The sequence below is a fragment of the Prionailurus viverrinus genome, chromosome B3 (assembly GCF_022837055.1).
Source record: "Prionailurus viverrinus isolate Anna chromosome B3, UM_Priviv_1.0, whole genome shotgun sequence".
Taxonomy (NCBI): domain Eukaryota; kingdom Metazoa; phylum Chordata; class Mammalia; order Carnivora; family Felidae; genus Prionailurus; species Prionailurus viverrinus.
Window position 1 is genome coordinate 66,422,575 of NC_062566.1, and position 144,179 is coordinate 66,566,753.

Sequence of the window (144,179 nt, forward strand, 5' to 3'; positions counted from 1 at the left end):
TGTTCTATCAACTTTCAAAGACAGTTATTAAAATCTCAATCTATGCCTTTGGGTTCTCCATTTATTTATTTATATATGTCTGTATTAGTGCATACATTTTTAAGTTCTATTGCTAGAGGAATCACATTATGATTGTTATGTCTTGATGAATTGAAATTTTTATTGCTATGAAATTCTTTTATAAATACCTAATAATACCTCTGGGTCCTTGAAGTTTACTTTGTTATTAATACAGCTATACCATGAAGTGATTAAGGTTTGCAGGGTGTATTAGGGTTTTCCAGACAAGCAGAATAGTAGGATACATAGATACATATTAGAGAGAGAGAGGTTTATTATAATGAATTGGTTCATGTGACTATGGAACTGGAGAAGTCCTACAATCTGTCCTCTCCTAAATGAAGACCCAGGAAAGCCAGAGGTGTCATTTAGTCCAAGTTCAAAGGCCTGAGAACCAGGAGAGCTGATGGTATAAATTCCAGTCCAAGGACTAAAAGAGATGAAATGAAATATCCCAGCTCAATCAGTGAAGAAAGAAATAAGAAGCAAATTCCTCCTTCTGCCTTTTTTTCTATTCAGGCCCTCAATAGATTAAATGATGCCCACCCACATTGGGAAGGGTAATCTACTTTACTGAGTCCACCAATACAAATACTCATACTAACTAAGCTCATACTAACACTCTCACAGACACACCAGCAATAATATTTAATCTGGGGACCCCACAGCCAGTTGATATATAAAATTAAACATCACATATGGCATATCATTCTCCACCCTTATACTTAAAATATATCTGGGTCTTTATATTTAAGAACTGATATCTTACAAACAGTATATACTTGAATCTTGCTCTTTTTTTTAACTGGCATGTTTGGTCCATTTATATTTAATATTGTTGATCTTTGAGTTCATTGGTACTTGTTTTCTGTTTGCCCCATTCCTCTTCATTCCTTTGCACTTCCTTCCTTCCTTCTTTTGTAGTGAATGTTTTTTATATTCCATTTTCTTTCCTGTAAAGGTTATCTAATTAAATCTCTTTGTATTATTTTTAAATATGTGGATGCTCTAGTGATTACAATATTCATCTATAGCTTACCAGTCACTTCAAATTATTATTCAAGGATACTTCATGAAGAGTATAAGTAATTTACAAAAACATATATAAATCTTTTATCTTTCCTTAGGTCCTCTGTGCTATTGTTATCATATATTTTACTTCTAAATAAGTTATAAGCCCCATAGTACTTTATTATTTTAAAGCAGTTAATTATAAAGTAAATAATACAAAGTAAAAATACTCCTTGCCATATTTATACACCTTTTTTTTTTACCATTTCCAGATCTTTTTATTCCTCATTAATTCCAGTTTCCATCTGACATGTTTTCCTGTTAACATGAAGAATTTTCCTTTAATATGACTTTCTGTGTGGGTCTACTGCCAACACATTCTCTCTCAGCTTTTATGAATATTAAATGCCTGTTACACTTTTCTTTTTGAGGTTTATTTTCATTAGATATGGAATTCTAGCTTAACTGTTTTTCTTTGAGAACTTTAAAAATCCCATTTCACTGACATGGTGTCCATGGTTTCTGATAAAAGGTCAACCACCATTCTTGTCGCTCCCCTGAAGTGTCTTTTTTCCTCTGTTGCTTTTAAAATGTTCCTTTCATATTCGGTTAGCATCTGTTACACTGTGGTCTTATTTGTATTTATACTGCTTGGATTTTGCCAAGTTTCTTGGATATGAATTCTTGGAAGTTACTTCTTTTCCTGTCCCATTCTCTCTCTCCTCATCTGGAATCCCAATTACACATATATTTTACTATTTGTTATTGTCCCCATAGTATATTAACACTATTAATACTTTTAGTCTTTTATTTCTGTACTTCAGTTTGGGTTGTTTCTAAAAACCTATCCTAACAATCATTAGCATTTTGTCTGCATTGTCCACAATGCTGTTCATTCAGCTTATCTAAGGAATTTCTTTTAATTTCAAATATTGTTGTTTTCAGTTCTAGCATATCCATTTACATTTAGAATTTACATTTCTCTCCTAAAATCCTCATCTAGTTATCCATTTATTACTTATTTTACATACTTATAATAGTTTTTTCTAAAGTTTTTGTCTGATAATTACATCATGTGGTTTTATATATCAATATTTTTCTATTAGACATACTCTTCCCTATTTTCGTGGCATAGCTCCTAATTTTTAAATGGTAGTCCCAAAACTTCCTGTAAAAATTCAATGGAAGATGAAGAGTATTTAATATTATTTTGCTTAGTTCTTTAGAAACTTCAATCCTTTTCCTCTGTCCACAAGTTAGAATGAGGATATGATCATTCATATTCTTTCAAAGGTCTAGTCGAGCTAAGACTTGGAATCATCTTTAATTAAACTAAATTCAGCTCAAATTAGTTTTACCTCCAACATCTGCCAACTGCCACCAAGATCTTTTATCCTGGTGATACTTGGAGCTGGGAGGAGTTTGAGCCACAATTCAGATATTTTTGTTTCCTTTAGGATTCAACTCTATAGACACCCAAGCACTACAATAATAGCTAAAAATGTTCAAATCCCCTATAATTTTTATTTCTTCCTCCACTGCCCCTTTTCTGAGCAAATTACTGGTATAGGTGTCAGTGGGGGTAGTGGGAGAAATTTATAAAAGTAAGCTATTTATTTTTGTGTTTGGGGCTTTTTCAGCTTCTAGACTGTCAATAGCTTAGAGCTTTTTACTCATCTCTATCAAATATCTCAATCTATGGCACGATCACTCCTCCATGTGTCCATATCCAGACCAGGTACTTGCCCACAAATATGAAAGCTGCCATAGCTCTCTGCTTGTCTTAGATGGACTTTGTCCCTTTCTGGATCTCTGTAATAAGGTTTCCTTGCTTCATCCACTCTTTTTTTAGCCTCAGAGAAAAGTATAATTTTATTTCTGCACTTTTCTTTTTGTTGATAGTACATGAGCAACATTCTTCTACAAGCTAACCAGAATCAGTAGTCTGTATTCTCATCATTTGTTTTTGAGAATAAAATTATGTTGATAAGCTTTTCCATTTTTTCCTTTGTTAACTTTGTTGGTTTCAATTGCCCATTTCTAGTTTCCTTCTGGGTATGATCTATTTCACATTCATTTATTGAAATTCCTTATGTATTAGTGAATTAATCTTTTATCATTTTTATTAATTTTTAGTTAACAGCTTTTTTATTTTAATTTTTATGCATAGGTACTCCCTTGTACAATCCTGGGATAGGGAGGAAACACTCAATTCAATGTTCATGCAAGCCTCTATAATTGTTGAGAAAATAATCTGCCCATATATATGTGGTAAATGGATTTTCATCAGTTTTTTTTAACTTTTGCCTACACATACATATTTTTTACTATGTAAAATATAATTTTTTCTTTCCATTTACTATTTTTATATCCTACTTCAGTGGCCTTTCACACTTCCAAGACTGTAATACTATTATCCTACATTTTACCATTTTTGGCATTGTTTTATTGTTTTCTTATAAAGCTGAGAACATATAAACAGGTTCTTCTAGAACCTTTGTATCTAGGGTTCCAAATTCTGACTATCAAATGTACTTATGTAAAACTTGAACTTAGAAAAAATTAATTGGAGAGGTGATAACATTAAAGGTATTCTGTATCATCCTCCTGTTCCCAGACCATGGCTAATTTAGATATAGTCCTTCAGTCAAGAATTGGCAAAATAGCTTCTTGGTTCCCCATCTCCTGATTATTGTAGGGATAGATCACTTGGCAGGTTAGTTTTTTACTGTTTTTCTGGCAATCATGTCTGGATTCCCAGCATAGAAAATAGTATTCTATCCCTTCAAAGATTTTGCAAGTACCTAATTTCCCACATTAAACCTATTGCATTTAAAATAATAAAGTAATTTATGTAATCTCCAACAGATCTATAGTAGCAAATAATTATCATTATCATAATGAGTAAAATCAACTGAGGGCAAGGTTTAACATAAAGGGAGGATTTGTAAAAACCCATTAGTAATAATCACGAAGCTCTGAAAAAGTCAGATGAAATAATTTCATGACATTTTTCTATGAAACCAATTACCTTCCTTTCATATCCATTAAGCAAATGGGGGGGGTAAAGTAAACAAATATATATATTAGAGAGAATCATATATAGAGAAAGAGGACAGGGGGGGAGAGAGAGATTTTTTTCAAAACAAGTCTGCAGAATAGCATTTAGCTCTTAATGGAGTTTTGCAACTTATTGATCTCTGCCCAGAATCCTGATGTTGCTCTAAACCACAGAAGACACAATTGTGGATGAGTGACTCTCTTGCTTAAAATGTTAACATGTATTTTTTACAGTATTTAGAATAAAATAAAATTCCTTATTTCAGCCTAATAGACCTTAGTGATTTGACCCTTACAGTCACATAAAATTTAACCCTTAAATCTCTCATAAGTATTCATCATGTTCCAACCATTCAGGTGTTTGTTTTATATTCTTTAGGCATACCAAGCTTATTCCCTAATTATGTATAACTCTCCCTCATTGCCCACAATAGTACCTGACAAATGGGAGGTACTCAGTAAAATAGTATTTGTTAATGAATGTATGATTTATAGCAAGAATTCCCTCTTCTTGACTTTTTATAAAATCTATTCAGCAGACAACATGCCGACTCAGTAACCTCCTCATGGAGGATTTCACTTCCTGGTTGCGAAGGGTATAAATCACAGGATTCATCAATGGAAAGATCACTGTGTGGAAGAAGGAAACTACCTTGTCCACTGGTAAGGCCCTGAAGGGGCGAGTATAGATGAAGATGGCAGGTCCAAACATGAGAAGTATAATAATGATATGAGTGGTGCATGTGGACAGTGCTTTGCTCTTCCCTTCACAAGCAGACCCATGTACATGGCAAAGGATGACTGCATAGGAAGACAAAAGCCCCAGGAAGCACAGGAGGGTGAGCAGGCCACTGTTGAAGACCATTAGAAGCTCCACCACGAAGGTGTCTGTGCAGGCCAGCTTGATGACCTGTGGCACATCACAGAAGAAGTTATCCAGTTGGTTTGGGCCACAGAAGGGCAAGTGGAGGATGAGGGCCACCTGGATAATGGAGTGGACAAAGCCTCCAAGCCACAGGGCCAACAGCAAGGCATAGCAGGCTCTAGGGTTCATGACTGTGGAATAGTGTAAAGGCCGACAGATGGCGATATAGCGGTCAAAGGCCATCACAACAAGGAGTAACCCTTCCCCTCCTCCAAGGAAGTGCAAGAAAAAGAGCTGAGTGATGCAGCCCCTGTAGGAGATTACCTTCTTCTCAGAGAGGAAGTCCACCAGCATCCTGGGAGCCACAATGAAGGAGTAGGATGCATCCAGGAAAGCCAAGTTGCCCAGAAAGAAGTAGAGGGGGGCTGTGAGACCAGGGTCTGATCTGATGGTGAGGATGATGAGGAAATTTCCAGGAAGGATGATGAGATAGAAAATTAAAACTAGGACAAAGACCAGGAGCTGAATATCTCGAGACTGGGTGAGACCAAGAAGGATGAATTCTTTCACCATCGTGCCATTTTCTAGCTCCATCTTTTCTGCCTATAGAACATCAAGGAATAGTTTATTTTCATCTCTTGCAACTAGATCATAGTTCTTTTCAAACTAAAAGTTATGCCACATCTGTCACTCCATCACCGTCCCACAACCTAAGAAATCTTTTCTACCCTTTATTCTTCTACATTTCGTATCTGCCAACACCCTGATCTTAAAGCCACACTCTCTGCTTCTTCAGTCCTGTGCTGCTATTAACTATTCTCTCACGTGGGACTCTGCAATGGACTAGTTTATGATTTGCATGAGACATAAGAAAATGTTTCTGACTGAGAAAAAACTTAACCCCAGTTATCAAGTTCTTCAAGTTTTTATTTGCATGAGGGTTAAGGTAGGGATTGACAGCAAACAGGAATGACAGTTTTTTAAGGTGACAAATATGTTCCATATCTTGACTGTAATGATTACCAGTGTCTGTTCTTTTGCAAAAAAGTACTAAACTATACAGAAATTGGTACATTTACTTTATGTAAATTATACCTTAGGAATGCTGACTTAAAAAGCTAACAAAAAACTGTTTACTTGAAATATGTCCTTCTCCTTTATAGAATATCAACCCATCAACCTGGTCTAAAATTTTAAAAATCCTGGTAATTCTGGAGAAATTAAGATCTGAGGCTTATCTGTAATAGTGGCATCTAAATTAGGAATGTGGTCACCCAACACACATTATAATTTATTGGTATGAAAACAATAATGGTAGAATTTCTATATATATATTATCATATCAAATTCTTTGATGTTCTACTTTTAAAAGTGTTATAGTTTATATAGAATCATGATATAATTGAATAAAATATACAAATAAAATATAGATGTTGCTTGCGCATGTTCAAAATGGTTTTTTATTGAAATGAAAAATTTTAAAAGCTTGAAGATATTTGAACAAGAACAAACTACTGGTGATTTAAAACAATATTTCACATGCTTTCAGTTACATGGCACACTTGGTTTTTTTTTATTTTTATTTTTATTTTTTTTTTAATTTTTTTTTCAACGTTTATTTATTTTTGGGACAGAGGAGACAGAGCATGAATGGCGGAAGGGCAGAGAGAGAGGGAGACACAGAATCGGAAACAGGCTCCAGGCTCCGAGCCATCAGCCCAGAGCCTGACGCAGGGCTCGAACTCACGGACCGCGAGATCGTGACCTGGTTGAAGTCAGACGCTTAACCGACTGCGCCACCCAGGCGCCCCTGCACACTTGTTTTTAAATTGTTGTGAAATATAGAGTGTAGAGAAGAGGGCAAGAAGGGTCCACTAAGTATATGTAAGAGGGGAGAGAATGAAAGAGAGAAAGAAAAAAAGAAAAGCAATAAAGTCCCAAGTCAAGAAACCAAAGGAGATTTTTACAATGGCACATCTATTCAAAACATCAAAATACCTGCATTTTGTATGTCTAAACCTAAATAGATTAATTAGTAACTGATATTTCCATGTATAGTCTAAGTTGGGAATTATGAAATAGGTACTTTACATCAAAAGGCACATATATGCACACACATAGTTTCCTAAGCAAAACTGAAGTACAAAAATTTACAAATGGCGCCATCCAAATCAGCTTTTCTGTTTCCATCTTTTCTTTTCTTTTTTCTTTTCTTTTCTTTTTTCTTTTCTTTTCTTTTCTTCCTTTCCCACCCCTCTCCTCTCTTTTCCTTTCCTTTTTCTTCTCTCTCTCCTTCCTTCCTTCCTTCCTTTAGCATTCACTGGCTTCAATATTTATAATTCCTTTTGTGCATAAAATCTGCTGTTAGAAAAATTAATCAGGAATCCCTCTATACTTAATTCTAAGTAGTGTGCATCTTGCACAGTATTATACAGTGGTTATTTCATAGTCTTTCAAACAGTGATTCTGTCTTTAAGACATAGAAGAAATCTTTAAGCTCCTGTAAGGTTAAGAGCTATAGGCTCTTCCACTGTATGTTGTGTTTTATTTCCTATCATAGACTTCTGTTCTATTAATCCTTTAACAGATGGGATTCATTACCATCTAACATCCCTCACTTCTCTCAGTTAGTATATGATGTGTGAAATTAAGACCCAATATTAACATTCCCAAGACAATTGGTACTTTAATAAAAGTTTGTATATCTCCAATAAAGTAATTTTAAATATGAGGAAGAACTAAAGCTATATTAACAGATAAAAGGTGTTGTACTAACAGATAAAAGGTGTTGCTGTATTGTTGAATTCAGACTTCACATATTAGTCTATTTCTACTATAATTCTGACCATTACATTCCATGAGAGCAAATGCACCACCTGAAGAATTATAATAGCTTTCCATTTATTCCTTCTTTCTATACTTCGTAAATATGAAGACAAAAAGATTTACCTCTCTAGCAATCCAACACTACACTCACACAACAGCAATCACCTCTTAATGGAAGGAACAATTACTGATTATTCCTGCCTTTGTTCTTAAGTATCTCTTCTCACAGAGGAGGCTCTTACATTTTGAAATACACAGCCAATTTGTGATGAAATGGAGAATGTACTTTGGGAATTTAAAGGCTAACAAAGCTATAGAATGCTTTCAATGGGAATTATTAGAATGCCAACAAGATGTAATCAAAGTTTAGACTAAAGAGCCGTTAGGTACAAATATTCAAATACACTCAGTTAAAGAGACACTGTGTCACTGCTGGGATTTAAAAATCAACATTCCAGCAGTGACAGAGACAATGGAATGTCAAGCATGTTTATTAGGTCTCAGTGAGTAGAAAGCCACAGGAAATTGTTTTATATTTTACACTGCAATTCAAAAAAAGAAAAATAGTATAATTTCTAGGAAATCATAGCTACATCAAGAAACAATTAATGTGGTCAATTAGGTAAATATATTAGATTCAACATATTTCTGGTGACAAAAAATAGGCAAAGACAAAATAAATGATGCTTACAAAGAGTCCTTTGGACTTTCCATGGAAAGAGAGGATGTCCTCCAAACAGACCGTATTATGCCCTTGGTATTTGTTGTTTTCATTTTAGACATAATTGTCTCCTATGCTCTGCTGAAGCAATAATGAGGAACTATTTCCTTTTCAAATATATATTATTAGTTTATTATTATTAAACTAAATAATAAGAATCATGTAGTAGAAGGTAACAAAATTTAAATTTTAGATTTGATTTTGTTTTAAAGAGAAAGATTTTTCAAACTCCTAAAAAATCAAAATGCTAAACATAAAATGTTTCTCTAAAAAATGCAATGCATAGGGGCACCCGGGTGTTTCAGTCAATTGAATGTCTGACTTCAACTCAGGTCATGATCTCATGGTTCATGGGTTCAAGCCCCGCATTTGGCTCTGTGCTGACAGTTCAGAGCCTGGAGCCTGCTTCAGATTCTGTGTCTCCCTTTGTCTTTCTGCCCTTCCCCTGTTGCGTTCTGTCTCTCTCAAAAATAAACATTGAAAAAATTTTTAATATAATGCATAATCAAAGACATTTCATTCTCATACAATAATATTAGGGGACTTTAACACCCCAGTTACATCAATGGACAGATCATCCAAACAAAATCAACAAGGAAACAGTAGCTTTGAATGGCACACTGCACCAGTTGGATTTAGCAGACATATTCAGAACATTCCATCCTAAAACAGCAGAATACACATTCTTTTCAAGTGTACACAGAGCATTCTCTAGAACAGATCCCATATTGGGTCACAAAACAAGTCTGAACAAATTCAAAAAAAGCAAAGTCATACCATACATCTTTCCTGACCAAAACACTATAAAACTAGAAATCAACCACAAGAGAAAATCTGGGAAGACCACAAATACATGGAGCTTAAATAACATGCTGCTTAACAATGGGTCAACCACAAAATCAAGGAAGAAATAAAAAATTATACGGAAACAAAGGAAAATGAAAACACAATGTTCCAAAATCTTTGGCAGGCAACAAAAGTGGTTTTAAGAGGGAAGTCAGAAAGCAAGAAAACCTCCAGAAGCAAGAAAAATATCTAACTAACCTTACACCTAAAGGAGCTAGAAAAAGAACAAGCAAAACCCAAACCCATCAAAAGAAAGGCAATAATAAAAATTAGAGCAGAAGGGCGCCTAGGTGGCTCAGTTGGTTAAGCATCCTGATTTCAGCTCAGGTCCTGATCTCAGGGTTTGTGAGATGGAGCTGCACTGACAACATGGAGCCTGCTTGAGATTCTCTCTTTCCCCTCTCTCTGCCCTTCCCCCCTTTCTGACTCTCTCACTCTCTCTCTCTCTCTCTCTGAAAATAAATAAATAAATATTAAAAAATAAATAGAGCAGAAATAAATGATTTATAAACTAAAACAACAGTCGAACAGATCAATGAAATCAGGAGGCGGTTCTTTGAAAAGATCAACAAAATTGATAAAGCAAAATTGATAAGCTGGACTCATCAACAGAGAGAGAGAGAGAGAGAGAGAGAGAGAGAGAGAAAGTTTGCAGTCTTAGCCAAATAAATAAAATCACTAATGAAGAGGAGAAGTAACAACAAACACCAAGAAATACAAAGGATTATAACAGAATATTATGACAACCTATGTGCCAACAGATTGGACAATTAGAAGAAACAGATAAATTCTTAAAAACATATAACATGCCAAAACCAAAGTAGGAAGAAATAGAAAATTTGAACAGACCAATTACCAGCAATGAAATTTAATCAGTAATCAAAAAATAAAAATGCAGGACAAGAAGGCTTCACAGACAATCTCTACCAAAAAGTTAAAGAAGAGTTAATACCTATTCCTCTCAAACTATTCCAATAATATAAGAGGGAAGAAAACTTCCAACTTCATTCTATGAAGCCAGTATCACCCTGACACCAAAACCAGATAAAGACACCACAAAGAAACAAACCAGAGAACAGTATCTCATAAATATAGATGCAAAAATCCTCAGCAAAATATTAGCAAACCGAATCCAACAATACATTTTAATTTTTTTTTCAACGTTTATTTATTTTTGGGACAGAGAGAGACAGAGCATGAACGGGGGAGGGGCAGAGAGAGAGGGAGACACAGAATCGGAAACAGGCTCCAGGCTCTGAGCCATCAGCCCAGAGCCCGACGCAGGGCTCGAACTCACGGACCGCGAGATCGTGACCTGGCTGAAGTCGGACGCTTAACCGACTGCGCCACCCAGGCGCCCCTCCAACAATACATTTTAAAAAATCATGCACAACTATCAAGTGGGATTTATTCCTGGGATGCAAGGGCGTTTAATATTCACAAAACAATCAACATGATAGAGCACATCAACAAGAGAAAAGATAAAAACCGTATGATTGTTTCAATGCAGAAAAAGCATTTGACATAGTACAACATCAATTCATGGTAAGAACTCTCTGTAAGGTAGGTCTAAAGAGAACTTACCTCAATATAATAAAGGCCATGTGTAAAAAACCCATAGCTAACATCACAGTCAATGGAGAAAAACTGAGAGAGCTCTTTCTAAGGTCAAGAACAGGACGGATGTCTACTCTCACCACTTTTATTCAACATAGTAAAAGAAGTCTTACCCACAACAATCAGACAACAGAAAGAATTAAAAGGTGTCAAAAGTGATAAGGAAGAAGTAAAACTTTCAGTATTTGCAGATGACGTGATACTATGTATAAAAGCCAGAAGACTCCATCAAAATCTACTAGAACTGATAATAAATTCAGTAAGGTTGCAGGATACAAAATCCATGTACAGAAATCTGTTGCATTCCTATGCACTAATAATGAAGTGGCAGAGAGTGAAATTAGGAAAACAATCCTATTTACAATTACACCAAAACCAAGAAAATATCTAGAAAGGAACTTACCCAAAGAGGTGAAAAATCTGTACACTCAAAATTATAAAACACTACTGAAAGTCAAGATGACCCAAAGAAATGGAAAGACCTTTTATGCTCCTAGGCTGAAAGAGTAAATATTGTTAAAATGTCCATACTACCCAGAGCAATATACAGATTTAGTGCAATCACTATCAAAATACCAATAGCATTTTTCACAAACTAGAACAAACAATCCTAAAATTTGAGTGGATCCACAAAAGACTTCAAATAGCCAAAGCAATCTTGCAAAAGAAAAACCAAACTTGAAATATCACAATTCCAGATTTCAGTTATACTACCAAATGGTAGTAATTAAAACACTACGGTAGAGGCATAAAAATAGACATATAAATCAATGGAATAAAATAGAAAACCCAGAAATAAACCTATAATTATGTGGTCAATTAATCTTCTACAAAGAAATGAATACACAAAGGGAAAAAGACAGTCTTCAACAAATGGTGCTGGGAAAACTGGACAGCTACATGCCAGAGAATGACACCGGACCACTTTCTTACACCATACACAAATTAAACTCAAAATGGATTAAAGACCTACATGTGATACCTGAAACTACAAAACTCCTAGAAGAAATCATAAGGAGTAATTTCTTTGATATGTGCTACAGAAACATTTTTCTAGATATGTCTCCTCAGGTAAGTGAAACAAAAGCAAAAATGAACCATTTGGGACTTCATCAAAATTAAAAAGCTTTTGTGCAGTAAAGGAAATTGAACAAAACAAAAAGGCAACCTGATGAATAGGAGAAGATATTTTCAAATGATATATCTGATAAGGGGCTAATATTCAAAATATAAAAAGAACTTATACAACTTCACATAAAAAACTTTTTTAAATTAAATAATGGATGGAGAACCTGAGACGTACAGATAGCCAATAGACACATGAAAAGATGTTCAACAACTCTAAACATCAGGGAAATGCAAATCAAAACCACAATGAGATATCATCTCATACCCACCAGAATGACTAAAATCAAAAACACAAGAAACAACTGGTATTGGCAAGGATGTGGGAAAACAGGAACCCTCTTGTACTGTTGGAAGGAATGCAAATTGGTGCAGACACTGTGGAAAACAGTATGAAGCTTACTCAAAAAGTTAAAAACAGAACTACCCCATGATCCAGTAATCACAGTACGAGGTATTTATCCAAAAAATACAGAAATGCTAATTAAAAGGGGTAAGTGTGCCTCTATGTTTATTGCATTATTATTTATAATAGCTGGACTATGGAAGCAGCCCAAGTGTTCATCAACTGATGAATGAAGATGATGTGATATGCACGTGCGCACATTGAATACCATTCAACCATAAAAAAGAATGAAATATTGCCATTTGCAACAACATGGATAGATCTAGAGAGTATAATTCTAAGCGAAATAAGTTGGAGAAGGAAAAATACTATGATTTCACTCATGTGGAATTTAAGAAACAAAACAAATTAAAGGGAAAAAATGAGAGAGAGACAGACTGTAAACTAAAGAGAACAAACGGATGGTTACCAGGGGTAACCTGGTAGAGGAGGAGTGAAATAGGTGTTAGGGATTAAGGAGAGCACTTTAATGAAAATAATAATAGAATAAAATAACAAAAGGAGAGGAAAATATAAACATTTCACTCTAATTTACATCAGCTCACCAAAGAGAAGGGCGAAGACTGTCAAATGGAAAGAATAGAGGAAGTAAGAGATACATGATATTATAATAATATAAACAGGAAGGGGAAATTAAAAACAAGAACAGGGGCGCCTGGGTGGCGCAGTCGGTTAAGCGTCCGACTTCAGCCAGGTCACGATCTCGCGGTCCGGGAGTTCGAGCCCCGCGTCGGGCTCTGGGCTGATGGCTCAGAGCCTGGAGCCTGTTTCCGATTCTGTGTCTCCCTCTCTCTCTGCCCCTCCCCCGTTCATGCTCTGTCTCTCTCTGTCCCAAAAATAAATAAATGTTGAAAAAAAAAATTTAAAAAAAAAAAATAAAAACAAGAACAATTACAAAAACTATATTAGGAAAATAGGAAATGAACATGAAAAGACAGACACGGAAATGCATATTTTGTAAAACCTTATATACAAAAAACTCGACAGTAAAAGAAAGTTGTTTTTTAAAAAATGACACAAACAGCCTTGGCTTTTGTGGCTCTCCTCTGTGGCCAAGGCGCCACCTGCACTGTGCCCTGAGACCAGCTCCTTCACAGGCTGCAGGTGCCCCTGCATGGGGGCCAAGGGGAGCTGGGGCTCCGCCCTCCTCTGCCCTGGAAGTCATGGACATCCTCGCCTCCCCTGTGCCACCACTGCTTTGTGTGGGGGACATGGCAAAGCACAGGGAGGAGAGGCCCTGCTTGCAGCCCACCCCAGCCCCTAAGTCAACATCCCTGGGCAGCGGCACCATGACCTGAAAGAACAGAATATCTGTCAGGCAAGAGCTGCTGTAATGCTTTATGATGATGCCATTAAAGAGTGGGTGCCAGCCGGTAGCTCCACAGGGTTCAGCAGAGTTTATATATATCACCCCACAGGCAATGACACGCTCAGAATGGTGGGCAAGAAAATTCAGGACCATCAGCATTGCAGTGTGGGGGGTAAACTAGTGATATAAAGATGAAGGAAACAACTATATGGATTGGAAAGGAAGAAACAAAGCTGACCTTATTCAGTGACAATATAATTGTCTACATTAAAAAACCTCAAGAGTATCTGCAGTTAAAATATTAGATTAAGCCTGTTGAGCATGTTTACTGGGTAGAAGATCAATTTATAAAAAGCAGTAGCTTTTTTGTATAACTAGCAATAAACAATTTGAAAATACAGTTGACCCTGGAATAACCTGGGGGTTAGGGGAACCACCTCCCATGCAGGTGATTCTCCATATATAACTTTTAACTACCCCAAATTTTAACTATTAATAGCCAACTGTTGACTGGAAGCCTTACCAATAAACATAGTTGATGAACACATGTTTTCTATGTTATGTGTATTATGCATTATATTCTGACAAGAAAGTAAGCTAGAGAAAAGAAAATGTTATTAAAAAGATCGTAAGAAAGAGAACATAGACTTACAGTACTGTACTGTGTCAAAAAAATGTCCATGTAGAAGTGAACTTGGTTTAAACCTGTGTTGTTCGAGGATCAACAGTATAATATTAGAAAGATATTGCTTAATTTTTTGAGGAACCTCCACACTATTTTCCAGAGTGGCTGCACCAGTTTGCATTCCCACCAACAGTGCAAGAGGGTTCCCATTTCTCCATATCCTTTCAACAATAGCCAAATTATGGAAAGAGCCTAAATGTCCATCAACTGATGAATGGATAAAGAAATTGTGGTTTATATACACAATGGAGTACTACGTGGCAATGAGAAAGAATGAAACATGGCCTTTTGTAGCAACGTGGATGGAACTGGAGAGTGTTATGCTAAGTGAAATAAGTCATACAGAGAAAGACAGATACCATGTTTTCACTCTTAGGTGTATCCTGAGAAACTTAACAGAAGACCATGGGGGAGGGGAAGGAAAAAAAAAAGAGAGGGAGGGAGCTAAACCATAAGAGACTCTTAAAAACTGAGAACAATCTGAGGATTGAGGAGGGCACCTGTTGGGATGAGCAGTGGGTGTTTTATGGAAACCAATTTGACAATAAATTTCATATTTAAAAAAAAGATACTGCTTAAAGTGACAACAATGTGTCTAAGAATAAATCTAATAAAGTGGTTGTCTTTCAAAAAATAAACAAGAAAAGAAACGAACAATGAAATATGGGGAGAAAACTCATCTTGGAGAATGTTACAGTCTGTTGCCACCAAAGACTTAAAATGTGTGGGTTTTTTTTTCATAACTATACATAAACAGGGACCTTGTCTTCTAATGTTTGCCACGGCACTTAAAATTAACCTGATGATCTAAACTAGTTTTCAGAATGGAGACTTCTTATTTCTGCTGGGAAAAATTTATCATTTTAGACAATCTTAGAAACTAAAATCATGAGCTAGTTGGCATTATAGTGTCAGCAATGTAGCACTGAATGAGGCCAAAAAAAAAAAAAGTTCCTGGGAATTTGACATTCAAATGCATGGAGAAGACAATAAACAAACACACCAGAAAGGAAATATCTGACTGTGGTAAGTGCTGGGTAGAAATATAACCAAGTGATATGCTGGAAAGAGTCAGGGAAGAGGCTGCTGTGCTAGGTGAGCTAGCCAGGGAGAGTCTTGCTGGACAGCTGGCATTTCAACAGATATCTGAATGTCTGGAATAATCCCACTATGTGGATATCTGAAGAGCTGATAGAAGGCCATGAAGCAGGAAGAGAATGATGCACTAAGCAGCAGAAAGGAAGAGAAAGAAAGAGAAAGGCCACTATGGCAAGAGAGTAGTGGCCAAATAGAATTTTTAAAAAGTGTTAGTCAAGATAGAGAGGAAGGGCCAGATATGGATCAAATGCCAATTGGTCATCATTTCATTTGAGATGTTATAAACAGATGAGTGACAATATCTGATTTACATTTTTTAAAGATTATTCTGATACTGGTAAAGAATGGGTTTTAGAAGCCAAGAGTAGAAGCAAGGAGACCAGTTAGGGAGCATTTGAAGTACTGTAGACAAGAGATGGTGATAGGCTAGGCTAGGAGGTAGAACAAGAGATGGATGCTTAACCAACAGAGCCACTCAGGTTAAGTGTTGGACTCCTGATTTTGGCTCAGGTCATGATCTCACAGTTGTGAAATGGAGCCCCAAGTGGGGCTCAGTGCTGGGCATGGAGCCTGCTTAAGATTCTCTCTCTCCTTCTCCCTCTGTCCCTCCCCCAACCCTCACCTCTCATTAATTAATTAATAAAGTAATTAATTAAAACCTACAAAAGTTTTTCCTCTGCAGGTTAACATCAGACTTCTTTCAATAGCAACATAGAAAGTTGTTTTGTTTTATTTTAATTTTTTTAATGTCTATTTATTTTTGAAAGAAAGAGAGACAGAGCATGAGCAGGGGAGAGGCAGAGAGCGAGGGAGACACAGAATCTGAAGCAGGCTCCAGGCTCTGAGCTGAGTGCACAGAACCTGACATGGGGCTTGAACTCATGAACCGGGAGATTATGACCTGAACTGAAGTTGGACGCTCAACCAACTGAGCCACACAGGTGCCCCAGAAAATTGTTGTTTTTTTAAGTGAAGCAATATTTTCAAAAACTTAAAGTATACAAGGATTTTATATAATCTAAGCTATCTTTAAAGTCTCAAGACAGTTTTAAATATGCATTAACCCAGAAATTTATATTCATGCACTTTCCCTGTGTAATATTAAGGACAAATTTCTTCCAACCAAGAGAACAGTGAGGAGTCTTCAGCAAACAGATAAAACAGGATAGCAATATCCTTCTGACCAGAGAGGGGAAAAAAATGGGACTAAAGGGCATATAGCACACCACAAAGATAATGCTAATACCTTTACTTATAAAGGGTGATAGGGTGTGCCTGGGTTTATATTATTATAATTTCTATGCTCATCATATCCTTTAATAGATAATAAGACTCCATAACTCAGAAAAAAAAGAAGTCCTATAACAAAATCCTATTTAGGAGATTAAAAATAAGAGAGTTTAGAGTAATTGCTTCTTATGTCATCTCTAGAAGTCAAAGTCTATTATTAAAGCTGTAATTAAATAACTGAAGTATAAGCAATAGAAAGGTAAAATTAAGAATGATAAAACTTTTCATCACTACAATCTGGGTTGAAGAAGAGGAAAGAAAGGTTTATACTAATTTTATCTTTGCCTATAATATGGATCTATTGATATTATTAAAAATTCCAGAAATTATTTTATTATATGATATAAAGACAAATCCTGGAAAAGTGATGTGGCCATCAGCCATATGTGACTATTGAGCACTTGAAATGTGGCTATAAGCTGAGGAAATGAAATTTTAAATTTTGTTAGTTAAAATTTTTAAAGTCATATGTAGCCCATGTATTGCATAGCACAATTCTAGGATAATACATGAACTTTAACTAATTTAACTTTATATATTTTTTCTAATTTATTTGTTATTTTTCATTTTAACCTTGTTTTTTCAGTGTTCTGGAGTGTCACCCAAACCTGCAACAGGCCTTATGTAAATGAGAAGTAAACTTCTAATGTGTAAAACCAATGATCTTTCTTTCTGTGGCATAACCTATTAAGTCTGATAGTCACCCAGAGTTAAAGTAAACCAGTATCCTCACCATCTTCCTGAAAAATACAAAGACTACTACATTTAACTCCAATCACACAACTCTTATGTAAATGTTATTTCCATAAACTTTAGTTCTTACTTTTTCTTTTTTTTTTTTTTTCAACGTTTATTTATTTTTGGGACAGAGAGAGACAAAGCATGAACGGGGGAGGGGCAGAGAGAGAGGGAGACACAGAATCGGAAACAGGCTCTAGGCTCTGAGCCATCAGCCCAGAGCCCGACGCGGGGCTCGAACTCACAGACCGCAAGATCGTGACCTGGCTGAAGTCGGACGCTTAACCGACTGCGCCACCCAGGCGCCCCCCCCCTTTTTTTTTTTCAACGTTTATTTATTTTTGGGACAGAGAGAGACAAAGCATGAACAGGGGAGGGGCAGAGAGAGAGGGAGACACAGAATCGGAATAGTTCTTACTTTTTCTAAACTTAAGAAGTTTGTTTGTTGCTGTTGGTAGTTAAATACAGAAGTTTGTTTAGATTTACCACATACTTGCCATTCTTTTTCTGTTATCTCAAATCTCCCAGCTGGGATCATTTCCTTATTTCAAGCATATCCTACAAAATTCCTCTTAATTTTTTTTTTCTTCCTAAGGATGTTTTTATTTTACTCTCACAGAGTTGATGATTATTTTGTCTCTGAACATTGAATATAACTCATCGTTTTACAGTTTTGCTGTTAAAGCAGTCTGTTGTTAACTACCTTTCCCTTGAGGGTAATTCCTGCTTTTCTATTCAGATACTTTCAACATCTGCTCAGTTGTCTTTATGGATTTTATGATGTGTCTCACATTGTCTCTTCAAAATTGCCTCTGCCACATTTTGTCTACCCTCTTCTCTGGAAACTCTGAACTTTTATTCAGTTCTCAATGTCTCATACCCTTTCTTTCATCCTTTTTATCCCATTTGGCTTCTGCCCTGCAATGTTGGTAGTTTACTCAACTCTATAATTTCTTCTCTGAATGTGTCTAATTTGCATTCAGATGCATCTATGGAGTTTTTTAACTGAATCTAAGTTCTCTTTGTTTTTCATATAATTTTCCTATTTGTTTTTATAGTGTCCTCCTTTTTCATATTTCCAACCCTTTTTCTATTTCTCAAAGAATACTAAATATATTCAATTTATATTCTGTAGTGGGTTTTTTTTCTGCTTTTCTGTGGTTCTTCTGGCTCTCACTCACAGAGCCTTGCTTTCTTGTGTGCTCATGAGGTCAGATTGTAAACTCTTATTTCTTATATGTAGAATACTTTAAAAGTCTTGGGATAATGGCAGCATACTCCATATGGTATTTGTCTTTCCTTCTATCAGGAGGCATTACAACTCTGGAACCAGAAACTGTAAATAAAATAATCAACTAGCAGTGATACAGACTACTCAATAGTATAAACTCAAACTCAAAAAATATGTGTGATCTCACTTATAGTTCATAATTCTTTTTTCTCTTTTTAGCATTTTGGGTGGTGGTTTTTTTCTTTTTTTAATTTTTTTTTTCAACTTTTTTTTATTTATTTTTGGGACAGAGAGAGAGCATGAATGGGGGAGGGGCAGAGAGAGAGGGAGACACAGAATCGGAAACAGGCTCCAGGCTCTGAGCCATCAGCCCAGCGGGGCTCGAACTCCCGGACCGCGAGATCGTGACCTGGCTGAAGTCGGACGCTTAACCGACTGCGCCACCCAGGCGCCCCATGGGTGGTGGTTTTTTTGAAAACTTTATTTCACCACTACCTTGAGAATATATCCTTTGAGATCTCAGCTTGTTGTGGAATATTTCCTTGTGTGAGCCCAGGGCTTTGTCTCCTGTCCATCTCTGTCCCTACCACACAAACTCTGGCCTTAAAAACAGAACACAAGTTTTCACAATAAAAGATGATTTTTATTCACCATTTATTTCTCTGGGTTCCCAATTTCATTTGATTTCCAGATTCTCAATATTCTATGCTGTCATTTTTTTTTTGCTAGCTAATCAAAGGATTTCAAAAAAAATGTTTATCCATCGTGTGTATTCATTTTTAGTGACAGGTTCAGTAAAGCTCTCTAATGTGCCACAGACGGAAATAGAATGCAGCTCTATCATTTCTGCATTACAAGGCATGTGGCATTTCATACTGTTTGATCATGCAAATCACATTAGTTTCAGTCTTAGATATAGTGTAATATATTTAATATTCAGTACCCATACTTCTGTCCTAGCTCCTCGATCTTCATGACTGATTGAAATTTATTCTGATAGTTTCTTCAAGAATTTCTTGAAAACCACATTCCCAGAATTTTGTTTAATGCTTAAACCTGATGGTAGTCATAGCCTTTTAAATTAAATGCCAGTTTTTCTAGGTATAAAATCTGAGTTTTACACTTACTTGTCTGAAGACTTTTTTCCACCTCACCTTCACTTAATGTTAGTTTATTGTGTTTTGTAGCAATGCAGGCAGGCGAACTGGCCTGCTTCCAATTGAGCTGGTTGGGTGAAACTTCACAAACTTTGTTAAACAAAAACCCCAATCCCTGGGGAAAAAAAGACTGCCAGTAATGTTTGTTTTTCTACTTACAAGTTCTTATATTTTTAATTTTTAATGAACCTATTCTATTAATTAAAAAAACAGAAGACCTTTATTTTTGTTTGGATAATAGAGATGTTTTTACCATCTGTAACAGTAAAGTCCATCTTATTAATATTGAGATACCGTTAATATTTTCTTTACACTGCTATGTTTGATATCTTTTCTTCTTATTCCTAGCTTCAATATTTTCAGCAAATATCCTTCAGTAGTAGTAGTATAATAGTGTTTGAAGAGCATATTGAGTCAGTAGTCTTTTCCCCAAAAACATTCATTCTACCTAAATGAAGAATAAGTGACCAAATGAATAGAAGTCTGTCTGGTTCAGATAGAGAGAAATAACAGTAAGGAAATATAAAATCTAGATACATAAATTACTTTTTATTGTGTATGTATATATCTTTTGTGTGTTAGATGGTTTCTTCATGCCATGTTGTAAAATATTAGAGAAGTCTACTATTTTATTCATTTCCAGGCAATGAGAAATCAACTTAAAATTCAGGAATCATAAATTCCATCAGTATATTTGGGTTCTTAGAAGAGAAGTCCCTGTCGTTTTGAACATGAAAGAGGGTCATCGTAGAGAAAACTTCCCACAGCAAAGAATGAACTTTTTGCACCATTATTCTATCCTGTGTACCTGAGGTTTTCATCATTTTCATCGTTCATTTATCTATTTTCATTCCTAAAGCTAGTCATATACCATTATCAAAGAAAATATAAGACTAAAGCTCACAACAAATAATATGCTCTTTTATGGAGAGAACCATAGTTTTGAAATTGAAAAGTTAATTTAAGTAAATAAATTTATATGAACTCAAATATTCTTTTATATTCTGAAGCACAGTCAATAATTGGGTTCTTAGTGTCAGCAATAGTAAATTGATCTCTAATAAATAAATCACTAAAAGATTATTAAAACCAATACATCTAGGTCTCTTCCATATGTACTAATGAAAAAAAAAATGGGTTAATGGGAAAGAACTCTGAATTATAGGGCTAACAAAAGCAGCACCCTACTAAACTAATTTAACATGAGAAGAAGAATTAGCAAATACAGAAAACACACAAAAATGGCAAAGGAGATAATAACCTTTTAAACATCACACAGCTAGATGTCTGTTCATTCTAGTCAGCCTAGAATCCCTTTCCTCCAAGTCTGCTTTCACACTGGAGGATGTAAGTAGAGACTGGCTATAAAAAGCACTACTTGGCTGGAGACTTTCACTGGAAAGAGAGGGGTCTCACAGTCTCACATAGTAACAAACTCTGTTATGAATTCATAAAAATTGCTGTAGGCTGTGACAAAATCTTGAGTTCTGTCACCAATACCGTTGAGTGGTTGCCACATGAAATATGACTTAAAACAGCTTGTGTAAATAAATCCTCAGTTTCCATCATGAATTCTTGGAGTAGGAAAAGATAAAGTACAAAATAATCTGTTTTTCTAGTCCCAGGAAGGTGTGTTACCAAACACCATCCCACTGGGCTAGGACTGAACCATGGGAACAATATTTAATTTGGTCACTTGAAGCTACTCATATTCATATGCTAGCCACTTACTTCTTCATATTCATAGACAACATGTCTCCCAGGTCTTATTTATTTTATTATTTGTCAACAAACATTCTCCTCACAGCCAAAGCCTCTTCAGAATACTCATTCAATAAACAATTAGTGAAAATGTGTTTAGCAAACCATCACACTATATTTTTTTTTAATTTTGTTTTAATCTTTATTTCCTTTTGAGAGAGAGAGACAGAGCATGAGCAGTGAAGAGGCAGAGAGAGTGGGAGACACAGAACCTGGAGCAGGTTCCAGGCTCTGAGCTGTCAGCACAGAACCTGACGTGGGGTTCAAACTCATTGCGAGATCATGACCTGAGCCGAAATCAGATGCTTAACCAACTGAGCCACCCAGGTGCCCCTACACCATCATTATATCTTAATTTCTAATGGTGATCTGCTGTAAGTTTCATGGAGGGTGTGAGTAAACTTATTTTTATCTTATTTTCTTTGTTTTTTCAGTGAATTGAGGGAAAAAATCTGGTAGGAATTTAAGAACTCAGATGAAAAGCAGTATTATTACCACTGCAAATGCTTCCTACTTTAGGACGATGACCTTCAGAAAGATTCTAGAATATGCCACTTTCACTTCTCTTTACATAAAATATATCTGTTGACCAACTTCCTCATGGCTGTCTTTACTTCCTTATTTCGCAAGGTATAGATAATGGGATTAAGTAAAGGGAATATCACAGTATGGAACACTGACACCACTTTATCTAGGGAAAAAGAGTCAAATGGGCGAGCATAAATGTAGATGGATGGCCCAAACATAAATACCACAATGGTGATGTGGGAATAGCATGTGGACATGGCCCGGCTGGTACTCTCATCTGAGCCTGAATGTTTCTTAAGCATGGCCAGGAGGAAGGCGTAGGACATTAAGAGAGCAATGAAACATACCACAGAGATCAGACCACTGCTAAAAATCATCACTAATTCCTCCGGGAAGGTATTGGCACAGGCAATCCGGATAACCTGCGTGATGTCACAGAAGTAACTGTCTAACTCATTGGGCCCACAGAACGGAAGTCGAACAATGAGAGCCACTTGTATTATAGAATGAATAAAGCCCCCCAACCAGGAGAGAACCACCAGGATACTGCAGAGACGTCGATTCATGATAGTAGCATAGTGGAGAGGACGGCAGATAGCAGCATAGCGGTCAAACGCCATTACTGTGAGCAGGAACATCTCTGAGGCTCCAACAAAGTGCAAGAAAAAGAGCTGTGCAATGCACCCACCAAAGGAAATTCTCTTCCTTTCCACAAAGAAGTCTATGAGCATTTTAGGGGCTGTGATGGAGGAGTACCAAATGTCAAGGAAGGCCAGATTAGCCAACAGGAAATACATGGGTGAGGTCAAATGAGGGTCAAGCCTGATTGTGCAAATAATAAGAATATTTCCTGGAAGGATGAACAAATAGAAGGATAGAAATATAACAAATAGGACTAGTTGTACCTCTCGAGTCTGGGATAGGCCAGTGAGAACAAACTCTGTCACTCTGGTGTAATTTGCAGGTTCCATTTCTTCACTTTTTAAAAATAATGTGGCTATAAAAAAAATAAAGAAATTGCAATTATTCCAAATAGCATTATTTTACTGCTTTTGAAATCATCAGATTGGCCTCTGTCATTAAGAGACTGTATTAGGATACATCTGATTGTCCCATTTGATGTCTGATAAGCCAAAATAGGGGGAAAGTAAGTGATGACCTGAAAATTAGAAACACTGAAATCATATGAAGTGTGTCACATATCAGAAACCAAAATCCCAATCTATTAATGTTATTAATTTCTATTTTTTGTGAAACTCGGCAGTGCACTAATTCTTTCCCCATGCATCTACCTTAGTAAGAAATATATGCAGCTACTTATAAGATAAGCCAAATTGTAGACTGGTAATAAGAAAAACAGCTGTTATTTCTAGATTTTTTGTTGTTGTTGAGAAATATAGCCAACTTGGAAACTTGCTTGTCTAATATCGGGTACACTGATCTGGCAGTATTTTCTTTTTAATCTTTCAAAAAGATCCCAGGGCTTCATGTGTAATGAATGGACATTTCTTCTTTAACCAAAGCCTATACAGCTTAATCCTTGGTAATAGGTAAGTAGCCACAATATACAACAATGCAGGGACATAGATGATAATTCTTTGGGCTGCGATCAGATCTCATTACTGTACTGACCGTGCATTTTATCCACTGCCCCAGGAAGGTAGGAAAAAGATATAGAGATCTAAGAAATGGGCTTGCTTACTACCCAAGCTGACCCATTCTGCCATTTCAAGATGACAGTGGGAATAAGATTATTGTTAAAATTTTGCTCAAGGCCTAGTCTTGAACCTACTACTATTAGATAAAACAAAACCCATTGAATAAAAATAATATAATCATTCACTTTACCAAATATGCTTCCTCTTTTAGGTAATATAAACACTGCCCATCAAAGTAAGTATTTCTTATAGCCAACAACCAATATGAAAGAGTTGCTTCTGTTCTACTGATGTGCTGTTTTATAATATTGCCTCTCTTCAGGAGGTAAGCATAGAAAAACAAAGTTAAGATTCTATAAAACCAAGTGGATGAAACAGCATCCAGGCAATCAAGATTATGTATACTATTGACTGAAGTAATCCAGTGTTTCTTCCTTCAAAGCTACCCACTCAATTTGTGCATAATTTTAATGACCATAGACATATGACTTTCAGAACTAATATGCTATAAAAGCAAGAAAATAATGCTAAAGAAGGATGGTTCACTATAAGTCAAAACACTGAGAAAATACCAGTATTTGCCAGCAATCTGACACAAAAGGAAGAAAACAAAAACACTGAGAAAGTTCAGCATTGTGGGACTTTTTAGCAAAAGGATAAATATACCCACTCATGAATAGCCCAAGGTGAGCCTTAGTGAGTTAATTAATCACGTTTAGTAATACAGTGAAATTTAAAATTTAGTTTGGAAAATTTTTAATCAAAATAAAGATAATGCTGCCAATTTTCAATCCTCAACTTTCTTAAAAGCATGGTTATCCAGATTGACATATTTCCTAGGAATCCAGAAAGCAATGGTTTTACTATATTTACCTAGAGAGGGTGCCTGATAGCCTCCATAAAACATTACACATGATATTGAAAGCTCTATCCCAAAACATATAGCTTCTGTGTCACTTCTATAAATAACCCATTTGTTTATTCAACAACTATTTAGAGGATATCTACTATGTCTTAACTGCTGAGAATACAACAATAAACAAGAAGACTTGGTTTCTGACTCACTTAAACTTCCATTTTAGAAGATTGACAGAAAACTAATTAGTAAACAAGCAATAAGTAAATAAATGAATGATAAATAATCAAAACAAATAATTACCACTATTGATAAGAGACAAGAGTGAAGTAAAAAGGGGATTATGATAGAAAATAAATGGTAGTGGCACATGGTGGTGATGGTGATGGCTTTTTTAGAAGAGCACCTTTGAACTAGTGACATTTCAACTAATTGAAAGCAAGAGAAAAAGCATTCTAGGAATAGGGGAGAGCAAATGCAAAGGCCTTGTGATAGGGAAGGGTTTCTAGGAGCTATAGAAGATCTGCAACTTCCTGAAGCACAAAAACAAAATGGAGATAGCCAAAGGACCAAGTATCATGTCTTATAAGAATAAAATTATATTTTAATAGCTTCCAATATATTTTAGAATAAAATCTAAAGAATAACTTAACAAGATTTGTGATTTAGAAATATCACCCTTGCCTCTTTGCAAATAAATTGAAGTAGGATTAGGTGTGGGTTAAACTACAGATACAGCAACAGCTACTAAGGGAAACGAAGTGTTTTCTTTAGAAAATACTTAGGAGATCCAATTGGCAGGATTTAATGTTGAATTGTATATTGTCATTGTCCCACTACCAAAGTCAGTCAGAATTTGAGCACCAAAATGGCAAACTATTAAAAAATGTATCTTTAATTCTTCTGTGTCAAAAATGAGGTTCATCCACCACATTGAGGTTTTTAATACAATTTGAGTGAATCTGCCATAACTATTTAGGGATGCTCTGTCCACCCCCTAAGAAAAGCTTGGGATTGTGCCATTAGAGCCAGGAGCAAGGAATCATGTCTGTGGAAATTCTGCAGGGAGCGAAGCCACCTATGGAAACTGAGGTAGGGCATTTCCTTCCTAGGCTGCCATTTAAGAAATAACTATTCCAAGCCACTGCTTATCTTAGAGCAACTATGTTGCTTGGTCAAGTGGATTTTAATTCATCCTGCCTACACCTATGCCTCCTAAGTTTCTTGATACAAGCCCTCTCTTCTTTTTGTTCTCTTTTAATAAAAATTGTATATATTTAAGGTGTACAACATGGCAATCTGATGTACATATTCATAGTGAAATGAGTCCTATTATCAAGTTAATTAATATAATCTCTTCACACAGTTACCTTTTTTTTTCAGTGACAAGAACACGTAAAAATTACTCTCTCAGCAAATTTTCAGTATTCAGTACAGAATTATTAATGATAGTCATCATTCTGTACATGAGATCTCTAGACTTATTCATTCATTCTGCATAAGTGCAAATTTGTTTTTGAGCAACATCTCTCTATTTTCCCTCACCTCTCTGTCCCTGGTAACAACCATTCTCCTCTCACATGGCTAAAGAAATTACGATATAATAATATATATAATTCTGTCTTTAAAAAAAAGAGATCTAACATTTACAACAACAAGAATGAACTTGGAGGATGTTATGCTAAATGAAATAAGCGAGACAAAGAAATACTGCATGAGCTTACTTATATGTGGATTCTAAAAAAGCCTCCTCCTCTTTTAACAACATCTAGTGAATTCCCATTCTGTGCTTAATCTGTAGGGATATAGTATCTAGAGGATGACTACGGGAGATACCTAGAAGTACAGACACTCTCCCTACAGGTGAATGAACTGTGAACTCTCCTCAAGGGAAAAAATGCTTTGGGGAAAATTAAGAATCTGTGCAGAACTTCTTACCAACAATGCAGTGTGCATCCATGTATCTAGACAAGCTCTCAGTAATCACATGAAGAATAGATATCTTGCCAATAGATATCTTGAGGAATTAGGGATGCTATCACATAGATCCTGAAATAGTAAAAGATGAAACGACTCAAGAGATATGCAGTTACCTTCATACTAGAGGCATTTTTAAAACATTAACTATCATCTATGACCACTGTCAATTCTCTTTCCTTAGATGAAGATGTGAATGAAGAAGCCAGTGTCTTCCAGAGTAAAAGTCACTCATCCTAGCTCCTCCCAAAAACCAAAAACTCACAACCATAAGAACTGCTTTCAGACTCTGCTTCAATAACATCATGTAGAAGGAGTAAGCTGAAACTGAGAGGCTGGGAAAATGGAAGAAAAGGAAATGTTGTATTGATGAAGGGGAAAAAAGGCTGTAAAAGAAAGAGGAAGTTATTAGTCAGGCATTTTTTCTGACGATGAAAACAGTCCATCTTTATGGGTCACGTTGCTACCAGTGAGTATTCATTTAAATGAAAAAGTAAAACAGTTTTATAAAATAATTAAAAATGTTCATAAATAGGTTCAAGTGATGATTTATTGAAAATTCTTCCCCAGTACTTTCAATTTATTGAAAGTACTTCCCCAAAAGTACTTCAGCCTTCCAAACCCACTGATCATGGACAATGGTGAAGACTATGTAGGAGAGCTTTAGCCTTACTAAGCTAGGGGACCTTGAAAAAGGGGGACTAAGGTCAAGTGAGAAAGGGAGGCTATAGGCAAGCACGGCAGGAAGGTACTAGATTTTTAGAAAATAGAGACATGTCGACTTTAATTTTAAAGAGTACTCTACTTCAGTAAGATCCATGTTAAAGCAAATCATTAAGAAAAAAAGATATTTTTAGAATAGTAGGATAAGGAATCACAAAAACAAAGTCATTATTTGAAATCTTTTGTTTTGTCTTTATAACTCTTATATTACATACACATACAGACATATGTATTACATATTCCTTTAATTTCTCCAAAATATTTATAAAGAGGTGAATTTTACACAGTGTAGGATATTTATATGATGCATACTCCAATTTAAAGGGCATCTATAAAGAGCTCTGAACAAGAATTAAGAAACTTGGATTCCCATGACAGCTTAGCCACCAAAATCTGTGTGACCTTAAAAAGGTCATTCAACTTCCCTCTACAGCAGCTTCTTCATAGCAACATGAGGGATTTCAACTAGAATTTTAATGAATAACCTACTGTATAATTCGCTGATTCTATGAAGATAAAATTAAGAACAATGTGGGTGACGATGTGGAGGGATAGTGATTTAATCACCATTGTAGATATACACAGCACATAAAATACATAACTTACATTCATTTTCCCTATTCCTAAGACATCGAGCTTACCTATCTTATTATGTAAGATAGGGAGGAAGTAAAAGCATCTTCACCACATACAGGGGTATGTGGAGACCAGGCATCTTGAGTCTCACAAAAAAACCAACAGCAGAGAATACTACAATGTAGTAATTACCTAGATTTCCTAGATATTTTGTTGCCCACAATAAACTAGGCAAGAAGAAAGCATTGGGATCTGAGAAGGGCTTATTTCAGTATGAGAGGATCATTTGCTGCTTGTGCATTTCTCTTAAAATAGACAGATATGTAGTGTAAGTGCCTTGGTTCTAATTGCAGCTGACCAGTTACTAACTATGTGATCTTGAACAACTCACTCACTTCTCTTCCTTAATGTGTCCATAAGTGCAATGGAGATAGTAATAGTACCAACTTCATAGTTTTTATTGTAGGGATTAATGAGCTAATGCATGTAAAGCTCAGAAAAATATAGTTCATACTTACTTAAATTACTATTATTAATGTCATTATTATGATAATGATGATGTTTATATTCCCTTTGCAAAGAATCAAGCTCAATAGAGAAACTATTCTTCTTATATATAATTTCTAAAATATTGCCCTTTAATGTCTATTTGTATTTCTCTATCCCCAACTACTCTCCTTGGATCCAGAAGACTAAATTTGAGAAATAGCTCAGAGAAGAGGTCAAGAACATCTGACTTCTAAACACTACTATCTTCTCCTGTTTTCCCTAGACTCTAATCCTATGTGACTGTTGATAAATCACTATTATTAAGTCCTCTGACTAGTCTCAGAGGCCTTTTTCCATAATGACTGAAATCTGTATGAATGATTTCTAACAAACACCAGAGAAATTTGGGCTTGCATAGTAATGCTCTATTCACATCTATTCACATCAGTTTATATTTTGGCCAAAATGCAACTGAAACTCTAAGCCCCTTGAGGACATGAAGCATGTCTCATTTATATATCTATCTAGTGCCTAAGATAGCTTCTGCCCCACTACAGTCACTAAGATGTGTTTATTGAATGAATGAATGAATGAATGAATGAATGAATTTATAAGTGAATAAACTAGATGACTTTATAGGAAAAAAATGTCAAATACTTCTAAATCTAAATGTTTTATTAATCCATTTGGTGTTTTATGACTCTGATTCATGATTCTTGATTTTATTTCGAGTCCCCTTTTTTAAGATACCTATTCTACCCATATTAATTTCAAATGAAAGCCTGCTTTTAAGGGTTTTTTTCTATTTTCACTTACAGAGTTGTCATGACTACCAACTCCAGTCCCTTCAAAATGAAACATGTCAGGCCCTATCTTCCCCATATTCACAGAAATCATCCTGAAGAACTATCATAAGTGAGGTTTTTCCTAACTTCATTTCAGGAGTGACAGGATTCAAAATTTTGGAAGGTTCTTTTAATGGTTTGGTACTTACTGAAGATCCATAAGACAGAAAAACCTTCTCTGATTGAGACTGTTCAAGAATGTCTCATCCTGCAAGTATGAGATGATGAAGTCATCTTCTAAATGTCCAGTTCATAGTTGGGTTTAAAAATACCTGTGGACATGAAACAAAAGAAGAAATAGTTTGTCCACCATGGTTAAGGCCGGCTGTATATGATCACCATGTTTCCCTAACACCTTTCCTTACTAGAAGCTTCTGCTTCTTACCACTATTCTTTGAGTATTTTACATAATCATTCTTATTATTATATCTACCTCATAGTTTCAAAAAATAGAGTGGTTTATGTAAATATTCTAACACCATTATTCCACCTACCAGTTGCTAGTGACAGTCTTGGTGTAGTCAAGGACTATAGAGGGGGTAGAGGTGCCTCTTCCCCCATCCACAACAGAAAGCTTTGTTTCTATATTTTGGTATATATCAGTTCCTTCCCTGATGTAACAATGAGCTAACTAGCATCATGGATTTTGACTAAGAAAATCAATTCTCTGGAGGCCAGGGCCAGCCAGTTAGGAATCAAAACACTGAGGGAATAATTTAAAAGTTGATGTGTTCTTCATCCAAGGAACACAGAATCACAATATCTGAATTTTCCAGAACAAGTAAGGAAAATAGCTCACTTCCCTAAGTTATAACTACAAAATGTTATGATGTGGGATATGCTCTCTAAACTATGATGTGTAGTTCCAATTCACTTAGAGATGTTGGATCCTTAGGAAAATGGAGATCTATCAAAATCTAATACTGCCTGAATTACTTGAACAGTTTAGTGATGTTTGCAATAAAGATCTTAAGTAATAACTCCTTAAAATCTCTAACTTTTATTCAATGTCTTCTTCATGTGCTTAGCTACTATATGTCAGTCATGGTAGCAGGCACCAGGCATATAATGATGAGCAAGAGAGGAACTGTCCCTATTTCCCTAAATCAACCTATAAATGATTCTCCACCTATGAATACACAAACACTTGCCTATACCTCTCATCTAGAAATGTTCTCTGAAAACTTTAGGTAGGTAAGGTAGATGATAGATAGATGGATGGATGGACAGATATATAGATAGATGATAGATAGATGATGATTATGATAGAAAGAGAAAGAAAGAAAGAAAGAAAGAAAGAAAGAAAGAAAGAAAGAAAGAAGGAAAGAAAAAGAATTTTAGGTTCTATCTCAATTTTATTCTATCAGCTTGATCTCCATCTCTTATCTTTCAGATATTTTTCCTCCTAAAATTATCTTTATATTAAACTCTCTGTTTGTAAAGTAAGGATGACTGAGTTACCTTTAGTAAAGTTGCAGGATACAAAGTTAATATGAAGAAATTGGTTTCATTTATGTACACTAATAACAAATACCAGAAAGAGAAGTTTAAAAATTATCCCACTTACAACCATGCCAAAAAGAATAAAATATCTAGAAACAAACTTAACCAAAGCTGTTAAACAACTATACTCTGAAAATTATAAAACACTGATCAAAGAAATTGAAGACAACACAAACAAGTGGAAAGATATTCTACACTCATGGATTGGAAGAATTGATGTTAAAATGGCCTTACTATCCAAAGAAATGTACAGATTCAATGCAATCCCTATCAAAATACCAACAGGATTTTTTCACAGAACTAGCAAAAATAATCCTAAAATGTGTATGGAAGCAAAAAAGACCATGAATAGCTAAATAAATCTTGAGAAAGGAAAACAAAGCTAGAAGTATCACAATGCCATATTTAACTATGTACTATAAAGTGACAATAATTAAAAACAGTATGGTACTGGAACAAAAGTAGACACATAGATCAATGGAACAAGATAGAGAGCCCAGAAATAGACTCACATTTATACAATTAATCCATGACAAAGGAGGCAAGAGTGTACAATGAGGAAAAGACTGTCTCTTCAACAAATGGTGCTGGGAAGACTGGACAGGTACATGCATAAGAATGAAACTGGACCACTTTCTTATACCATACATAAAAATAAATTAAATATGGGTAAAAACTTAAATGTGACACCCCAAATCATAAAACTCCTGAAAAGAACATAGGCAGTAATTTCTTTGACATCAGCCACAGCAATATTTTTCAAGATATGTCTCCTCAGGCAAGAGAAACAAAAGCAAAAATAAACTGTTAGGACTACATCAAAATAAAAAGTTTCTACACAGCAAAGGAAACAGTCAATAAAGCATAAAGGCAACCTACTGAATGGAAGACAATATTTACAAATGATATATCCAATAAGGAGTTAATATCCAAAACATATTAAGAAAGAACTTAATACAATTCAACATCAAAAATAATAACAAATAACCCAATTTAAAAATGGGCAGAGGATCTGAATAGACACTTTTCCAAAGATAACAATTGGGCAACAGACACATGAAGAGATGCTCAACATCACTAATCATCAGGGAAATGAAAATCAAAGCCACAATGAGATATCACCTTATACCTGTCAGAGTGGCTAAAATCAAAAAGACAAGAAATAGCAAGTATTGGTAAAGATATGGAGAAAAAGGAAACTTTATGCATTGTTGGTGGGAATGTAAATTGGTGCAACCACTGTGGAAAACAACATGGATGTAACAAAAAATTAAAAACAGAAATACCATATGGTCCAGTAATTCTGATACTGATATCTGATACTGGATATCAAAAGGATATATGCACCTGTATATTTATTGCAGTATTATATACAATAGCTAAGATATGGAAGCAACCCAAGTGCCCACAGATAGATGAATGGATAAAAAAAAAAAGGATGTAGTATATAGCTACAATAGAATACTATTCAGCCATAAAAAAAGAATGAGATCTTGCCATTTGTAACAACATGTATGGATTTAGAGGGTATTATGCTAAGTGAAATAAGACAAGGAAAGACAAATGCCATATGATATTACTTACATGTGGAATCTAAAAAAACTAACTAACTAAACAAACAAACAAACAAACAAACAGAAACAGACCCATAAATACAGGGAACAAACTAATTGGTTTCCAAAAGGAAGGAAGTTTTAGGGATTGGCAAAATAAGTTAAAGGGATTGGGAGATACAGGTTTCCAGTTATGGAATATATAAATCACAGGGATAAAAGATACAGCATAGGGAATATAGTTAATGGTATTGTAACAGTGTAAAATGACAGACAATAGCTATGCCAGTGAAGAGCATAGCATAATGTATAGACTTATTGAATCACTATGGTTCACATGTGAAACTAATGTGACATTGTGTGTCAATCAGATTTCAATTTTAAAGAGAGGGAAACATGGAGGAAAATTAAATACATATTACTAAATGAAAGAAGCCAATCTGAAAGGCTACCTACTGTTTCATTCCAACTATATGACATTCTGGAAAAGGTAAAACTATGGAGTCAGTAAAAAGATCAGTGGTTGCCAGGGCTTGGGGTTTGGGGATTGGGAAAGGGAAAGATGAAAAGGCAGAGCACAGAGGATTTTTAGGGCAGTGAAACTACTCTGTATAATAATATACTGATGGATACATATCATTATACATTTTTCCAAGCCCACGAAATATGCAACAGTAAGCGTAAATCATAATGTAAACTAGACTTTGGGTGATTATGATATGCTGTAACAAATATATCACTCTGTTGGGGAACACTGATAATGAGGGGAGTTATGCATGTGTTGGGGCAGGAAGTATATGAGAAATCCTAGTACCTTTCCTTTAATTTTTCTGTGAACCCAAAAACTGCTCTAGGAAAATTTAGTCTTAATTTTTAAAAAATCAGGAGAAAGAAAATCTCTCTCCTTTCAGGTGTCTGTATCTACTCTCTGCCATTGCCTTCAGGCACAAAGGTATTAACAGCTCTCCTGCTCCTTACCCTTGGTTATATGCTGTCCCATGTGACTCCTCCATATCTACAATTTTATAGACAGTCCCCCTGTGAATTTCTCTTTGTGAATTATCCTATCTTGAGTGTGTCATCAGCTTTCTGATAAGAGTCCTAAATGATAACAGTTTTCGATAAATGTGACGTTAAACCCATCAACTTGCTCCATCCTATTGCCTATACCTTTATAATTAAGATGCTTCATCATCATCTTAAATAATATAAATTCCCACTCTCTCTCTGTTTTCCAAAGCCTCCCTTCCTGGGGCTTCTATCCTTCTGCTTTCATCCATTTCTATTGCCCCCTATGCCTGCTTCACAGCTCTCATCTTAAAAGTGCTTTTGGCCACCCCTGCATTGATTTCTTGAGCCTATCTCCTCTTAGTTGTTTTTCCTGGGACACATCCTCCCATACTTTCAAAGAAAGTGTACCTATAGAGTAAATTTTATAAATCTTTGCATGACTGAAAATGTGTTATTCTACTTTCACACCAGATTGATGGTTTTGTTCTATATAGAATTCTTGCCTGAGAATCAGTTTCAGTCACTTTTCCACTGTATTGAAGGGACCAGCGTTGTTATTGAATACTCTAGTGCCTTTCGGATTTTGCATACTTTTTTGCGGCCTGTATTTTTTCTCTCTGAATAATTTTATGATCTTATCAATCTCTAGGGTAATAAAATTTCATAATAATGTGCCTTAGTTTTCTCATCACTAGGGTAGGCACTCAGTACATCCTTTGTATCTGGAGACTTAAACCCTCCTGCTCTGAGTTTTCTTTTCATTGTTTCTTTTAAATTCTTCCCCTCTGTCTTCTCTGTTCTCCTGGGACAAATATGAGTTAAGTGTTTTACCTCTGACTTGAATTTTCATATTCAGTTGTTTGGAGGTGACTGGATGGCTCATTTGGTTAAGCATCCAGGTCAGGTCATGATCTCACAGTTTGTGAGATCGTGTCCCAAGTTGGGCTCTCTGCTGACAGTGCAGAGCCTGCTTGGGATTCTCTCTCTCTCCCTCTGCCCCCTCCTGCTCATTCTCTCTCTCTCTCTCTCTCTCTCTCTCTCTCTCTCTCTCTCTCTCTCTCAAAACAAATAAATAAACATTAAAACAAAAAGATATCAATGGTTTTTACAGTGAATTTGTGTTATCTCTGATTCCAAAATTCCCTTTTGCCTTCCTAACAGCTCATGTTTTACTTCAACTACCTTATGTATATTAAAGACTTAGGCACCAAAACTTTGACCAAAGGCAGAGATCAACAGAGCAGAGCTTACTGACTGCTGGGCTTCTGATCTAGGTTCTAGCAGAGAGGCAGCCATTCCATTTGTGATCTCCAAAGGAAGAATGTGAAAGACTTTTCTCTAACATAGTTTAATTTCTTAATGCAAAGATGTCAGTATTCTGTTTGTGAAGTGTATGCCTGTGTGAGCATCTGAGAGTGAGGGGTGAAAAGAAAAGGTGGTAGACTGAACCATTCCTTTCTCTTAATTGCCCTATAACTAGCCCTGAACCCCACTATCATCCTTGCCTGGTGCCCTGGCATCTCAAACATGTCAGGGATTCTGGGAGATAAATCTGTCTATTTCTCCTCAATATTCCTCTCAGTTGCTACTTTCATGTTAGCCTTCTCTCCTCTGCCTTATCAGTTACCCTGCCTTTGTCTTGTCTTTTCCAAACATATGTTGAAATCTTTTGTCTGCATCTAACTTCTGTCCTATTCGTGAGTCTAAACTTTTTTCTCGTTTGTTGTTATTGTTATTTTATTTAGATCTTAGGAGGAAAAAGGAAAACTCATGTAGCCCACAATTTTAAATATAAGTTCAGTATATATTTGTTATTTTTTAAAAGGATAGAATGATCCTTTTTCACAGAGGAAAGGTAATATGAAAAATAACTATAGGGAAATCCAACAAAAGGTTAGTGGTGGTATTTTAATATTTTAATGGGGTCACCATAAATAATGTCGTCTCTGTTACTAAGGGAAAAAAGAAACAGTGGATACTGGGATAACAACAGGTAGACCCTGTCACAAATAGGTATTGTGCATCCAGCTCTGTGCCATACATAGGGAGTAGAAAAAAGGTAAGATATGTTATTTATATCATTAATAAATTACAGAAATGAGGTAAAATCCAGTAAGGGAGAAAAAACTGGGAAAAAATGTCTGATACCATTTTATAAACCATATGGAGGTGTGCTTAAGGCACACAGAAAACAGATGTTGGATGAAAACAATCAGGGAAGAATTCTTGAAAGATATAGAGATATAGAAACAAGATCTAAAAAGTTCCTCAGAATAAAATTGCTTTTCTGAAGTACTGAGACCATCCAGCTATCCTCTGACCTTACTCAGAACACAACAGAAAAGAATCTATTCTGTCCCTTTCAAAAATTGAAAATAAATTTAACCAAAAATGTATAATATATCTCCTTGACTTAGTCATTGCAATAGTTCAAATGTCAATTCATTTTAGTTGTTTTAATTAGTCTGTTCTATGTATTGCAAAAATAAAAGTAGGATAACTTTTAGTACAATTAATATACTACTAGGATTATAGAGAGTATTCAAATTTTCCAACAGGATCTTTAAAAAATTGCTCCACACAAAATATGTAAAATGTACCACTTTTCCCCCTGTAAAGAAACAATCCTTTGGGCAGTTTATGAATGTACACTAACCTCTTAATTGTATGCAGCGTATATTTCTATGTATGCATTTTCACTGCATTCTATGTATGTATTATCGTTATCTCTTTATGAATCCATTTCCCCTACTAGATTATACGGTATTTGTGGGGAAAGACTAGGAAAGGAAAAAAAAAGGAAAAAAAAGAAGGAAGGAAAGAAAGAAAGGAGGAGGGAGGAAGAGAGGGAAGGGAGGGAGACTGGGAGACAAGGAGGCAGTTTCTGGGAAGTTAGCCTTCTGTTTTTAAGAGAAATGGTCAGATTCCTCAGAGATCTTTCTCTTGTAACATCATTCTACATTGTTGAATTATAGTTTAAGAAAGCTTAATTTGAATTGAAGGGACATAAAGCAGTTAAAGAGATACTGGCTCAGAGTGTTTACTCTCCTACTCTAAAAGTAAGAGAGGATAAACCTTGACAGTATAGAAACCTAGACAGTATAGAAAGGCTTAAGTTTAGCCCACCTAAACATAGAAAAAAGAGTCTCAAATTATTCCTGGTTAAATGAAAAGTACAAGATAATTGAATTTTAAGGACTATTCCTTAAAAATCATTAATAAGTTACAGATAATTGAAGGTATTAGCTTATTCTCTGATTTTGCAATTCTGACAAGCTATCCCTTCCCCTTTTCCTTCAAGGAGACCTTGCGACTCCATATCCGTTTCATGGCATTCTTTACATCCTCATTCCTCAGAGTATAGATGAGTGGGTTTAGCATTGGGGTAATGGTAGTATAAAACACAGACACAGCCTTATCCAGTGGGAAAGTAGTGGAGGGACGGAGATAAATAAATATACAAGGGACAAAGAAGAAAGTTACTACAGTGAAATGAGACCCACAGGTAGAGAGAGCCTTGCGCCGGCTCTCTGAAGACCGCTTACGAAGACTAAACAGAATGACCATGTAGGAGGCCAGAAGAATGAGGAAACACCCCAGAGAGATGAGACCACTGTTGGCAACCACCAACATATTTACCAGGGTTGTATCAGCACAGGCAAGCTTTAGGACTGGGTGGACATCACAAAAGTAGTGGTCAATGACCTGATCATTGCAGAAAGGCAGCCGAAAGGTCAGAAGGGTCTGAACAAAGGAATGACCCAGGGCTCCTAACCAGGACAATGATGCCAGAACAATACAAACATTGGCACTCATGATGGTAGTATAACGGAGAGGTTGGCAGATGGCAGCATAACGGTCGAAAGCCATAACAGTCAAAACAAAAATCTCCGCACACCCAAAAAAGTGGAAGGTAAACATCTGAGTTACACAGCCCCAGTAGGAAATGGTCTTTTTCTCAGAAATAAAGTCTGCAATCATCTTGGGTGCTGTGGCTGAGGAATAGGCAATGTCCACAAAGGACAGGTTACTGAGGAAGAAATACATGGGCGTTTGGAGCTGGGGATCAGAAAAGACCGTAAGCAAAATGAGCAGATTTCCCACCATGATCACGATGTAGAAGAGGAGAAATAAGGCAAAGAACATCAGTTGCATTCCAGGATCTTGGGAAAGTCCTAGGAATATAAATTCAGTGACATTATTAGCCACTTCCATGGGACCCAGATGGTACTGGCTTGGTGGCTCTGGTTCTCTGCAAAAATAAATAAATATAAACCACTGTAAGCATGGTACAGCCTAAAGGAGAAGTCTTATTAAAATATTTAAGTGATGCTAAATATAGGAGAGTAAACTTCATATTTCTTGAGCATAGTCAATTTTCTTACCACATTATTGACTCACATTTGGTTTCTGTTACACTCAGACCTATAGTTCTTTTCTCTCAAATAATAATCTAGAGAATATGACGATTTTTTATTGGATTTAATGTTGTTCCCTAATCCTCCCTCTCTCTGTCTCTCTCTCTCTCGTATTGCCAGAAATTCTCTTTCAGATGGAAAATTTTAAATCAATTATTAAATAAATTTTTGAGGCTTAAGGTAAATATAAGAAGTCAGAATCCGAGATTTGATGCCAAATTTCTTAGATGGATCTTTTTTAACATAATGTACAGAGATCAACTTTAGAAGAATAACATTCTACTTAATCAAATGATAGACTGTTTTTAGTTTCTAAATTAAGTTGGGAGTTTCAATACAATTAAAGATTAAGTCATTTTTAGTGATGAACAACAGCAGAAACAGAGGTCTCCTGCTTACCAAAAACCCATGCTTATAAGTAACATCCTGGGAGTTTGAGTCCTAAGACTTGGTATCCATGTGAAAATTTCATTTTGCTTGTCAGTAAGGAATACGTGAAGAGTGGTCAACCTATACAGAGAAATGTTTTTCTCTATGTTGCTCTAAAGAGTTGAAAAGCTAAAACATACTGAGGCCCCTATCATTCTCAATCCCTTTGCCTTGAAATAGCCTTCTGTCCTTGTAATCATAGGTAAGAATCAGTAGTTAAATTTCCATACAGAAAAATCTGTAAATGGTAGTTAAAGAATAAGTCTAACACCATTTTACAAACTATACACAGGGATGCTCAGGGAATACAGATAAAAATATTGAGTAAAAATTATCAGGGAAAAATTCTTGAAAGAGATAAATCATAAGACAGGATCTAAAGAAGTTCCTCAGAATAAAAAATGGCTTTTCTGAAGCATTGCAAATTACTAGCTATCTTTCATCTTTGCTAGGAACACCTTTTTTCTGCCTGGATAGTGAAAGCTGAGTGATTTAAGTTTGAACACCCCCACCAAATGGAATACTTTAAGTAAATCTATTTTCTCAATCTCAGTCTTCTCATTTATAAAAGATGGGTAACAAAAATTATTTTACTTCACAGAACTGTTACAGAAATAAAATTAGATCATTTGTGTAACTTTTTTTGTATTTATGAGGTGGTTTACTTTGTCATTTGAGTCAGTGAAGTGTGGGATCTTTTTAGTAAGTAGAAGTTTTCATTTGATCTATTCATTATATAAAAATTATATAGAAAATATTAAAATTTATCCATAATTTTATTCCTGAGATAATAAACGATAATATCTGTCCATCTCCATGGTAGACATATTATTAATAGTGGTGATACCGGTAGTAAATATCTACTAAGCACTTTACTATGTGCAGGATTATATGCTAAACTATTAGCATATGTTACCCCATCTATCCTCACAGCAACATTTTAATTTCTATCTCCATTTTAAGGAGCACAAAATTTTGAAGAGATTAGGTAAATTATCTAGTAAAACACAGTCAGTGAAGAGGCTGGTATTTGAATTGAGACATTCTGATTCCAAAACCCACACAACACTCATCCCCCTAAATAAATAATAGGTAGAACAATAAGTGAAAAGATGATAATGATAGATGATAGATAGATAGATAGATAGATAGATAGATGATCGATGAAAGAAAGAACTAGAGATAGAAAAAGAAAGAAAGATAAACTTCTCATGAAAAGGAATTCCTTTTTTTAAAAAATCAACTGTGCTCTTATGGTGTAAAGTCCTTTGATTAGAGGATATGCTCCAAGTCCTTAACATCTTTGAATATTCTGACACTACAACAGCAAAGCCAAAATGTTCTCAGTCATAACCAAATGGCAGAATCATAAGGGTTGAAAATCATTTAGGTAATAATAGAAAATTTCTATTGTAGTTACTATTGTCTAAGTGGTAATAATTCATTTAATCCTCATAACATTCTTACAGTGTAGGCTATCATCATTATCCCCACTTCAGAGATGAGGAAACTGAAGCACAGAGAAAGTGCATAACTTGCCCAAGGTCACAGAGCTAGGTAATTGACAGAGTTGGTATTGGAACCTAGGCAAAAGGACTTTAAAGTTTATTTTATTTTTTTATTAATTTTATTTTTTTTAATGTACATCCAAGTTAGCATATAGTGCAACAATGATTTCAGGAGTAGATTCCTTAGTGCCCCTTACCCATTTACCCCATCCCCCCTCCCACAACCCCTCCAGTAACCCTCTGTTTGTTCTCCATATTTAAGAGTCTCTTATGTTTTTGTCCCCCTCCCTGTTTTTATATTATTTTTGTTTCTCTTTCCTTATGTTCATCTGTTTTGTCTCTTAAAGTTCTCATATGATGCATACTCCTGGAGCTGTGGGACCGTGGGCATAAAGTCAGCATGCCTTCTTTCTCATTTAAAAGTCTTAAAATTTCTGTAATAGCCAAAAGACTCCTTTTCTGCTAATTGTGAAGGTTTTTTTTTGTTTTTTTGTTTTATTTTAAGTTTATTTATTTATTTTGAGAGAGAGAGTGGGGGAGGGGCAGAAAGAGAGGGAGGCAGAGAATCCCAATGCAGGGCTTGAACTCACGAACCATGAGAGAACCATGAGATCATGACCTGAGCTGAAGTCAAGACTTAGACTCTCAATGACTGAGCCACCCAGGCACCCCTAATTGTGAAATTTTGTAAAACTGTATCCAGTACTTTGAGGCAAACACTACATTTACAACTGGCAAGATCATCACAACATTCAGAGTTTGTGCCCAACTTTGCTTAAACTTACACTGAGGATGTCATAAGCGATGTGGTACTGATAATCTTGATGTTATTTCATTGACATGTGTTGCCAGAGGAGGGGAGGCCCGTATGTAAACCAGCAATCCCAGGTCTAGAGGAGAGTCGGAGACACATCTCCAGAGAAGGTCTTCACTGAGTGGAATGTTGGAAGGTGAATTAGAGTTAACCTGATGATGAAGAAGACTGCAGGGTGAGGGCACAGAAGACAGGGCAGGTCAGGAAGGACATTCTAGGCCTAATGGACTGGAATATATGAAGACAGTGTAAGTCATCATAGCATCCCCACTGGGGAATGCCAACAGGTTTGACATGATTCAACACAGAATACATGAAAGCAAGTGTCAGGAAGTGAGGCTAAAAAGGAAGAGGAGCTCAGATCATAGTCTTGTATGTTAAGTTGAGGAGTTGGAATTTATTGTGAATGATTTGGCAGATCATGAAGAAAGATCACTCTAGCAGCAGGAGGGCAGCAGGAGGGCAGCAGGAATAGGTGCTGAAGAGTAGCTGTTACAAAGAAGCCTGAAACCCAACTTTCCTAGGTTCAAATTCAAGCTCCCCTATTTGTTCACATTAGGACTTTAGGAAAGTTACTTAACTTCCCTTTCCTCAGTTTTCTCAAGCGTTAAATGTAGATAAAAATACCACACAGCACTGGGGCGCCTGGGTGGCTCAGTTGGTTAAGCTTCTGACTTCTGCTCAGGTTATGATCTCACAGTTTGTGAATTAGAGCCCCGCACAGGCTCTGTGCTGACAGCTTGAGGCCGGGAGCCTGCTTCAGATTCTGTGTCTCCCTCTCTCTCTGCCCCTCCCCCATTCACGCTCTGTCTCTCTTTCCTTCAAAAATAAATAAACATTAAAAAAATTTTTTTAAAGGAAATAGCACACAGCACATAATTGCTGTAAGGATTAGGTGTGTATCTTACGTAAAGCACTTATGTACATGGCACACTATAAGTGAACACATAATCATCATCCCCATCTTTGTGACCAGAGAATATGCTGACTGGAAGGAAGGAGAAAAGCCTGGATAGGAGTCATTGTAAGATGCTAAATTCCTTACTACATTCATCTCCTAATTCCCATTTATATGTATTTCCATGCTTTCCATTTTTACAAAACTTACCTACTGATGACACCCACTTTCTCAAATATATTCTTTGACTTAGAGTAGTAGCAGAAAATAGTGCATATTTTTTAATCACTTAAAGAGTTCAAGCAAGGATACCAAAGATGTTTGGGCAGCTACCGTATTCTTCTTGAGTAGTGACAATCTCAACTTTATCCGGGATCACCTCATAAGCTGATTAAGGTAATTCAAGTCTAAGACCAAGATCCTTCTACTATCTTTACTGGGAGAAAGAGAACAGGATTTAAAGATAGAACAACAGAGCCTGATTCAACAGCTCTGCCTCTTACAGGCTATGTGATCTTAACACCATTTTCCTTACTTCTATTAACTTCAGAGTCCTCTCCTGTGAAAGAATAATGCCACACATGGTAAGGATCAAATTAATTAATGGACACTAAAACAACAAGTTACCTGTAAAACTAAGTCATAATCATTTCAGTGAAAAAAATTCAGAAGCATCAGTATCCAATGTCTGAACACTGTGGACCAGGGCTTGTATGGGACTCATCAGCATTTCCACTGGTCTGTACAGGTTCTTAGGTCAAATTTTGTCTCTCAGATAATGCCAAAGAATATACACTAGTTATAATGGTACCTCTGCTGTTAAAGAAATAAGATCGGTCATTTATTTAACTCCATAAGCCCACTTGAATTATTTCAAATAAAATAAATAGCAAGACTGCAGTGCCCTGAAATTCTCTGAGAAAGAGATTTAGTCTTAGTTTCTTCTGTAAACAATTTGCAAAGAACAGGGATCAAATATTCTGTTTCTCCTTCCTAACACCAAGTTCCATCCCATGGCGAGTTCTTTGTGCAATAGTGTCCTTGACATCAATATCCCTCATAGAGACATGTACACAGAAAAGATGTATGTTTTCATGCCTCTGGTCATTTGACATCATTTTATTACCTGTAGATACTTTGAACTTTTACCTATAGAAAAATTCAAAGTCCTAATTTATCCTGTCCCTCTAATTGTCTACAATTGAGAAAGAAACTTACTAATTATGTGTGGAACTGAGAGATAAGGAATAATAATCTGAATAAGGCTTCAAAACAACTTGCAAATGTGTTAATGTAACACCATGTAGGTTATTTAAGGTACCATCCATATCATCTTCTATATTTCAGGCAACACCAATATTATTTATCCTTTCACTTAATAAATATTTACTGAGCACATTCTCTGTGTCTGGTGTTATGCCGTGAATATAAAAAAGATAAGTAAAACCCAATGCCTGACATAGTCATTCATTTTAGAGTAATATGTTTAAAAGGCCTTCTCAAATCCTCTTACATTGAACCATAACTTATGTAAAAAATTATACTTACATAGATAAAAAAATATTAGTGATTACTTGACTTTATTCCACTCATCTAACCATGAGTGAAACTAGTGAAGTGTAAGAGGAAATTGAATTATGTAGGCTGCACTGCTAGTGATAAAGCTAGAACTAAATTCCAACTGAAATAATATTGATACACACCTTAAACTACAGCAAACTATTTCCTAAATCACTTAAAAGAATTATTATAACAGATGTTGTAAGTGGATGAAGAATTTAATGATTTCTCTTTATCCCTGAATATGATTTGAATCAATGAAAATTGCCCTTACCTCTCACCCTGGTTGTTAACTTATCATTACAGATGGGAAACTTACTCTGGCTGTCTTCTTGAGTGTGGTCCCACGACATGGATTTGGACAACCTGAGATCTTCTTAGATCAATAAACCTTTCTGAGATGGAAATGTGATCTATATCTAGATATTCACGCTAAAAGATTGAAATGTGTACAGTGATGTTTCTCTTATGTGTGTGTTGCATTTCACAAGACGATTATGCCTACAGCTTGAGAAGAGGTCCTGTTTGTTCATTTGTTCTCTCCTTCTTTCTCTCAGGATTTTATGAGCTTATAGCCATGCCATGGCTTCTGATCTTGGTCTGTAAGACTTTATTTCTGTATTCCTGGCTGCCAGGAGAAAGAAACTGTCAGCAATCTTTATGCATCATCAGAGTCCTGAGGGAATGGCTGGCCAGGTGATTAGGTAGCATCTAGAGAGTATTATTAGGCAGGAAAGTACCAAGTATAATTCCCATTAAGTGACCCCTTGTAAAACCATATTGAAGGCTACTTGGTAAATTGCTAGTTAAAAATAAGCAGGCCACTTTTGCAGCTTTGCACAATTTACTCATAGCTAAAGTTGGGGCAAAGGAAACTTGGTGATGCTCAGTATCACTATATTGGACCACTAACCCAAGTATATTAGTTTATAAAACTATTAAAGTGTTTTCATTTAAAAATTCATTTTAAAAACTACTGAAGCTCAAGTACACAAGCAAAATGTTTAATTTAGTGACACAGTAAAGATACTGCCTCAGTCCTATTATTACATGCATGAGTTTCTAAGAACTCAGGTCAAGGGGGCTTGACAAAAATTGAGGATTACACCTCTGCCCTCTAGTATAAAATGTGTTATTGAATTGCAGCATGAACTTCCAGGTCATGCCTAAAGTTCTGTGTGTTTGAATGGCACAACCACAACAAGAGAAAATACAGTAATTCAAATAGCATTCACCTCAGTTAGGGTGCTTTTCTAAGGCAGAAAGGATGATCACATTGCAGCCTAGAAAGGCCTTTTGTTGTTGTCAGCAGCAGTTTATTGTCCCATGACTCTAGGTTATAAATAAAGGGGCTGTTCAGACAAGGAATGGCTAACTGTGAGCATACTGTTTTCACTGGGTTCCCCACTCAAATTCTTTTTGAGATGAAAAATTGTCATGTGCTTCTCTCTCTTTCTTCCTTATCTTTCTTTTCTTTCCTTTCTTCCTCCCTCCCTTTCTTCCTGCCTAAGTTCCTTCTTTTATTTCATTTCCTTCGTTCCTTTCTTTAAAAACACATTTAGCCAGACAAAGAAAGACAAGTGTTGTATGATTTCATTTATATGTGGAGTCTAAAAAAGCCAAACTTGTAGAAACAGAGAGTAGAATGGTAGTTACCAAGGGTGGGGGGTGGGAGAATTGGGGAGATGTTGTGAAGGGGAACAAGCTTACAACTAGAAGATCGATAAGTTCTAGAGATCTAATGCACAACATACCAACTGTAGTCAATAATTACTTCAAAACTGCTAAGAGATTAGATCTGAAATGTTCTTCCCACAGAAAAGAAATAATAATAATATGATGTGATAGAAGAGTTGGCCAAAGTTATAGTAGTAACCATGTTGCAATATATAAACATCAAACTAACATATTTTACACGTTAAAATCACAAAATGTTATAGGTCAATTATATCTCAATTTGGAAAAAAAAAAACCTTATCAAGAATTTATTGGTACTGGGCACCATGCCAGACACTCCAGATACAACAACCACTGAATAATGGGGCAGCCCAATGAGTGAGGGAACAAAAGTACAATAACTATGGTGTGTGCTATGCTGATGAAAGATAAGCACACCAAGCTATGAGAATTCATATGAGGACCAATAAATGAAACTCTACAAGGACAGGCTCAGAGATGACTTGCAAGAAAATAAGACTCTTAATCTGAGTACTAAAGGCAAGAAGTGGGTCACTAATTCTAGCACAGGCAGCAACATCTTCAGAGGCATGAAGATATGAGGAGAACAGCAAGTAGTTTACAGGCTCAAGCAACGCGACAGGACTGAAACCATAAGGGAGGACTGGGACCATGACTTGGTCTCAGAACAAGCGTAGTCAGTAGACCTGAGCCCAAGGTTTAGAGTGGTACTGTAGCCCAGTGAATAATGTGGGGACTCCTAGGCATTACCCTAGATTTTCTTGTCCCCACATATACTCTATGTCCCTACAGATTCCATGATAATATTTGTACCAGAGTCTAGGACAAGATACAACTTTCAGATAAGAAACTATATATCTGAAGAAAAAAAGAGGACAAGATTGATAGGGACAGGAAAGACTTATTCACTTAAGAGAGGAAGCAGACTGTACTGTGAGTGTTTACATTATAGATTTCACCATTTTCTCTAAGTAAAAGAATCTCACCAGGTGCTTTGTTTATGGGATAATTACAAAAAGCGTCTTGGAAACATAATAAGCATAAAGATAATAATAACTAAAAGTACAATAAATAAAAAATGGATAACTTAGATAAGCCTATTCATTAAGGAGAAACTACTGAAATGTAATCTAATAAAACAAATATAAATAAAATATGGAGTTTAGCTAATAGTATGCATCAGCTTTGGCTCATTAGTTCTGACAAATATGCCGTATCATGTAAGATGTTAACAATAGGAGAAATGGTGCAAGCTGTACAGAAACTCTGTACTATCTTTGTAACTTTTCTATACATTTAATTAACCAGAACATTTCAAAAACACTTAAAATGTGATTTTTTAACATAATTTTGAGAGTGCACATATTGCCCAATATGACATTTCGTGTCAAGGTTGGTTTCAATGTCAATGGGGGAGTTACCAGGGATTTTACTATCATATGGCATGGATCTGGAGTCAAAAACTCTTAATTCATCTTTCTGTCCTGTGATTCTTCAGGATCAAACAATTGTACAGTCTTCTTTCAGCCTCTGTTTCCCTTTTAACATAAAATATAATAGTACTGGTAACATAAGCAGTCAATACTTACTGAGTTCTGTCTTATGCAGAAATGCTTGTTAGAGCTTTACAAGTATTATTTTGTGTAGCTTTCCTGAGAACCTTATGCTCTGTACGCTATTATTGTCCTCACTGTATACTCAAAGGAGCATTGAGAGATTAAGTTCCTTGTGCCCTAGTAAGTGGTGAGCTGGGCATGATGAAGCTGTCTCACACCAGGGTCCACACTTCTGACTTACTCTCTCCTCTGTGCTCTATTCTCCCCAATTATCTGGACTTACATACTGTCTTAGAATGCTCTTCACATTCCTCTGGTGTTTATTGAGAGACTTCATAATTAGATATTTGGGCAGTCTGTTGATGTTTGGTGGAACACCCAAACGGCAAGATGTCTACCGCATTTCCAGGCACACAAGAGGCACTCTGGAAATAGTTGTTAAAATAATAAATGGATAATAGATTAATAATGAATTAATGAATAATGAGTGAATGAATATTAAAAGATCAAAAAAATCACCAGGAGTTGTTTATCAGAGGAATATCTCCCAGGAAATGTTTTCTATAAATGAAAAGTAAATGTGTGGCACTGGGGTTGCTCAGCCAGTTGTGTCTGACCAGCTCAGGTCATGATCTCACAGTGTCTGAGTTCAAACCCTACATCTGGCTCTCTGCTGTCAGCGCAGAGCTCTTCATATCCTCTGTTCCCCTCTCTCTCAGCTCCACCGCCACTCATTCTCTCTCTCTTTTTTTCTCTCTCCATCTCCCTCCCTCAAAAATAAACATTGAAAGAAAGAAAGAAAGAAAGAAAGAAAGAAAGAAAGAAAGAGAAAGAGGAAGAGAAAGAAAGAAAGAAAGAAAGAAAGAAAGAAAGAGAAAGAAAGAAAGAAAGAAAGAAAGAAAAGAAAAGAAAAGGAAAGGAAAGAAAAGAAAAGAAAAGAAAGAAAAGTATATATTGTGGTGGCATGCTGACTTCTCTCCAATAATACTTTGTAGTTTCTAGGGCCCTTAAAGGGAGAAATTTGACAAAGGGAAGTGGGATTTTGTCTTCTTTTTTTTTTAATTGTTTTTATTTTTTTGTTTTTAATGCTTATTTTTGAAAGAGAGAGAGAGAGAGAGAGAGAGAGAGAGAGAGCGAGCACAAGTGGGGAAGGGACAGAGAGAGAGAGGGAGACAGAATCCAAAACAGGCTCCAGGCTCTGAGCTGTCCACATAGATCCTGATGCAGGTCTCAAACTCATGAACTGTGACATCATGACCTGAGCCAAAGGCAGATGCTTAACTGACTAAGCCACCCAGGCACCCTGGAAGGAGGATTTTCTTACCACATTGGCCCATTCACAATGTGTACTTTGGAGCTAGTTTACAAATGTGAAATCTTACTTTCCATGTGTTCTGGAAATATTAAGTCAATAATCCTCTCATGATATGATAAACCAGGCTTGTCTTTGTCTCCTTTCAGTTATTTCAGTACCCCCTCAAAGGACCACATGATCTGGAAACAGGGGGCAGACCTACCCCAAATATCCATGGGACCCAGAGCAAGAATACAAATGCAGCCCAAATAACATATGGCTAACAGCTTTAAATCAAGGTGACAAAATTTAAATAAACTTAAATTTTCATACTCAGAGAACAATATTCTCATACTCTCATATTTGCTACAAAATCCTCAGACTCCTTGAATTTGTACACCAGAATGGTAGTGTGGAAAGAGCAAGCTTTGGCCCTTAGTCGCCAGCCCACCTCTTCTTCTGGCTCTAAAGCCCAACACAAGAGGTCTCTCATGTATGAATATGGACTCTGAAGCCCAGATTTCCAGGCTCTGTCCCCTACTTTACACACAGTGCCCTCAACCTGAAGGTTCCCATGCCAGTGATATGGTCTGTCCTCAGAGGGATGGACCCAAAGAAGAGTCTCAGGCAGGCCCTGGAAGTAGGCCCAAGGCATTTAAGAAGAGAACTCTGGAGATGATAGCAATTGTGTACAGTCTGAAAAATAGAAATGTTATCAACTTATTAATAAAGAGAATTTTAATATAGATAATGGATTAAGCAACTATTGGAGGATTAATAATGCAAAAGGAAACACACACAAGTCTTGCTTTTCTGAATATAATGCTACCAATCCCAGATATGAACAGGACATTTGAAATGATTTCCCAAGACTCTAAATTTTGCTAGGAAAGAGGAACATTAGAAAAAGGGAGGTTGCATCCAGCTGATATGAAAAGAAAGCCTGGAACTTCATGTCCCTGAAATGTGTCTGGCTAACCCACAACACCACTTAAATATTCTTGTCAACTCACACATTACTCTGTAGCTAACAATGTCCTCCTGTCTGCTCTTCTAGATGTTCACTACAGGCAAAGGACCTCTGTAGAAATGTTGTGGAGTGAAAGAGAAGAGTATGATCCGTACCAGGGATACTAACCCACTCAAACTATCAAGAAATCATCCAAGCTCTTACATGACCACAGGCATTGCAATTTACCTAGTAAATCTTAATATTAGGTGGGATTTTGAATATTCTTTACTTAGTTATGTTTTTTAGCTAAGTGATTTAAAAAACCCTCTCTACTGCAACTGATCAGGAAATAAGTGGGTACATACAAAAATATTGCTAAAAACCCATAATTAAAGTATTATTTAGTAAATAGAATTAATATTAATACCCTTCCATAGACATAAAAAGTTGCAAAGATCCTTATGCCAGAAATAGATAACCTTAAACATAAATGTTTTGTGCATGTTTTTAGTGATCTCCTACCTCTGAAGTTCCTCTCTAGGTAAAACACAAAATATACAATTAGTCCATCTAATTAGGGTAAAGACTTTCTGGAAAGAAAAATATTAGCTTAATCTTAATTATCTAAAATTCCTACTTTCTTACTTGATCATATTTTTTCTGAGTGATCTTATGAAAGTCATTTAATAAATCTGCTTGTTTGTAAAATTGAAGTTGAATAATATTACCTACTCCGCAATGTACTTTTGAGACTTAGAGGTAATAACTATGAGTACTTTAAACCACAGTTCATTTCTTCACCCCTCCCCTTACAGGTCAGAGCTCTTAAACATTATGATCAGTTGAAGAGCTAGCTTATCAACTTGCCCCAATGTGATTCCACCCAAAGAGACACTCAAGAGGAATGGCATGCCTCCTCTAGAGAAGCCTCCACAGCAGGACACTAGGAGTTTCCATCACCTGGCACTTCCTTCCCTTCACACGTAAGCTTCACTAAGAGCATTGCTCACTATGTGAGTTGAATTCAAGTGCATTCCTAAAATTTGGCACAATATAAAACAGTTCCTGGGTGAACATCAATATGTGGGGTGGTTAGTGCTATTTCAGGTTTTGTTAGAGACAGGATGAAAGGGATTCACACTACTTCAGAAGAGACTCTGATGATATATCAGAAGGAACTTCCTGACACTAGGAGTTGTTACAGCCAGAGGACCAGGACAAAAAAAAAAAAAGGTGATGGGATACCTTCTTTCATTTGAAGAGAATTTAAAAGTAAAATGAGGGGCCCCTGGTTGGCTCAGTGGGTTAAGTGTCCAACTTGATTTCAGCTCAGGTCATGATCTCATAGTTTCTGAGTTCGAGCCTTGCATCAGGTTCTGTGCTGACAGTGCAGAGCTTGCTTGAGATTCTCTCTCTCTCCCCCTCTCTATCTGCCCCTCCCTTGCTCACACTCACTTTCTCTCTCTCAAAATAAATAAATACATAAATTTAAAAAAAGGATTGTTTAAAAAATAAAATAAAAAATCAAAGTGAAATGACTTAAATAAAGACTAGTTATAGACAAAAGGATAGAAGAGTTGGACTTTCAAGGTGTCCTCTTGAGCCTAGTACTCAATTCCTGGGCCATTACACATTCCTGACTTCCCTATTTAATATTTGACATCTGACAAAGTCACTATGCCTCAATAGCAATCAACAGCAATTATAATGTTTATGCTGGATTTTATACCAAAGTCATCAAATTGGTTTCATGCATGTACTCATGTACAGGATGAGTCAAGAATGTCCCAAGAAAGTTATGTTTTATAAATCACATCTTCCTGTTCATCCTTTAACATGGCAGAAGGATGCCACATGCTTTTTTCTCAGCTTCTTCATGACAGTCTTCATTTCAGCATTTCTGAGTGTATAGATGAGAGGATTCAACATAGGTGTGATCACTGTGTAAAAGACAGAGAATACCTTATCCACGGAGAAGCTGCAGAAAGGCCTCAGGTAGATGAATACACATGGCACAAAGATCAGGCTGACCACTGTTAGGTGGGAGGCACAGGTAGAGAGTGCCTTGCTGTGGCCCTGACGGAAGCGAGTTCTCACAGTGATGAGGATGATGGCATAAGAGAACAGCAAGACCAAAAAGCAGACGAGAGATAACAGACCACTGTTTGAGACCATCAGCACCTCTACTACATATGTGTCCGTGCACGCTAGCTTGATGACCTGTGGGACATCACAGTAGAAGTTGTCCAGTTCAATGGGACCACAGAAGGGCAGCTGTATGACCAGCGTGACCTGTGTGATAGAATGGATGAAACCCCCACACCAACAGGCAAAAACCAACTGAAAGCATAGCTGACGATTCATGACTGTCAAGTAGTGCAAAGGATTACATATGGCAACATACCTATCATAGGCCATGACTGTCAGCAGAAACATCTCACTGGCTCCCAGAAAGTGCAGGAAGTAGATCTGGGCCAAGCATCCTGAAAAAGAGATGATCTTGTCTTGCTGTAGGAAATCTCCTAACATCTTGGGCACGGTAACACAGCTCAGGCATAGGTCAATGAAGGACAGATGGCCCAAAAAATAGTACATAGGAGATTGGAGCAGGTGAGCATCAGCTCGCACTGTTACAATTATCAAGAGGTTTCCCAAAACAACAGTCATGTAAAAAAACAAAAATATTAAGAAGAGAAATAGCTGTAGCTCCCAAGAGGATGATAGGCCCAGAAGAACAAATTCTGTCACTTTAGAATCATTTCTTTTTTTCATCAAGTCAAGAATACCAAGTGACCTAGAGAAAGAAGAATTAAATTGGAAGAAGAAAGATTTAACTTAGACAAAAATTTATATATATAATATTTGGGGTCTGGTGTGTATGGAATCATATTCCAAGATGAAAAATCTTTTTAAAAAAATTTTTTTAACGTTTATTCATTCTTGAAAGACACAGCATGAGTGTGAGAGACACAAAGTGAGAGAAGGAGACACAGAATCCGAAGTAGGCTCCAGGCTTTGAGCTCAGCACAGAGCCCAATGCGGGGCTCAAACTCATGCACAGTGAGATCATGACCCAAGCCACAGTTGGACGCTTAACCAATTGAGCCACCCAGGCGACCCCAACATGAAAAATCTTAAGCAATTTCTGTGAGGTAGGAAATATATATTCCTGTATAAATAGAACAAGAAATATATTCCTGTATAAATAGAACATTGCATTCGTTCCAACCCTTCATTCCTATAATTCTTTTAAGTTACATTTACAACAAACTAGGGAGGGAGAAAATTACCTGGGCATGAGGTGATGAGAACGTGAAAATCATTCCATTTTTGTAAGAGACAAAACTATAGCCTTTAATGGCAAGAGTTCTGGAATGAAGTCTAGATCCAATGCCCAACTCAACCACTCACCAATTCAGTGACCTCAGGCAAGGTATCAAACCCAAGTTTCATTCTTTGTTTATTCAATCTAATATAGGCATAATAATATCTTCCAAGGTTGTTTTGAGAATCAAATATAATCTATGAATAAAATGCACTTAAATAAAAAATTACTTAACTCCCTAAAGTGGGGCAGTATTTCTTATTAATCTCTATACTTACACCACAATGCTTACTGTGTAATAATTTATCAAATTGAAGGAATAATGCTTTGTACTATAAATTACTATACTGTACAAAGTTAGTAACTATTATAAATGCACATGTTAAGAAACAAATTATTTAGGGAGGATTGAAAAGAAGCTCATGTTCTTTGTTTTTATTTATTATCATAGGTGATGGAGGTTGGAAAATTTGTAGACACTGGGTAACAGGAAATTAAATCTTTGTCTTTAAAGTTTAAGGAATCATCTAACTTAAGATGAGTAGGATAGTGGCTAGAACACACTAATCACCAAAAGCAGAGACCAAGGGCAATGATCCTTATCATTGGGACAGTTACAAAAGAGGCTCATTATGACCCATTTCATAGGAAAGGATAATGAGGGAAGTCAGAATTATGCTGCTTTTGGACTTTTCAACAACCATAGGTACACTTAAAAGAAATAAAGTTTACACTATGATATTGTTTTATCCATTTTCTCCTTCTCTACATTTACATTCACTTGCAATATTGGGTGAGAATATCTCAGATTACAAATTAAAAAATCAGGGAACATTGGTACATTCTTTCCATTGAAGTGGTTAAGAATTAGCAGATGTTTCTCTGTCCAGATTAGATTTTGAATCTAGAACTAGCTCTTGGTAAAATATTAAGTGAGACAAAATTTGTATTTTTCTGTCTTCAGTCTCAGTTATGCATTCCAGGTTGTACTTGGTTCTCTCAAATAAGTCAGGTAAAGTTATCTGATAATTATTCAGATAATCCAAAAATAAGAATTCTTAATACCAAGAAATTTTGCTTTACACATTGTTTCAAGATAAGCAAGTGAGAGAGAGATTTGGGGCCAAAGGAACTTTTGGATGTCTTGATCATACCACATATGTGACCATCCTCTTCACCTGCCTATATCAGGTGCCCAGGTGCATCTAATTCTACAATCTGATAAATAATGGAGGAAACAATCTCACTCTGTAGATGCATTTTGGAAAACAAAACAAAGCAAAAAAGACAGGAAACCATTTTCTGTCATATGTACAGCCCTACTTGAACTCTAATAGAATGGAAGTTTCCCAATCCTCTTTGGATATACCAAAGATTGTGAATTTCCATATGGAAATGGCAATCTGGTGTTCTTTCCAATTATCTAAAATATTTAATTAGACGAGGTCAAGTTTTCATTGAAATTCTGCATCTAATTTCAAACCTCATCTTTGGAAAACTAGAAAGAGCCTGAGAAAGAACAACCAAAATTATTTTTTAAAAATTCAAAAGAGGTTTCTGAAAACAAGGAAGAAAAAAACAAGTGGAAAAGCAGAATCCAAAGCATTCTTATAATTTATGGCTGAGTAATAATGTGATTATTTCCTAATGTGAAAACAATATGCAAAGGGTAGTCACTTGTATTACACACTTATTATTTCCATAGGACAGATATAAAGATAAGCTTGTACTAAAACAGACAAAATTAAACCAATCAGAAGGGTAGATTAAGAGTATGTAAAAAATGTTAAAACCTAATTACTCCAAAACATTGTTAAGTCTTAGTCTATGATCTAACTTTTTAAAATAATATTTAATATTCAGGGACTTCAGTACAATAAATATTTTCAGATCATCCCTAGGATATTAGCATAATAGGACTTCACTAATAGTGATGTTGAAATCATTACATTTCATGAGACAAATACAGACAACTCTATATTTGAGTTTTAATTGAGGTATGGGCTAGATTCTGGTTATTCTTAAATTTCTTACTAACTGAAGAAATTTTCTGCCTTCAGATAATATGAAAACACAATGCCAACCAATATAGAAAGTTCATTTGCGGTATTAACTGCCATGTTTGGAAGAAATATTTCCAGTTTCTGTATTTCTGAAGTCTCTGCTCACAGTAAGAAATCCAGCCTGTGAGTATTCTGTGAAGGACAAAACCAGCACTATCTCTAAGCATGAGGGACTGTCCATCACCTAAAAATACCTTCCACCACAACATTTTCCTAGGCTGACCCCCTGCTGGGATCTGGGAAGCAACATTCACCCTATCAAGTGTTTTATGCTTCACATTCAAAGAATAAACTAAGAATTCGTGAAAGTCAATAAAAATGTTTTTAAGTTGGCAAAAAGAGACAAAGGAATTGAGGAGAATGCTTAATGAGAAGTGAAAGCCTTTATGGAAGTACCCAAAGCAGCACGGAGGAAAGAGAACAAAACCAAACTCTTTAAACAATCAAGGGCTATTTGTGGACAGTTAAGCAACTACTCTAGTTTTTCTACACAAGGAACTAGAGAGGTCTAAGCAGAAAATACTTTAAAAAAGGAATAAAATTTTCCTTGTGGGAGTGGTTGTGGTTTTTTCAAACAATGTATTTTGCTATTTTGTCTATTTTTGCCTGTGTTGAGCTAAAAGTATTCTCAGAAGAAGAAATTTGACCACAACAATGACAGAAAGATTTACCAGTTGAGGCTTAAATGCTATGTGAACTTCTTTTGGGGGCATTTGATGTATTTTCTAATTTCTCCTGTAACACCAGGAAATGTACACCATTCATTCATTGAAGATGATACCTATGGTGGTATCTCCAACTGAGAAGGAAGGTATAATCCTTCTGCTCTAATCTTTCTGCTCTAATCTTTGTTGGAAATATTGCACCTTAAATTTCATTTGGGAGAAATTAAGAATTTAGCAAAAAGCAACTGAAATAAATAAATGGAAAATAGGATCTAAGAGGAACTACTGTAGAATTAGGTAATCCTAAGACAATACTGCCATGGGTCCAGTGCTTTTGTTATATTAAGCTGATCCTATTTTATCCAAACCTTGTTTTTACCTTCCAAGACATCACCAGTCCTAGAATTCTCTGATGCTATGAGAATTTCATTGCTCTGTGAATGCATCTAAGGGTATAAACCTAGAACAAACTCAAATGATTTCTTAAATTTAAAAACAATGAATGTCAGAGAGGTATAAATATGGTTTCAGAGATAGAAAGAGGAGCAAATGGGGTGAGTGGAGCTTTAAAAAAACACATTTTAGAAACTTACATGATTACATGTCAGGAGCTATGTGGGTTTGAGGAAGGAATATGTTACCCTGCTATTCCTCCCACCAATCTCTTCATACTTTCAGACCAGCAAAATTATAAATTCTCAGATGATCATCATAGTTGCCCGAGTCTGTGCCCTAACTGCTTTCTTATAAGTCACGCTCTAGTTGAGGCCTGGCTGTACAATTGGAAAGACCTCTTGTCCCCAGGGCTCTGGATGTGTCTGAGGCTTTTATGGTTCTTATGCCATTGCTCAGCCTAATGAGCCTTAGGATTCTCTAGGCTGCTGTTGTCTGAATCTCAGTTCTTGCTAAAAAGCTGAGCTTAGACCCCACAGACTCCAAAACAGTCAGACCTTATTGCATAACACAGCCCACCCCTTTTACTTACTTTGGATTGATTAATTTGGCACTAGTTATGCTACCAATTTCTATGTGTCAATCTATACCTGAGTAAAATGATTCTCACTGCTTTCTATATGAAACATGGTCCTGAAGTAGGCAAGGCTGAATGATAAATACTAAGTTAACACTGCAAGCTGTAGAAGCAGAAACACTTCCCTCAAGGTGTTACAGAGACTTCATTACAATACCCGAATCTCTTGATGATGCTTCAAGCAACTTATCTAATTGGTGCCTATGTATGGATCTTATACAGAAAACACAGCTGCTGTGATTAGCAACTGAATATTTTTTATAAATTGTTGCTGTCAAATATAATTTTTTAAATGTTATAAAAAGAATTCTCAAAAAGGTGCTTAAAACATGTCAAAAATTATATTTAACTCTTAATGAAGAAGAGCAGGATAATGAAGCCAGTTCAAAAGATAATATAAAAATGTGGCTTCAACTCTGGAAAACAGTGTGGAGGTTCTTTAAAAAATTAAAAATAGAGCTACCCTATGACCCAGGAGTAGCACTGCTAGGAATTTACCCAAGGGATACAGGAGTACTGATGCATAGGGCCACTTGTACCCCAATGTTTATAGCAGCACTCTCAACAATAGCCAAATTATGGAAAGAGCCTAAATGTCCATCAACTGATGAATGGATAAAGAAACTGTGGTTTATAGACACAATGGAGTACTACATGGCAATGAGAAAGAATGAAATATGGCCCTTTGTAGCAACATGGATGGAACTGGAGAGTGTGATGCTAAGTGAAATAAGCCATACAGAGAAAGACAGATACCATATGTTTTCACTCTTATGTGGATCCTGAGAAACTTAACAGAAACCCATGGGGGAGGGGAAGGGAAAAAAAAAAGAGGTTAGAGTGGGAGAGAGCCAAAGCATAAGAGACTGTTAAAAACTGAGAACAAACTGAGGGTTGATGGGGGGTGGGAGGGAGTGGAGGGTGGGTGATGGGTATTGAGGAGGGCACCTTTTGGGATGAGCACTGGGTGTTGTATGGAATACAATTTGACAATAAATTTCAAAAAAATGAAAAATAAAAAATAAAAATGTGGCTTCACATAGAGTATTAAAAAAACATTGAAATAAAATTTCTAAGTTATATGTAAACTGGTTAATGTCCTAAAGGGCAACACAATCTTAACCTTTGGGATTACCTTTTCAACCACACTAAAAAGAAAATTAACACAATTTAGCAGTTTTCCATTACATCTCTCTTCTTAGCATCCAGAACTATGAGAAATAAATTTGTTTATATGTCACCCAATCTATGGTTATTTTTGTTATAGCAGCCCAAAAGAACTAAGACAGTAACTAACTTCTATTTCCTCACTAGCACAAACAGAAGAGTTGATATTTGAGAATATCTTTCACACACAAGCATCTCAGCAGATCACCATATTGCATACATTTCATAAATTCCTATAATCCCATGCATCTCTTTTTATATTTCTTAAATAGGAAGCAAATTAAAATTGGGCCTCACAATCAATATTTTTGTGTTCTATCTTATTAAGAGCTGTCTAGGTATCCAAAGATTTTTCATCAATTATCAAGTTAGTGTTAGTCCAAGGCCTTAAAGTTAATAAAGTATATTGGAAATTATATATAAGACATTACAGAACAACACAATTACTATTTATAAACTATTTATTAGAAAACATTCAATTTGGTTGAACACATAATTTTACATTTTTAATAATGCTAGATATGTGAAATGCTAGCTCATCTGATCAGTAAAACCAGTAGATGAAGTTTATTAAATTCATATTAACCAATTTTCCTATGTGAAAACAAAGTGGTCTTACAAAAAATAAAATGTAAATTTGTGTTATATTCTAATCTATTATAAAATGATGAAGAAAAACTTATAGTTCCTTCTAAACCAAACTAACCAGCCCTTTTGATTTGTCCAAGGAATTATTCTGAATACCTGAACTTGGATTCTTACATATAAATGCTTCTGAGCTACCAGTTTCTGTTAGAAGCTGTTCATTTTTTTCTTAAAAGGCTAGCGCATTTAAATTGTTAGAAATTCAATTTATTTCTTTCCCTTATTTAAAATTTGTGAAAGAACTTATTCTCCATAACCAACTAGAATTAGAGCACCATTAAATTGAAGAAGCTCTACAATATAATATATAGATTTCTTCTAGGAACAAGAACATATTTAGCACTCATACAAGAAGGATAAAATATTTCATCATTTACATACACAAAGAGAACTTTCAGCTGCAGTTAACAAATCCAACCATAGGTTAAAAAAAATATGAACACAGATAACATGTAAAAATTCCTACAGAAAAAAAAGAACATGTATTTTCATTCAACAATTGTTTATAATGCTACAAATATATGCCAGGCACTATGCTAATGACTGAGTTCATAATTATTTTGAACAGAAGCGACACTGTCCCTCACAGAGTAAACATTCTAATATGAAAGACAGACAAGGTATAAAATAATTGCAGATTTTGATAACTGCTATGAATGAAAAAAACAGGGTAATGTAATAGAGAGCAAGTGAGAGGCACCAACGTTAGAGAGCATGGTGACTAAAATACAGTGAACAAGGGGGAATATGAGATGAGTTTCAATAGGTAGCCAGAGTCCTATAAGTCATGGTGAGGAGTTTGGACTTTATTCTAAAAAGAGTGGAAAGAATTTGAAGTAATTTTTAAAAAGTAACTGAAATTATTTCATAAATTTTTTTTATAGTATCACTCTAGAAGGATCAGATAGAGGAAAATGGGAAAGCAGGTAACTGGCTGCCTTCCAGAAAAGAACTAATAATAGTTACACTAGGATACTGGCAAAGGAAATAAGCATAAATGGATAGATTTGATATTTTTAAGAGATCAGACATTTTTAAGCATGGATTAATGTAAAAGCAGTAGAAACAAAGAGAAATGGACAAATTACGATTTTTTTAGAAGTAGAAATGACAAGAGTTGCCTTAATTACTAATAATAGAAACCTAAATTGTTTAGACCTACTACCAACAGAAAAAAAATGATAAAATGCATCAAAAAACTAACAAGATAGAAGGGAACAACAACACTGGATTCTTTGGGTGATTCAGAACCCAGAGAAATAAACAAAACAGTGGAGCACGAAACCTTCATTTTCCCTGACAGGATTGTGCCAGGGCAAATGAGGGATTCATTTCAGAAGCTTTGCAAAAAGAAGTTAAGGCCCAGGGTCTTCCCTACATGGGGAGCCCTATAATAAACACTCTTCATCTTAAGCACACAAAGGGGGACACAAAGAGTTATATCTTTAGGATAAGTGGAAAACAGAACGACTGGGTATTTACCCAAGGAAAACAAAGACATTAATTCAAAAAGACATGTGCTATATTTATTTCAGCATTATTTACAGTAGCCCAGGTATGGAAGCAATCTAAGTGTCCAGGAGTAGACAAATGGATAAGGAAGATGTGGCAGATAGAGATAGATAGATAGATAGATAGATAGATAGATAGATAGATGATATAGGTATACATACACACACACACACACACACACACACACACACACACACACAATGGAATATTTCTCAGTCACAAAAAAAGGACTTGTTGTTGCCATTTGCAACAACATGGATGGACCTAGAGAACATTATGCTAATAAAATAAGTTGGACTGAGAAAGACAAATATCACGTTTTCATTTATATGTGGAACCTAAAGTACAAAACAAATGAATAAACAAAAAATCATATCTATAAATACGGAGAACAAACTGATGATTGAAAGAGGGGAGGAGGATGGGAAAATGGGCAAAATGGGTAAAGGAGATTGGGAGTTGCAGGCTTCCAATTATGGAGTGAATAAGTCACAGAACTAGAAGGCAGGAACTAGAGTCTATTTTTCTTCACATTCCTTTACAGCTATTATTTTTGTCTTTAGTTTCCATTGTTTATAATTTGTAAAGTGTGAATTTTTAATTTTCAGTGTTAGAATGTATTGGACTTATTCTTTGAAGTTTTAGTTTTTTATGCTTGACCAAATCTAAAAAATTTTTCAGATATGATCTCTTTAAATATTGTTTCTGACTTTTCCTTTCTTCAGGATTACTAATTAAACTGTTAGACTTCCATATTTAACCTCTCTTCCATTTTTCTCTCTTTTTTGTCTATTCAAAATGCATTAATGTAGAAAGTTTTCTGATGTAGTCTCTAGTTAATTTATTTTCTTATTTGCTGTCCCATCCACTATTAAACCTGTCCATAAATTTTTAATTTTCATTATATTTTCATTTTTATTTCTGGATAGTTATCTTTTCTCAAAAAAAAAAATATATCCCAATATCCATTAATCAGCATGTTTATACACCTGCCTGGTGTCATTGGATGTGGATGTTACACAATAGAGAAGTTGAAATCAATTGCCATGATGGAAGAAATCTGTTAGGGATAGGAGGGATGGATGTTAAAAAAACGATGCTGACCTTTAGCTTTTATGGAGAAGAAATGCCTGCCAGCTGCTAACTCAGTGGTGGGGATGTGTCAGCAAAAAGTGAATCTAAATACCACAGAAAACAAACCTACATGCCAAATGTTACTGTTCACTAAGGCAGAAGAAAATTCCAGTGAATTTCCAATATCCTTACAAACTTGATGCTAATAAAAGTATCTCCATCACAGTGGGCAATTCCCCACCATGATGTACACAAATTTTGGAAAAAATTTCTTCATTACAAAATGGACATATTTTCATTTGGATTGGTACAAAAGATAATAGTTGACAACCTGTGGTATGTCTACCACAGATGACATTAAGATGGAAAGAACTGATCCTAGACAAAATTATTAAGTGGGCAACTATATCTTGGTTCCTGTTCACTCTACCTTTTGTAATTCTTCCCAATCACCATATACATATTGTGGTTCTAACTCACACTGACTCTTGATGCTCAAAGATCCCCGCATTGCACTATAATGACCTATAAATGTTTTATTCTTCAATTTTTTTTTTGCTCAAATGCTAAATACAAGTGGGAATTTGATTATTCTTTGTTACTATGCCTTATTCCAGAAATTCCCTAAAAAGTCAGTCAGATGGTGAGATCTTAAAGAAATATGCAGGAAACATATTAGAGGAAATATTTTTATAATATGATTATATGGGCCCCTTATACTCAACAAAAAAAGGATAATTCTTAAAAAAAAAAAAAAAAGAAAAGTACATGCACACACAAAAGCTTTTAAGAGGGATACCTGGATGGCTCAGTCACTTGAGCATCCAAGTCTTGATTTCTGCTCAGGTCATGATCTCAGGTTCCTGGGATCGAGACCTATGCCAGGCTCTGCACTGACAGATTCTCTCTCCTCTCTCTCTAGCCCTCTCCTGCTCATGCACTCTCTTTCTCTCTATCCCTCTCTCTCAAAATAAATAGACTTAAAAAAACAAAAGCTTAGAAGAATGTTAAGAGAATCTTGAGAGAGCTCATCATGCTATGACACTACAAAGCTAATACAATAAGACATTAATTCTGAAGAAAACCAAAAATGTAAAATGTACCATAATGGATTTACTTCCTGCACTAGAAACAAATATTTCAGTCTTTAAGCTGTCCATTTTTTTTTCCTCATAAGCCAGAAATTTTTTTTCTACATCTCTCTGGGGATTGACAATAGGGCTGCCTCCTTTCCCTAGAGGAACCCTTGGTTTCACAAAATAAAGGACAATTCATAATTAGCTTTGAGTTCAGGAGACACAGCCACATATTCATCTTACACAACTATTTATTTTTCCTAGTTCTTCTACCAAAGACACCTAATCACAGAAGTAAAGGCAGATGCTGGCCTGAGAGACTAGCCTACCCAAAGGACTACCAAAGGACTACTGAGGTGAGAAGTCACTTTTTAAAATACACAAGGGGCCAATCTCTGGAAATACAGACTAGGAATATATAGAGAATAGGGTCCTCTCCAGAACTCCATTTCTATATTAAATGTTTTATGTAGGTGTTACTTGAATCCTTTCGTCAAAATTAAAAACTGGAAACAATTTCCAATATCTTTCCCACATCATCTTCCAGGCATCTCCCCTGATGAGACTCTGGCAACCACTGCACAGTTAATTGAACAAAAGAGAGTTTGTTTTTCAGTGAAGGTCTTGGAATCCACACTTTTGAGACTAAAATTGAGACTGAGAAGAAAGGACATAGCTACCAGTATGCAGAAATTGCATCATGCTCCTACCTTTTTTTTTCCCCTAGAGAAATAATCCTAATTTTTGTTATTGTTCTTAGTATCTTTGATGAAAGATCTGAAGGACAAAATCCAAATAGCTTTAATTCCTGGCAAAGTCGTGGTGTTTGCCACTAACTGAGGTAAGTACAGATGAATCAGCTTTCTAAAACATTAATTTTTCTAGCTTTTTCACAACTCCAAGATAGGTTCTTTTGAAAACAAGAGTCAGTTATGACAAGAACTCATAGAAGATAATGTTAAACAGGACTGAAAGCATTGTTTCCCTGATTCCATTTTAGGAGCTATATGTACACATCACTCCAGGGTTCCAAAGAGACATAGCACTGAAGACAAAGTCACAATACAAATATCATTCACTAGGAAGTCTTAGCAGGTTATGAAATTAGGAAAAGCAAATCAGTTTTGAGATGTTTCATAAATGCATTTAAAACTAATGTTGGCTCTTCATGTCGTGTGTATATATATGTAAACACACACATACATATTTAACTCATGAGTAGCCACAGCTGGGAAAATCACAGTAATGGTTTTATCTGGTAAAAATAGATTGTATGATATATCACTGCAAGCTGAGAGAAGCAGACCCAGGCAGAAAACCTGGCCAAACCAAGATAATGGCATGGAGAAATTAAAAGTCCTGCAGGATATGTCAGACATAAACATACTTAATACCAACCCCAGAAGACTCCTTGGGAAGAGCAAAGTATTTCTTTACCTTAAGTGAAGAAACCAAATCAAACTATTTCAGGTCTTTCCTCTTCCCTGAGTTGCTATACATTTTCTTCATTAGGTTGGCCACAGAAACCAGACATTAAATGTTTGGGGAAATAATCAACTCAATCTAGATCAGAACACAAACTCCTATTTCTTCTTAAATACTAAATCAATCTGTCTCACTGGATGCTTCCTCCAGTTATATTTCTTCTTGGGCTTCATGGAGTACTTTTCTTCTAATAAAACTTTTACAGAAATATGAATTGAAGTAGCAACTGTCTGAAGTGGGCCACAAGAGCAGAGAAAAGCAGAGTTTCTCAAAGAAAATCTTCTGGGTCCATAGTGCTGCTTTACTGAGTAATTTAGTCTTGAGGGAAAGAAATGTATCAGGGCTACATCTACCCACCCTAGGACCTTGGTCATGTAGCTGTATTTGATAACTAGAGTATTCAGATGGCACAGACATCAAGAAGTCCTAGGAAAGCAATTTGGGCAGCTCCTTGTTATGGTTCCCAGGTATCTTCTCAGTACTTTCATAGGTCATATTTACAACCTTTCCCTTTTCTCTGTGGACAACTGAAAGGAATAGGCTTCAATAGGACCCAAAGGAACCAGTGCATATACATTTTTAGTGTAGTCTGGGTCCACTTCAGGATCTCAAATAGGATGACTAACCATCCATCCTGCTTCCCTGGGCCTAATGGGTTTCCTGAATCACAAGTCCGTCAATGCTAAAATTGGGACAGTTCCAGATAAACAGGTACATTTGGTTACTCGAATCACATACCATATTGGTCTACTACCTCCTCTTTGTAGTATGCCCTTACTCTCATCTGTCCCTACAACTTCCCTCCCAGCTTCAAGGTCTAATGGAATGGTTCTTTCCCTACATACATGAAATGATTAAGGGCTTCTAGATAGAAATCTGAATTAAGATTCAACTGAAGGTATAATGATTTACTCATTTAACAATTACATAGTACATATGGCCTAAAACATAATGTATTAGATACAGAAAAAGAATCAAAGATGATTAACAGTTGGTCTCTATTCTCAGACGTTGATAGTCTAGTAGGTAAGCTAAAACATGTAAAGAAATATCCATGATACAAAGTATAAGGTGTAAATTATTTAGTGCAGAAAACTACCAGAGATTTTAGAATGTTACTTCTCATTCATTCTAGCTTAAAAAAATGAGTCATTTGTTTAATGTTGATTCAGCAAATATGTGGGCATGGCTATAGAGGCTGCACTGCACTAGGCATTGATAATATAGAAATGAAAAACATAACTTCTGTCTCATAAAGCTTATACACTGAAGAGATAGAAAAGCAAAAAGATAGAAAGAAAGAAGGAAGGAGCAACAGACACCTTAGGTAGGGAGAACAGCATGTCATTTGGTGGAAATGCAACTATTCTTACTGGACATTGAGCTCAAAGGTGCACAGGGAAAGAGATGAGGTTAAATAAGTAGATAAAGATCAGATCATGAAGGACATTGTATGTTATGCTCAGTTGTTAGGATTTGGTCTCATGGTGATGTCTCATTGCTGCAGAGATTACATCCTAAATGAACATCTCTGGATCAGGATCCTCTTCTGAGTCAGTGAGAGAATTCATCCTTCTGGGTTTTCCCTGCAGCAGGGAGATTCAGGCCATCCTGTTTATGTTCTTCTCCATCATCTACCTCCTGACTCTCATGGGAAATGGAGCCATTATCTGTGCTGTTTTTTGGGATCAACATCTCCACATCCCCATGTACATCCTGCTTGGGAATTTTGCATTCCTGGAGATCTGGTATGTCAACTCCACTGTTCCAAACACACTGATAGACTTCCTCTCAGAGACCAAGACCATCTCTTTCACTGGATGCTTCCTTCAATTATATTTTTTCTTTTCCATGGGCTCCACTGAGTGCTTCTTTCTCTCAGCAATGGCCTTTGATCGCTATTTTGCCATCTGTCATCCTCTGCATTATGCCACAGTTATGACCAGACAACAGTCTTTCAACCTAGCAATTTCCTGTTGGGTATGTGGCTTTCTCTGGTATCTGGTACCTGTTATTCTCATCTCCCAACTGCCTTTCTGTGGTCCTAATGCAATTGACCACTTTGTATGTGACTCAGGCCCACTGCTGACCCTTTCATGTGCTCCTGCCCCCGTGTCCAAGCTCATCAGCTATACCCTAAGCTCCCTCATCATCCTCCTTAGCTTTTTCTTCATCCTCATCTCCTATGCCCTGGTTCTACTTGCTGTGCTTCAGTTGCCCTCAGCATCCAGTCGGCATAAGGCCTTTTCAACATGTGGATCCCATTTGTCCGTGGTGCTGTTATTCTACGGGACGATTATGGTGATGCATGTGAGCCCTGGATCCAGCCATTCTACCCTGATGCCAAAGATCATGACCTTGTTCTATGCAATGGTGACTCCACTCTTCAACCCTTTGATTTACAGTCTTAGGAATAAGGAAATGAAAAATGCTCTCTGGAAAGTTCTGGAAAAGTTTAAAATGTCTTTAAAAGTCTTTGACAGCAGACCCAGCAGAAGTGTGAAATAATCTAGTTTAGTATGATATGGGTGAAATGGCCACCCTTTTACTTTCATTCACTTGAGCAGTCATTCATTGGACATATAGTCACTGAAAGCTTCCTCCATATTAGACACTTTGCTTGGCACTGGATTATAAAGATAATTAGGAAGATAATTCAGACCGAGTCTCTTCCATCAAATAACAATCTGGTAGGGGAGACAGACAAGTAAGAAGATAATCGCCATAAAATGCAATAAATGTTCTTATCAATATACATACGATTTGTCCCAGAAACACAAAGAAAGAAACATTTAATTTTGCCTGGGTTTTGTGGTGGTAGAAATTAGTGTTAAGGAAAACTTCAGTCAAAGCAATACGAGACATTTGTGTCTGTGGTGGGAATAGGGAAAGCCTTATGTTTCTGTTCAACTTCTAGCCATCTAGCAGATGATCAACATCAATTACATTGTGATGTCTTTGAAAGGATATGGGACTTTAAATCAGAAGGTCTGGATAGGAACTCATTCTTCCATCAGTCAACTATGTGAATTTGGCAAGTCACTTAATTTCAACTAAAATTGGAATGGTAATTTCTACACAAGAGAACAATTAGTGTGTGGTTCTAATGAGATAATGAGACATCTCTTGCACATAGAAAGCATGCAATAAATGTTAAATGAATATGAATATTTACGAATTCTGTGTTTTCATGTTCTTTAACAAAATCAAAAGAAATCAGAGACTCCGCATGTAAGTCACCTCCTATTACTATCGGCAAAGCCCTTTTACAACAGATCTCCTCGACTTTTCTTGGGACATAGAGTAGATTTCTTTCATTTACATCCAAAATACCCTGTGATTAAGTTTTTCTTTGGTTTGGTTTAGTTTTGGTGTACATGCACACACAGTATTCTAAAGAATTAATCCTCAAACTGGCTTTTGTATACCCATGGGAATACATGAAGACTTTCCAAGAGGTACATAAGCATAGATAGGTCAATTTATGGATCGTCCACTTACATATGTACATTTTCCTAAATTTGCTGTGCCTGAGAACACACAGGTTGCTGGAGCTTCATACGGCCTCATTTCACACAATCACTCTTCTCCCACTTCAAATATAAAGCTTGCCTTTCACCTATTCTGATCTTAATATTAACATTGCTTAAGTATATATACTTCTAGTTAGGGCATTAAATGAGTCATTTGAAATACTGATCTCTCTACTGTGAGAGTGAGTGAACTTAACTGTCAGATAATAAACCCTTTTGTTAACAGGTAGTTTACCAATTATTTGTTTCCAACACAATTAAAGTAGAATGGCTTTTTGGGGTTGGCCCAAAAGAAAAACTGAGGCAAGGCCTTGGGTGCAGGTAGTTTATTGGGAAGTAGATTCAGGAAACAGGAATGAGGACTAAGAAGAAGCTACAGTAATCACTGAGGGATTGATTCCCCTAGCACCTCTGAGAATTGTCTATCTGAATGGCATGAGGCTAAAACGTTTATCAAATAACTATGGTTGCACCTTTACTCCTTATGTTTCCAAAATGTATTGGCTGGTATGCTAAGCCAGCGACTGTGACTTCAGAAAATGCCCTGGGAAAAAAGCAGAACAACACATGGGTGTGGACTGAGGGGGAAGGGATGCCATCAGGCTGATTCTGAGCTCCCAAGGGACTCTATGCAGCCAAAATCAGAGGTGGGTCAGGAAGCTCAAAAACATTCAGTACAGAGGCTACTTAATTGATTTGCTCAACAGACAATTACAAATAATTTTGTAGTTAACAGGCAAAATGTGGTACTGCTAAGAACCAGGCTGTTTGAATTCAAATCCTGGCCCCTCCCATCTGCATGACTCCATTATTTCATATTTAAAGAGGTAACAATAAGAGAACTTTCTTTATAGTGCTGTGGTAAGGATAAAGTGAATTCATGTACTTGTCAGAGAACCTAGCAAAAGTGAATACTAAACTACCTCCATCATTATGATATTTTGTTCTTCTGTCTGCAGATAATTTATTCTCAGTACAGGCTCTCATTTGGAAGTTAATTTTCCATCCAAAAGAAAATTCCCAATTACTAGAATGTAGCTGAAAACATAGGCATTAGAACAGAGTTAACTAGTCAAAACAATGCATACTCAGATCAGAGTGTGATAGAGTATAGAATATACCAATAATATAGGCATTCCTGAGTCACAAAGCAGAAATATTAGTGTCTTAAAGGAAAAGCAGACTTTCTCAGCAATACAACTGACAAAGACTATCTTAACATAGGTTATGAGCAAATGCACATGCAAATGCTGAATCACCCATATTAAAAAAAAAAGCCCTCATGTAAAAGAACATAAGACATGCAGAAAATTACCAGTATAGTCAACACATTGTAAAAACACTTATAAACAAATGTACCCCAGAATGAAACAGATTATTATGTTATTATCATAGGCACTTATTTCATGAGAAGGAACTAGAACTTGATATCAGATTTCTACTTTCAATAGTTTATTGTGTAATACTTATAGTTTAATGAATACATTATATTGAAGATCATATACATTTCTTATTTTTATAGGTTGGACTTTCATAGATAATATGCTCTCTGTCTTCTTCAAATTCCTAGTTAACCTCTTTACTTCAAATATTGCTATATATCATTCTTTCTCAACTAGGAGTATCTATCAAAATCAATAGGACCTTTCTACAAATTATATTTGCCTGAACCCTGTCCCTGGAGATTCTAATTCAGAAGACGAATGATGTGTCTTAACATGTCAATTTTGTAACAAAATCTCTATAGATGAGTCATGTTCACACAACCCAGTTAAGAAAAGCAATTTTACAAATCAAAACCACATTGAGATAACACCTCACACTGGTCAGAGTGGCTAAAATTAACAACTCAGGAAACCATAGATGTTGGCAAGGATGTGGAAAAGGGGGAACCCTCTTGCACTACTGGGAATGCAAACTAGTGCAGCCACTCGGAAAAACAGTGTGGAGGTTCCTCAAAAAATTAAAAATACAATTACCCTACAACCCAGCAATAGCACCACTAGGAATTTATCTAAAGGATAAAGGAGTACTTATTCATAGGGGCACATGTACCCCAATGTTTATAGCAGCACTTTCAACAATAGCCAAATTATGGAAAGAGCCTAAATGTCCATCAACTGATGAATGGATAAAGAAGATGTGGTATACATATACAATGGAATATTTCTTGGCAATGAAAAGGAATGAAATCTTGCCATTTGCAACAATGTGGATGGAAATGGAGTGTATTATGCTAAGAGAAATAAGTTAGAAAAAGACAGATATCATACATTTTCACTCATATGTGGAATTTGAGAAACTTAACAGAGGACCACAAGGAAAGGGAAGGGAAAAAAAAGTTACAAACAGAAAGGGATACAAACGATAAGAGACTTAAATACAGAGAACAATCTGAGCATTTAGGGGGGTGGAAGGTTTGGGGGGGCAGGGAAAATGGGTGATGGGCATTGAGGATGGCACTTGTTGGGATGAGTACTGGGTGTTGTATGTAAGCCAATTTGACAATAAATTACATTAATAAGAAAAAAACTGTTTCCTGCTCCTATTCAAATCCTCTTCTTCCATTATTCTCATCAGAGAATAATGACCCTCTGCTGTAGCCCACACTGTCCACATTCCAAATCAGCTAAAATCCCTGTGGCTCTTCTTTAATACAAAGTCAATGCACTAATTGAAGAGAAAACCTAATCATTCTATTTACAATACTCCAATTTTAAATTCTTTCTACAGAATCCTAAGCAACTACAGTTCTACCACTCTATTTGCTGTTGTTAAATTACTGCTAAAATCCATGCAAAAGACAGGACTCAAAGAATGTGTTCTCCATAAAGTTTTAGAAAAATTTTAGACTGCAGTTACCTATGAGAGTGGTCTCAATCTCTCTTCCCTTTCCTCTCTTCCATTTCCTCTCTCTCACTCTCTCTCCACATATTCTCAGGGATCTCTCTGGCTTTTAGCAGAAAAAGAATTTGCCTTCAAGTTAGGCAGTTTCTAAAAATAGTCTTCTCCACTATACAGATACCATTTACTCTATGATAATTTTGTTGCTACATAACTAAACTTTTTCCTGACTCTCAAGCCAGAGTTCTATCTAATCATATCATGACCTGTATAAATGCTCTTACATACCAAAACAAAAACTCAATATCTATTATTTGTGAATCAGAGTTGTTTCCACTGCTAAATCTGGAAAAGATCATTTTTGTGCAGGGGATATGTGTATTCCTTTGCCCTGAAAGCCTTACAACCTTCATGCTATGGACTGAATATTTGTGTTGCCCCAAAATAATACATTGAAATGCTAATCCTCAGTGTGATGGTACAGTATTGGGAGGTCACAAGAGTGGAGCCATCATGAATGGGATTAGTGTTCTTATAAAAATGACCCCCGAGAGATCCTTGGCTCTTCCACTGTGTGAGTATTCACAGTGACAACCATCTGTGAATAAGAAGCATGTCCTCACCAGACTCTGAATTTGCTGGCACCTTGGACTTTCCAGTTTCTGGATTTGTGAGAAATAGATTTCTGTTATTGATATGCCAGCCAGTCTATAGTAATTTTGTTACAGCAGGAAACAGACTAAGACACTTCAGGAACTAGATAGCTTTTTAGTAGCATGACCTTTCCAAGCATAAACCCCTCACATACAGCCTGGTTTTTCTGGTGTCATACAATGACAAAACCACCCCACATTGGCAACTTTGTGCTATCATAAAATATGTTGAGAATTGCAAAACTCTCTACAGTTTTTAATTCTCTTCCTTGTAGGTATTATGGCCACACTCAGGATAGCATTTGTCAAATGATGCATTATCATTGTTGAACTATCTTTACCAAATAATGAGGTTTACATATCATTCAGTCACAGATTCTTAAGGTTGGAAAGAAACTTCTATATAAGCCCATTCAGCTATACATCTAATGCTCCACCCCAACAACTGGTTCTCTAACGTATTGAATTCCCATCCAGTGATGAGAAAGTTATTTGATTTCTGCCCAAGAAAAAAAAATCCTTGTAATTTTGTGTGGTGATGGTTATGGGTGTTAACTAGACTTATTGTGGAAATCATGTTGTGATATATACAAATATTGAATCACTATTTTCTACATGTGAAACTAACATGTTATATGTTACTTATGTCTCAATAAAAATATTTAAGAGGTCTTTAAAAATTTTGGGGGACCTGGGGGGACAATACAATATATATGCTTATAAAATATATTAACAGGTCAAGGCTAAAAATAAACTCATCTGAGGGGTACCTGGGTGGTTCAGTCATTTGAGCATCAGACTCTTGCTTTCGGCTTAGGTCATGATCCCAGGGTTATGGCATAAAGGCCCATGTCAGGCCCTGTGCTGTGCATGGAGCCTGTTTAAGATTCTCTCTCTCCCTCTGCCTCTCTCCCATGCTCATGTACTCTCTCTCTCTCTTAAATAAAAAAAGTTAAAAATTTTTAAAAATAAATGAAAATAAACTCATCTCAACACAATCACTTCATTTACTAAAATGGACAATTAACATCAAATTAATCTAAATCACCATTATTTGTTTTTCCTGCTTTGAGCATAAGTCTTCTCACTGATAATACTGTAAAACAAATACTGAGACAACAATAAGGGAAAGAGATCCTATGAGTTTGGGCAGACTTAAGGCAAAGCATATTAGAGAATGAAGAAAAGAAACTAATTGCAGTAGATGTGGGTAGTGACATTATTAATATTTAAACTAGTCCTCTAGCTATTTGTTGTTTTAGGAACTTGTAATAGATGGAGGACACAAGGTCTGAGGGGATGGATCATGAAAACAAAAAATTTTTAGATTGACATTACTTGAGAGAAGCAATTTGTTGACTTGATGGGTCTCTAATCTGCCTATTTCTTTTTCATTCTCTGGTTCATCCAAAGTAGCTTCCTTACTGTAAGGCTTTCTTCCTTACCCACTCCCATCCTCTCCCTTCCCCCTCCTAGTATCCCAAAAATTCACATCACAGCTAAACCACCCTTTCCATCAAGGTTCTCTATACACAGTTTCTCCTACCTAGAATGCCCTCCTCATTCAGGTGAGTTCTACTGTTCTCTTTGAACCTCATGATAACTACAAACCCAAAACCTATGACAGACACACAAAAATAAAGAGAAAGAAAGCCAAACTAAACACTATGATACTCATCCATTACAAAGAAAGAGGGCAAGAGAAGAAGAAGAAAAGAACAAAAAATAACTACAAAAACAATTAGGAAACAAATTTTAGATTAAATGATAATAAGTACATGCCCATCAATAAAGACTTTAAATCTAAATGGAGAATCTTAAATTCTCCAATCAAAAGACATAGAGTCATGATATGGATAAAAAAAAAAATAAGACCCATCCATATACTGCCTACAAAAGATTCATCTCAGCCCTAGGGATGCAAACAGACTGAAAGTGAAGTGATGATAAGACATTCACCATGCAAATAGAAGTGGAAACAAAAGCTGGGGTAGTAATACTTAGACCAGACAAAATAGACTTTAAAACAAAGAGTGTAACAAGAGACAAAGAAGGGCATTAAATGATAAAGGGATCAACCTAGCAAGAGGATAACAATTTTAAATATCTGTGCACCCAACACTGTAATATCTAAATGCATAAAGCAGATATTAAGAGACATAAAGAGAGAAATTGATGGTTATAAAATAAAAGTAAAGCAGATATTAAGAGACATAAAGAGAGAAATTGATGGTTATAAAATAAAAGTAAGAGACTTTAACATTCCATTTACATCAATGAATAGATCATTCAGACACAAAATTAATAAGGAAATAATGTCTTTGAATAACACATGCACCAGATGAACAGAACATATACATGTAAAATATTCGATCCCAAAAGAACAGAATGTATGTTCTTTTCAAGTGCACATGGAAAATCCTCCAGATTAGATCACATATTAGGTCATAAAATAAGCCTCAATAAATTTAAGAAGATTGAGATCATACCATGCATGATTTCTGAGCAAAATGCTATGAAACAAGAAATAAATCACAAAAGAAAAAAAAAACTAAGAAAAACACGAACACATGGAGACTAAATGATACTAAACAACCAATGGATCAATGAAGCAAAGAAGAAATCGAAAAATACATGGAGACAAATGAAAATGAAAATACAACAGTCCAAATAATCATTGAGACACAGCAAAAAGAGGTTCTGCGAGGGAAATATAAAGCAAACAGGCTTACCTCAAGAAACAAGAAAAAATTTAAACAGTTTAACCTTACACCTAAAGGAACTAGAAAAAAAAAGAAAAAACAAATTCAAACATGAATAGAAGAAAGGAAATACTAAAGATCAGAGCAGAAATTAATGATGTAAAGACTTAAAAAAACAACAGAAAAAAATCAACAAAACCAATAGCTGGTTTTCTGGAAAAAAAAAAAAACTAAACTAAACTAAAAACCCTTAGCCAGGCTCATCAAGAAAAGAAAGAGCAAAGACCTAAATAAATAAAATCAATATTAAGAGATAAATGACAACTGACACCTCAGAAATACAGAGGATTGTGAGAATACTATGAAAAATTATATGCCAACAAACTGGTCAATCTAGAAGAAATGGATAAATTTCTAGAAATGTATAACCTCCCAAAACTGACCCAGGAAAAAATAGAAAATCTAAACAGATCAATTATAAGTAACAAAATTGAATTGGTAATCAAAAAAACAAACAAAACATAAAAGTCTAGGACCAGATGCATTCACAAGTGAATTCTACCAGACTTTAAAGAAGAACTAATACCTATTCTCCTCAAACTATTCCAAAAAACAGATGAGGAAGGAAACCTTAAGTCTAGAGAAAAAACTGAGGGTTACTAAAGGTGAGGGCACTTGTTGTGATGAGCACTGGATGTTTTGTGTAACTCATGAATCACTAAATTCTACACCTGAAATATAGAATTTAAATAAAAACTTGAAAGAAAAAGAAAAGAAATTAAAAACAAAAGAATAAAATACCTAAGAATAAACTTAACCAAGAGGTGAATACTTAACCTGTACTCTGAAAACTATAAAACACTGATGAAGGAATTCAATATGACACAAACAAATGGAAAAATATCCCAAGCTTCAGGATTGAAAGAATTAACATTATCAAAATGGCCATACTACCCAAAATAATCTACAAAATCAAAGCAATACCTATTAAGACACCAACAGTATATTTCACCAAACTAGAACACTAAAATTCATATGCAAACACAGAAGACCCTAAATAACCAAAGCAATCTTGAGAAAGAATGAAGCTGGAGGTGTCACAAATCCAGATTTCAAGATATACTAGTTATCAACAATATGGTACTGGCACAAAATACACACATAGATCTATAGAATAGGATAGAGGGGCACCTGGGCAGTTCAGTCAGGTTAGCACCCAACTCTTGATCTCAGCTCAGGTCATGATCTCACAATTTGTGAGTCTGAGCCCCGAAATTGGCTCCGTGCTGACAGTATGGAACCTGCTTGGGATTCTCTCTCTTTTCCTCTCTTTCTGCCTCTCCCACATGCACTAACTCATCTCTCTCTCTCACTCGCTTGCTCTCTCCCTCCCTCTCTCTCTCAAAAATAAAAAAAAACTGGGTGTTGTATGGAAACCAATTTGTCAATAAATTTCATAAAAAAAATAAATAAATAAAAAAATAAAAAATAAAAAAAAACTTTAAAAAATAAATAAAATAGAAAAGTAAAAAAAATAGAACATGATAGAACCCAGATATGAGCTCATACTTATATGGCCAATTAATCCATGACAAAGAAGGTAAGAATGCACCATGGGGAAAAGACAGTCTTTTCAATAAATGGTTCTGGGAAAACTGGACAGCTACATGCAAAAGAATGACACTGGAACACTTTCTTACACCATATACAAAAGTAAACTCAAAATGAACTAAAGAGTTAAACATGAGACCTGAAACCATAAAACTCCTAGAAGGGATTATAGGCAGTAATTTCTCTGACATTGGCCATAGCAACATTTTCCTAGATAGTTTTCCTGAGGCAAGAGAAACAACAGCAAAAATAAATTACTGGAACAATGTCAAAATAAAAACCTTTTGTACAGAGAAGGAAACCATCAACAAAATAAAAAGACAGCTTTCTAAATGGAAGAAGATATTTGTAAATGATATATCCAATAAGGGGGTAATATCCAACATCTATAAAGAACTTACACAACTCAACATCAAATAAATTAATTAATTAAATTAAATTAAATTAATAAATAAATAAATTAAATAATCAAATTTAAAAGTGGGCAAAGGATCTGAACAGACATTTTTCCAAAGAAGACAGTTGGCCAGCAGACACATGAAGAGATGCTAAACATCACTAATCATCAGAAAAATGCAAATCAAAACCATCATGAGATGTCACTTCACATCTGTTAGGATGACTAAAATAAAAAGGACAAGAAATAGTAAGTGGTGGCAAGGATGAGGAGAAAAGGAACCCTCATGCACCATTGGTTATTAATGTAAATTGGTATAGCCACTGTGGAAAACAGTATGGAGTTTCCTCAAAAAGTTAAAAGTAGAAATACCATATGATCTAATAATTCCACTATTGGGTATTTACCCAGGGAAAACAAAAACACTAAGTCAGAAAGATATATGTGCCTCCTATGCTTATTGCACCATTATTTACAATAGTCAAGACAACCTAAGAAAGCAACCTAAGTGTTCATCAATAGATGGATGGATAAGGAAAATGTGGTGCGTACACACACACACACACACACACACACACACACACACACACAGGAATATTATATAGCCATAAAAAAGGATGCAATAGATTATGCCATTTGAGACAACATTGGTGGACCGAGAGAGTATAATGCTGAGTGAAATAAGTCAGACCAGGAAAGACAAATATCATATGATTCTACTCATAAACAGAATCTTAAAAAACAAACAAACAAAAAAAAACAAAGAAAAAGCAGAATCAGACCTATAAATACAGAGAACTAGTGGTTGCCAGAAAGGAAGGGGGGTGGGGAGCTGGGCAAAATTGATCAAGGGGAGGGGGAGATATAGGTCTCCACCTACGGATTTAACAACTCAGGAATAAAAAGCAGAGCATAAGGAATACATTCAGTGATACTGTAGTAGCAATGTAACAGGACAGATTATAGCTATAAGTGTGCAGAACACAGTATAATGTGTAAACTTGTCCAATCACTAATTTGCACACCTGAAATTAATGTAACATTATGTCAACTATACTCAAAATGAAAATAATTAAAAATTTTGAAAAAAGTATTAAAAAATAAAAAATAAAAGTAAATTCATTTGTCCTCTAATTCAGTGCTTGTGAAACTACCTTAAGTGAAGCCTAGCTTTTTTTTTCCAATTCATTAGTTGACAATTTTGTAAAGTAAAAATAAGTAGAAACTGAAATATAAAAACATATATATAGCCCATTCTGTATTATTAAACACACATAAAACTTGTTTCCCATAAATGTTTTTATTTCATAGTGTTTTCTTTCTCAGCATTTTATTGACATTACAGTTAGTTAACATACAGTGTGATATTAGTTTCAGGTGTACCATATGGTGATTCAACACTTCCATCCAATACCCAGTGCTCATCACCAGTGACCTCCTTAATCCCCATCATCTATGTAGCCCATTCCCCACCCACCTCCCCTCTGGTAACCATACGTTTATTCTCTATAGTTAAGAGTCTGTTTCTTGGTTTGCCTCTCTTTTTTCTCCCCATGTTAGTTTGATTTGTTTCTTAAATTCCACATATGAGTGAAATCATATGCTATTTGTCTTTCTCTGACTGACATATTTCCCTTCCATAATACTCTCTAGCTCCATCCATGTTATTGAAAATGGCAAGATTTCATTCTTGTTTATGGTTGAGTAATAGTTCTTGTGTATGTATATCACATCTTCTTTATCCATTCATCAGTAAAGGACATTTGGGTTCTTTCCATAATTAGTCTATTGTTAATAATATGTGTGTGTGTGTGTGTGTGTGTGTGTGTGTGTGTGTTTAAATGCTTACTCTTGATTTCTGTATTTGCCATGGACTGGTAACAATTTGAGGACTGCATTGGTGCACTGACCATACTTTGAGTAGCATTATTCTACGTCATACCTCAAGCCCTCTTCAATGAGCTAAGATGTCTGTCATAGGGAATTTTAACCTATATAGATTTCTCCCTTCCTCCAAATTTCTTTCACATCTGTAAATACAGGATAATGCAGTCATGCACCTTGGAGTTGTCTTTATTAACTCTGGTATGCCAGGTGTTGTTTTTACAAATAATAAAACTCATATAATTTTTAAAATGTCATTTATATGACAAATATTTAATGAGGACCAGTAGATGCATATATTTTTTCACCTTGATTAATTCTAAGTTGATTGATGTTTGTTCTCAACTTTAAAAGACTTAACAATGTGGGAGGAGAGAAAAGATAAGTACACAAATAACGATAACATACAGCAGCTTGTGAAAAATGTTTTAGGAAAGATACAAAGATGGTTAAATAAAAATTCAGAGATGTAAAAGCTGCTTTGGTTAGGGGAATAAGGAAAAGCATTACGGAAAAATGTCATTTGAAATAGACCTTGAAGGATAGATGGGGGTTTTGCAGTTGTATATGGAAGTAATGAAGATTCTAAACAGAGAGACCACAAAGAAATGAATATGGGAAATTCAAAGCTATCTAGAGAATAAAATGCTGTCCAATCTATGTATAAAAGGGAGTAAGGAAAGATAAGAAAATTGATACCAATTAATGGATAACTTGAGAATTTCTGAATAAAACCATTGATGTTTTTTATCAGGCAAGTAATAAGATCAAGGCTATGTTTTAGGAGTTTCTAAGTCCTGAAGTAGTATAACTAAGAGGTAATAAAGGTCTAAATACCATTTTTCCTCCTTAGTCTTTCCATGTGAGGAGTTTGTTTTTAGATATTCCTCATTCTGTGGTCCACAGACCCGCGTTCCTATGGAATACAATCATGATGTTCTCTATCAGTTTACACTATGTGGTATGAGCATCATTCCCACCTCGGGGTTTTAGTCATACTACATAAATTTCATATGCCATAAGGTTAAAAGGGGACACCAATCAATGACATCAAATACTCCTCTCATATTAATTGGGAAGCCACATGTTCCTCTGTAGTATTGCAGTCAGTTAACTTAAAAAACTGACACTTCTTGTTCTTTTCTCTCCTACCTAAAGAATTCTGACAAGCTGTCCTTTTAAAACCTACTTCTAACTTCTACAAATTTTATTGTCAATGTCCTACAGTGTTCTATACCTCGACATTTTCCTCATCAAGCTCACTGTACTTCATTTCTGTATCTTCCAACATGTGCACAGACATTAGAAGTGTTCCTGAAACTCATATCAAAACTTTTGGTAAGGGCACCTGGGTGACTCAGTCGGTTAAGTGTACAACTTCAGGTCAGGTCATGACTTCGCAGTTTGTGAGTTCGAGCCCCGCATCGGGCTCTGTACTGACAGCTCAGAGCCTGAAGCGTACTTTGGATTCTGTGTCTCCGTCTCTCTCTGTCCCTCCCCCACTCATGCTCTGTTTCCCTCTCTCTCTCATAATAAACATTAAAAAAATTAAAAAAAAAACTTCTGATGACACATTTTGCTTTATTGTTCCTCAAATTTTGTCTTCTAAAAACTTTTTAGAATCCATATTCCAGGTAGGCAAACTATTTGTAAATAATAGTGCCTCAGAGAAGTTGTCACTCTTTACTGACTCCTCAGAGAACATGCAATCATTAACTTTTTAAGTATCCATAAGCTTAGAGAAGAACTTTCCTAATGCCATAGAGGCCAAGTCCCAGGAGAACGTGTGATAAAGAAAGTACATTCTTAATTTTTGTGAAGCAATAAAACTCTTTATCCAGCTGGACAAAGAAGTATATGGTTCATCACCCAGGTACCCTAGAGATTTGGTAGATGTCCAAACTGTGGTATTTTTACCTTTTGAGCACTGCAGAAAGTCATGACACCTCCATGTCAATTCTCTTTCATTCCAGAATTTCTTAATTTTAATATTAATATTCCTTTTTGGGAATGTTTAAAAAATAGGTACATGCTACTAAAAGCACAAAGACAGCTTCCACCAAATCATTATAAAAGACTTCTCAGAGCACTGGTATGGGCAATAGTTTAGAAGCAAATTTGTTTTTGAAAATTTTGTGTTTGTGACCCAAATGTAAGCCTTTACAACTTTCAGAACTCACATCCCTGCATATTGCCACATAACACACACACACACACACACACACACACACACACACACGCACACATGCTCAGGAAACTCAGATCCCTGACACCTTTTCCATGAGAATGTAGGATAAAGTAAGTGTACTTAAAGAAAAAGTATTTGACTTCTCTTTTCTGGTGCAATTTTTTAAAGTTTTCTTAATATTTATTTATTATTGAGAGATGGAGAGACACAGAGCATGAGCAGGGGAGGGGTAGAGAGAGAGGGAGACACAGAATCTGAAGCAGGCTACAGGATCTGAGCTGTCAGCACAGAGCCTGACGCGGGGCTCGAACTCACAAACTGTGAGATCATGACCTGAGCCACAGTCAGTCGCTTAACCAACTGAGCCACCCAGGCACCCCATCTGGTACAAATTTTTAATTTAAACAAGCATATAAGAAAAATCAATCCCAAATTTTATGGAAAGAAAAAGACTTCAAAAAAAGTCCCATACCTAGCTGTTATTTTGCAAACTTTTACAGGTGAAAGATTAAGTGAAAACTTAAAGCCACTGCTTCCTACAGAAGACACTGAAGAACTGCAATATTAAAAGTCAGTGTTGGTAAGTAAAATTATAGAATTACATTTTTACAATGCTTAAGTTAACAGCAGTAACAACCAAAATACAGGGATATTGGCTTTAAACTTACTGCCAAATTGCTATACAATATGTCCATTTCTTTTCATATTTAAATGATATGTTAAGTAATATATTTAATTGAGATGTTAATGGTAAAATTAAAACCTTCTTTACTGAGTCTCTTGCACTATAAAATGGGTTTAGGATAAGAAACTAAGTGTTAACTCTGTGTTATATGCTACTCAGAAACTATCATAGATCATTCCCCACCCAAAAATAACAAACTTTACAAAGTGAGTTTAATTTTGCCTAGTTCTATCATGGTGGCATAATGAGGGAGAGATTCAGAAGCAGGCAAAAGTTTGTTTCTGTGCAGCCAGCTACCTACTATGCCCAAAACTCAGAGTATATAGCCAAGAACAAGTAGACTACATTCTCTTCCTGATGACCCCATGTTCATTGTCTTCTCTTTACCTTGAAAAAGGAGCACATTTGAAACCAGTCCTAACTGATAACAATATGTCTCTTGATCTTGCAGGTTAGTGACTCAATGAATGTCTCTGAGCCATATTCCAGCTTTGCTTCTGTAAGAGAATTTATACTCTTAGGTTTTTCCTGTGAGTGGAAAATTCAGATCCTCCTATTTTCACTCTTTACTACAATGTATGCTTTGACTGTAACAGGGAACGGGGCCATTGTCTGTGCTCTGTGGTGTGAATGGAGACTCCACATCCCCATGTACAGATTCCTGGGGAATTTCTCCTTTCTAGAGATCTGGTATGTCTCTTCTACAGTTCCCAAGATGTTGGTCAACTTCCTCTCAGATAAAAAGACCATCTCATTTGCTGGATGTTTCCTCCAATTTTATTTCTTTTTCTCTTTGGGAACATCTGAATGTTTCCTCTTGGCCGTCATGGCCTTTGATCGGTACCTTGCTATCTGCCGTCCCTTGCACTACCCTAATATCATGACTGGGCATTTCTGTACCAAACTGGTCATTATCTGCTGGGTTTGTGGATTTCTGTGGTTCGTGATCCCCATTGTATTCATCTCTCAGATGCCCTTCTGTGGTCCGAACATTATTGACCATGTTGTGTGTGACCCAGGGCCACTGTTTGCATTGGCATGTGCCTCTGCCCCAACAACCCAACAGCTTTGCTACACTCTAAGCTCGTTAGTTATCTTTGGTAACTTCCTCTTCATCCTTGGATCCTATACGCTTGTCTTATTAGCTGTGTTGCGTATGCCTTCTGCCACTGGGAGACATAAGGCCTTCTCTACCTGTGGGTCTCATTTGGCTGTGGTATCACTCTTCTATGGCTCCTTGATGGTCATGTATGTGAGCCCTAGACTCAGACATTCTGCTGGTATACAGAAAGTCGCAACTTTGTTCTATGCTATGGTAACCCCACTCTTCAACCCCCTCATCTATAGCCTCCGGAATAAGGAGATAAAGGCAGCCCTGAGGAAAGTTCTGGGGCATCTCAACATAATCCAAGATACACTTGATGATCCCTCCATTATCAGGTCAGTATAGTCTCACAAAAAGCAGTCAGGGTTATACAGTTATTCAAATCTTCAAATATAAGTCTAGTGATATTAACTATATCAGCTTATGAAATTAAGCATCTATGAGGCCACTTATAATCATAAAGTGGCCAGGTTATATATAAATACATGGAAGTACTGGGTTCCACTTTGCCATTTAGAGTGTATATGACCTAAGGAATGTACACATCTAGGTATTTTCTGGAGTGTTCATATGAAAATATCTGTGTTCTATTTGATAATTTAGATTAACAGTTCTGGGATCAATAAAATTACGTCATTTTGTTTGGTTGTCTGATTGTAAATAAAAGAAGGAAATGTATTTTTTTCTGTTTGTCATTCTTTTCATATTTGACTGTATTATTTTGGTGATGTGGTCACCCCTGGCAAATAAACTGTTAAAAGCAATTATCCAAAATTTCTATGGGACAGTAATGCTATGGTAGCCTAAAGACATTTAGACATATGTCATTTGTTTTCCTTACACATTACCTCTTTCTAAGCTCCTTAAGGAGCAAATTCTAACAACATCAATCAAAATACTCTGAAATACAGTATTCTGATTGCCAATACTTTTACCTAGACAAAGTGCTACCAAAAGCTTAATTGGTCAATTAATTAGGTTTTAGATGATAGGATATCTCCTACTAAAACTGGAGAGGGAAATGATCTACTTTATAATAAATTACCTAAGTTTAAAAAAGTAAGTGACAGTGCATTGTTATTTGTTGTTAAAACAGTGTAAAAATAACATTAAGGAAAATCAGTAAAGAAGAAAAGCATCTAGAATTCAATCCCTGTAACGTATTTTCATTTATACATATGCTTTGCTTACTATAACATCAAACTCGTTCCTATACTATAGCAAGTTTTTATAATTATTCTTTTTTTAGGAACTATAACATTCCATTCATACTAATATGGTATGGATTGTAATTTTTTATGTGGTGAGATGAATATTTTCCTAGAAGGAGGATTGTCCTTCCAAGTAGCTTGAAGCTGACTTGTGCAAGAAAGGGAATTTCCAGAAGGGGGATTAGGAGAAAAATGAATGCCACCATTATGCAATAATGACCACTTCATTATTATCCAGGGATTCAGATCTTCCTTCCATCTACCACCAATCCTTTCATTATACATTACATTATTTCCACTATTTTAGTGTAAAAATTAATACCTCAATTAAATCTTCATAAAGATTTGCCATAATGATGTTTTCAAACTGGATGGGACTCATCATCTAATCCAAAAACTGCTCCCATAAAATCCAGGATGTAAGACTACCATATGCATATATCAATTTTCCCTCTGGGGTTTTTATCTTAGAACAGTTTCCTGGTAAGGAAATGGATTACTCAGTTCGAAAGATTTGTGCATTATGGATTTGTGATTTTTGAAACAGACTTTCTAGATAGAACAATTATTTTTCCCTTTGATATGAGAAATTGTTGAGCTCCTTAGTCAATTTTACTTACCAGAACCCTGCCATGTATCTCTCACTTAACCAGTCCTTTGAGGATGTTTTCTAATTCTATACCCCTTCCCAGGGTATGTGACTTTTAAGTTTCCTGAGATCCGAAAATCAAAGAGCTGAAGAATAGGTAGTCAAGGCAGAAAATATTTCCACCAAAATGTTAAAAATCTCCACTTTGGGTTTATTCAGTTAATACATTTACACAGCCACTAACTCTTCAATGATCCCTTCTTACAATTGCAAATATTATGATTGGTTCACAATCCTTTCCATAGTATTAAATTATTTGATATACCACTACCATTTTATACAATATTTTCTCAAAGCCAAACTGCATCCCAAAAAGAGAGGGAGAGAGAAACGGTTTTAGGAAGAGCAGTAAGAAGATAGTGTTCTTTCTTTTCTGAGCATTTAAACTTAAAAAAAAAAAAAAAAGCAAGATCATAGTTAAAAACCTATTGTTAGTTTTCTTGGGAAAAATGAAAAAAAAACATGTCTAGTTTTTACTTTCAAATGTAGTCGTGATGTTTACTAACTGCCTTTAAACCTTTGGTAAGCTAAATGTTGAATATCCCTCAACTGTAACTAACTTCCTCACAAAGTAAAAGCTATTCATAAAGCCAAAAATTATGTATGTTCAAGATTTTAGGAAAAGTAAGAGCATGGACACGTGGGGAAACAATATCATAGGAAAAGAGAAAGTGCATTTATTACTTTAACAAGTTTAGATGCGCAAATTCACCACCACAGGGTTTGCTCTTATGGAAAGGGTTATCCTTATTGACAAGAATAATAATTAACATTTTGAGTCACTTGTTTGGGGCCTGGCACCTGTTCCAAGTCCTTTACAAATAAGTCTTTATTTTCTACTCATAACAACCCAAAGAGGTCAGGTCGGTGTTATAGTATCTCTGATTTTCCAATAATGAAACAGGCACAAGGAGAAACTTACATAGTCAGAGATAGTATTTGGATCCCAGGTGGGCTAACTACAAGGCCCACACTTTACTGCTACTATCAAGGAGAAGGGCCAACACTCTGAAAAATAAATTGGTTACAAATTTAAGTACTATCGCTAACTGTGTGAGCTTACCCAAGTTATCCTTTCTTTCTTGATTTTTTAAATCTATAAACTAGAGCTAATGATAATACTTCCTTCACAGAAAGGCTGTCATGAATAAAGGAGATTAATTAGAATAGAATCTTATACATAGTATATATGATTGATTGATTTCAGCTAATATTAATACTTTTCACTTGGAAAGCTCTTTATCATTTACAAAATACTTTGACATACTCTCTCAATTCAACCTCACACACTCTGTGACAGAATTAGGGTAGACATTCTCATAGTCATTCCATAGATGAGACCCAGTGAAAGCAAGTATGTTGTCCAAGGTCACACAAGGAAGTGAAGGAAACAGTTGTGCTGACTTCCAGATCAGTAAGAATTCTGCTGTGCCGTACCTTCTCTCCTGGAAACCCTGGCTGTGTCCTATGTAGTTACCTTCAGAACTGCATGGCAATGCAGGTCAAAAAGCTGGATTTATCTAGGAAATGAATACTGTAGAAGAGATATGCATGTAGGAGATATGCTTATAGGAATTTCTCCTCAATTGTTTCAAGACAATAACTACACACATTACATGAAGACTTATGTAATAAATATTCAATAGGTAAAATATTATGTTACTGAATGAAAAGGTGGATCATGAAACACTATTATTACATAAGCATACTTAAATAGAGTGATGGTATTATGGGTAGTTTAGATTCTTTTTTTTTCTTTTATGTCACTGTTTATTTCCTAATTTTTCCATGAGAGGCATGTATACTTCATCTAATTTACAAAGGATGTGCAGTTTAAAAAATCAATGTTTATAAAGGGATAGATAACTTAGAGCAACTCCTTTAGTTATTTTTAACCTAAGATTTCTATTTTATGCATTAAGAAAGGATAATGCTACTGTCTTTGGTAAGCCTTATAACAGGTGCCTTTCCAGAGCTACTCAAAGACTTCCATGTGGGGTCACATTGTGGAGAGAAGTAAATTTGGCTTCCTCATGCTTCTGTTTCACTCAATATCAGCTCTTTCTGTAAATCATAAAGAGATTCTTGGCGGCAAACTCTGGCTTTGCAGTTTTTCTTCTAGATGCTCAGAACAGAAAGAAAATGGAGGAAATAGACATATCATGCAATCAAGTGAATCTTCAAAAAGAGGAAAATTTTCCCTGGGGACTTCCCCTCTACATTTTTCTATCTCTCACATAAGCCCCTGCTTATTATTAGTATAAGAACAACTTTTCATTAAAAGAGAGCTTGAATTATTATGCTTTCAACACTTGCCTTTTATGCACTTCTGTTTTTTTAAAACAACCTGTTTCAAATGTCCATCTCTTTTAAAGAACACAGGCCATTTCTTTCTCTGTCAAAATATATACTTTAAGTCATCATAATAAAAATAGAGACTTTTTTTAAATGATCATTCAACTATCTCAAAAAGAAGCAGATAATCCAGAATGAAAGAATTGGAATATAGTCAATAATACTGTAATAACCTGTATCATGACATATGGTAACTATACTTATTATGCTGAGCATTGCATAATGTATATAATTTTTAAATCACTATGTTGTATACCTAAAACTAATACAATATTGTAAGTCAACTATATTTCCATTTTTAAAAGTTAGAAGCAATAATTACTTTTTATTAAGTAATTCAATCATTCCAGATTTTACCCACTTGAGTGATGAAAACAAAAAGGAAACTCAAGATCTACCCAGGAACCCAGAATGGTTGAATATATTAGCCTTAGATTCAGCTGTGTATAACAGAAATCCAAGTAACAGCAACTTACACAAGGTAAATATTTGGGTTTTTTTCCCTCACATATATACTTCTAGAGATAGATAGTCTATGCCAGTTCACAGGTAGGCAGTTCCAAGATGTCCTGAGGGACTCAACCTCTCCTGGCTTTTTGATAAATCCTTCTTAGTATTTTCATCCCCAAAATCACCTTATTGTCTTAAGATAGGAGCTAAAGTGGCAGACTTCAAGAAGGAGGCCAATCTCTACTCCACTTATAATTTTGAACAGAAGTGTGCCACTCAATGACCCCTATATAAAGGAGACTACACCATTTGATTTCTCAAGCTGAGCACATTGCCACCAGAATAGAAGACTGTATTAGGCAGAAAGATAAGAAAAATGGATAGTAAGTAGTAAGTATGCAGCTAATGTACCTCTGCCATGCATGGATTGAGCAAAAAAGGAGAAAATGACTACAGTGATGGAAATTTAGAAATATACCCTTTTCTCAATTATGCCACTTTAGGAGGTTGATATTCAAGCAAATATTCATATCCAAATGAACAGCAAGAGAAACTGATTCAAGAGAAAAGTCTTGAAAAACAAAAATGTTAATAAGAACAGAAACAACAGCAAAAAACATGAGGCACCACACTGCCTAAGAATTTAATCAAAACTCATGAATGTGTATGGAAAAATTAAATGTAAATTTGTTTCCCAAACTTCAACAAACAAAAGTACCTCATGTAGTACTTAAGAAAAATGAGTTATTGGGAAGATAGATGAAAAAATATTTTAATATCTCTATAATCAAATTTATATAATTGTTACTCCAAAAACAGGCAAAAAATTTAAAGAGAGTTTCAATCAAAGTAAGCATGATAGGACTCAGAGTGTGGGAAACCTTTCTATCTTTGGGATACTAAATGACCCAAACTCAGTCCCGGCTCTGATTTCAGAACTTCCTCAGTGTATAGGTCAAATTCTCTCTTATAATATTATGGGGTCTTCTTCAATCTTCCTGTTACAAAGGAGCTTAATGTTAAGACTACTGGGAAGATGGAGAGGAAAGAGATAGAAATGATGGACATAGTGGGTTGCTCTTATTGCAAGGAAGAAAGAAAATTCTCCTGGAAAACGAAGAAGGGTCTTTTTCTTTCAAATGTCAGAAGGATATAATGCAAATGCAGTGAGAACTGAAATCCCCAAATCAGACTAGAAAAGAGGAAATCATGAAGTAGAAAAAGATGGTAAGAGGGAAATTAGAAAAAAAATGCAGATTTGGGAGAAGAAGTTAACAAACCACTCTTCCCTTTGCCCTGGCTCTTCCCACCTTTAACTTAACAGAGGTGTCACACCTATGTGTGAGAGTGAAGAGGCCAATATGGAAGAAAGAATCACAGAAGAAAGGCTTTTATATCTTTGTTACAGGAGATGAGAATCCTTCCTAAGAAATTTCAACTCTGTCTCCACTGAGCTCCATTTCCTCTACTTAAGGGTCAATTAACTGCTACCCTACTACAACTTAAGTTTTCTGGACAAAGTAGAAGAATGAGTAGTAGAAAGTGATAAGGAAGAAAGCAAAAAATGGAGACTCTCCCTACATAGAGATCCTGGCCTTCTCTAGGGGAAGCCAGAGAGGCCTCAAGCTAGACAGGGGCTAGGCAGAGATTAAGGGGAAACATCTGGGTTAAAGCTTGCCACAATTTAACTGGCCAAATGAGGAACTGTCATTTGTGGAAAATCTGAGTGATGACTCAGATAATGCCATCAAAATTAATTTCCTAAGGACAAAGAATGTTCACTCCACAGTCTAAAATTAGTCTATATTCCTAGGATCTCTGCCCAGTGACATTGTGTCTCTTTGGTCTGAGATCTATTACAGACTTTGAAATCTCCTAGATACTAGAATAGAGAGGGAAGACCAAGAATAACAGGACATCCTGTCATCCTGTCAGGGGCTGACAGTGACAGAATGCAGTGTGAGCTCAAGAAACAGCTTTTCTTGGGGTGCCTGGGTGGCTCAGTTGGTTAAATGGCCAACTTTGACTCAGGTCATCATCTCATGGGTTCATGGGTTTGAGCCCCACATCAGGCTCCATGCTGACAGCTCACAGCCTAGAGCTGTTTTGGATTCTCTCTCCCTCTCTCTCTGACCCTCCCCTGTTCATGCTCACTCTCTCTCCCAAAAATGAATAAACACTAAAAAACTTTTTCTGAAAGAAAGAAAGAAAGAAAGAAAGAAAGAAAGAAAGAAAGAAAGAAAGGAAGGAAGGGAGGAAGGGCTTTTCTAAAATGCAAGAGGGTTGCAGAGGAGCCCAAGAAAGAAGGCAGCAGCAGTTGTGGTGACTAAGCTGAGCCCAGTGACAGGATGCTTCCCACATTAACCAAGTACTCCAATCCATATCTGAAAGAATCCCTGTCTAAAGATGAAGACTGTTCTCTCTTCATTTGGTGTTGGTATTAGGAGACCTACACATTCCATACCAGTCCAACAAGTTTGCTGGCTACATTTAAAAAAACTGCAGGTCCCAGGAAAGAGTCAACACATTCTCTGTACTGGAAACCTTTGCCCCAAACAGAGTTAAGACTATCTCAAGACTCTGGTCAGTGAGGTTCATGTTGTGAGAGGAGACTTCAATGAGAATCTGAATTATCCAGAACAGAAAGTTGTGACTGTTGGCAGTTCAAAATTAATTTGATCCATGGGTATCATGTTACTCTATGGGGAATGTGGCCACATTAGCCCTGTTGCAGAGGGAGTTTGATGTGAATATTCATATCTTGAGACACACACACAAATTTGAAGCATTTGAGCATGAAAATAAATTTTACAATAACTCAGGTTCTGCCACTGGGGCATATAATGCCTTGGAAGCAAACATTATTCCTTCATTTGTGTTGATAGATATCCAGGCTTCTACAGTTGTCACTTATGTGTATCAGCTAATTAAAGTAATGTGAAAGAAAAATGAATAGACAGAAATCTTTTTTTTTTATATTTTTGAGAGAGACAAAGTGCAAGCAAGGGAGGAGCAGAGAGAGAGAGAGGGAGACACAGAATCTGAAGCAGGCTCCAGGCTTTGAGCTGTCAGCACAGAGCCCCACATGAACCACGAGATCATGACCTGAGCTGAAGTTGGACGCTTAACCAACTGAGCCACCTAGGCGCCCAGAATACAGAGAAATCTTAAGGCCAGGACTGTCTTGCTGCTTTTTTCATTCCCTTGTCCAAATCAAGTAGTTAAACATTTATGAGCCAAAAAATTGTATCACTTTTATAATATTTTACAGTAAAATACAGTATCATTTTCTGTTAATACCATGTTTTAAGCTTCTTGTACTCTATAAGAATATATTCCACTTCTGTGTATTATTTCTATGAAAAAGTGTCCACCGCACAGTAAATGGTCATATGTTAAGAAGAATTTACCCTTGTAAGTAAGTACCTTTAAAGTTGATATCTGGAACTTTACTACAAAAGCAGTGCGTGAGTAAAAAGAATTGTAGACTTTCTTGTTTACATTTTTCTCTCAGCAATAAAACAGCTACCTTTCATTTATAAATAAATAAATAAATAAATAAATAAATAAATAAATAAATAAATAAATGCAAAGGAATAGCCATAGAAATAGACGGACTCAGCATCAAGTATGTTGAGTGACATTCACAATGAGGTTGACAGTTCTGCAAGGTCAAGTCATCTTAACAACGAATCCCCTGGCCTTTCTCCAGCCTCTTCTGAACTCTTCACTGAACTCTGAAGCATACACAAGTCTGGTGCTCAAGGAAAGGGAGCTTCAGTGCTTCCAGAGCCAGCTTTATGTGATCTCCCAGGCATGTTATCCACAGGGCAAACTCAAGTGGAAGACAGAAAAGCCCTCAAGGGCTTTTAAAAGGTAAAGTATCTTTTAATACCAAATCCTCCTTTGCCCAAAGGCCTGAGTTACTGAATAAGCCAGACCCTGTCAGGAGGACAATCACTGTGGTTGTCCACACAGGCCCTTCACTGTGGTTTGCTGACATCTCTCTCTGCCAGAGCACCCGACTGGTGTCCTGCCTTTTTCTATCTTCTCTGAGACCTAGAAGGGAGACATATGGTTACTGCTCACTTCATAATGGGGAACTGGAGGCCTTACCATAGGAGAGGAATAAGAAAGCAGTAAGGGTCAATGGAACTTCCTGCCTCCATCACTATATTCTGAACACAAAACTATCAAGACTTCATTTTTTGTTTTAGTGCTTTTTCCTCTGCTTCATCCTCCAGTTCAACTTTCTCTACTGTCTTTATATCTTGCCTGAACTAAATTTTGAGACTCTCTTCATATTTTTTTTACGTTTATTTATGAGAGAAGGAGAGAGACAGAACATGAGTGGGGGAGGGACAGAGAAAGAGGGAGACACAGAATTGGAAGCAGGTTCCAGGCTCTGAGCGCTCAGCTCAGAGCCCGACGCGGGGCTTGAACTCACAGACTGTGAGATCATGACCTGAGCTGAAGTCGGATGCTTAACCGACGGAGCCACCCAGGCACCCCAAGAGACTCTTCATAAACTCAACATAAACTCAATGGTGAAACTTCGCTTGAAATGTTTCCTCAGCCCCACCTGAGGACTTTTCTAGTGGAAAGACCATCAAATCAAAATACGAAATTGTGTGCCAAACATCTTAAAAATGTGTACATATGATCTGTTTCCAATAATTTTTTCTAAAGGAAAAAAATAACAGATTCCCAGAATAAATGCATGCAAGTACAAGCTCCCTAGCCAAAGCAATCTTGAAAAAGAAGAACAAAGCCAGAGGCATCACAATTTCAGATTTCAAGGAGACCTGCAAAGTGTTAGTATACTACAAAGTGTTAGTAATCAAAACAATATGGTACTGCCTCAAAAGTAGAACCCTTTGCTCCTACATTTTCATCCTTAAATTTAGTGTCTTTTTGCGAGAAAACACAGCTGCATTACTATAAACATATACACAGATGCTTCTGATTATATTTAACAGTCTGATCCAAGGCTTAAGGCCAACTTATTCTTCAGCTTAGATTCAGGCCTCTTTTCCCCTAGAGGTTGGATCAATTTAGACCTCAGTTAAAAAAATTCTTTCTGAGATCTAGCCAAAACTTTATCATTATTATTCCTAGATGAGTCCTCTGGGAAAAGTCAGATAATCCAGAAGGGTCAGAAGCAAACCTTGGCACATATATTCAAAAGTACATGCAGCTGAAAGTAAGGCCTGAGTGCACACACAGAGTGTTCTGGATCACCACACCTCCAAGATGGACCGTGGAGAATGGAATAATCATGGCTCAGAATTGGTTTGCTATATACCCTCCTTTAGAAGCAGGGGTGTAATCACTCATTCCCAAATCAGGAGAGACCACAGTGCCCTTTGCAACTTCATGTAACCAGCTTGAGAAGGTCAATACAGTAACTGTATGGGCTTCAAATAATTGCTATTCTGGATAACTTTTTAAAAATATTTATTCTTTTATCTTGAGAGAGAGAGAGAGAGAGAAGGAGAGAGAGAATCCCAAGCAGGCTCCACCCTGTCAGCTCAGAGCCTGACTTGGGACTCAAACTCACAAACTGTGAGATCATAACCTGAGCTGAGATCAAGAGTCAGATGCTTAATGGGCTAAGCAACCAAGGTGACCCTATTCTTGATAATATTACCTTCCAACACTCACCCTCTTTCAGAAGCCTGCTAAGGAATGTGGATGCAAGCACCCCACTGTGATTAGTTTGGCTGCACACTTTCTCCTACTGAAATGAGAGAACAAGGAGGCTGAAACTGACTCCAGGAGAGACAGAACATCTCCCCTCTACCAGATTCTATAATCCTCGCATAACAGCTTTAGGTAAGGCATAGCTCAGATTTCTTTGTAATGTCTTTTTCACTTTTCTCTAACCCTGTCTTGTGTTTTCTCCATATGAAAATGTGAGTTAAAATAGCTTCCTCCTAATAGACAGTGGTTACATTCTCAACTACATAACATAGCCTCCAGCATCAGAACTGGTCTAAATAAATCGTAGGTCACATGTGTTTTCTTTATAAATATATCAGTAAATATAGTTAATAAAAATAACAGTATTTTACTTGAGATGTTAGCTGAACCACGTGGGCCAAGAATAAATTGTGAAATGAAAACTTCATTCTATACATTATTATTTGTTCAAATTATATATACCAGATTTCCTGACCCTGAATATGGGGCAAGAGATGAACATTTTTCTTTTTTTATTAAAAAAATTGTTTTTAATGTTTATTTTTGAGAGAGAGAGACAGAGTGCAAGCTGGGGAGGGGCACAGAGAGAGGGAAACACAGAATCTGTAGCAGGGTCCAGGTTCTGAGCTGTCAGCACAGAGCCTGACGTGGGGCTCAAACTCCCGAACGGTGAGATCATGACCTGAGCTGAAGTCAGATGCTTAACTGACTGAGCCACCCAGGCACACCAGGACATTTTTCTATTAAAGGACATGGTGGCAGGGGAGGATGTCATTTATAGACTATAAACACATTCCCTTTAAGAGGGAATAGTTTAAAACAGTTCGCATACCTATTTAAAAATGAGAGGGAAATGTTGTAAAGGCCATCTAATAAAAACACTTAAAGATAGGGACAATTAGAGACAGAGAGAAGACAGCAAGAAACAGTATACACACACAATACACACATCCTTACAGCATGATTATTCCTTAGCAACAATAAGAAAGCTCACAACACAAAACAGAGTGGATGAGAGATACCTAAAGAAAGATGATTCAAATAGGGTTGTCTTAAGATGGCTCCTGTCATGGATGTCCTCCTGTTTACTTGGACTGATGGTACATCCTCATAACAAACAAAATCTTTGTTGTCTTGCTTTTGTTTTTAGCCAACTGGAGTTTTCTAGTATTTGCATTTAACTTTTTTCCTCTGGCTATAGATAATTATTTCCCCAATTGGTTACTATTAGGCATGTTCATTAAGACAACAAATGTTTAATAAACACTCATACCAGATAGTGTCCTAGTTTCTGGGAATATGTTGGTGAGCTAAGTAATGTCCTCCTGATTTTTACCAGAAATCTGGAATCGAGTAACAAATTAAGACATGTGAATATTGGCAGAGCAGAGAGAAGGACTGAGATAGGGACGTTCCAGGCCTTGATATGGGCCACACATAGCATAATCAAGTATCAGTATGGCTGGAGTGGGGCTAATAGGAGGAAAAGTGGTAGGAAATTAGGACATGGAGGAAGGCCTTATTGGCCTTCTTCGCCATGGAAAGGAATTGGGAGGTATGTTAACTGTGTTTAAAAGATTGAGAGCAAGTAGTTGACATGATCAGGTTTTTAAAAAACTGTCATCTAGCTATTATGTGACTAACAGTCTTGGCATATAAAAATGGAAACAAGCAATTTAAGAGGTTTTTGTAAGTAGTCAAAATGAGAATTCCATGGTAGGGTGCACCAGGGTGAAAGCTGATAAGAATGCTAAAAATTGTGCACATTCTGAATGTTTTGAATATGAGGCCTAGAGTATTTGCTGATGGTTTGGGATGTAGAGTAGTGAGAGGGATAGAAGTGATGTGGCCAAAGTGTATGGCCCGGGCAACTGAGTGAATGGAGGTGCCATGTAGTGATATGGCAGAGAAAGAAGAATTGGCTAGTCTGAGGGGAGAATAATCAAAAAACAGTTTAGTCATAGGCATGTTACATTAGATATCAAATGGAGATGTTAAGTAAGAAATTGGGTAGAAAAATCCAGGTTGCAGAAGAGATTTCATAGCTAGGGAGAGAAAAATCTGGCTTTATCTCACATAGTTTTTATATCAAGGGGCTAGTGTCAGGTCACTTACAGAAAGAGTATAGTTGGAGAAGGAAAAATATCAAGGATTATGTCCTAAAAAAAAACATATACAGGTCAGGTCAATCAGGAGGAACTCTGACATAGAAGCCTGAAATAATATATAAGGAGAAATGAAACCGAACAGTCCATGCACAGATCTCAAATTGTTGTTCAAATCTCAGAATGCTTTCAGTGACATAACACTATAATTATTTTTAGTTTACCTGGCAAAATGTATATAGACTGTCACTGTGAGGTACTTTCCCTGCATGTGATAAATTTCAGCTGAGGACTGAAGCTTGTGTATTCTAGTTAGGGAAAATCTCTGTTAAAAAAGAATCATTAGTCTTTAGTCTGAACCTCATTCATTCATACCAATTTCATTTAAAATGTTATTCAAGGTGAGAATATAAGAAACTTACTCCTCTTCAGCAACAATTTTCTAAATGCAAAGAGAACCAAGTTAAAAATGAGGAGTACTTTGAAGAATTTTGCATATGTCACTAAATATGGAGAGAAAATTTGCTGTAAGCCATCACTGATTAAAAGTTGAGGTTTCTGGGGCACCTACGTGGCTCAGTCCACAGCATCAGACTGTTGGTTTCAGCTCAGGTCGTCATCTCACAGTTGTGAGATCGAGTCCCGCGTCAGGCTCCATGCTGGGCATGGAGGCTGCTTGGGATTCTTTCTTTCTCTCTGTGTCCCTCCCCTACTCTTGCCTGTGCTCTCTCTCTCTCTCTCTCTCAAAATAAATAACTGCTTTTAAGTTGATGTTTCTGACCTAGGTTGAAGCCTCTCAGTGACAAGAAAGCATCTAATTAATTTTATGTAGTGCTGAGGACACTAAACAAAGGCAGGTGTTTAATGGCCCACGATGGGCATGGTGATCATGATGGTAAAGCTGTAATAAGCATCCACATCTCCAAGTGCCTTATTCCTCCCAATATCACTGGGTCAAAGAATGCTGAAAATGTTTAATCTAAAACTGTGCTAATTGAATTGTAAAGAAAATCAGAGACTATCTTAATGAGAAAACTTCTGCAAAGTCATCTGTAACATGGTAATGTCTTGTTATTGCAGTTTGAGGGAGAGAAACATGAAAATCCCATCTGAAAACAACCACTCTGACCCTGTCAGTGAATTCATTCTTCTTGGCTTCCCTTGCACCTGGGAGGTCCAGATCCTCCTCTTCTCAATCTTCTTTGTGATCTATGTCCTGACATTAATGGGAAATCTGTGTATCATCTGTGCAGTGTGGTGGAATGACCATCTCCACACTCCCATGTACATCCTACTGGCCAATTTTTCCTTCCTGGAGATCTGGTATGTCACTTCTACTGTCCCTAATATGCTGGCCAACTTTCTCTCTGAGACCAATTCCATCTCCTTCTATGGCTGCTTCATCCAGTTCTACTTCTTCTTCTCCATGGGCACCACTGAGACCTTCTTCTTGTCTGCCATGGCCTTTGACAGGTACCTTGCTATCTGCAGGCCCCTGCATTACCCCGCTGTCATGACAGTTCAGCGCTGCATCAGAATAGGAGCTGGGTGCTGGGTGTGTGGCTTCTCTTGTTTTCTCCTCCCAGTTTACCTCATCTCCCAGCTTCCTTTTTGTGGTCCCAATACAATTGATCATTTTTTATGTGATCCAGGACCCCTTATGAATCTGTCTTGTGTGGCAGCTCCTGCCACTGAGATCATCTGTGCCATCTTTAACTCAGTCCTCATTTTCTCCACCTTCCTCTTCATTACCAGCTCCTACACCTTGGTGATCAGAGCTGTGCTGAGGGTCCCCTCAGCAGAAGGTCGGCATAAGGCCTTCTCCACGTGTGGCTCCCATCTGGCTGTGGTGTCCCTGTTCTATGGCTCCATCATGGTGATGTATGTGAGTCCAACAGCAGGCAATCCAGCAGGGATTCAGAAAATTGTGACTTTATTTTATTCTGTGATGACTCCACTTTTCAATCCCTTGATCTATAGCCTCCGGAATAAGGAGATGAAGCAGGCCCTGACAAAACTATTTAGGATTATGAGACCTGGTCAAAGACAGCCTCTCAAGAACTAGAATCCATATATGTGTTGGACATATAGTGATATAAAATTATAGGAGGTTAATGGTCACATGCAAATTTGAGAGACAGATATGTTTCCCATATCCCAGGGAGTATTTTTAGAAATACATTTCAATGAAGCAAACAGAAAACAAGATCTTACAAGACCCTGCATAAATCATTTGTACTAGGCTATAACATATTAATATTCCTGTGCATGTTGCATGGAAACAGGAAAATGTGAGACATTTTCAGGCCTTTTTGCAGAAAAATCATATATAACCCAGATGTCAACAGATCAGTTTCTATCTTTTGCAGATATAGGTAAATTTGTCCCTGACCCCCAGATTCACAGTGCTCAGGTGTCTAAAGCACCCATCACTCTCTCCCTACACACACACACACACACACACACACACACACACACCATCAAACATGTTTGTGTGTGCTTTTCTCTTCCAATCCCTGAATCTACCTCCTGTCTTATTTTGATCACACCAGTCTGGATGTGAGACTCATCTCCTTCAACATTTTATCCAAAACCAAAGTAATTCCAGTTTTGTGTGGGTTTATTAACCTGACTACCAGCTGGGGTTAGGGAGAGTCATAGGAAAGGCCACTGTGCTGAACACCCAGTCAGTTTCTCATATTATACCTGGTCTGCCTCTTCTTCTTCCTTCCTCATCCTCTTCCCACCACCCACCAGAATGACCAGAACATCCTTCCCTTTCTTATTCAGAATAACTGTCTTCCATATGTAGGTCCTTGGCAGTTTCGGACTCTTCCTCAGCTGGGCTTGTCAAAAAATTTCTCCTCAGCAAACTTAATTCTTAAATAGGACTTTGTGAAAACAGTGGGTTTTTTTTCCAACTGTTTACTTTTTTGGGTTGTTTTAGGTTCCTTATAACTCATTATTTTCCTTATCTTAGTACCACCCAGTACCACTCAGTACAAAAGAATATATGTACTGAAACAGGGTGAGACCTGGAAACAAGACTACCTGGAAGAAACTTAATCAGAAAATAATTCATATTTTAAATGCTTCATGATTTTAAAGAGGTTTTTCTCCCTATATGTACTAGAATTAATACAAATCATGCAAAGAGAATAGTGCATATGAGTCTAAGGCTAGAAATAAGATAGTATGACTACTTTTCAATAAATGGTGCTGAGAAAACTGGATACCTACAAGCAAAAGAATGAAACTGGACCACTTTCTTACATCATACACAAAAATAAATTCAAAATTTACTAAACTTCTAGATGTGAGACCTAAAACCATAAAACTCCTAGAAGATAACATAGGCAGTAATTTTTTTAATCAGCCTTAGCAACATTTTTCCAGATATATCTCCAAAGGCAAGGGAAACAAAAGCAAAAATAAACTATTGGGCCCATACCAAAATTAAAAACAACAACAACAACAACTTATGCACAGCATAGGAAACCATTAGCAAAGGAAAAAGGCAACTTAGTGAATGGGAGAAGATATTTGCTAATGATGTATCCAATAAAGGGTTAATACCCAAAATATATAAAGAACTTATACAACTCAACACCAAACAAAATCTGATTAAAAATTGGTAGAGGATCTAAATAGTTTTCCAAAGAAGACATACAGATGTCCAATAAACACATGAAAAGATGCTCAGCATCACTCATCATCACAGAAATGCAAATCAAAATTACAAGATATCAGTTTACACATGTCAAAATGGCTAGCATGAAAGAGACAAGAAATAACAAGTGTTGGTGAAGATGTGGGAAAAAGAGAACACTTGTGCACCATTGGCTGGAATGTAATTGGTATAGCCACTGTGAAAAGCAGTATGGAGGTTCCTCAAAAAATTTAAAATATTAATACCACAGTCCAGTACTTCCACTTGTCAGAGGAAAAAGGTAAGGGGAAATGCAAAATGGGTAAAGGAAAGTGGGAGATGCAGGTTTCCAATTATGGAATGAGGAAGTCTTTGGAATAAAAGCTACAGCATAGGGAATATAGCCAATAGTACTGCAATAGCATTGTATGCTAATTGTTGGTAGCTACACTTGTGGTGAGCATAGCATAATGTATAGTCATTGAATCATTGTGTTGTACACCTGAAACTAATGTAACATTGTCAACTAAACTTCAATAAAAAAATAAATTTAAAAAACTTTTATAAAGACATGCAAAAAATTGCTGTGGTATGATTAAGAATAAACTAGAAATAGGAGATATGAGGAAATACAACAATGTACTACTAACAGTTTGATTTAGAGGCACTAGTAATGCCATTAATAATTTTTTTCATATTTACCATTTTTCTTTTCATTTTATTTTCTAAAATAGTAATTTAGGGGCACCTGGGTGGCTCAGTCGGTTGGGCGGCTGACTTCGGCTCAGGTCATGATCTCGCGGTCCGTGAGTTCGAGCCCTGCATCAGGCTCTGTGCTGACAGCTCAGAGCCTGGAGCCTGCTTCAGATTCTGTGTCTCTCTCTCTCTATGACCCTCCCCCGTTCATGCTCTGTCTCTATCTCAAAAATAAATAAACGTTAAAAAGAAATTTTTAAATAGTCATTTAAAATGTATATAATTTTCTGGCAGGGTGTAAATGATGAGTAACAAGTCAAAGAGCAAATGTCCTACAGTGGTCTGCAACTTAAAATGATAAAAATCTTTATATAAGTGCAAAAGTTATTAAAGGTGTTATTTCTGAGATGAGAATGCACTAGAAGAAATATTCTGGAACAGATTTAGGCAGGCAACTCTCAGATCTTCAAAGTTGTCTCCCTAAAACAGTTATCTTCCCGGGGTTCTAACTATCAGCCCTGTGTATGGAAAAGTGACCTGATCTGTGTGTTTTGACAAGCTTAATTTCTTCAATAGTTGTGCCTTGAGCTTTCCCCATATTTTCTCAGGCTTCCCTATCAATTTAGCCAGGAATTTTTCCTGAATTTCCTCTTGAATTTCATCTCCTAACACAATATGTCCTACATTGTCTTTAAGATCTTAGGCCCAGATTAATGGTTTTATTGATCCTGAAACTACATCCCACCCTGGAAACCAAATTTTGTTCACATTATTCTTATAGAAACTCCCCAAGCCATGGGTTTACTTCTGACAAAATCCACACTATTTCCTCATCCCAAACACACTCAAAGATACTAAAACTAAATTATCAGGATCTATTATTTGGAATCTGTACTATGATGTATTTTCTGACAATTTTATTTTCCTCCTTTGAAACATTCCTTCACTCATTTATTCACTTTTTTATATATTCATCTCCCAAACTTTTACTGAGTGTCCTCTATGTGCTAAGTATTGAGCCCAGGTTTGGAGAAATAAAGAAGTGCAAAATACTCACAGACCTTAGAGACTTACAGTTATTGAGAGTAGACACTAAGTGTTGTCATCTCAAGAAGTTCTCTCTTTTCATTGTTTCTATATGAGACGATGGAGGTTAACTAAGCCTATTGTGGTAATCATTTCACAACACATGTAAATCAAATTATTATGCTATACAACTTAAACTTATACAGTGATGTATGTCAGTTATTTCTCAATAAAATTGGGAGGAAAACAGACTGAGGGGACCCTAGTCAAACAGAAAGGAACCAAAAGAAGGGGGTTAAATGACCCAGAAATTCAGGGGACTTAAGGTAGCAAGATAGCTGTAGAAGAAGCTTAGACCTCCCCACTTCTCTGATTTTACTGCTTCATCTAGTAAAGAAATCCCCAACTGGAGTTGGTAAGAAATTGACTTCAAACTGGCCAAGTTTGGAATGAGGTCAACAAGCCAGTCCGCAATTTCACAAACAGCCTTGCAACTGGCTACAGATATCCATGTTACAATTTGCCCCCAAAAGCTATCCTTCTATATTATAACAATGGCAAACAATGGGAAAGGGGATCAGGGGGAAAAAGGAAAAATACATATATATTTGGCAAGTCTTCTATACAGAAAACAAAACTTTGTTGAAAGAAATTCGAGAAGATATAATAGGAAGATATGCCAAGTCCATGGATTGTAAGAGTAATTATTGTGTAGATGACAATTAACCTCCCCATTCAAAGCAATCCCAATCGAATTCCAGAAATAATTGTTGTGCAAATTGACAAAAGAATTCTAAATTTATATGGAAAGGCAATGGGCAAAGACTATCAAAAAGAGTTTGAAGAGAAAGAAATTGGTAGGACTAACCTATCTTAGATATCAAGACTCATTATAAACTACGATAATTAGGAAAATGTGGTATTGGTGCAATAGGAACAAAAAGAAAGATGAAATTAAATAGAATGCAGAAACCAACCCATGCATATATGGATACTTAATTTATGGTAAAAAAAATAGGACTAGACAGCAGGCATAGAATACAGGTTTAACAAAGAAAATGTCTAGGTCAAACGGATTCTCATGTGGAAAACTGAAATTTGACCTATATTTCGTACCATACATAAAAACTATGACCAGTATAATTGCAGATTTTAAATCTGAAAGATATTAACACTTCTAAATAATATTTTCATAACCTTGAAATAAGCAAAAAGAACTAGCTATAAAGAAACTTGACTGAGGGGTGCCTGGGTGGCTCAGTCCATTAAACGACCAACTCTTGATTTGGGCTCAGGTCATGATCTCACAGTTTATACTTCAAGCCCTGCACTGGGCTCTGTGCTGATGGTGCAGAGCCTGCTTAGCAATCTCTCTCTCCCTCTCTCTCTCTGCCCCTTCAGAGTTCTCTATCTCTCTTTCTTTCAAAATAAATTAATAAACTTAAAAAAAAAAAAAAGAAACTTGACTGATAAATCAGGTGCATTAAAAATAAGAATTTCTGTTCATTAATAAACCAGTCAGAGAAAGACAAATACCAGATGATTTTATTCATATGTGGAATTTAAGAAACAAGATAAATAAAGGGGAAAAGAAAAGAGCAATAAATAAAAAACAGACTCTTAACCACAGACAACAAATTTCTGGTTACCAGAAGGGAGGTGGGTGGGGAAATGGGTGAACTAGGTGAAGGGGATTAAGGAGGGCACTTATTATGATGACCACTGAGTAATGTATAGAATTGTTGACTCACTACGTTGTATACCTGAAATGAATATAACACTGTTTATCAACTGCACTGGAATTAAATTTTTTTTAAAAAGAACTTCTGTTCATTAAAAAGAAATTATGAGACTAGAAAAATAAGCCTGCATAAACCAGACAAAATATTTGGAATACATATAACTGATTAAAGGCTTGCTTTCAGAATATATTTTTTAAATCTTTAAAGTATTAACAAATTCCCAGTAGTTTAAAAAAGGGCAAGACTCTTGAAAAGTCATTATTTTTAAAAAAAGTATATCCAAATATAAAACAGAATGTGTTTTCCTAAATGTTTTTTTGAGAACCAAAAAAAACCAAAAACTGACCAAAATAAAAATAAAAAATAAACAGAATAATGAGGATTATCATATACTACTCATGAGAGTGTACATTTTGGCAACCACTGTGGAATACTCTCTAACATTATCTGTTATGGTTGAATATATACATTCCCTGGAATCCAGCAGTTTCATGGATATACAACATAAATTCTTGCAAGCATACGCCAAGAGAGATGTAGAATACATGTTGGTGAGGGGAACGCTTTTGCAATGTTGGTCAGAATGCAAACTGGTGCAGCCACTCTGGAAAACAGTGTGAGGCTCCTCAAAAAATTAAAAATAGAACTTCCCTATGACCCAGCAATAGCATTGCTAGGAATTTACCCAAGGGATAAAGGAGTGCTGATGCATAGGGGCACTTTTACCCCAATGTACATTGCAACACTTTCAACAATAGCCAAATTATTGAAAGAGCCTAAATGTCCATCAACTGATGAATGGATAAAGAAGATGTGGTTTATATACACAATGGAATACTACTGGGCAATGAGAAAGAATGAAACATGCCATTTGTAGCAATGTGGATGGAACTGGAGGGTGTTATACTAAGTGAAATAAGTCAGTCAGACAAACACAGATACCATGTTTTCACTCATATGTGGACCCTGAGAAACTTAACAGTAGACCATGGAGGAAGGGAAGAGGGGAAAAATTTACAAACAGAGAGGAAGGCAAATGATAAAAGACTTTTAAATATAGAGAACAAATTGAGAGATGATGGGAGGTAGAGAAGAGGGGAAAGTCGGTGATGGGCACTGAGGAGGGCACTTGCTGGAATGAGTACTGGGTATTGTATGGAAGCCAATTTGGCAATAAATTATATTAACAAATAATGTCTAAGTTTGAGGTTTATAACATTATAATATGGATTTTATACAGGTGTATATTGTGAAATTATTACCATAATAAGGTTAGTTGACACCTCCATCACCTGCATACTTTTTTTTCTTGGCAGTGAGACCACTTAAAATCTACTTTCTTAGTGACTTTCAAGTACATAATGTAGAATTGTTAACTATAATCACCATGTTGTACTAGTGTTCTAATGAGAACTTATTCATGTTAGAGCCAGAAGTTTGTGCCCTTTGACCAACATCACCTCATTTCCTTCATCTCCCAGTCCCAGAATCCCCATTCTAAATTTGTCTCTATAAGTTTAAGCTGCCAATTCTTTCTGATCTACAGAAAAAGAACAGAGGGAGAAGATGGTGGCAAAGGAGGACGTTGGGCTCACTGCATCCTGCTGATCACTTAGATCCCACCCACATCTGCCTAAATAACCCAGAAAACTGCCAGAAGACTAGCACAACGGACTCTCCAGAGCCAATTGTAGACAAGAAACCCACGGAAGAGGGTAGGAAGGGCGGAGAGGCGGTGCGCACTACACGGACTGGTGGGAGCCAGCCAGGGCAGTAAGTGGCAGCCGGCCCGGCAAGGCAGAATCCCAGAGTCTGACTTGCAAAAGCGGAGGGGCCAGAATGCGTGAGTTCTGACAGCCAGTGGGACTTAACATCTGGAATGTGAAAACTCAACAGCTCTGCTCCGAGAGTGGGAGGGCTAGAGGACACTGGGAGGGAGAGGTGTTGAGCCCTGGAAGACAGAGCTCAGCTCGGTGGGGAACCAAGGCACTGGCCAGTGCCGTCTCCCTCTCCCATCCCCCAGCCGAAATCCCAAAGGGACCCAGTTCCTGGCACCGATCCTGCTTGCACCCTGCAAACACCCAACGCTGTAGCTCTGTGGATCCATCCCTCCGACGGGTCTGCCTGCCTCCCTCCTGTGATGCAGGGCCCCTCCCGCAGGGGACCACCTAGGGCAAAGTGAGCTAAGCCTGCTCTTCCCGCCCCTGTGCACCTTGGAGATCCACCCCGACTAACACTCCAGATCCCATCAAAGCAGCACCACAAGCCTGGCAGTGTGCAAGTAGCCCAGACAGGGGCCAAACCAGCCACAGTGAGTCCTGCCCTTGGGAGAGGGGAAGATAAAGTACACACCAGTCTGATTGTGGCCCCAGCAGTGGGCTGGGGAAAAACATCAGTCTGACTGTGGCCCCTCCCACCAACATAAGTTACTCCAAACAGCACAGAAGAACCATATGACCCTGTCAATCAATGCAGAAAAAGCATTTGACAAAATTCAGCATCCTTTCTTAATAAAAACCCTCGAGAAAGTCGGGATACAAGGAACATACTTAAACATCATAAAAGCCATTTATGAAAAGCCCACAACTAATATCATCCTCAATGGGGAAAAACTAAGTGCTTTCCCCCTGAGATCAGGAACACAACAGGGATGTCCACTCTCACTGCTGTTGTTTCACACAGTGTTAGAAGTGTGAGCATCAGCAATCAGACAACAAAAGGAAATCAAAGGAATCAAAATGGGCAAAGATGAAGTCAAGCTTTCACTTTTTGCAGATGACATGAGATTATACATGGAAAACCCAATAGACTCCACCAAAAGTCTGCTAGAACTGATACATGAATTCAACAAAGTCGCAGAGTAAAAAATTAATGTACAGAAATCAGTTGCATTCTTATACACTAATAATGAAGCAACAGAAAGACAAATAAAGAAATTGATCCCATTCAAAATTGCACCAAGAAGCATAAAATATCTAGGAATAAACCTAACCAAAGATGTACAAGATCTGTATGCTGAAAACTATAGAAAGCTTAGGAAGGAAATTGAAGAAGATATAAAGAAATGGAAAAACATTCCATGGTCATGGGTTGGGAGAATAAATATTGCCAAAACATCAATACTATCCAAAGCTATCTACACATTCAATGCAATCCCAATCAAAATTGCACCAGCATTCTTCTCAAAGCTAAAACAAGCAATCCTAAAATTCATATGGAACCACAAAAGGCCCCGAATAGCCCAAGTAATTTTGAAGAAGACCAAAGCAGGAGGCATCACAATCCCCGACTTTAGCCTCTACTCCAAAGCTGTAATCATCAAGACAGCATGGTATTGGCACAAAAACAGACACATAGACCAATGGAAGAGAATAGAAACCCCAGAACTAGACCCACAGAAGTTGGCCAACTAATCTTTGACAAATCCGGAAACAATATCCAATGGAAACAAGACAGTCTCTTTAACAAATGGTGCTGGGAGGACTGGACAGCAACATGCAGAAGGATGAAACTAGACCACTTCCTCACACCATTCACAAAAATAAACTCAAAATGGATAAAGGACCTGAATGTGAGACAGGAAACCATCAAGACCCTAGAGAAGAAAGCAGGAAAAAACCTCTCTGACCTCAGCCGCAGCAATTTCTTACTTGACACATCCCCAAAGGCAAGGGAATTAAAAGCAAAAATGAGCTATTGGGACCTCATGAAGATAAAAAGCTTCTGCACAGCAAAGGAAACAATCAACACAACTAAAAGGCAACCAATGGAATGGGAAAAGATATTTGCAAGTGACGTATCGGACAAAGGGCTAGTATCCAAAATGTATAAAGAGCTCACCAAACTCCACACCTGAAAAACAAATAATCCAGTGAAGAAATGGGCAGAAAACATGAACACTTCTCTAAAGAAGACATCCAGATGACCAACAGGCACATGAAAAGATACTCAACATTGCTCCTCATCAGGGAAATACAAATTAAAACCACACTCAGATATCACCTCACGCCAGTCAGGGTGGCTAAAATGAACAAATCAGGAGACTATAGATGCTGAAGCGGATGTGGAGAAACGGGAACCCTCTTGCACTGTTGGTGGGAATGCAAACTGGCGCAGCCGCTCTGGAAAACAGTGTGCAGGTTCCTCAAAAAATTGAAAATAGATCTACCCTATGACCCAGAAATAGCACTGCTAGGAATTTACCCAAGGGATACAGGAGTGCTGATGCATAGGGGCACTTGTACCCCAATGTTTATAGCAGCACTTTCAACAATAGCCAAATTATGGAAAGAGCCTAAATGTCCATCAACTGATGAATGGATAAAGAAATCGTGGTTTATATACACAATGGAATGCTATGTGGCCATGAGAATGAATGAAATATGGCCTTTTGTAGCAACGTGGATGGAACTGGAGAGTGTTATGCTAAGTGAAATAAGTCACACAGAGAAAGACAGATACCATATGTTTTCACTCTTTTGTGGGTCCTGAGAAACTTAACAGAAGACCATGGGGGAGGGGAAGGAAAAAAAATTAGAGAGGGAGGGAGCCGAAACATAAGAGACTTAAAAACTGAGAACTGAAGGTTGATGGGGGGTGGGGGGGAGGAGAAAGTGAGTGATGGGCATTGAGGAGGGCACCTGTTGGGATGAGCACTGCGTGTTGTATGGAAACCAACTCGACAATAAATTTCATATTTAAAAATAAATAAATACATAAATACATAAATAAAATGCACCTCAGATATCTCTAACAAACTACCTAAGTACAGACATTTGGTGGTCAAAGAATGATTTCTTCTTCTTCAAAATAGACAAACAGATTCCTATGAGCTTGCTACTACAGCTATTATAACAGTCCCTATTATGACTAATTATTCCCCAAAACCTTCAATGATATATGACTACTAGAGAAAAAAGAAAAGATAGAATTGATTCTTTATCTTCACTATTCCTTGTGGAATACTAAGACTTGGTGTTTAATTATAAATAAGTGAAAATTCAAAAATTATCTCCTCTTTTAAACAAATACTATCAAATCGTCAAGAGGATAAATCCCAAATCCCGAAAGGTCATGATGCAAGAAAGTAGACATATATAATACCTTCTTCTGGGCTTTCATTTTTACCATAAACATGTGCTTTCAAACTAGAGAAAAAGTATCTTGTAGGGCTTCCTCTTTGCAATCCATGAGAGATTACAAACTGGATCATCCAATTTCTTGGAAGTCCTTCACATGCCTGTTGCTCCATGGAGTAATATTTTATATCTGGTCTCTGACCCTCTTCTCAGCATTCATCCAAGGAGTAAGTGGAAATTGTCTAACATGTGAGCCACATGTACTCAAAGTTTTTGCAAAAATAATTTAATAAGAAATTTTTTATCTTTAAAAAAGCTGAAAATATTTCATTAGACTGAAATGCTGACAAATAAATAAAACCTAAAAATATTAATTTCCTTCTTGTTTCCCTGAATTCTGGGGAATATTTTTCACTTAGTTTGTGTATCACCCTAAAAGATAAATAAGAGATACATACAAGGGCTTAGGATTTTAAGTGAAGAGGTGTATTAACTGACAATTGCTGGAGAAGGATTTATTTTGATGATTTTTGTTGCTTGGTGAATAAATATGGCAAATTTCTCTCTCCAGTGATATCTTCTTTCCAAAACCCATTTATTACTTTTCAGTCCCATCACATTAATAAGCCCTGGTTTAATGGGGATTCTTTTGAAGTAACAAAAGTTTCCAGCATGTTGAGTTTTTATTGTTATTTTTGTTAATCATACAGGATGTACCCTAAACTCTGGCTTTGGACAATTACTATCTCCAGGAAATATTCTAAAATAAGGCTGCTAAGGGTCAATAATGATTTGAAACAAATCCTTTGTCAACGACCTACCTCTGAATAATTAAACTGAGATGATGACACTAGGGTGCTGAGTAAACAGGACCACAGGAATGCCTAAAGGACAAAAGGACAATCCATTGGAATATAAAAAAGTACAATGTGGAAAATATCCTCAATAATATTATAACATATTTGGTAACATGGTAACTACACTTATCGTGGCAAGCATTCCAATATGTATAAAACTGTGAAATCACTATGTTGTACACCTGATATTAATAGAACGTTGTATGTCAACTATACTTCAATGATAATAATAAAAAATCTTTCAAAAAGGAATTCAGGGACATGATTTCTCAAAATCCCTGTGTAAATGAGTAAATTCTGTTCTTAAAAATATTAATAAAGTGTTTTAGAAAACCAATAGAGTCAAGGATTTGGCTGACCTGACCTTCTACAACCATATATACAATTACAGGGCAAAAAGAATCTATAAACAGTAGTCCTTCCAATCTAGATGTCATCTCAACGGTCAAATAAAAGAGTCAGCCATCTATGTGGTCTGACCTTTACACAAGTAAGTCCAGGATTTCCCTTAGAGTCTTGGATTTCTACCTTGAAATATCTTCTTTGATTTATTAGATTATTCCTTATAAAATGTAAAAAATATTTCCAGGAGAATAAAACAAAAAAATTTTCAGCAAAAAATGTATTAAAATATATTGTTAATCTCTTGATTATATTCCATAAGTGCAAGATCTGGCATACCCACAGCTGTTTCTTCAGCACTTAAAAGACAACTTGATACAATGAAGAAGTTTAATAAGTATTTTTGAATGAATTACCTTGCTTAATGCAAAAGGTCAGAGTAAAGGTACTGAGGAAACAGGAGAACTGAGTTTTGATTTAGGAACAACTACTTGGGATGGAAGTACCCAGAGAGAAATGCAAAGCTCATTGTTTCTGATTTGCCCAGACATGAAAGGACTAGATGGGGCTTAGTGAGATGTAAAAAGATATGAAAGTTCTGTCTAAAAGAGAGAAAAAAAGAACATGTGGGGAAGGACTGGGGGTGGGAAGGAGGTAAAAAAAAATACTATGGAAATTCTCACAAAAGTATGAAACCTATTTTTCCAATTTTCTTACAGCCAACTTGAACACGGGTATAAGTATAGGGACAATGAACTTGGTCACTGTGACTCAAACTAGCTGCTTTCCCTCAGGTCAGTTGCCATTACGGGCATACATATGTGGTACATATATCGACACAGAAACACATCAAAATATTTAGCCAGAGCAACTTAGAGGCCAAGGTATAGGGCTCTTTCTCACAATATATAGTGCATTCAGTTGCCAAAAAAGTAAAGGAAGCATTTTTATACTAAACACTGGTATGAATACTTAAGTATTATTAAAAAAATGAATAAATCCTGGAATGATAGAGTTTTTTTTAGGTTACTTTAAAACACCATGAGTAACCTGGAGGAACTGAAAATGAAAATAAATATTAGTTTGTGTCCTGTCATGGCACTACCCTTAGATTCTTAGGTGTCCTCATTTAGTCTTTTTATTAAGTCAGTTATAAATCATAGAATATCAAGTACTCATAGACTGTTGAAATATATTCACATGCACAGAAATATAGTATCAATAGTGCAGGTAGACATATGAAAAGTAAACTAATACCGGTAATTTATCAGAATCACAAGATTGCATTCCTAGTATCTAGTCTAGCATTCTTAGAAAGGGAAAAATTTGTCTCCAACTCATGTTTTCCTTCTTTTCTAGTACTGCGCCTTTTTAAATAATATATGTTCAGGGGCTGAGTAATGTAAGTCACAGTTTTGTTGTTTAAGCAAAAGTCTGTTTACTACTTTATGAAATAAAAAATAAAGAAATTTAATGTTTTCAGGGAGAACCAGCATACTCCATTAAGAGTGCTATAACAAAGTCATCTCCATGTCTTCCAGACCAATGAATGTGTCCGGCACAGAAACCACCAACTCCGTTAGCCACTTTATCCTTGTGGGCTTTCCCTCAAGCCCAGAAATGCAGCTCCTCTACTTCGGGCTCTTCTCAGTAGTCTACACGCTGACTCTCATGGGGAACGCAGCCATTGTCTGTGCAGTGCGGTGGGAACGGCGTCTTCACACGCCCATGTACATCCTCTTGGGGAATTTCTCTCTCCTGGAAATATGTTATGTCACCACGACCGTCCCTAACATGTTGGCCAATTTCCTGTCCTCAAGCAAGTCCATTTCCTTTGTGAGCTGTTTTGCACAGTTCTACTTCTTCTTCTCTCTGGGGTGTGATGAGGGCTTCTTCCTCTGCATCATGGCCTTTGACAGGTACCTTGCCATCTGTCGTCCTCTGCATTACCCACGCATTATGACGAAACAGCTGTACACTGGCCTTGCCATCTTTGGCTGGTCGTGCGGGTTCGTCCTCTTCCTAACCCCAGTTGTTCTCATTTCACAGTTACCCTACTGTGGCCCAAATACCATCAACCATTTCATGTGTGATCCTGCCCCATTGATGATGCTGTCCTGTTCTGAAGACACCACAACACAGTTCATTTACTCTACTTTCAATGCTGTTTTCATGATTGGAACCTTTCTCTTTGTTCTTTGTTCCTATGCTCTGGTGATTGTGGCTGTGCTAAGGATGCCCTCAGCAGCAGGCAAACGCAAGGCTTTCTCCACTTGTGCTTCTCATCTGGCAGTGGTGATCCTGTTTTTTGGCTCTGTTATGGTGATGTATGTTAGTCCTGGATCAGGACGCCCAGTGAAAATGCAGAAAATTGTGACCTTACTTTATTCTGTGATAACACCCCTCTGTAATCCTCTAATCTATAGTCTTAGGAACAAGGAAATGAAGACTGCTCTGAGGAAAATCTTTGGCACTGCGCATGGTATTCATAAAATGTAAATCAGAGTCAAATTCCATCACTGGAGTGTAACTTCCCTTAACAAAACATGAGTGATGTATTTGTCTGAAAATTCACTAAATTGTATTTCAAAACTACTAAAATGAAAGCCCATTATCATCTTAAACACCACTCACCACAAATTGTAGTAGTCTTATTTAAGAATGTATTTTAGCAAGTGGATTCAATTTTGTTTTGAAGCTATTTATCACGTAAGTGAAATTTTAGTATCTAAGCCCACTAGTCCCTCTATATGTAATTCAATTTCTAAAAAGACAGAGGTCTATTTTGCATTACTGAGTTGAAACAACTGATACACATGTAATAGAGAGCAAAGATTGCTTTGGGCATTAACACTGTAAGCCAATAATTCTCCACTGAGACATACTTACTGAGAAGGAAGATGCAAATTTGAAGGAAGTCTACCCTGTCAAAGTATGCATCTTTAAGGAAACAGACTAATAGCCTTAGCTGGATATTAATGATTTTTCAGAGGGCACAGGACAAGGATTAGGAATTTACAGTGTATTAGCTACCTAGAATACGGTAAAGATAAGAGCTAAACATAAAGTCCAGGACATTACTCAAGGCATAACTCAGCTTGGGGTAAATACAGTTAAACAACAGTTTCTGGTACCATGTGTGGTTTAATTTTAGCACTGTGTGACTTATTTTAATGCCATAACCATCTTAAAACTATTTCCATAAACTTCACACTTGTCGGAATGGCTAAAATAAAAAACACAAGAAACTAGCGTTGGCAAAGACGTGGAGGAAAAAGGAAACTCATGTACTGTTGGTGGGAGTACAAACTGGTGCAGCCACCATAGAAAACAGTATGGAGGTTCCTTAAAAAATTAAAAATAGAATTACCATATGATCCAGTTATTCTACTATTGGATATTTACCCACAGAAAATGAAAATGCTAATTTGAGGTGATGCAGGCACCCCAGGTCCACTGTAGCATTATTTACAATAGCCAAGATATGACAGCAATCCAATGCCCACCCATAGATGAATAGATAAAGAACATATGGAAGACAAAGAAGATAGATATGTCTATGTATACATACACATACAATGGACTATTGCTCAACCATAAAAAAGAATGAAATTTTTCCATTTGCAATAACATGGATGGACCTACAGAATATAATGCTAAGCAAAGTAAGTCAGACAGAGAAAGACAAAAGAGCATATTATTTCACTAATAGGTGGAAATTAAGAACCAAATGAACAAAGAGACCAAAAACAAAACAAAAAAACAAACAAAACCTGATCCTTAAATAATAAAGAACAAACTGGTGGTTGAAAAAGGGGAGGTAAGTGGAGGGATGGGTGAATGAGGTGTATGGGATTAAGAGTTTTTTGAACCCCTATATTGTACACCTGAAACAAATATAACACTATATGTTAATTACACTAGAATTTCTTTCTCAATATATTTTATTAGTGACCTATCTCAGTGAGTTATGGCATATTACAAAGATAAACCAAAATTATATTGATCCATCAACATTTCCCTATGGTTAGCCTTTGATGTATGTAAATATCTCTATGTTCAATTATAAGGTTAACACAACTTTACTTTTTCTTTTGTTCCATCTCTTTATTCAATTTTTAAATATGTTTTTATTTTAATTCCTATGTAGTTAACATACAGTGTTAAATACTTTCAGGTATAGAATACAGTGATTCAACATCTATGCATTACTCAGTGCTCCTCATAATACTGGAATATAAAAAAATAAATGAATAAAATTTTAAAATATTATATTTTCTCCTCTGGGATGCAGCAAAGGCAGTCATAAGAGGAAAGCATATAGCAGTCCAGGGCTTCCTAAACAGGAAGAAATGTCTCAGATACACAACCTAACCTTACACCCTAAAGAGCTGGAAAAACAACAGCAAATATAGCAGAAGACAGGAAAAAATAAAGATTAGAGCAGAAATTAATGCACTGAAACAAAAAAAAACCCAAAAAACAAAAAAAAAAAGTAGATCAATGAAACCAGAAGTTGGTTCTTTGAAAGAAATAACAAAATTGATAAACCACTAGCCAGTTTAATCAAAAAGAAAAAGAATCCAAATACTAAAATCAAGAATGAAAGAGGAAAGATCACAACCAAAACAACAGAAATACAAACAATAATAAGAGAATAAAATGAGATCCTGTACACCAATAAATTGGGCAATCAGGAAGAAATAGACAAATTCCTAGGAACATATAAACCACCAAAACTGAAACAGGAAGAAACAGAAATTTGAACACACCCATAACCAGTAAAGAAATATAATTAATAATCAAAAATCACCCAAAAAACAATGGTCCAGGGCCAGATGGCTTTCCAAGGGAATTCTAACACACATTTAAAGAAGAGTTACCACCTATGCTCTTTTTTAAAAATTTAATTTAATTAATTATTTTAATATGAAATCTATTGTCAAACTGGTTCCCATACAACACCCAGTGCTCATCCCAACAGGTGCCCTCAATACCCATCACCCACTATCCCCTCCCTCCCACCCCCCATCAACCCTCAGTTTGTTCTCAGTTTTTAAGACTCTCTTATGTTTTGGCTCTCTCCCTCTCTAACTTTTTTTCCTTCCCCTCCCCCATGGTCTTCTGTTAAGTTTCTCAGGACCCACAAAAGAGTGAAAACATATGGTATCTGTCTTTCTCTCTATGACTTATTTCACTTAGCATAATATCCTCCAGTTCCATCCACATTGCTACAAAGGGCCATGTTTCATTCTTTCTCATTGTCACATAGCATTCCATTGTGTATATAAACCACGATTTCTTTATCCATTCATCAGTTGATGGACATTTAGGCTCTTTCCATAATTTGGCTATTGTTGAAAGTGCTGCTATAAACATTGGGGTACAAGTGCCCTTATGCATCAGTACTCCTGTATCCCTTGGGTAAATTCCTAGCAGTGCTACTGCTGGGTCATAGGGTAGGTCTATTTTTAATTTTTTGAGGAACCTGCACACTGTTTTCCAGAGTGGCTGTGCCAGTTTGCATTCCCACCAACAGTGCAAGAGGGTTCCCGTTTCTCCACATCCGCTTCAGCATCTATAGTCTCCTGATTTGTTCATTTTGGCCACTCTGACTGGCGTGAGGTGATATCTGAGTGTGGTTTTAATTTGTATTTCCCTGATGAGGAGCGACGTTGAGCATCTTTTCATGTGCCTATTGGCCATCTGGATGTCTTCTTTAGAGAAGTATCTGTTCATGTTTTCTGCCCATTTCTTCACTGGATTATTTGTTTTTCGGGTGTGGAGTTTGGTGAGCTCTTTATACATTTTGGATACTAGCCCTTTGTCCGATACGTCACTTGCAAATATCTTTTCCCATTCCATTGGTTGCCTTTTAGTTGTGTTGATTGTTTCCTTTGCTGTGCAGAAGCTTTTTATCTTCATGAGGTCCCAATAGCTCATTTTTGCTTTTAATTCCCTTGCCTTTGGGGATGTGTCAAGTAAGAAATTGCTGCGGCTGAGGTCAGAGAGGTTTTTTCCTGCTTTCTCCTCTAGGGTCTTGATGGTTTCCTGTCTCACATTCAGGTCCTTTATCCATTTTGAGTTTATTTTTGTGAATGGTGTGAGGAAGTGGTCTAGTTTCATCCTTCTGCATGTTGCTGTCCAGTTCTCCCAGCACCATTTGTTAAAGAGACTGTCTTGTTTCCATTGGATATTGTTTCCGGATTTGTCAAAGATTAGTTGGCCAACTTCTGTGGGTCTAGTTCTGGGGTTTCTATTCTCTTCCATTGGTCTATGTGTCTGTTTTTGTGCCAATACCATGCTGTCTTGATGATTACAGCTTTGGAGTAGAGGCTAAAGTCGGGGATTGTGATGCCTCCTGCTTTGGTCTTCTTCAAAATTACTTGGGCTATTCGGGGCCTTTTGTGGTTCCATATGAATTTTAGGATTGCTTGTTTTAGCTTTGAGAAGAATGCTGGTGCAATTTTGATTGGGATTGCATTGAATGTGTAGATAGCTTTGGATAGTATTGATGTTTTGGCAATATTTATTCTCCCAACCCATGACCATGGAATGTTTTTCCATTTCTTTATATCTTCTTCAATTTCCTTCCTAAGCTTTCTATAGTTTTCAGCATACAGATCTTGTACATCTTTGGTTAGGTTTATTCCTAGATATTTTATGCTTCTTGGTGCAATTGTGAATGGGATCAGTTTCTTTATATGTCTTTCTGTTGCTTCATTATTAGTGTACAAGAATGCAACTGATTTCTGTACATTAATTTTTTACTCTGCGACTTTGTTGAATTCATGTATCAGTTCTAGCAGACTTTTGGTGGAGTCTATTGGGTTTTCCATGTATAATATCATGTCATCTGCAAAAAGTGAAAGCTTGACTTCATCTTTGCCCATTTTGATTCCTTTGATTTCCTTTTGTTGTCTGATTGCTGATGCTAGCACTTCCAACACTGTGTGAAACAACAGCAGTGAGAGTGGACATCCCTGTTGTGTTCCTGATCTCAGGGGGAAAGCTCTCAGTTTTTCCCCATTGAGGTTGATATTAGCTGTGGGCTTTTATAAATGGCTTTTATGATGTTTAAGTATGTTCCTTCTACCCCGACTTTCTCGAGGGTTTTTATTAAGAAAGGATGCTGAATTTTGTCAAATGGTTTTTCTTTTTTCTTTTTTTTTTCAACGTTTTTATTTATTTTTGGGACAGAGAGAGACAGAGCATGAACGGGGGAGGGGCAGAGAGAGAGGGAGACACAGAATCGGAAACAGGCTCCAGGCTCCGAGCCATCAGCCCAGAGCCTGACGCGGGCTCGAACTCACGGACTGCGAGATCGTGACCTGGCTGAAGTCGGACGCTTAACTGACTACGCCACCCAGGCGCCCCCAAATGGTTTTTCTGCATTGTTGACAGGATCATATGGTTCTTATCTTTTATTAATGTGATGTATCATGTTGATTGATTTGCGAATGTTGAACCAGCCCTGCATGGTTCCCACTTGATCATGGTGAATAATTCTTTTTATATGCTGTTGAATTCGATTTGCTAGTATCTTCTAGAGTATTTTTGTATCCATATTCATCAGGAATATTGGCCTGAGGTTCTCTATTTTTACTGGGTCTCTGTCTGGTTTAGGAATCAAAGTAATACTGGTTCATAGAAAGAGTCTGGAAGTTTTCCTTCCCTTTCTATTTTTTGGAATATCTTGAGAAGGATAGGTATTATCTCTGCTTTCAATGTCTGGTAGAATTCCCCAGGGAAGCCATCTGGTCTTGGACTCTTATTTGTTGGGAGATTTTTGATAACTGATTTAATTTCTTCGCTGGTTATGGGTCTGTTCAAGCTTTCTACTTCCTCTTTTTTGAGTTTTGGAAGTGTGTGGGTGTTTAGGAATTTGTCCATTTCTTCCAGGTTGTCCAGTGTGTTGGCATACAATTTTTCATAGTATTCCCTGAGAATTGCTTGTATCTCTGAGGGATTGGTTGTAAGAATTCCATTTTCATTCATCATTTTATCTATTTGAGTCATTTCTCTTTTCTTTTTGAGAAGCCTGGCTAGAGGTGTTTATTTTTTCAAAAAACCAACTCTTGGTTTCATTGATCTGCTCTACAGTTTTTTTAGATTCTATATTATTTCTGCTCTGATCTTTTTATTTCTCTTCTTCTGCTGGGTTTAGGGTGTCTTTGCTGCTCTGCTTCTATATCCTTTAGGTGTGCTGTTAGATTTTGTATTTGGGATTTTTCTTGTTTCTGGAGATAGGCCTGGATTGCAATGTATTTTCCTCTCAGGACTGCCTTTGCTGCATCCCAAAGCGTTTTGATTGTTGTATTTTCATTTTCGTTTGTTTGCATATATTTTTTAATTTCTTCTCTAATTGCCTGGTTTACCCATTCATTCTTTAGTAGGGTGTTCTTTAACCTCCATGCTTTTGGAGGTTTTCCATTCTTTTCCTGTGGTTGATTTCAAGCTTCATAGCATTGTGGTCTGAAAGTATGCATGGTATGATTTCAATTCTTGTATACTTATGAAGTATACTTATGTCACTGTTTTGTGACCCAGTATATGATCTATCTTGGAGCATGTTCCATGTGCACTCGAGAATAAAATATATTCTGTTGCTTTGGGATGCAGAGTTCTAAATATATCTGTCAAGTCCATCTGATTCGATGTATCATTCAGGGCCCTTGTTTCTTTATTGACCATGTGTCTAGGTGATATATCCATTGTTGTGTGTGGTGTGTTAAAGTCCCCTGAAATTACCACATTCTTATCAATAAGGTTGCTTATGTTTGTGACTAATTGATTTATATATTTGGGGGCTCCCATATTCGGCGCATAGACATTTATAATTGTTAGCTTTTCTTGATGGATAGACCCTGTAATTATTATATAATGTCCTTCTTCATCTCTTCTTACAACCTTTAGTTTAAAGTCTAGTTTGTCTGATATAAGTATGGCTACTCCAGTTTTCTTTTGACTTCCAGTAGCATGATAAATAGTTCTCCATCCCCTCACTTTCAATCTGAAGGTGTCCTCAGGTCTAAAATGAGTCTCTTGTAGACAGCAAATAGATGGGTCTGTTTTTTATCCATTATGATACCCTATGTCTTTTGGTTGGCGTATTTAGTCCATTTACATTCAGTGTTATTATAGAAAGATATTGGTTTAGGGTCATTGTGATGTCCGTAGGTTTCATGCTTGTAGCGATGTCTCTGGTACTTTGTCTCACAGGATCCCCCTTAGGATCTCTTGTAGGGCTGGTTTATTGGTGATGAATTCCTTCAGTTTTTGTTTGTTTGGGAAGACCTTTATCTCTCCTTATTCTAAATGACAGACTTGCTGGATAAAGGATTCTCAGCTGCATATTTTTTCTGTTGATCACATTGAAGATTTACTGCCATTCCTTTCTGGCCTGCCAAGTTTCAGTAGAGAGATAGGTCATGAGTCTTATAGGTCTCCCTTTATATGTTAGAGCACGTTTATCCCTAGCTGCTTTCAGAATTTTCTCTTTATCCTTGTATTTTGCCAGTTTCACTGTGATATGTCGTGCAGAAGATCGATTCAAGTTATGTCTGAAGGGAGTTCTCTGTGCCTCTTGGATTTCAATGCCTTTTTTAATCCCCAGATCAGGGAAGTTCTCAGCTGTTGTTTCTTCAAGTACACCTTCAACACCTTTCCCTCTCTCTTCCTCCTCTGGAATACCAATTATGCATAGATTATTTCTCTTTAGTACATCACCTAGTTCTCTAATTTTCCCCTCATACTCCTGGATTTTTTTTTATCTCTCTTTTTCTCAGCTTCTTCTTTTTCCATAATTTTATCTTGTAGTTCCCCTACTCTCTCCTCTGCCTCTTCAATCCAAGCTGTGGTTGTCTCCATTTTATTTTGCAGCTCATTAATAGCATTTTTTCACTCTTCCTGGCTGTTTCTTAGTCCCTTGATCTCTGTAGCAATAGATTCTCCCCTGTCCTGTATATTGTTTTCAAGCCCAGCGATTAATTTTATGACTATTATTCTAAATTCACTTTCTGTTATATTGTTTAAATCGTTTTTGATCACTTCGTTAGCTGTTATTATTTCCTGGAGGTTTTTTTGAGGGGAATTCTTCCGTTTCGTCATTTTGGATAGTCCCTGGAGTGGTGCAGAACTGCGGGCACGTCCTCTGTGCTGTCTTGAATAACCTGCGTTGGTGGGCAGGGCCGCAGTCAGACCTGATGTCGCCCTCAGCCCACCGCTGGGGCCACAATCAGACTGGTGTACACCTTCTCTTGCCCTCTCCTATGGGCGGGTTTCACTGTGGGGTGGCGTGGCCCCTCTGGGCTACTTGCACACTTCCAGGCTTGTGGTGCTGGGGATCTAGTGTATTAGCTCGGGTGGACAGGCAAGGTGCACAGGGGCGGGAGGGGCAGGCTCAGCTCTTTTCCTTCGGAGGTCCACTTTGGGAGGGGCCCTGTGGCACCGGGAGGGAGTTAGACCCACCGGAGGGATGGATCCGCAGAAGCACAGTGTTGGGTGTTTGCGTGGTGCAAGCAAGTTCCCTGGCAGGAACTGGTTCCCTTTTGGGATTTTGGCTGGGGATGGGCGAGGGAGATGGCACTGGCAAGTGCCTTTTTCCCCCGCCTAGCTGAGCTCTGTCATCCGGGGCTCAACAACTCTCCCTCCCATTGTCCTCCAGCCCTCCCACTCTCTGATCAGAGCTGTTAACTTATAACCTTCCAGATGTTAGGTCCCGCCTGCTGTCTGAACACACTTTGTCCGGCCCTTCTGTTTTTGCAAGCCAGACTCAGGGGCTCTGCTTTGCCAGTGGGCTGCCCCTCTGCCCTGACTCCCTCCCGCCAGTCCGTGTAGCGTGCACCACCTCTCCGCCGTTCCTACCCTCTTCCGTGGGCCTCTTATCTGCGCTTGGCTCCAGAGACTCCGTTCTGCTAGTCTTCTGGTGATTTTCTGGGTTATTTAGGCAGGTGTGGGGGGAATCTAAGTGATCTGCAGGACGTGTTGAGCCCAGTGTCATCCTAATCCACCATCTTCCCAGAAGCACCCCCCCCCACTCAGTTGCATTCTTATACACTAATAATGAAGCAACAGAAAGACAAAGAAACTGATCCCATTCACAATTGCACCAAGAAGCATACAATACCTAGGAATAAACCTAACCAAAGATGTAAAAGGTCTGTATGCTGAAAAGTATAGAAAGCTTATGAAGGAAATTGAAGAAGTTATAAAGAAATGGAAAAACATTCCATGCTCATGGATTGGAAGAACAAACATTATTAAAATGTCAATACTACCCAAAGCCATCTACATATTCAATGTAATCTCAGTCAGAATTGCACCTGCATTCTTCTTGAAGAATGCTTGAAGCTAGAACAAGCAATCCTAAAATTCATATGGAACCACAAAAGGCCCCGAATAGCCCAAGTAATTTTGAAGAAGACCAAAGCAGGAGGCATCACAATCCCCGACTTTAGCCTCTACTCCAAAGCTGTAATCATCAAGACAGCATGGTATTGGCACAAAAACAGACACATAGACCAATGGAAGAGAATAGAAACCCCAGAACTAGACCCACAGAAGTTGGCCAACTAATCTTTGACAAATCCGGAAACAATATCCAATGGAAACAAGACAGTCTCTTTAACAAATGGTGCTGGGAGAACTGGACAGCAACATGCAGAAGGATGAAACTAGACCACTTCCTCACACCATTCACAAAAATAAACTCAAAATGGATAAAGGACCTGAATGTGAGACAGGAAACCATCAAGACCCTAGAGGAGAAAGCAGGAAAAAACCTCTCTGACCTCAGCCGCAGCAATTTCTTACTTGACACATCCCCAAAGGCAAGGGAATTAAAAGCAAAAATGAGCTATTGGGACCTCATGAAGATAAAAAGCTTCTGCACAGCAAAGGAAACAATCAACACAACTAAAAGGCAACCAATGGAATGGGAAAAGATATTTGCAAGTGACGTATCGGACAAAGGGCTAGTATCCAAAATGTATAAAGAGCTCACCAAACTCCACACCCGAAAAACAAATAATCCAGTGAAGAAATGGGCAGAAAACATGAACAGATACTTCTCTAAAGAAGACATCCAGATGGCCAATAGGCACATGAAAAGATGCTCAACGTCGCTCCTCATCAGGGAAATACAAATTAAAACCACACTCAGATATCACCTCACGCCAGTCAGAGTGGCCAAAATGAACAAATCAGGAGACTATAGATGCTGAAGCGGATGTGGAGAAACGGGAACCCTCTTGCACTGTTGGTGGGAATGCAAACTGGCACAGCCACTCTGGAAAACAGTGTGCAGGTTCCTCAAAAAATTAAAAATAGACCTACCCTATGACCCAGCAGTAGCACTGCTAGGAATTTACCCAAGGGATACAGGAGTACTGATGCATAAGGGCACTTGTACCCCAATGTTTATAGCAGCACTTTCAACAATAGCCAAATTATGGAAAGAGCCTAAATGTCCATCAACTGATGAATGGATAAAGAAATCGTGGTTTATATACACAATGGAATGCTATGTGACAATGAGAAAGAATGAAACATGGCCCTTTGTAGCAACGTGGATGGAATTGGAGAGTGTGATGCTAAGCTAAATAAGCCATACAGAGAAAGACAGATACCATATGTGTTCACTCTTAGGTGGACCCTGTGAAACTTAACAGGATCCCATTGGGGAGGGGAAGGAAAAAAAAAGAGGTTAGAGTGGGAGAGAGCCAAAACATAAGAGAGTCTTAAAAACTGAGAACAAACTGAGGGCTGACGGGGGTGGGAGGGAGAGGAGGGGAGGGTGATGCGTATTGAGGAGGGCACCTGTTGGGTTGAGCACTGGGTGTTGTATGGAAACCAATTTGACAATAAATTTCATATATTAAAAAAATAAAAATAAAAATAAAAAAAATAAAGAGCATGTAAGACAGTGATGTTTTTTGGGACATCTTTGAAAACACAATCAACCAGAGAGTCTACTCTCTGATCCTAACCAATCACATCACTTCCACATGTTAAATATATTAAACTCCTCCCCCAAATGTTCTCCCCTTATGGTATCAGGCATTAGTCCAGAATCTGACCACTTAAAATGATGCATGAAGTTCCTGGGTACAGTGACCTGGCAAGATAATTGCAATATTCATTTCTGTTTAAAACAAAGGAGGACTGGGGCACCTGATGACTTAGTTGGTTAAGGGTTGGACTCTTGATTTCGGCTCAGGTCATGACCTGCCAGTTTGTGGGTTCAAGTCTCATGTTAGGCTCTACACTGGTGGCACAGACGTTGCGTGGGATCCTCTCTCCCCTGCTCTCTCTGTCCCTCCTCTGTTCATGCTCTTTCTCTCGCTCCCTCTCCCTCTCAAATGAAATACATAAACAAAAAAAAAATTTTTTAAGGGAGATAGTGTGGAGGTTCCTCAAAAAATTAAAAATATATCTACCCTATGACCCAACAATAGCACTGCTAGGAATTTACCCAAGGGATACAGGAGTGCTGACGCATAAGGGCACTTGTACCGCAATGTTTATAGCAGCACTCTCAACAATAACCAAATTATGGAAAGAGCCTAAATGTACATCAACTGATGAAAGGATAAAGAAATTGTGGTTTATATACACAATGGAATACTACTTGGCAATGAGAAAGATGAAATATGGCCTTTTGTAGCAACGCAGATGGAACTGGAGAGTGTTATGCTAAGTGAAGTAAGTCATACAGAGAAAGATAGATACCATATGTTTTCACTCTTATGTGGATCCTGGGAAACTTAACAGAAGACCATGGGAGAGGGGAGGGAAAAAAAAAAGTTAGAGAGGGAGAGAGCCAAACTATAAGAGACTCTTAAAAACTGACAATAAACAGGGTTGATGGGAGGTGGGAGGGAGGGGAGGGTGGGTGATGGGTATTGAGGAGGGCACCTGTTGGGATGAGCACTGGGTGTTGTATGGAAACGAATTTGACAATAAACTTCATATACTAAAAAAAAAAAAAAAAAGAAATGATTTGCTTTTTTTTAAATATGAAATTTATTGTCAAACTGGTTTCCATACAGCATCCAGTGCTCATCCCAACAGGTGCCTTCCTTAATGCCCATCACCCACTTTCCCCTCCCTCCCACCCCCCATCAACCCTCAGTTTATTCTCAGTTTTTAAGAGTCTCTTATGGTTTGGCTCCCTCCCTAACTTTTTTTTTCTTCCCTTCCCCCATGGTCTTCTGTTAAGTTACACCTAAAAAACAAATAATCCAGTGAAGAAATGGGCAGAAAACATGAGCAGACACTTCTCTAAAGAAGTCATCCAGATGGTCAACAGGCACATGAAAAGATGCTCAACGTCGCTCCTCATCAGGAAAATACAAATCAAAACCACACTCAGATATCACCTCAGGCCAGTCAGAGTAGCCAAAATGAACAAATCAGGAGACTATAGATGCTGGAGAGGATGTGGAAAAACAGGAACCCTCTTGCACTGTTGGTGGGAAAGCAAACTGGTGCAGCCACTCTGGAAAACAGTGTGCAGGTTCCTCAAAAAATTAAAAATAGATCTACCTTATGACCCAGAAATAGCACTGCTAGGAATTTACCCAAGGGATATAGGAGTACTAATGCATAGGGGCACTTGTACCCCAGTGTTTACAGCAGCACTTTCAACAATAGCCAAACTACATAAAGAGCCTAAATGACCATCAACTGATGAATGGATAAGAAATTGTGGTTTATATACACAATGGAGTACTACACAGCAATGAGAAAGAATGAAATATGGCCCTTTGTAGCAACGTGGATGGAAGTGGAGAGTGTTATGCTAAGTGAAATAAGTCATACAGAGAAAGACAGATACCATATGTGTTCACTCTTATGTGGATCCTGAGAAACTTAACAAAGACCATGTGGTTTATAACGAAGTAGCTTTCTTAGCCTGTTTCCTCCTCATAAAAGTTTGGAGGCAGAGAAATATCTTTTAAATTTGAACTGTCTTTGTTTTAGACCAAACTGGTGGTATTTCTCCCAACCAGCATCCTGACTTGCTTGTAAGACACTGGCAAGACTTTGAACTCATTTTATAATCCTGACTTTGACACAATTTTGCATCTCATTTACAGCAAGATCAGCACCGTGGCTATCAGAAATAAGATATGGCTGCTATAGAAACTGTCTGTTTCACTGACCATGACTTCAACTGGGATTTTAAAGATCTGACCTTATCCTTTTGTTTCTACCAATGCTCCAGTACACTCAGAGAAAGCCATCCCATGCCACAGTTCTTAGAGTCATCATTGCTGCCATAATAGTCAAGTTCAAAAGCCACTTGCTTGACAAAGGCACTTAATTACAGCCAACAAGTGACAACTTATTTTTTATAGTTTTCTGACTTTTATTTTTTATAAAGGCTTTATTAAAGTATAATTCACTTACTAAAAAATTTACCCTTTTGAAGCATACAATTCGGTGGTTTTAGTATATTCACAGAGTCATGAAACCATCATCACTGATTTTAGACCATTCTCAACATGACAAAACAAAACTCTGTACCCAACCACTAATCTACACTCTGTCTTTTTCACTGGCTTCTTTAACTTAGTGTAATATTTTCAAGATTAGTATGATATTTTCAAAATCAGTATAATATTTTCAAGATTCATCCATGTTGTATGTACGTCTATCAGTACTTCATTCCTTTTTTTTTAAATTATTTATTTAAATTCAAGTTATTTAGCATACTGTGTAGTGTAGGTTTTAGGAGAATTTAGTGATTCATCATTTACATATAACACCCAGTACTCATCCCAACAAGTGCTCTCCTTAACGCCCATCACCCATTTAGCCCATCCCTACACCCTACACCTCCCCTCCAGCAACCCTCAGTTTGTTCTGTGTATTTTTTTCTTTTTATTTTTAATATATGAAATTTATTGTCAAATTGGTTTCCATACAACACCCAGTGCTCATCCCAAAAGGTGCCCTCTTATGGTTTTCCTGCCTCTCTTTTTTTATCATATATTTCCTTCCTTTACCCTATGTACATCTATTGTGTTTCTTAAATTCCACATATGAGTGAAATATTTATCTTTCTCTGACTTATTTCACTTAGCATAATATACTCTAGCTCCATCCACATCACTGCAAATGGCAAGATTTCATTTTTTTTGATCCCCAAGTAATATTCCATTGTGGCATGTGGTGGTGTGTGTGTGTGTGTATATGTGTGTGTGTGTGTATATATATATATATATATATATATGTGTGTGTATATATATATATATATATATACACACACACACACACATATACACACACACGCATATATATATGGCATGCATATATGTATATATATATATATATACATACACACACACACACACACATACACACACACAAACACACACCACCTCTTCATTATCAATTCATCAGTCAATGGACATTTGGGTTCTCTCCATAGCTTGGCTATGGTTGATACTGCTTCTGTAAACATCAGGGAACAGGTACTCCTTTGAATCTGTATTTTGTACAGATACCCCTTTTGATAAATACCTAGTAGTGCAACTGTTGGGTTGTAGGGTAGTTCTAAGCTTTAATTTTTTGAGGAACCTCCATACTGTTTTCCAGAGTGGAAACTGCACCAGTTTGCATTCCACCAGGAGTGCAAAAGTGTTCCCCTTTCTTCATTCCTTTGTAATGCCAGATAATACTCCATTGTACGGATATGCCACAACATTTCAGTTGTCTATTTATCTGTTGCTGAGCACGTGAATTGTTTTACTTTTTTGGCTATTGTGAATAATGCTACCATGAAAACTCTCATGCAAGTTTTTCTGTGGACTCATTTTCTTTTTTTTTTTTCCCAACTTTTTATTCACACATATTTCAAATTCTCTTGGATATATATTAGGGGTAGAATTTCTGCATCATATGCTAAGTCTATGCTTAACATTTTGAAGAACTTACAAACTATTCTCCACATTGGCTATGGCATTTTACAATCCCACTGGGAATATATGATAGTCCAATTTCTCCATATCCTCGCCAACACCAGTTATTTTGTATCACTTGTTTTTTAGCCAAACTAGTGGGTGTGAATTGGCATCTCATTATAGTTTCAATTTGCATTTCCCTAATGAAAATGAGCACTTTTCATGTGCTTATTGACTACTGGCATATCTTCACAGAAAACTATATAAATTCTTTGACCATTTTTAAAATGGGTTGTCTTTTTAATGTTGAGTTATAAAAGCACTTTACATGTTCTGAATATAAGTTCCTTATCAGATATATGATTTGTAAATATTTTCTCCTGTGGGTTGTATTTTCACTTTCTTGATGGTATCCTTTGAAATACAAAAATTTCCCATTTTGAGTAAGTCAAATCTATTTTTTATTTTGTCTCCTGTGCTTTTAATGTTGTAAGAAACCACTGCCTAATCAAATATTTGCCTAAACAAATACTTAAATTTATAATTTTTTTCTATGAGTTTTATAGTATAAACTTTTGCTTTTAGGTATGATCCATTTTGAGTTAATTTTTGTATGTAGTGTGAGATTGTGTATACGAATTTCATTCTTTTGCATGTGAATATCTAACTGTCCCAGCACAATTTATTGAAAACAACCCTATTAAATATTATGTCATTAAATACTACCTATAGATTACTAGAATTCTACTAGAATGGACAAGTTAGCAAGCACCGTGTTAAGCCACAAAACAAAACCAAAGTAGTCCCAAACTACCACTGTTGAGGATGTTTCCAGGGACTATTCCTGGCACCAACTTCTGCATCAGAAAGGTCCAGTCAGTAGATCTAAAACCCTCAGATTATTGTAACACAAAGAACTTAATATAAAGAAAAGATTACTAAGGTAATAAAGAAATGCCCCCCCCCAGAAAAAGAAAAAAAAGGAAACAGGGAATACTAAGCCGGAAATTGCATGAGCCAGATGCCACTCTTCGTTCTGGGGCAACAAAGGGGAAAATTTGGAATTATATATTTATATAATAAATATTATATAATCTATTTTTTCTTTTGTCTCATGTGTGTGTGTGTGTGTGTGTGTGTGTGTGTGTACACACACACACACACACACACACACACACACACACACATATATATTTCAGCTCTGAAGCTGAAAATCAGACTTCTCAGAAGGGGATACCAGCCACCTGATGCTGTGCTGATGTCACTAAGGGACAGCATTGGTGCTATTTTTTTTTATGCCAGTATTTTAGAAAAAAACATGCATTTTACTAATATGGTAGAACTCTGCATCCTCACAGGGCTTTATCCCACCCTCTGTAGTTTCCAATAAACTATCCACTTCTTGCTTATCCAATCCAATGAGCATGATGTCATTGACATAGTGGGCTAGTGTGATGTTCTGCAGGATGTCTACCATTCAAGGTCTTATTGGACAATACTGTCATAGCAGATGGGAGGAACATAGCCATGTAACCTGTTCCATGTGAGTAGGAATTCTTTCTGATTTGTGTTTTTCTGATGTGGGAAAGAGCAGATCAGTGTCTACATAATATTTACTTAGATTATGTTAAGCTGCTCTTCAAAAATACATCTGGCACAGAAAATTAATCTCCACATGATCCTGGATATGGACCTGAGGCAGCCTGTCTGAAAGCTCTATCTCTTCCCAGCTAGTCTGAAAGCAATTCTGCCTGCTCAGGGAACTGGCAGGAGACATGCCCATCGATGCATCCAGAGGCCTGCTGGCTTATCTCCATCTTAATTGCAGAGACTGAATTAGCCCTGTGATTTGGCTATAGACCCTCTCTACTATTTTTTTTACATTAATCCTCCCTGCCTACGTACCCACCCAGAGACTTGGCAGAGGCCCTTTCAGGGACCCAGTGAGAGAAACCTTGTCCCTGCATCTGGCACTTGTCTCAGCACCAGCCCTATGGACCATGGTCCTGAGGTGACTCCCCCATCCAAGAATCAGAAAGGATCCACACCTGCCCAAAACCCTGCAAGCAGTCCTGACATCAAACTCCATTGCAGACCCAGCAGCAGCCACATGACCTGGCTCAAATCCCATACAACTACAATCCTACAAAACTGTAGAACTGCAGAACTAATAATTCAGTAAAGTTCCAAAATACAAAATCAATATACAAAAAACAAGTTGTGTTTCTATACACTAAGATGTCCAAAAAAGAAATTAAGAAATTAACAATTCCATTCACAAGAGCATCAAAAAGAATAAAAGACAAAGGAATAAATTTAACCAAGGAGGTAAAAGATCTCTACACTGAAAACTGTAAGATACTGATGATAGAAATTGAAAGAGGCACAAATAAATAGAAAGATAACCCATGTTTGTGAATTGTAAGAATTAATATTGTTAAAATGTCCAGACTACTCAAAGCAAGCTAGTTATGAAATCCCTCTCAAAACTCCAATGGCACTTTTCACATAAATAGAAAAAATAATCCTAAAATTTCTATGGAACCACAAAAGAGCCCAAATAACCAAAGCAATTTTGAGAAAGAAGAACAAAACTAGAAGCATCACACTTTCTGGTTCCAAGTTACATTACAAAATTATAGTAACCAAAACAATATGGTACTGACATAAAAACATACACATAGACCATTGGAACAGAATACATACCCCAGAAATAAAACAATGCATATATGGTCAACAAATCTATGATAAGGGTACCAAGAATACCTAATGGGGAAAAGACAGTCTCTTTAACAAAATGAAAAACTAGATATTCACATGCAAAAGAATAAGCAGACCCTCTCTTACACCATACCCAAAAATCAACTTGAAACAGATGAAAGACTTAAACAAAAGACCTGAAACTATAAAACTCACAGATGATAACAGGGGTAAAAATTTCCTCATAGTCTTACCAATGATTTTGGGGGTTTGGGTTTGATAAATAAAAAAAAAAGCACAGGCAACAAAAGCAAAATTTAGCAAGTGGACCTATATCAAACTAAAAGCTTTTGTACAGTAAGGGAACAATTAACTAAGATACAAAGACAACCCAGAGAATGGGAGAAAATACTTACAAACTGTTTATGTGATAAAAGGTTAATATCCAAGATATATAAGGAGCTCATACAACTCTAAAACAAAGTGTAAATACATATAAATAAACTTAAAATGGGCTCAGGATCTTTATAGGCTGATTTCAAAAAAAGATATACAAATGGCCAACAGGTACATGAAAAGTTACTCAACACCACTAATCATCAGGGAAATGCAAATCAAAACCACAAAAGATACTTCATGTCTGTAAGAATGGCTAGTATCAAAAAGATAAGAGATGGGGTGCCTGGGTGGCTCAGTCTGTTAAGTGTCTGACTTCAGCTGAGTTCATGATCTCACAATTCGAGAGCTCAAGCCCTGCATCAGGTTCTGCACTGACAGCTTGAAACCTGGAGCCTGGAGCTTGCTTCGGATTCTGTGGCTCCCTCTCTCTCTCTCTGCCGCACCCCTGATTGTATTCATTCTCTCTCTCTCTCTCTCTCTCTCTCTCTCTCTCTCTCTCAAAAATAAATAAAAATTAAAAATTAAAATAAAAGGCAAGAGATAACAAGTGTTGGTTTGAATGTAAAAGAAAGTGGAGCCCTGGTTCATTGTTGGTGGCAATGCAAACTGGTACAGCCACCATGAAAGACAGTATGAAGGCTCCTCAAAAAATAAAAAGTAGAATTATCATGTGATCCATCAGTTTCACTTCTGGGTATATATGTGAAGAAAATGAAATCACTATGTCAAAGATATTTGCACTCCCATGTTTACTACAGCATTACTCACAATACCCAAGATACAGAAACAAACTAAATTTCCATCTACAGATGAATGGATAAAGAATATATGTTTATATATATAATGGAATATTACTCAGCCATAAGAAAAAGGGAAATCCTGCCATCTGTGAGAACACAGGGGGACCGTGAAGGTGTTATGCTAAGTGAAGTAAGTCAGACAAATACTGTACATCACTTGTATGTAGAATTTCAAAAATGTGAACTAGAAACAGAGAAAAGATTGGTGGTTGCCAGAGGCTGTGAGGTAGGGGAAATGGGGAAGATGTTTGTCGAAGGATATAAATTTCCAGTTATAGAATAAATACATTTTGGATATCTAATGTACATCGTGGTGATTACTGTCAACAACACCATACTATATAATTAAAGTTGCTAACAAAGTAGATCTTCACTGTTTTCACCACAAGAGAAAAAGGATATTTATGCAAGGTGATGAAGCTGTTAGCTAATATTATGGTGGTAATCATTTCACAATATGTGAATGTGTCAAATCAGTACATTGTATACCTTCAACTTACATATTGTTACTATATATTATATGTCAAATCGAGCCCAATAAATCCAGTGAAAAAAATTTTAAGTAAAAAAGACTACACTGAAGTACAGATGTGAAACAAAGAAGAAATTCAGATAACAGGAGTGGATGCCAGAAAGAGGCCATCTCCCCAGTTTACACAACTGCAGCACACTGACCACCTTGCTCTTTTCCTGACATACTTAACATATTCCTAGCATCAGCTGTTCCTTCTGCCTGGAATCTTTCTTGATACACTCTTGGTTTTTTCCCTCACTTTTTCAAGCATCTGCTCAAATAGTATCTCCGTTAGGCTTTGTTCAAGACCTTGTTTAAAATTACAAGTAATGGGGAAAAAAAGACAGTCTTTTCAACAAATGTTGTTGGGAAAACTGGACAGCAACATACAGAAGAATGAAACTGGACCATTTTCTTATACCATATACAAAAATAAATTCAAAATCGATGAAAGACCTGAATGTGAGACAGGAAACCATCAGAATCCTAGAGGAGAATATAGGTAGCAACCTCTTTGACCTCAGCTATAATAACTTCATCCTCGACATGTCACCAGAATCAAGGGAAATAAAATAAAAATGAACTATTGGGACTTCATCAAAATAAAAACTTCTGCACGGCGAAGGAAGCAATCAACAAAACTAAAAGGCAGACCATGGAATGGATGAAGATATTTACAAATGACATCAAATAAAGGGCTAGTACAGAAAACCTATAAAGAATTTAGTAAACTCAACACCCAAAAACCAAATAATCCAGGTAAGAAATGGGCAGAAGACATGAACAGACATTTTTCCAAAGAAGATATCCAGATGGCTAACAGACACGTGAAAAGATGCTCAACATCACTCATCACAAGGGAAATACAAATCAAAACCACAGTGAGATACCACCTCACACCTTGTCAGAATGGCTAAAACTGACAACAAAAGAAACAACAGGTGCTGGTGAGAATGTGGAGAAAGGGGAACGCTCTTACACTGTCAGTGGGAATGCAAACGGGTGCAGACACTCTGGGAAAGAATATGGAGGTTCCTTGAAAAGTTAAAAATAGAACTACCCTATGACCCAGCAGTTGGACTACTAGGTATTTATCCAAAGGATACAAAAGTACAGATTCAAAGGGGTACATGCTCCCCAATGTTTATAGCAGCACTATCAACAATAGCCAAGATATGGAGAGAACATAAATGCCCATTGACTGATGAATGGATAAAGAAGATGTGGTATATATATGCCATGGAATATTACTCCACCGGCAAAAAGAATGAAATCTTGCCACTTACAATGATGTGGATAGAGCTAGAATGTGTTATGCTAAGTGAAATAAGTCAGAGAAAGACAAATACCACATAATGTCACTCATATGTGGAATTTAAGAAACAAAACATATGAATATATGGGATGGGGGAAAGAGAAAGGGGAAACAAAACATGAGAGACTATTATGAGAACAAACTGCAGGTTGATGGAGCTAGTTGGGAATGAGATGGGCTACATGGGTGATGGGTATTAAGGGGGATACTTGATATGATGAGCAATGGGTGTTGTATGTAAGTGATGAATCACTGAATTCTACCCCTGAAACAAATATTGCACTGTATATTAACTGGAATTTAAACTAAACTACAATACAATACAATACAATACAATACAATACAATACAATACAGGTCCTGCCCTATTTCTGATCCATTCCATTCCCCCACTATTCTTCTCAAATGAAAAAAATTATTGTTCATTTACTGATGTTGTTTGTCTTCCACTTCTTTCCTTACCCCATTGAATTGTTCTATGTAGGTAGGAACTTATTTCTATTTTGTTTGCCTAGATATATTCCCAGTGCCTGGTAAGCACTCAATAAATATTTGTTAAATATCCTGATACCAGTTTTACCACTAATGGATATAATAAAATTGTGACTGAAACGTCTCTAACATTTTTTTTGAGAACTAATACTGACAAGCGAAGAATTTTCTTTCTTCAAAATAGAAACAGGGAATTCAAAGGTGCATGTTCATATTATAGTTATTACAGAAAGCTCTATTACTATTTAATTAGTCCCCAGGAACATTTTGCAATGCCTATTTAGTAAATGCATAAGAGAAGATAAGAACCTAGTTCTGCAATACACCAATCCTCAGGGAATAGTAGGGCCTGGGATTTCATTGGAGATAAATAAAATTCAAAACAAGCTCATCTGTTGAACAAATACTTTACAAATATCATGGGAGAGAGTCCCAAATCTCAAAAGACTATGATGCAAAGAAATAAATATAGATCATACCTTCACCTAGGCTTTATCTTAACCATAAACATGAGTTTTGCAGCTAGGGAGAAAAAATCTTTTAAAATTTACTCTTTGCAATTCATGGCAGGTTACCACCTGTATTCTTCAACTGTTCTAAAGTTCCTCACAGGATTTTCACTCTCTGGTAGTATTTTATTTCCCCTCTCACATTTATTTTTCTTAGTACATATCCAAGGAGTTAAAATTGTGTTCCCTATTACAAATGCGGAGTTTTCTGCAGAAATGGATTTGTTGGCAAGTGCTTTCTGTTTGCTCTGAAAATAAAAATATCTGATGAGAATAAACTTCAGATGGAAAAGTATGAAAATATTAATTTTTATCTTGTTTACCCCAGCATAGGAAAATATATTTATCTAGATTTCTTATCCCTTTAAAATACAGATAAGTATTATTTACAAGAGGGGCCTGAGGATTTTTGTGTGAAAATGTATAATTAATAAGCTACTGCAGGTAGGCGAATGATGAATTCTGTTGCTTGTTCAATAGAGAAAATATACCAAATCTATGATTCCACTGATACACTATCTAGATCATATATTGCTCTCAATCTTACTAATATGCCTTGATTTTATGTGAAATAATTTCCTTTAATGACAAAACCATTCAGCATCTGTGTGCTGTTTCTTGCATTTATAGGTTCTTCTTTGGATTTCGACTTTATACAGTTAGTATTCCCAAAAAATACTCTAACGGGAGACACAAATAGGGTGAGTATTGATACTGATTTGATATACCACTGTTAGTGTCCCATTGTCAATCAAAATCTTAATGAAAATGGCTTAGAGTAAGATACCAATGTATCAGGACACAGGCCAGAGTAAAAAGGACAAAAATAGTTTTAAAAATTCAGTTGAATGAGTTATGCAGATAACCACTAAGACCCAATGGGTATATTAGAGAGTCTTTTCTTCAAAAGAATGCAGCACAATAATTTGTGGGCATCCCATTGGTAAGAGTATTTTTGAAACATAAGAATATTAATGCCTGTTACATTAATAGTAATATTACGCTTTTTGTCTTTGCTTCTGCATATTTTGTCCTCACTATACATAAGTACAATTTAAATGTAGTTAAGTTAAAGGAATTCTATTTTTCATTTCTTTTTTTTTTTAATTTTTTTTTCAACGTTTTTATTTATTTTTGGGACAGAGAGAGACAGAGCATGAACGGGGGAGGGGCAGAGAGAGAGGGAGACACAGAATTGGAAACAGGCTCCAGGCTCTGAGCCATCAGCCCAGAGCCGATGCGGGGCTCGAACTCACAGACGGCGAGATCGTGACCTGGCTGAAGTCGGACGCTCAACCGACTGCGCCACCCAGGCGCCCCTATTTTTCATTTCTAAGTGAATGGCCAAGACTCACAAGTTCCATACTTTGCTGTCTCTATAAAAGATGACGTTTAATTCTTTCTCAGATCCTATACAACAAACTCAATGAGAAAATCATACCATTCTTAAGGATAAAAATCCTAAATAAACTTTTTTTTGAATCTTACTAGGGGTGCCTGGGTGGCTCAGTCGGTTAAGCATCCGACTTTGGCTCAGGTCATGATTTCACGGTCCATGAGTTCGAGCCCCACGTTGGGCTCTGTGCTGACAGCTCAGAGCCTAGAGCCTGTTTCAGATTCTGTGTGTCCCTCTCTCTCTCACCCTCCCCCGTTCATGCTCTGTCTCTCTCTGTCTCAAAAAAATAAATAAACGTTAAAATTTTTTTTTTAATCTTACTATATATTCACAACAAATCAAGGGAAACACTGTCTTCCAGGACAGGGGGAAAACACACACACACACACACACACACACACACACACACACACACACAAACTTCTGTAATTGGAGAATTTCCTCTACCTGCCCTATACTGCCATATGACATAAGATTGCTATGGAAAACAAATGGACTGAACCACCAGGTTGCATTCAGACTTGACACAGTCTACACAGCCCCGTGGGCAACAAGTATACATAAAAAGCAGTCTTTCCACATTAGATGCCAAATGTGATAGCCAAGAGTAGATTTCTAAGGAAATAACACATGTACAAGTTAAGCTGTGATTCAACAACAAACTGGGAGGACTTTTAGGTGCCAAAGTGTAAGGCTTTTCCCCATGCTATGAAGCTCAATCCAAGAGGCTGGATAGAGAGAAAGCATTTTTTATGTACCAAACATGTCTGTCTAGTCATGTAGTGAATCATCTATGGTGGAACCAGAGAGCCATTTCAGTCATCACAAACAAGTACAAAAAGCAATATTCCCTGTGCCCTTTCACTTTCTATCTCAGTGAGAAAGAACTTTTTGGAATGTCTTAATATAAATAGGATTTCATTTACTGTTCTTATCAACATTACTAATTCCAATGAATTAATTTTATATTATTCTTTAGAAAGAAATATCAATTTTGCACTAATATGTAATCCAGTCTTCTGACCCAGTTTAATGATAGTCCCACACCATGTTTTTATTTATATTATTACTTACATCTTATCAAAATGAAGTCATGCTTTGGAGAACATGTTGTGATGATCACAGCTTTGTTGCTTAACAGAAAACTCATGGTTACTTTATCAAAAAATGGTCAAGAATTTGGCGTTTTCTGAGAGAACCAGCATACTCCATTAAGAGTGCTATAACAAAGTCATCTCCATGTCTTCCAGACCAATGAATGTGTCCGGCACAGAAACCACCAACTCCGTTAGCCACTTTATCCTTGTGGGCTTTCCCTCAAGCCCAGAAATGCAGCTCCTCTACTTCGGGCTCTTCTCAGTAGTCTACACGCTGACTCTCATGGGGAACGCAGCCATTGTCTGTGCAGTGCGGTGGGAACGGCGTCTTCACACGCCCATGTACATCCTCTTGGGGAATTTCTCTCTCCTGGAAATATGTTATGTCACCACGACCGTCCCTAACATGTTGGCCAATTTCCTGTCCTCAAGCAAGTCCATTTCCTTTGTGAGCTGTTTTGCACAGTTCTACTTCTTCTTCTCTCTGGGGTGTGATGAGGGCTTCTTCCTCTGCATCATGGCCTTTGACAGGTACCTTGCCATCTGTCGTCCTCTGCATTACCCACGCATTATGACGAAACAGCTGTACACTGGCCTTGCCATCTTTGGCTGGTCGTGCGGGTTCGTCCTCTTCCTAACCCCAGTTGTTCTCATTTCACAGTTACCCTACTGTGGCCCAAATACCATCAACCATTTCATGTGTGATCCTGCCCCATTGATGATGCTGTCCTGTTCTGAAGACACCACAACACAGTTCATTTACTCTACTTTCAATGCTGTTTTCATGATTGGAACCTTTCTCTTTGTTCTTTGTTCCTATGCTCTGGTGATTGTGGCTGTGCTAAGGATGCCCTCAGCAGCAGGCAAACGCAAGGCTTTCTCCACTTGTGCTTCTCATCTGGCAGTGGTGATCCTGTTTTTTGGCTCTGTTATGGTGATGTATGTTAGTCCTAGATCAGGACACCCAGTGCAAGTGCAGAAAATTGTGACCTTGTTTTATTCTGTGATAACACCCCTCTGTAATCCTCTAATTTATAGCCTAAGGAACAAGGAAATGAAGACTGCCCTAAGGAAAGTCTTTAGGACTGAAATACCTGCTCATAAAATATAAATCAGAAGTCACAGCGAACTATGTTCCTACTGCAACCTATCTTAAAAAGATATGAACAAGATACTTTTCTAGAGAATTCATTAATTTTGGTTAGGGAATTGTTACAATAAAGCCCACCATGATCTTTTTTTTTAACTTTTTAAAAAATTTATTATTTTGAGAGAGGCAGAGACAGGTGAGTAGGGGAGGAGCAGAGAGAAAGGGAGAGAGAGAATCCCAAGCAAGCTCCACACGGTGAGCACAGAGCCTGAAGGGGGACTTGAACTTATGAAACTGTAAGATCATTACCTGAGCCAAAGCCAAGAGTCAGATGCTTAACCAATTGAGCCACCCAGGTACCCCAAGCCCATCATCATCATAAATAACCCTCACTACATCATGGGATAGTTTTAAGAAATTAAATTGTTTTAGGAAAAACTGAACTCTTTTTATATAACTGAGTTTCTTAGGAAGTATAAATCTACTTTGTACTTCAGAATTGCAGCACAATATAAGGGTATAACATGGTCATAAATTTCTTTGGGAGTTAACACTATAAACAAATTCTTCTCCACTGGTAGTTACTGAATAAAAGGAAGGATATCTTTATGAGAAAGTCAAACTTTGCAGGTGTGATCTTATCACTCCACCTCCAAAGAATGATGCATGCTTTTACTTAAGGATTTTTTTCTAAGATTTGATTTAAATTCAAATTAGTTAACATATATGTAGTATTGGTTTCAGGAGTAGACCCTAGTGAGTCATCACTTACATATAACACTCAGGGATCATCCCAACATGTGCCCTCCTTAATGCCCATCACCCATTTAGCCCATCTCCCCACCCACCTCCCCCCCAGCAACTCTTAGTTTGTTCTCTATCATTAAGAGTCTCTTATGGTTTGCCTCCCTCTCTGTTTATATCTTATTTTATTTTTCCTTCCCTTCCCCTATGTTCATCTGTTTCATTTCGTAAATTCCACATATAAGTGAAATCATATATTTCTTTCTCTGACTTATTTTCCATAACAATATACTCTAGCTTCATCCATGTAATTTCAAATAGCAAGATTTTATTCTTTTTTGATGGCTGAGTAATATTCCATTCCACACACATTACACACACATATATATACCACCTCTTTATATATTCATCATTCTATGGGAATTTGGTTTCTTTCCATAATTTGGCTATTGTTGATAGTGCTGCTATAAACACTGGGGTGCATATGCCCCCTTTGAATCAGTATTTTTGTATCCTTTGGAAAATACCTAGTAGTGCAATTGCTGGGACACTGGGTAGTTCCATCTTTAACTTCCTGAGGCACCTCTACACTGTTTTCCAGTGTGGCTATATCAGTTTTCCTTCCCACCAACAGTGTAGGAAGGTTCCCCTTTCTCCACATCCTCCCAACATCTTTTGTTTCTTGAATTTCTCATTTTATCCATTCTGACAGGTGTGAGGTGATATCTCACTGTGGTTTTGATTTGTATTATCTGATGATGAATGATGTTGAGCAACTCTTCATGTGTTTGTTGGCCATTTGTATGTCTTCTTTGGAGAAGTGTCTATTCATGTCTTCTGCCAGTCTCTTAACTGGATTATTTATTTTCTGCATGTTGTGTTTGATAAGTTCTTTATAGATTTTCGATACTAACCCTTTACCCAATGTATCATTTGCACATATCTTCATCCATCCCATAGGCTGCCTTTTAGTTTTGTTGATTGTTTCCTTCACTGTGCAGAAGATTTTTATCTTGATGAAGTCCCAATAGTTCATATTTGTTTTTATTTCCCTTGCCTCTGGAGAGAAGTCTAATAAGAAGTTGCTATAGCCAAGGTCAGGAGGTTGCTGCTATGTTCTCCTCTAGGATTCTGATGGCTTCCTGCCTCATATTTAGGTGTATCACCAATTTTTGAATTTATTTTTGTGTATGGTGTAAGAAAGTGGTCCAGTTTCATTCTTCTGCATGTTGCTTTCCAGTTCTATCAACACGATTTGTTGAAGAGACTGTCTTTTTTCTATTGGATATGCTTTCCTTCTTTGTCAAAGATTAGTTGGCCATATAGTTGTGGGCCCATTTCTGGGTTCTCTATTCTGTTCCATTGATGTGTCTGTTTTTGTGCCAGTACCATACTGTCTTGAGGAAGCCCAGAATTGTGACACCTCCCACTTTGCTTTTCTTTTTCAACATTACTTTGGCCTTTTGGGATCTCTTCTGGTTCCATACAAACTTTTGAATTATTTGTTCTAGTTCTCTGAAAAATCCTAGTGTTGTTTTGATAGGGATTACATTGAATGTGTAGATTGCTTTCAGTTATAGACACATTTTAACATTATTTGTTCCTCCAATCCATGAGCATGGAATGCTTTTCCATTTCTTTGTGTCTTCTTCAATTTCTTTCACAAGTGTTCTATAGTTCACACAGTACAAATCTTTTACCTCTTTGGTTAGGTTTATTCCTAGGTATATTATGGGTTTTTGTGCAATTGTAAATGGGATCGATTCCTTGATTTCTTTTTCTGCTGCTTCACTATTGGTATATAGAAATGCAATCGATTTTTGTATATTGATTTTACATCCTGTGGCTTTTCTGAGTTTATGTATCGTTCTAGCAATTTTTTGCCAGTGTCTTTCGGGTTTTCCATGTAGAGTATCATGTCATCTGAGAAGAGTGAAAATTTGATTTCTTCCTTACCAATTTGGATGCCTTTTATTTCTTTTGTTGTGTGATTGCTGAGGCTAAGACTTCCAGCATTATGTTGGACAACAGTGGTGAGAATGAACATCCATGTCATCTTCCTTAGGGGAAAATCTCTCAGTTTTTTCCCATTGAAGAAGATATTAGCTATTGGTCTTTCATATATGGCTTTATTTTGTTGAGGTATGTTCCTTTTACCCCTACTTTCTTGAGGGTTCTTAACAAGAAAGGATACTACTCTTTTTCAAATGTTTCTTCTATACCTGTTGAGAGGATCGTATGGTTCTTATCCTTTCTTTTATTAATGTGGTGTATCCCATTGATTGATTTGCAGAAACTGAACCACCCCTGCAGCCCAGGAATAAATCCCACTTGATCATGGTGAATAATTCTTTTAAGTACTATTGGATTCAATTTGCTAGTGTCTTTCTTGTTGAGAATTTTTTGCATCTATGTTCATCTGGGATACTGGTCTGTAATTCTCCTTTTTAGTGGGACCTTTGGTCATGACACAATAGCCTTAGCTGGGTAGTAAGTAGTCAATCAGAGAACACTCAAAATAAGAATTAGGAATTTTGTGACTATTGCTTATCTCTAGTAGGATTAAGATAGATGCTAAATGTAAAGAGCCAGGCAGTAGCCAGGATTTAACTTCCTTTCCTGAAAATCTAGTGTGAATTGACTATTTTTAGAACCACATTTTATTTCACTATTTTTTCTGTGTGGCATATTTAAGTATTACCCAAAATGCCTCTAAAGATCATCTAGTCTTTAAAATATATAATCAAAATTGTTGGTTTTAACATACATTTTATTTTAACCGTTAGCCATCTATTTTTGTTTTCTGGTGTAACTCTCTAAAATGTAATAAAAGGCAATAGGAAAATAAGATGCAATATACAGAGCCACATTTACAGCCTTCAGAAAGAGATCCCTTCCACAAAGTGAAAATGTAACTGTAACTGGATGTCCTTTAGCAAAGAACCGAGGATTTGAGGTTGTCTGGACCTAGAGCAGGAGGATTTCTGAGGGTTAATAACAAAAGAGAGGTTTTCTTTGTTCTATTTCACAGAAGCAAAGTGAGTTGAATGACTGACAGTTGCCTGGACAAATTACTAATATAAGCAATAAAACTTAATTAAGAACTCATTCTAAAATATCTTTAATATAGTTCTATGATGGTAATACTTTTTTGATTATTTTAATTATGATTCCCCTCCAGGGGCTTATGGTTTATTCACTCTATGGTCATCGACATTTCTTAGCAAATTGAAAAAGAGATGAAACTGTATGGTAATTAATAAAATGTGCTTGGTTGGTTGGTTCTTTCTAAATGTGTGTGGTTTGTGCACTTATAACCAACTTTGAGGTAATAATTAACTAAGCTTTACAATCAGACTTCCCAAATCCCAGGAACACTTTCACCTAATATTTTAGGTTGCTGCCACTTATGGAATGAAATCCAACTTATTTCATAAATTTTGCTGAATTTAGGATTTTATAAATTAAGAATATAGAGATAAAAAATTTGAAATTTTTGTCTAATTTTTCTAATTTAGTTTAATAGATGAACTATTTATAAGGAGACAAAGTCTATCCTACTCAATATATGATTTCTTGTCTTCATAATTTCCCTCACACACCTCAACCACTACAAAAGAGTTGCATTATTTTCAAACCATACAATAAATTCTTACCTCCTCAAATACAGAGGATAACCTTGCAGCCTCCTTCATTTATTTCAATAATACGCACTAATATTTGAGCATTTATAGCTGCTAATCACGGAGATAAACCACATATATATTATCTTCAAATTTTCCAAAATATATTTTTTTTGGTCCCAGAACCTCTTTTTTTTTTTAGTATGAAACTTATTGTCAAATTGGTTTCCATACAACACCCAGTGTTCATCCTAACAGGTGCCCTCCTCAATGCCCATCACCCACCCTCCCCACCCTCCCACCCCCCACCAACCCTCAGTTTATTCTCAGTTTTTAAGAGTCTCTTATGGTTTGACTCCCTCCCTTTTTTTTCATCCAAAATATTTTAAGCGAATAATCCATGTGAAATTAATAGAAAAGAGTGGGAAGGAGTCTTCTCAATTAAAAAAAAAAAAAGTCCTATATTTAAATAAAGCAAATAATGGCTTACAACAAACTAAGCCAATCTGTGAAGTCTTCAAGAACATCATAAGCATTATAAATCCCCAAAATAAATATTTTAGGATGGAGCTATATCCACTTGTGACAGGATAACTTCCTTTCCCCCCAAATCACTCATTAGACTATTTCACTAAATATTTTTGAAAACAATCACTTTGCCTATTATATGCAACAACCCTCTAGAGCAGGTTATGCTCTATGCTTTGGCAGGTTATCCATGCCAAATTTTAAAGATTGGAAAACTGCAAATGTAAAGATATACCATTTTCATGGATTGGAAGAATTAATATTGTTAAAATGCCCATGCTATCCAAAGTAATCTAAAAATTCAGTGCAAATCCTGTCAAAATCACAACAGCATTTTTCACAAAACTAGAGCAAATAATTCTAAAATTTGCATGAAATCATAAAATACTTTGAATAACCAAAGAAATCTTAAAAATAACAAAAGTGGTGGTATCACAATCCCAGACTTCAAAATATACTACAAAACTAGAGTAATCAAAACAGTATGGTACTGGCACAAAAATAGACACTTAAATCGATGGAATAGAATAAACAGACAAGAAAATGAACCCACACTTATGGGGTCAATCTATAAGAAAGGAGGCACGAAAATACAGTGAGAAAAACAGCTTTTTCTATAAGCAGTGCTGGGAAAACTGTACAGTTACATCCAAAAAAATGAAACTGGACCACTTTCTTGCACCATATACAAAATCAAAATGTATTAAAGACCTAAATGTGAGAGCTAAATCCATAAAACTCCTAAAAGAAAATATAGGCAGTAATTTCTTTGACATGAGCGTTAGCAACATTTTTCTAGATAGGTCTCCACAAGCAAGGGAAACAAAAACCAAAATAAACTTCTGGGCCTAGACCAAAACAAAAATCTTATGCACAGCACCAGAAACCATCAGCAAAGTGAAAAGGCAACCTAGTCAACTGAAGATATTTGCAAATGATACATTCAATAAGGAGTTAATATCCAAAATAAAGAACTCATACAACTCATACCAAAAAAAAAATCCAATTTAAAAATGGACATAGACCTAAGTAGACATTTTTCCAAAGAAGACATAAAAATGGCCACTAGAAACATGAAAACATGCTCTGCATCACTATCAGGGAAATGCAAATCAAAATCACAATTAGATTTCACCTTACACCTGTCAGAGTGGCTAAAATCAAAAAAAGTGTTGGTGAGGATGTGGAGAAAAAGGAACACTAATACAGTGTTAGTACAGGCACTGTGAAAAATAATATGTATTTTCCTCAGAAAAGTAATAATAGAAATACCATATGATTCAGTAATTCCACTACTGGGTATTTATCCAAAGAAAGTGAAAATGCTAATTCAAAAAGTATATGTACCCCTATATCTATTGCAGCATTATTTACAGAAGCCAAGATATAGAAGCAACTTATGTGTCCAACGATAGACAAATGGAAAAGGAAGATGTGGTATAACAATGGAGTATTATGTAGCCATAAACAGAATGAGATCGTGCCATTTCTGATGACAACATGGATGGACCTAGAGGGTATTATGCTAGCTAAAATAAGTCAGAATGAAAAAGACAAATGCCATATGATTTCATTTATATGTGGAATCTAAAATAAACAAAAAAACAAAAAAACAAATGAGACCTATAAATACAGTGAACGAGCTGATGGTTGCCAGAGTGGGGTGGGATGATGGGAAAAATTGGTGAAGGGAAGTGGGATATACAGGCTTCCACTTATGTAATGAAAAAGTCACAGGACTCAAAGGCACAGCATAAGAAATACAGTCAAGAATATTGTAATAGTGTTGCATGGTGACAGATGTTAGCTACATTTCTGGTAAGCACAGAATCACATATAGACTTGTCAAATCACTATGTTGTATACCCCAAACTAATGTAATAATGGGTGTCAACTATACTCAAACTTAAAAAAAGAAAAAGAAAAAAACTAATTCAATTATGAAATTACCAAGTGTGTATATTTGGCCACTTCTCTCTCTTTCACCCAAATTTCACAGGGAACATAGCACTGTTCAGAGTCTTTACATATGGCCTCTGGAAGGCTGACAAAGATAGGAACCTAAATATCCTGGGCCATACTGCCTCAAGTAGAGTCCATCCAACAGCCCTTGGGGTTTAGCTGCCATACCTTCAACAACATCTTGGCTAACAAAAAGAGGGCCTGAGAAGATCAGATTTAACCCAGGTACACCACTTCCTGACAATACCTCCAGGTCTAGAGCTGACTGCTTTCCAGAGTTTGAATCCAAACACTTAATCAGGACCTGGTGTCCCTTGGGTACTCATAACTTAAGCAATTACTTTCAGGCCCAAAGTATATTTTCTCTTCAGCAGCAAAATGTCCTGTTCAGCTTCTGTTTAGCTTTATCCTGGGATATCCAAACTGGTATTACAGCTCTGAGATATCCAAACCCTGGGCTTTACTGTATGGGCTCAGCTACATACTGATAGGCTAAATAAGACAAGTGAGGCAATGGAGCTCACTGGCAATATCACAGAAGCTCAGTTGCCTTGGCACCAATTCTAGGAAGAAAACACAAAGAAAGGAAAGCAGAAAACAAAAAGAAGGGTGCCTGGGTGGCTCAGTTGGTTAAGCATCTGAATTTGGTTCAGGTCACGATCTCATGATTCATGAGTTCGAGCCCCACATCAGGCTCTGTGCTGACAGCTCAGAACCTGGAGCCTGCTTTGGATTCTGTATCTCTCTCTCTCTCCCTCTGACAATCCCACCCCCACCCCACTTGCACTCTGTCTCTCAGAAATGAATAAACATTAAAAAAAAGAAAATGGAAAGAGTCAAAAGCATAATAATAATACTAGAGTGATAGAAAAACATACGGGTTCAAGTTTACATTTGAAGAATTTATCTAAAATTGAAACATCTAGAAAATTTCATTTTTTTTTCAGAATGGCTGTCTCTTTTGGGGGAAGTGACATATCAGAGGTACTTCTGAAATTAAAAAGGGAAAGAACTAATTTGGAAAGTTACATACTAATGGGATACAACACAAATATTACTAATCACAAAATATTTTTAAAAGATTGTACCAAAAATTACATACTGTATTATTCCATTTATATAATATTCTTGAAATGACAAAATTCTAGAAATGGAGAACAGCTTAGTGGTTGCCCAGGGATTAAGAAGGAGATGGGACCAGAGGGAAGTGAGTGTGGCCATACAAGGAAAACACCAGGGATCCTCGTAGTGATAGAAATGTTTTTATCTTTCCTCTTACCAATGTCAGTATCTTGTCTATGATATAGTACTATAGTTTTGCAAGCTGTTGCTATTGGTGAAAACTGGATAAAGGGTACATGGATTTCTCTGTGCTATTTCTTACAACTGAATGTGAGTCTACAATTACCTCCAAATAAAAAGTTTAATTAAAAAAATTAAACAGGGGCGCCTGGGTGGCGCAGTCGGTTAAGCGTCCGACTTCAGCCAGGTCACGATCTCGTGGTCCGGGAGTTCGAGCCCCGCGTCAGGCTCTGGGCTGATGGCTCAGAGCCTGGAGCCTGTTTCCAATTCTGTGTCTCCCTCTCTCTCTGCCCCTCCCCCATTCATGCTCTGTCTCTCTCTGTCTCAAAAATAAATAAACGTTGAAAAAAAAATTAAAAAAAAATTAAACACATGAACATAGGGGGACATAAAAGAGAGGTAAATAGAAAAGACTCAACTATGGAGAACAAACTGAGGCTTGCTGGGCAGGAGATCAGTGGGTATTAAGGAGTGCATTTGTCATGATGAGCACTAGAAGTTGTAAGTGATGAATCACTAAATTCTACACCTGAAACTAGTATTACACTGTATGTTAATCAACTGGAATTTAAATAAAAACTTTAAAAAGGTGGGGAGGGGAGAGAAGAGTTAAAATGGCAGAGTAGGAGGAGGACCCTGGCTAGTCTCACTCCTCCAACACAGCTAGATCAACATCAAATCATTTTGAACACCTGGGAAATTGATGAGGTTTAAGAGAACAATCTGCATAATTTGAGGGAGAGAACGCGGCAGGTACGTGGCGCAGAGAGGGAAATTGGGGGAGAGAAAAGCCGTGGTGCTGAGGGGTGGGAGCCTCTTCATGGAGAGAAAAAGACAGGGAGAGAGAGAGCAGTGTGTTGGGTTCGTGCAAGAAAAGTACTCCCCCAAAACAATTGACGAGTAATGGACTATAGAAAATTTTTGCAAACAATTGAGCTGAAATTCTGAGTTTTGGGAAATCTGGAGTAGGGCCGGCAGCAATGCACCTGGGGAGAAGGGGGGTGGGGGCCTGAATGGACAGCCAACAGTGTAGGGAATCCCCTGGGCCACACTGGTAGAGAATGTTCCTCTCCCTGGAATGCATTGGGAAGAAAGTATATTGCCTCTCCAAGGACAAAAGCACCCAGTTGGTGCCTTTGAGCAGCCAATTAACAGCAGGGGACAGAAGCACATGTAGAGGGCAGCTATAGTGGTCGCAGCTTTTCCCTGTGCATCACCATAAGCTCTAGGCACCTGCACTGCTGTGCGACTACTTTTCTGGCACAGAACAGTGCCAGGCATAGCACTGCAGGGCTCTCTTCTGGAGGAGGGAAGCAGGTATGCCTGTTACCCAGTCCTGTAAGATTTGCACCAGAGATAAAACACAGGAGAGCTGTGGCACCCGGCACAGAAAGGTTGAGAGGAGGGATCTGACAGAAGCCTGGGACAGAGGAGGGAAGAGTGTTTGCCTGTCTGTGAGGGCTACCTGAAGAGAGGTGCCAGCTCCCTTACCTGGGACCAGAGAGCGGTGTGATGCCATCTTGCCCGACACACCAGCTTAGTCGGCCTTCAGTGAGCAACACAGCGCCCCCAGTGGAGGGGGAGCTGCTTACACCAATCCCCACTCCCCTGCATCTTAAAGGGGCTACGCGAGGTCAGGTCTGGCTTTGAGCCAGCACAGCAGGCCTTTTTCCCTCAGAGGATGAGCATAACCTCCCTGTCCCCGACTCCCCCACATGCACCAAATTAACTGATCATAGAGTGCTCCAAAGCATCAGCTTCAGTTTTTCAGTTTTGATGAAAATACGAACAGGTTTTTTTTTTTTTTTTTTAAATCAGGCCGATATTTTTTGTCTATTTGCTTTTTATTTTCTTTTCCCGTTTTATGGGTCAGGCTTCTTTTTCTTTCATTCTTTTTCTTCTTTTTTTCTTTATTTTTCTTTGGAATCAGGCTTATATTCTTCTGTTTGTCTATTTGGAGATTTTTGTTCTTTTCCTTTTATTTTGCTTCAGATCTTTTGTTGTTGTTTTAAACCAGGCTTATTTTAACAAACAAATCAAAACATACCAGTTGAAGGTCCAAACACCCCCCACTACAAGCAAAGGGGAACTCTGCAGGGGACTGACCTGGGGAAAAGAGCAGCCAAATCACAACAGCAGAGTGCACACAGCATGTACCAGAAACACTTCCTGAAGCACCAGGCTCTGGGAAGTGTATAACCCCTTCTTCATATAGCATTATCCTCAGGAGCAGGAAACAGAACAAGCTTTCATAACACACACAAACCAGAAATCTAGATGAAATGACAAGATGGAGGAATTCTCCCCCAAAGAAAGATCACAAAGAAACCACAGCCAGGGATTTGCTCAAAAGAGATATAACTAATATGTAAGAACAAGAATTTAGAACAACAGTCATAAAAATACTAGCTGGGCTTGAAAATAAAAAGCAAAAAGACACCAGAGAAATTCTTCCTGCAGAGATAAAAGTCTTAAAAACTAGTCAGGCTGAAATTAAAAAATACTATAATGGAGATGCAAAACCAACTGGATGTAATCACAATGAGGATGGAAAAAGCAGAGGATTGAGTAAGTGATATAGTAGATAAAACTGTGGAAAATAATGAAGCTAAAAAGTAAATGGAAAGAAAACTATTAGAT

At 36.8% G+C, this 144,179-nt stretch overlaps 9 protein-coding genes and 1 pseudogene across 9 annotated transcripts; 6 read left to right on the top strand and 4 right to left on the bottom strand.

The window, feature by feature from the left end:
- Window positions 1-4,663: 4,663 nt before the first annotated feature.
- Window positions 4,664-5,593, bottom strand: LOC125168593 (olfactory receptor 4N4C). Its single transcript, XM_047863736.1, has one exon. The coding sequence runs from the start codon at window positions 5,588-5,590 to the stop codon at window positions 4,664-4,666; it is 927 nt and encodes a 308-aa protein (XP_047719692.1). The 5' UTR covers window positions 5,591-5,593.
- A 16,770-nt stretch (window positions 5,594-22,363) lies between these two features.
- On the bottom strand, window positions 22,364-26,808 carry LOC125168585 (olfactory receptor 4M1). Its single transcript, XM_047863728.1, has 2 exons — window positions 26,787-26,808; window positions 22,364-23,331 (listed from the first exon to the last, which is right to left on the bottom strand). Exons 1-2 carry the CDS (start codon window positions 26,806-26,808, stop codon window positions 22,364-22,366), a joined length of 990 nt encoding a protein of 329 aa, XP_047719684.1.
- A 9,993-nt stretch (window positions 26,809-36,801) lies between these two features.
- Window positions 36,802-37,740, bottom strand: LOC125168796 (olfactory receptor 4S2-like). Its single transcript, XM_047864157.1, has one exon. The coding sequence runs from the start codon at window positions 37,738-37,740 to the stop codon at window positions 36,802-36,804; it is 939 nt and encodes a 312-aa protein (XP_047720113.1).
- A 12,736-nt stretch (window positions 37,741-50,476) lies between these two features.
- On the bottom strand, window positions 50,477-51,463 carry LOC125168795 (olfactory receptor 4Q3). Its single transcript, XM_047864156.1, has one exon. The coding sequence runs from the start codon at window positions 51,422-51,424 to the stop codon at window positions 50,477-50,479; it is 948 nt and encodes a 315-aa protein (XP_047720112.1). The 5' UTR covers window positions 51,425-51,463.
- A 12,752-nt stretch (window positions 51,464-64,215) lies between these two features.
- On the top strand, window positions 64,216-65,202 carry LOC125168083 (olfactory receptor 11G2-like). The gene has a single exon (XM_047863036.1). It carries the CDS (start codon window positions 64,216-64,218, stop codon window positions 65,200-65,202), a length of 987 nt encoding a protein of 328 aa, XP_047718992.1.
- Window positions 65,203-79,627: 14,425 nt separating this feature from the next.
- On the top strand, window positions 79,628-80,641 carry LOC125168084 (olfactory receptor 11H12-like). The gene has a single exon (XM_047863037.1). It carries the CDS (start codon window positions 79,655-79,657, stop codon window positions 80,639-80,641), a length of 987 nt encoding a protein of 328 aa, XP_047718993.1. The 5' UTR covers window positions 79,628-79,654.
- A 4,405-nt stretch (window positions 80,642-85,046) lies between these two features.
- Window positions 85,047-87,902, top strand: LOC125168085 (vacuolar protein sorting-associated protein 29-like; annotated as a pseudogene).
- Window positions 87,903-93,865: 5,963 nt separating this feature from the next.
- LOC125168086 (olfactory receptor 11H6-like) lies at window positions 93,866-94,834 on the top strand. Its single transcript, XM_047863039.1, has one exon. The coding sequence runs from the start codon at window positions 93,866-93,868 to the stop codon at window positions 94,832-94,834; it is 969 nt and encodes a 322-aa protein (XP_047718995.1).
- A 12,870-nt stretch (window positions 94,835-107,704) lies between these two features.
- On the top strand, window positions 107,705-108,658 carry LOC125168794 (olfactory receptor 11G2-like). The gene has a single exon (XM_047864155.1). The coding sequence runs from the start codon at window positions 107,705-107,707 to the stop codon at window positions 108,656-108,658; it is 954 nt and encodes a 317-aa protein (XP_047720111.1).
- Window positions 108,659-132,278: 23,620 nt separating this feature from the next.
- LOC125168793 (olfactory receptor 11G2-like) lies at window positions 132,279-133,401 on the top strand. The gene has a single exon (XM_047864154.1). The coding sequence runs from the start codon at window positions 132,433-132,435 to the stop codon at window positions 133,399-133,401; it is 969 nt and encodes a 322-aa protein (XP_047720110.1). The 5' UTR covers window positions 132,279-132,432.
- The last annotated feature ends 10,778 nt before the right edge of the window (window positions 133,402-144,179 follow it).

Bases quoted from the DNA above. Each gene is read 5' to 3' on its own strand.
- LOC125168593 (XM_047863736.1), bottom strand. From the start codon at position 5,590: ATGGAGCTAGAAAATGGCACGATGGTGAAAGAATTCATCCTTCTTGGT.
- LOC125168585 (XM_047863728.1), bottom strand. From the start codon at position 26,808: ATGGATGCACACTGCATTGTTG. The intron at 23,332-26,786 runs GTAAGAAGTTCT...TTTTTTTTATAG, and splicing joins GGATGCACACTGCATTGTTG to CCACATTATTTTTAAAAAGT.
- LOC125168796 (XM_047864157.1), bottom strand. From the start codon at position 37,740: ATGGAAGTGGCTAATAATGTCACTGAATTTATATTCCTAGGACTTTCC.
- LOC125168795 (XM_047864156.1), bottom strand. From the start codon at position 51,424: ATGAAAAAAAGAAATGATTCTAAAGTGACAGAATTTGTTCTTCTGGGC.
- LOC125168083 (XM_047863036.1), top strand. From the start codon at position 64,216: ATGAACATCTCTGGATCAGGATCCTCTTCTGAGTCAGTGAGAGAATTC.
- LOC125168084 (XM_047863037.1), top strand. From the start codon at position 79,655: ATGAATGTCTCTGAGCCATATTCCAGCTTTGCTTCTGTAAGAGAATTT.
- LOC125168086 (XM_047863039.1), top strand. From the start codon at position 93,866: ATGAAAATCCCATCTGAAAACAACCACTCTGACCCTGTCAGTGAATTC.
- LOC125168794 (XM_047864155.1), top strand. From the start codon at position 107,705: ATGAATGTGTCCGGCACAGAAACCACCAACTCCGTTAGCCACTTTATC.
- LOC125168793 (XM_047864154.1), top strand. From the start codon at position 132,433: ATGTCTTCCAGACCAATGAATGTGTCCGGCACAGAAACCACCAACTCC.